We start from the raw sequence: 139,895 nt of genomic DNA, 5'->3' as shown, positions 1-139,895 counted from the left end.
CCAACACAACAAGACATGCTCAGCAGTTGTGGAGAAATCACGTAGAGCGAAACCCAACAGTGCTGATTCTTACGTAGAAAATTACGTGCAGTTCCTGCGTTATTTTCATATGTAATTACGTAGAGCGAAACCGCCCTATTGGAAATGGGACACGTCTACTCAAACGATGAAAAAGAGGGAAGACTTTTGGCCAATACGCACCATTTATGTTCTCGGATGAAGTGTCCCGTTGAAAAGATGGACAAAGAAAACAAAAACCCACTCACAGAAGGTAGCAAAGAGCCAATGGTCCTGTGACAATTGGTCAAGCTACCAGGCATATGCCCTGACTCGCCTTGAACAGTCATGGGACAGTCAAGTAAAGAACAAAGGAAAGAAAACAATCCAGCATCAGTCCTCAGCTTACCTCTCTAAGGCGAGCACCATGCTGATAAAGTGCACGGACGCGATTGACATTGTCTTCGGATGTTGCTTCCTCCTTCTCCTTTTCCTCTCCTTCTTCTTGTTCCTGGCCGTCTTCTTGTTCCTTCTGCTGATTTGCGGCCTCCTTGTTGAAATTCCATGAACGCACGGGAAGCGGTGTGAGCCAGGATAGTGTTTCGCGAGAGATTTGCTTCTTCAAGTCTAGGTTCTCCATCTTCACCGAAGACAGCGCCGACTTGAGTGACTCAACCTACACAGTGAAAGGCACACGCGCACACGTGTGCACATACAATGGCGGTCAGGTCACTTGAACTTCCGTACGGCAACAAGTGGAAGTAAGCTAGCATTAGTCTTAGTTTAGTCTACTTCAGTCTATACAGGACTATACTAGTATACCACTAACAAACTCTTAGGAGAGCACTGGTGAAACCGAGCAGAGCACTGGTGAAACCGAGCAGAGCACTGGTGAAACCGAGCAGAGTGAAAATAATGACACAATGCACAAGCAGAGCAGGCGTGTAGGTAATTGCCCAGGGTAGCTGGCAGAGACACAGAAGCAGACATATAACAGGGCACTTGCAGCACAGTGGTTGGGTGGTATAAGGGGTTGCTTGAGATTCATACGGTTGTGGGTTCGAATCCTGCTTGTTCTCTCCCTTTGCCTTCTTTCTTCAACACGCCATCATACAGACAGAGCACTTGCACGAGTTTTCAACAAACTCTGTGAAGCTCAAGCAAAGAAACACGGCCATGGCCACTCACCTGCGCCAACAGCAGCGGTGAATCCTGGGCAACCGCTGGCATCTCTCCGGCTGCGTCAGACGTGTCCATTGGACTGCTGGCTGCTGCGTCCTTGGCTGGGCCATGTGCTGGTGAAGCTAAGAACACAGCAGTGCAGTACCACAGGAGGAACACAGCAGGAACACAGCACACACGCAACTGAGTCAGACACGCGTGACCTGTGGATGTCAACGAGTAGGGCTCGCTAACAAATTCAAGTACAGACAACATCACAGAACTAAGACTCGAAGGAACCTCTTTCCTTACATTTGGTCTTGTCTCCGTTGCTCTTAGGAGGTTCAATCTGTTCTGTTTAGTCGCTTTTTCTGGGCTTCTTATCTCATAGCCTAAAGTTAAATAACTTTTACTTTCCTCCGAAATTGCTGAAAGGTGCATCAGTGCACGACTGCCGCAGCTTTGTGTTTCAGATTCCACAATCGTGTGTTACATAGACCACAGGTCACGCACAACTTCCAAACCCGGGGTCGATACATGCATCATTTCTGGGTACAGTCAACTTCGCTAATAGCGACTGCGGATATAACGACAATTCGCGAATAACGACAGAATTTCCATGCCCAGAGCAAAGTCCCATCCCAATGTAATACACATAATGAGACTTCGGGTATAACGACACTTCGCGAATAAGGACACCTTTTTGATGCCCCGCCGCCGAATGTCGTTATAAGCCAAGTTGACTGTACTATGGTGTTGTGTCATCTCCCTACACAAAGAGTAGTGTAGTAGGACTGCCTGCATACCCTATATACATGTAGTTAGTTGTCAATGTAGTGAGAGCATTGCTGGGAGTTTTAAAAGACTTTCCATTTTACTAGTACTGAGGGGATCAGTGCCAGGTAAGCCGCATAAAAAGAGTTTTGAGCGCATTCGCATTGCAATACTGTAGCGTTGCTGTTGTATGCGTTGAGACATTTAACTAGGGGAAAGGGATCTGCTTCTCCCAAAGACATTATTCCTGATGCCTGAAAGTACCGGACAAAACCGTGTGGAGACGCTACAGATCCAGTCGTGTACAAGCAATAAGGGCTGTAGTGCCCACTACGGCACAGTCATGGACAGGATGAGGCGAGCAGAGGCTGCTGAGAGGGCAGTGAGTAACTACTTACATGGTGTGGAGCCAGGCTGGTTGACCATGGCCATGAACGACTTCCTAAAGCCTCCTCCCAAGCCGGCCATCTCAGCCTTGGCAGACTTCCTCGTCGAGGCCTCCAGCCGACGGTGAAGCTCACGCTTCTCCTTCTCCAGCTGGTCAATGTCCATTTGCAGTGCATCCAGTGCCTCTTCAAACTCCCTGGGGTAAACCAATCAATAGCACACACATGCACATCATGAGCACACGTAGCTATGGGCAAAGAACCACAATAATACTGATGTTGGTCACACGCAGCGCAAACACATACTGAGGCCAACTTATTGAAAACAAAGAAGGATACCGGGAAACGCTCCAACCAATACATGTACAGCAAAAATGCGCACTTCCAAAGAAGAGCACACGGAACAACAGAACACCCACTTACTTCTCCTTCTCCTTCAGCAAGAGTTTTTCCTTGTTGACCTTCTCATGAGCAGCTTCCTCGCGTGCAGCAGCCTATACCACACACACCCACAGCGTCGGAAAACGTAACAGGTAAGTCTCACTTTTACGGTATTTTCAAAATGACTTCGCACCCCATGCTCCTAAAGATCTCAGTGACAATAACCACAGTTATGTGGAGTAGATAGCAGTACATCCGCACATGGCACATATCCTGTCAGCAGTACATCCGTACATGGCACATATCCTGTCACCAGTACATCCGCACATGGCACATATCCTGTCAGCAGTAATGTAGAGAAGTCTAAACAAGACAAAGCTTTGCCCGTGTGCTGAAAACAAGACACAGTAGCAACGCTAAGAACAGCAGGGACTACTGGTACAGTGTTCACGTACCTCTTTGCTAGCCGTCTCCGCTTTCTTATCCATCATCTCAATCTTCACCTTGTTCTCCGCAAGCTCTGCCATCTAATACACAAAAACCAAAACAGACACAAAAACCCAAGCAGACACAAAAAACCATGCAAGTATTAACTTGTTGGTGTGGCACACTGGTGACTCCATCACTCTTACCAAGGCTGCCAAAGCAGGGTAGTAAGCAAGTGCTCTATCAGCGCAGTTTTCAGCATTCACTACTATTTAAGTGTAGCAACGCCTTCTCTCTCTGTCTCCCGTGTGTGTGTGTGTGTGTGTGTGTGTGTGTGTGTGTGTGTGTGTGTGTGTGTGTGTGTGTGTGTGTGTGTGTGTGTGTGTGTGTGTGTGTGTGTGTGTGCGTGTCTGTCCGCGTCTCTCTCTCTCCCCCCCCCCCCCCCGCAAGAGTATGTGCTGAAAATATGTCGCTTTACGGAGCACAGTGCCACCATTACAAACATACATCAAAACAGAACAGCACAGAACAGCACAGTCTCATGCACAGAACAGCACAGTCTCATGCACAGAACAGCACAGTCTCATGCACAGAACAGCACAGAACAGCACAGAACAGCACGGAACATGCACGATACAACCAGGCTCACCTTGGCCTTGATGGTCTTCTTGAGCTCGGTGATGTCGGCATCCTTCTCGGTGATGCGATCTCCCATGCCCTCCATCTCATGCAGGTGTTGCTTCACGGACTTCGCACGCACAAGGTATGGAGCTTCAACCTGGAGCACACGCAGACACATCAGCAGCTCTGGGTAAACAGCAAGTGCCATCGGCAACCATGTCAACTGCGATGCCCCGCCCACACGCAAAGACACCATCAGCAGCCATGGCTTTGCCGGTGTAAATTCCCTCATCACAGAACGATCTGACGAGCATACCAACACTGGTTTAGCTGATGTCCTGTAAAACCAGGTGACCAACTATGAGTACGAGAGGATACATTTCAAGAACAATTCAACCAGTTGACAAGGACCAATGGGTAAGAAAAGAAACTAGGTGGTAGCACATATTCTAGAATGTTAGTGCCAGCATTCATACCAATAGTAGCAAGTCTAGTACTTGTAAGACAGTTACACCTCACGCCAGTTGTCGCTTGTTGACCGTGCCACTCCATACAACACGTTAGGTCCAGACAAGGGTCTACCCTATCACCAAGGTGAAACACAACCAGTCAAGGGTCTACCCTATCACCAAGGTGAAACACAACCAGTCAAGGGTCTACCCTATCACCAAGGTGAAACACAACCAGACAAGGGTCTACCCTATCACCAAGGTGAAACACAACCAGACAAGGGTCTACCCTATCACCAAGGTGAAACACAACCAGACAAGGGTCTACCCTATCACCAAGGTGAAACACAACCAGTCAAGTACATCATTATACCTTTTCTTGCTCGCTGGCTGAGTCATACTCGCCATCTTCAAGGCCAGTTGCAAGTTTACCCAGAGAGAAGGACAGAGTCGTCAGTCGTGATCTGCAAGCACAGAGCACATCACACGCAATGGCATTCATCCCCTGACCACCAGAACACTTTGTGCAAGACCATATCATAACCATGGTAACCCACGGTAGGTGCAGATAGCGAGTGTATGGAGCGGATGAAGCCATATTCCAGCTCATGGATCCTTGCCACGTGGGCTGAAGGAACAGCTATAGACTTTCGTGGGTGACCTGTCTGCCCAGATCGCAGCATGTCACGACTATCACCATGCTACACGTGCACATGCCATTCACGAAAGCCCACGAGGCAAGGCGGAGGACGCACTTTGAAGGATAGTACTCGTGACTACAACCATCTTACGGTTGGTAGGGTCCCGGTCTACATGACCATGTGAACCGGATGCGCTGTCCTTCAAAGTGTATCCTCCGCCTTGCCTCATAGCCTGTCGTGAATTCGACTACAAAATCCAAGCAAGGAATTGCTGATTAATACAACTTACTGCATGTATGCATTGAAGCTCTCCTTTGAGCCACTGAGCTCCTTGAGCGCTTGATAGGCAAACTGCTCCACACTGCCAGCTGGCAACGGTGACTGGTCTGTGGACAGGATAATCTGCTGCACGCCCAAGTTCTGAACACGCTGCAGGATGTCGAGCAAGTGCTGCTGCTCATTCATACAGTCCTGTAGCTTAGATACAACCTGAGAAGCGGACATACACATGCATACATACACACACACGCACGCACACACACACACACACACACGGACACAGACAGACGCAGACAGACACAGGCAGACATTGCTTTGTCAATTACATGCACAATTGAAAACAAAATAGCAGAGAAGCACAGAGCAGGACTGGCCGGAAGCAGTTTTCGATTCCGTCCGGTCATACCATCGCCTTCCATACTTGTGCATGGCAAGGCACATGACATCCTCCACAGTAAGTATGTGTTGGTAGCCAACAAGTAATAGTCGGTCCGGTGATGACCTGACCAACCAGACCGGTTCCGACAGGCCTGCAGATGATCAAGATGTTCAAGACATGAACACCTGACAAGCCACAAGTCTATGTACGTTGTAGGCACAGCACATCACTGGACACACTCACCTCACCGACGAGGCCAGACCCAAATCATTCAACGCAGTGCCGCAAACTATACAACCTACTGTGCCTCCATCTCAAAACAATGCACAGATCCAGAAAATTAACTGAGGATTAACATTGAACAGTAAAATTATTACTACGGGACGGGAGCAACTTATCTCACCTCATCGCCAAATACGACAGTCTGTCCTGGCTCTAGCTGACCAAGGTGACGCTTCATCTGCAGGAAATGCAGGCAGTCACAGAACATTACAGATCTCACATTGCCTATATTCTGCTGTGCACTTCAACAAAATAGACACGTGCAGTTATTCTGTAATGTTCGGCAAGGTCTTCAAACTCCTCTGCAAGTTAACATGTCCATGTTCTTGAAATCCACAGCAAGGCAAACACAAATTCACTGTGAAAGTGAACCTGGTGACAAAAAGTGAAAAAAGCTCAAACAGGATCAAGATCCAAATCCAAATCCAGATCCAGATCAGAATCAAGAGAGAGAGAGAGAGAGAGAGAGAGAGAGAGAGAGAGAGAGAGAGAGAGAGAGAGAGAGAGAGAGAGAGAGAGAGAGAGAGAGAGAGAGAGAGAGAGAGAGAGAGAGCAATGCAAACGCAACGGATAGCTCAAGGATACACGTGACAGGAGCATAACAGCTTACAGAAGACAAGTGTACTATCCGCATGGCCTACACGGCTACAGCAAATCAAATGTGACATGCCAAGCCCACATCTACACTGACCTTTTTCATTGCCTGCTTGACATCACCATTGTAAGATTGCAGCTCTTTCAGGAAGACACAGAATGGGGTACCATCCTTTGGAAGACAAGAAACACACCACAGAAGTGCATGGGAACATGAATACCCAGTAATCACACATACAACTAAGTTAGTGAACTAACCGTTGCAGCACAATGCTCAAAGCAAAAAAAAAAAGAAGCAGAATCAGCTACTATTGTGTGAATTACACCATTGCCCGAGTTCAAAAGAAAAGGCATCAGACCAGAGGTAAACATAAAACAATGGCCAATTATGGTCCCTTGTTGCTGGGTACACTAAGTTGCTGACCAACTGAACGGGATGCACCTCTACTTTTAATAACCTGCGTGATTAACCCTTTAGGGCCCACAATTATTTCAAGGAATGCACTGCATACGCGAGCCCAGGTACTTATCTGGTGGTTACTTTGGTGTCCTTTGGCCGATTTTGGTGATCTTGGCCAGAGGAACACAGCGATACCCAGAAATCCATAAAGGAATCCACAGAACCAGCGCCGCAGCGCGATTCAGCACTCCAAAGCCAGCATTGCGAGCGCCCAACTCAAATTCTCTGCCATTTCAACAAAATGTATCGCAGATCGCTCAAATTTGTTTTACATGAGAGCTGAGAAACATGCCTTTGCGATGACGTGAACTATCTGTGGCTGTGTGGGCCGCGAGTCAGGGAAACCCCCCCAAAAACGAGTTCAAAATGCACGCGCCCGAGGTGACTCTGCTGAGCGAATTTAGTTCGAGTCTCATAACTCCGCTCTCCGACCTCGGATCGCCTTCGGGTTTTTTCGAGCCGATAGCTGATACAATTCTAATGTCGATAGACCTTTCGGTGGTCCGATTTGGTCAAGGGACGGCCGAGTTCCACCAGGTTGCGCTTTGAAAAGTATTCACTGTACACTGGTACGGATATATCCGTACTATGGGCCTCAAAGGGTTAATGAATTTTTGATTCCCAAAAACACGCTGGTATATCGATGGCAATGGCATAGCCAGTGCTGGGTCAATGAAGGGCAATTGGTCATTGTGATCATCTTATTACAATGATCGACTCTACGCTTCATCCACAAACACGCCGGGATTAGCTTGATTAGCTATAATTTTCTTTAAGTAGCAACCTCAGCGATAATTTTATAAGGCAGTTGGCTGCTCCCTGCAGGGAGTGGTACTTTCTTGCAGGCTTGTCGAGTCGAAGGTTCGATGGACTTCTCGTGTGTTCTGGATGGTAGTCGCGAGACAGTCAAGTGTCAAGTCAGGTCAGCGGGATTAGCGCAAGCTCCAGCGTGGGAGCAGCCAACTTCCTTATAATGCAATACATGTAGACAATTACGGGTGGCTCGTAACGCAAACAAGAACGTGGTCAAATGAGTGACAAAGGGCAAGCGCCCCTGGCCAGGACATGTACGCTGATGCACATATAAGAAACAACAACCATGCACACACATACACACCTTTGTCAAGACACGGAGCTGGCGTAGTTGAATTGCCGTCGCGGTCACACCCGACGTAATGACCTTGAGGCGATCATTGAGCAAGTCCATGTGATGCAGTGGTCTGGAGGACAGCTGCAGTGTGTCATGCACATGCTGCACATTGCCAGAACCAGCAGAACACAGACAGAGATGAAGGAGAATGGCCATGGGCACTGAGCTTGGAGCACGGTGTATAAAAAACCCATGGGCCACACGTACCAAGCCTAAGATTATCAGGCCTGAATGCGAGAACAAACAGCTTCACCACCAAAAACATCATGAGAATACGCGTTGAAAAATGCACTGCGCCCGTTATTGCTTACCTTGAAGAAGTTCACTGTTTTCTTAAATGATGCCAACGAAACATTCTCGTCCAGCTGCAACGTAAAGAACACAGACAAAACATAGCAACTCAAAGCACAGCCATGACTCATCAGTTGTTGTACTTGATGTCCCAGTGATGTCACATCACAAGACAAGTGTAGTAATATAGAGGAGCAAGCAGGGCTACTGGTCACTTACCTGGTCCTTGCTGACAAGGTCTATCAGGTGATCAATGGCTCTCTCATGTGACTTCATATCTGAGCACATAGCACCGATCTCCAGGAAGAGCTCCACATCACCGCTTAGTACCACACTGTACACACCAGCAAACAAAAAAACAGACACATAGACATGCGTGCACACAGGAGCGCGTAAGCAAATGCACAGACAGACAGACAGACAGACAGACAGACAGACAGACAGACAGACAGACAGCCAGCCAGCCAGCCAGCCAGCCAGACAGACAGACAGACCATTACAGTACCATACATCAAAACACTACCCTACTGACTTGCCCCTGGGTAGACGCATGCACACAGATCCCTGCACTCGTCCTTTACACAAACAGCCCACTCAACTCACCGCTCAATGCGCCGCAGCAGACTCTCCAGAGCGGCGGAGCTGTGCGACAGGTTGGAAACGAACGTCAGCCGTTCACCATCCACAGCACTGGTAGTCTGCATCATATCAATGTTGTCATCGATGCGGAACTGCACAGAAGACATATATATGCACGTACAACATGTGTAGAATTATCATCTACATGACGTTCAAAGTATGATGATACAGGGGAAAGCAAAGTCCAGCTAGTGATGCGAAATTTTACTCTGCCTTCTCAATAGCGTGCCAGCTACTCAAAGCCTTTTAAGCGAACTACAGTACGCATGTGTACCAGTACAAACATGTTTTCAGGCACTGGAGTATTTCTGTACCATGGCACAACGCTGAACGGTCCATACCTGCTCGCGGATGGCGTTGTAGAGCAGTTCCGACTTGAACAGCAGCCGCGCCAGCAGCAATACCACAAGAACAGCATCGTGATCACCTGCATAGAGCACAAGCATGGTAGGTGTAGATGGCGCAAGAAAAAATGTCATGGTTCGCGTTACACTTAGTCAGACTGAGTTTTGCGCATCCGTAGGAACTCCACCACCCTCAAGGATCACAGGCGCAGATGCAACTCCACCACCCTCAAGGATCACAGGCGCAGATGCAACTCCAAAAGCAGTGAGAGGTGAGTAGATCAGACCCACCGCGGCAAGAAAGACACTTACAAATACGTGTCCAGTACAAAAGCACTCAAAGACATTTCTCTCACATCCAGTGCCTCACGTGAGCGATTCACCTTGACAACTTTCACATTCCGCTTGTTTTTTTTTATGCCAGTCTGAACGCGCCCTTAGTCTTCTGCAGGCATCAAAGGATACTCTACATTCTGTATACGTGGTTTTCAGAAGTCTGAGCTCAGGTTATCGGGATAGTTCCCCTGGCCTAGTACCAGTGCTCAGGTTATCGGGATAGTTCCCCTGGCCTAGTACCAGTGCTCAGGTTATCGGGATAGTTCCCCTGGCCTAGTACCAGTGCTCAGGTTATCGGGATAGTTCCCCTGGCCTAGTACCAGTGCTCAGGTTATCGGGATAGTTCCCCTGGCCTAGTACCAGTGCTCAGGTTATCGGGATAGTTCCCCTGGCCTAGTACCAGTGTGAACATGGCTCAATGTGTAGGACAGTACTCTGCCGAAATGTTTGCAAGAAAATGTTGTAAAAAGGATAACTATGGCCGCAGGGCATTCTTCACATGCATACACGACACAGGGTTCAGAACTATCTCCCTCAACATACAGGCACACCCCTACATGCACATCGCCTCTACAGCGAATCACCGGACTAGTGCGCTTACCGCCAGGAATGAAGAAAGACTCCGGGATGAACGCCATCAGCAGATCGACGTGTTTCGAAGCTTGCATCACATCCAACTTGCGCAGCTCAAGCTCAATAGTCTGGAGAATGCAAGAGCAGAGCCAACAGGCAACTTGCCATTAGCAATGCACTCTTCTTTTTAAAAGCATCAACAACAAACAAAAACTGGTCTTGACAAATTTCCAAAAGATACAGTCGGTACTGTTGCAAGATAGGAAACTGCAGAGAAAAATGCTGCTCAAGAGCAATTGAACTGATGGAGTTGCTGCTACACAGGGACAAGCACAGGATTTAGCATGCCGGAGGTGGGCGTGGGTATGCCCACGGAGCTATGGCACGTTTAGCTGCATGTGTGGATGGAGTCAACCTATGTCGAAAACATGTTCAGGGGAGTACCCCCCTTCCGGGGACCGGGTGTCTACCCCCCCCCCCCCCTTTTCCGGGACGTCACTGGAGTACTACTGGTAGCTAACAGCAATTGTGCACATGTCAAGATAAGATGATGGCAATGCTCCCTTACCTTGGCATGAGCCTTCATTGCAGTGGACTGCAGTTGCATGTTCAGTGCCAGCATAGCCTGCGACTGAGTGGACAGCTGCTGTTGCTGCTGCTGCTGTGCGTCAGAAGTCTCAGCAAGCTTCTCCACGGCTCCACTCTGTACACTGGCATCGCCACCCTGCTTCTGCTGCAGCTCTTGCTGCATAGCGACACAAACATACAAGCAAGAAAACAAGGCAGAGGATTACACATGCAGACTATACATTCTGCTGGAACACACACACACATGGTTGATAAGTATACCGTTATCACTATGTACTGTAGAGTACACCATAATGGTTTTTCAGAGTCAATAGCCATAACCTTCCACTGGAGGGAATACACCAAGTTCAACATCTATGGCATAAACGACATCGACAGCAGACACCAGGAAGCAGCTCTGAAGCGGACCTCACACCAACCTGGAGTTGGCGAACGAGCTCCCGGAACTTTCCAATTGTGTGCTGCAGATCCACGACATTCTCATTAGCAGCCTCCACACGCCGTTCAGCCTGTCACACAAACATACAAACACGTTTATAGTTCCACATACATGTAGATACAAACGTCTCTTATCCGGACGCCTCAGATACGGACACGTCTCTCTACCGGGCACCTTCAGCTTGAGTTCCTATGTTGGGAATTCCCTAGTAAAATAAGAATAAAAATAAAATAAATAAATGGCGAAAAAGCTTCGAATTTGGGGTTTTTTGAACTTTTTGTATGTACAAGTGCGTATTTGTCACTGCCAACCTGTGATTTTTATCAATGAATTCTTTTTGTATCCTGAACATGTGCAATATCTGTGCCAAATAAACTTCTTCAAAAATGATATGATACAGGGTAGATGAAATATCCTGAGATACGGGCGAATCTGAGATACGGGCAGTGCCCGGTCCCAAGGTGCCCGGATAAGAGAAGTCCAAATGTACAAACAAACATGTTAGTGTCACATGGGTGGATGGAGTTAAAACCACACTGAAACAGCGCCAGTATGTTAAACAGTATAGAGAGCCATGCCATGCCAGTAGGAGCAAAGCTAGCAGAGAGTTCTACAATCATAATGCAGCGAAACCTGTCTAAGACGACCGCTGAAAGGACCTTCAAAGTGTGGTCTCTGTAACCAGGTGGTCTCCTTATCCAGGGTCATTTGACTGGAAATAACATCCCTTGGTCCTGGCAGCAGTGGTCTTCTGGGACAGGTGGTCGCCTTATCCGAGTGGTCGCAGTGACAGGTGGTTTCCTGTACATCATAATTATATCAGAGGTCACTTCTCATCTCTTTTTTTACTTGACTTCTCTGCCTTCAATGACCCCGCATGCTCATAGCGCTATACGCATAACAACCAGACAACTGCACTGCAGGCATGATGACATCCTGACAGACGCGGTACTACTAACCTCGCGTAGCCGCGACTGTGCTAGGTCCACGTCCTCGCGCAAGTCCAGCTCGATCTGATCATGATGCTCGATCATCTCCTCCTGCATGTCGCGCACTTGCTCCTGTACCAGCCACGGTGTAATGATCAAACACACAGCACAAGCAGGAACGAGAAAGGCTTGAGAAAACACAGCAGTTGGCGTTAGTGACGGCAACATCCAAACGAGAACAACCTCCCGTCAAATCACCCCCCCCCCCCCCCCCCCCGATCAACACGCGGATTTCAAGATTCTAAAAATGCATTCCAGTCGCATTCTACTCACCAAGTCAGAACAGCTCTCTTGAACATCCTGCAGCTGCTCCTCAAGGTCGAGGTTCTTGTCGGTCAGCTGCTCCACCATTTGCTCAGCGCCCACTGCTATATCCACCTGTTCAATCATGGTCAACAATACCGACAAGCCGATGTTTAGCAATCGCGGCATTGTGCACAGACAATCAGCCTGTTCTACACAGGTCGGAATATTACGCTGAAGCATGCCACGATAGTCGGTCTCTAAAGGCAGGTGCTACTAGTCCCTTATTCCACTGGTTGCTGTATACAGGTTTTACTGTACAAGGAAAGGTCGTTCGCACAACGAATGGAATACTTAACCATCAGCAGTCAAGAGTACATGTACCGGTACTGGTAAACAGCCTGGTGATGTACTCTTGCGGCAAAGGATAGAGTGATGCTCATGTGTGACAAGAGCATAATAATGCATATTACAGTAAAAACATATTGCAACAGGTGTACACCCAGCTGTCGAATAGCACAACTGCAGCAAGAATGCCACGCCAGGCCTTGGAGTAGGCACACATCGATCGAGTCAACGGACATCTCATCGACACATATGAAGATGTTCACATCTAGGCTTACCTGTTCCTTGAGCTCATCAATGTTGGACTCGGCCTCCTGTTACGCACGGACGCACACATACACACACCAGAGCACAACACAAAAAAGTGATTTAGCCATAGAGGAAAGCATGCATGGCGACAACGACTCAGCCTTCTAGATATAATTTTCCTCTCCGAGCAACACCCACCCAGTATGCTAAGTCTTTGGCTCCCAGTTGTATGCAACACTCACTCCACCATCTCTTATTGGCCACGGGTGCGGGGTACCGTGAGAATAAGTAATTTAAATAACTGCAGCACCAACAATTACAACACTATCAGCCCAATCTTCCGGACAATGCTATTAAACTCAAATCCTGCAGAAGTCAGCAAAAAAATACGCACCGCCAAGTCCTTCGCAAGCTTCTCCTTTTGAGTACTCAGCGCCTTTAGCTGTGTCGACTGTTTCTCGTTGTCCTTCTGCAAGCCTTCCGATCGTTCCTTCTCCTGTGTGTAGACATCACGCAGCTTGACCAACGCATCCTTCAAGCGGCCCATCTGCTGCTCGAGCTGTTTGACCTGCGCGCTGTTGACAGTACCGTCACTGCTGGGAGTGTTCATTTCGTCCTTCATGATCTCCAAGTCCAGCTCTAGCTCTTCCACGCGTTCCTTGAGAGAGTCCACCTCTTGCTGCAGACCCTCCGCCTATACGAGAACAATAAACGTGACAATCAGATGACAACACTATGTCTGATGCGCGGAAAATACCACCAGCGGAGACTGATAGCCCACTGGTCACATACTATCATCCTGGTTAGCTTTTAAAGGCGGCAAAACAAACTACGTGGACTGGTACTCACTCGTTCCTCGGCCATCTCCTTGTCCAGGGTGGCCATCTCCATGCTCTCACGCAGGTCAGCAGTTTCTTCTTCTATTTGCTCACGGGCTTCAACTGCCTCCTTTGCCTCCTGCAGGACATTCATCATTCAGGAAGTCAGAATAGCAAGATCACCATCAGTTCACCAATCAAAATTAACTACAGTACCACGGTTAGCTTTACAAACCAGCACCAGACTCCCATACTCTATCCTACACATGCAGATATCATAAACTATCAACAGTCAGCCTATGATTAAAGTGGCTGCCGAGGAGTTTGCACATCCTTAAAACAATCAGCCTTACCTTTTTAGCTGCCTTCAGTTGCTGCTGTAGCTCAGACATAGACTCAGTCCAGCGCGCTTTATACTCTTGCATCTGCAAACGGAAATCAGAAAGCAACACACACGCACACAAACGGGTGATCAGTAGGTGGTAGGCCAGAGCAATAGCACAACAAAAGCAACAGAAAAAGATTCTTCTAGGCCGCACCGAATAAGTCTTTGGTTTCGGGTAACCCGACCCAACCGACCGATGTTTTGAGCGCCAACCAACTTTTGTTTGTATGCATTCAAGCATACACCCATGTACATGACTATGCAACGTACTACTTGGTCCGTTTCATCGCAAAACGGACCAAGATTTAACCATTGTAGACAACAACGGCAAGGCTGTCCTTGGGCCAGGAGAGCAAGCGGATAGAATAGCTGAGCATTACACTGGGAAATTCTCTCCTACTGCTGCAGAGCCAGCGGTTACGCCATTCACAGGAACACCGAAACCCCTCGATAAACCGATTTCCACAGCAGAGGTAGCGAGCGCAATGAGTCGTCTAAAGAACCAACGCTCCTGCGGGCCTGATGACATACCGGCCGAGCTGGTCAAATACGGAGGCCCTGCACTTGCAGAATGCCTGAGTAGCATTTTCAACGATGTATTCACTCAGCACAGCCAAGCGTCCCTTGGAGATGGTGTACTAATCGCTCTGCATAAGCCAGGTAAACCCAAAGGCCCCATGAACAATTTGCGTCCGATAACATTGCTGACTACTGCCAGAAAAATCTTGTCCCTCATCACACTTAGCCGGATCAGAGCTGACGTAGAGCGATATATATCTCCATCGCAAGCCGGGTTCCGTCAAAACAGATCAACCGCAGACATTGTGTTTTGCAAACGGATCCTGGCATCAATTGTTGAACGCTTCAACACTACCATCTACGTGCTAGGGCTGGACCTGAGCAAGGCTTTTGACACAATAAACCGCACAAAGCTGCTTGATGTCATGGAGCAAGAGAAAATTGGAGACGCGGACGGTTTACGACTGGTTAGGTACCTGCTATCTGGCACGGCGCTGACAGTTCGCGTGAACGAAGCACAGTCCGCACCTTTTGAGACAGCTCGGGGGGTCCCCCAGGGCGATGGTTTGTCACCGGTACTGTTCACGGTTTATTTGGAAGCAGCCCTACGAATGGTACGTGACCGACTGCCAGCCCGACCATCAGCAGACAACATTCTACCTGAAGAAACAGCTTACGCCGATGACGTAGACTTCATCTCCACATCAAAATCATTCCTTACCAGCGCCCTACCCGTCATCGCAGGCGTCTTCTCCGAATGGGGTCTTACCGTCAATACCAGTAAGACTGAGTGGATCCGTATTTACCTGGAACCCACTTTGGGAGATGCCACCTCTACAACATCTAGAAAGGTCGGCACAACTCGTGGTAAAGAAGCTTGGCGACAGGTGAAGACACTCGGCTCGCTATACGGCTCCGGGGAGGACGTAACGCGCCGTATTGGCTTGGCCGCAAGAGCATTTGGAGACACTCTGAAGTTATGGTTCAAACACAACCTGCTTTCTACACCCATCAAAATTCGTTTATACAACACTTTCGTTCTACCAATCTTGACCTACAACCTTGCTTGCCATGGCCTGTCCCGTGCACAAGAAAAGCGCCTAGATGTGTTTCATAGGAAACAGCTGCGGTGTACCCTTGGAATTACCTACCCAGATGTCATCTCGAATGCAGATTTATATGCTGTTACTGGCCAGTGCTCTGTATCTGAAATGGCCAAGCGGGACAGGTGGAAGCTATTAGGACATATATTACGCCAGCCAAGTGACATCCCTGCGAATGTTGCTCTCACTGCTTTCTGTACATATGCTACCAGTCAGCCCTTTCGAATAGGTGCACCCCGCTCTTGCCTCACCACAAGTCTCCAGCGAGACGTCCGCCTCACACCTATCTGCATTTTTAAGCCCAGCTGCCTTCGTGATCTCGGCACCTATGCCCGCGACAGAAAACAATGGAGTAACATCTGCTCAGCCATTTAGTCTAGTACTGCTCTTCCTAAATTTGACCTTATTACAAGACTTCTTTTCTTTTTCATTTCGTTCTCCCACTCTCACACACACATGCTCACGGTTAATTCTGCCGTCGTGAGTCCCATTCGGGACGGATACGAGAATAATAATAATAATAATAATAATAATCGCAATTGTCGCTTATCTATCGCAACTAAGAACAGGAGTTTTTTTACCGCTCTGTGAAATTTCCAATACGCATAGTGAAGAAGCATGATACAGGATTCCTGTCCGCCACAAGAAATAAATTCAGCGATGGAATCTGATGAAGCAAGTCGAAGAAAGGACGCAAGGTTACAAAAAATGTACAAAAGAAAACAGCGACGGAGCGCCTTCTTGCACTCAGGCTTTAGTTTATCTGACTCTGGCTCTGTATCACTCGAGCTGATGCCACTTGAGCTCACATTCACTGGTGTGTATAGCTGAGAGCGTAGAGTGCCGTGGCTGTCACTTTGGCACTTGGAGGAATGTGGGTGACCCGTCTGTCACTACAGTACTGTGTGTTCAACAATGTTTTTGAATCAGGCACACATCCCTCTCCAGACAGCTGTCATAGGCTCTGCTGGATACGTTGACCACGACTCTTGTACTGCCGCTGCCAGGTAGGACAATGTCTTCTTTGCCACCATCTCGCCATCAGTTTGCAGGCTTGCAAAGAATACCAGGTCATTGCAGTTCAAACATTGCAGTTCAAACAACTGAGCTGGCTAGCCTGGCCTTGACTGTCACGCTCTCCAGGTCAGGATGTCGATTTCCCCGGTCTTTGAGCTGGGTTTGGATTTTCGCTGCAGTGAATGTGTGCATTCACTGCAGTGCATTCACTGCAGCGAAAAGTTTCCCACTTTCCCATCAAAATTGTATGAATCGCGATGCCACTGGCGCTAGTCGTGATGGTTTTTTTCTTTCTGGTCTCCTCTGATCTTGCCATCACAACCTCCCAAACGAATGTGAGTTAGATATCGAGATCGGACTGGGTTTCACCTGTCAAAAGGTGCATGGGAGATAAGCCACAATTGCGATGAAAAGGACCAAGTACGTCTATCTATCATGCAGTGGTTTGGCCCATGGCCCACTGGCAGTGTGGGGTGAGTGCTACTGCACCCTTGCTGTGCACCAGGTGTTTCAGCTGTCAGATTGTGGTTTCCGCACCATTAATCCCTTGACAAGGCACTGCGCAGTCCATGTATGTATGTATGGCTGCTTTATCGACCAGACAGTTTGTTTTGTATGTGGGCTGTGTACTGTGCTAGCTGGACACATGTGCATACCGGTAATTAGATCTGGCATGCATAAAAAATATCAGCAAAACAAACCCGACCGACCGACCGACCGGTATTTTTCTGGTCATGTTACCTGAAACCAAAGACTTTTTCGGTGCTGCCCTAGCTGCATAAACACAACCATCATCAACATCACCATCATCACAATGTCGTGCACCTCACCTGGTGATACTGAAGGCGGATTTTCTCCAGCTCCTTCAGCCGTGTCTTGTCATCGTTCCTCTTGGCCAGCAGGAAGGCAACTTGTTCCTTCAAGTCGGTGATCTCTCCGCTGTCCGCAGTTTCAGTCTTGGATGCCGGGGCAGCTGTAGCACCACCAGCAGCGGCCGCGGGAGTTGGCGCTTGCGGTGCTGGAGCAGCAGCTGCTGAGCTGGGTGGTGGGTGATCGGAGGCGGCTTTGGGTGCTGCATGGCGCTGCACCGATGGAGACGATGGTATAGAGGAACCGGCACGAGCAGATTTTTGTGATGGGGTAGCAAGGCTTGACTAGAGGCAACAACGTACATTATGAGAGAGAGAGAGAGAGAGAGAGAGAGAGAGAGAGAGAGAGAGAGAGAGAGAGAGAGAAAGAGAGAGAGAGGGGGAGAGTGAGAGAGAGAGAGACTAGCCATCATGGCTTGAACCTGCCGCAAAAAACTCAATCTTATAAATGCTATGCCGAAGGCCAGAGAAAAAAAACTGGCCAAAGCGTACTATAATGCAAGGTCTGTAGAACACAGCCAGCATCTAAATAAAAAAAAAGTATGTTCCTGAGGTCAGAAAAAGGAAGGAGCTGTGCTAACAAATATTATTGCACACCCATCCTTGGATTCGGATGGCGAAACTATGTCAGAAGAAGAAAAGATGGTCGGCTAGTGAGCTATGTTAACCCTTTGCATGCTGGCCTGTTTTCCCCAATACTCTGGCACTCCAGCGCACGGACTCTCCTGGTGGAGTTCGGGCGCACTACTCCAAACGAAGTTTATTATCATTTCAGTTCACCTGGATGGAATTTCATCATCCTGGGCTTGTTGGAACGATCAGGACCAAACGTATCCATCCTGGAAGCTCTCAGCTCCATAGCCCCACCAGAGCGACATCCACGACCTCTCCAAAGTGGCCCCCAATGCCTCGGAACGAAAAAACACCTCAGTCACACATTCTTTTTCGGCTCCTTGCTCAAATTCAACCGATTTTCACGATTGAAACTGCTCTGCAAAGCTGAGATCCACACGCTTCATTTGATGTCCATAACGCATGTGCTGTGCAAAAAGGGAAATCCTCTGGCATGCTCGAAACAACTGCGAAGTCATGAACAAAAAAATGCGGGATCGCTCCAGGCCGTGATTTCCGTGTTTGTCGCCGCTCACTGAATCTTTATCCTGTCGCGAAGAACTTTATATCCCTGGAAAGCTGAGCTCAAGACCTTTCCAACGGTGTTTCGTTTGTGGAGATCGGATGCTCTTTCACAGAGTACGATAGCTTGTACACTGATCTATTCAACGTGATACACGATGCATACTAAAGTGTGTGCATACACATCATCAGAGAACCGGCATGGGGTTCAGGCGCGTGTATACACGTCATCTGCACGCAAAGGGTTAATGTGAATATTCTGAACAGTCTTAAGCACTGAAAATAACTAATCGCAGTGGAGTCTCCCTTATTATACTCAAGGAAGCTAGATAAGGTACAGTCGTCCCTCTCTAATCCAGCACTTTATAATCCAGCACCCTCGATAAACCAGCAGAATTTTCAGTAGCCAAAATGTCCTCTTCATGCACATTGCAGCAGTAAATCAGATTTGTTAATCCAGCACCCTCCCTAATCCAGCAGATTTTCGTGGCACAAATGGTGCCGGATTATAGAGGGACCACTGTACCATGCTGCACACATACAGGTACACACACATGCACACACGCACACACACAAACGTACACACACACACACACACACACAGGGGAGGGGGCACTCGCATGAACACACACCAGACACCACACACACACACAGACGCAGACACACACACGCACACACACACACACACACACACACACACACACACACACACACGTGCACACTCTCACACACACACATACACACACCTCAGACCTCAGACATGCCCATCGCGGAAGCGATGATAGCGAACAGCTATGTTAGACATAGCAACTTGTGCTGGGATTACACCATTCAACAGCTTGCAAGGCTGATGAACACACACACACACACACACACCCACACACACATACACACACACAGAGTGACAGAAGTGCAATCATGCTCATCCTGAAGTCTTACGTACTCCTGCACTTGATGGTCCACCAATTCTGCTTGGTGGCTGATGAAGCAAAGAGGGCTTAGAAGCAGGTGTACTGGGGACATCCACATCATCCACCACTGCTACTTGAGTTTGCCTCACGAATATTCCAAAATTCTCTTTGCAGGTAAAATATCTTTTGCCTTTGACAGTGCCATCATTCTTGCCTTTGGCTTCGTCCAATATCACTCCAATCCACTTTCCGTCAGCAAAGAAAGTTGAACCCACGTAGGCAACAGTGCCAGAAAGGCCCTTATCTTTCACTTCGACCCTACAACCCACTTTCAAAGGGCGTTGCTCTTTGGGCGATGACATGCTTGAAGTTGTTACATGTCACAGCTATACATTGCACAGCAATAGTTAACCAATACTGTATTTCGTTTGGGAGATACCTTTAGAGATAAGCTTATGAAAAGTCGGGGTGCTAGCCAAGCACAAAGTGAAAGTGCTCTTTCAAAAACTGATAGTGATACCCAGTATAGCTAGTAGTAGTAGAACAAAAATTCAAGCAATCAAACTCTTTTTTGGCATGTGAAAAACAAACACTGAAACAGTCGACTACAAAAAAATGAATATCAAGTATTACGTCATCGACAGTGAGATAATAATCATCGATGACGTAAACACCTGATGGTTTACATCATTGCATCACTATTTTCGTACCCTTTTTGTAGCGCGTGGCATCAAAGCGTGGGTACGCCGAAGAACGCACGACCGGTGCAGCTCAAAGAAGCTTTGCCGCCGCAGACTGCGCAGAAATAGCATTTTTTCGGTGAATGTGATCACATTGTGTTTTTGATGAGTGTTTCAAAATGCAGAAGCGTGCTTGCAAGCTTGATCAACCATCACCACGGGCACGCTTGTTTCCTGTGTGAGTGTGTCACTGATCTGCTGAGTAGGTCGGTGTGCTGAAAGTCAGGATTGTAATACTTCTTGCAACGACAGGTTCTCTGATCACTTCAAGGCTTTTGGCTTTGCGTCCACGACCCTATTGTCAGTACACGTTGCCCACAAGCCCCTTTTTGAGTGACTCTCACTCTCTGAAGTTACTTTCAACTGATGTATGTTGACTTTGTAGATTTGCTATCCCGAACATATGCGAACATCCTCCTAGTTTATTTTACGAGGAGCAGGAACTGGTCTGTGTCAAGAGCACATACTACCTGTGCTGTGGAGTAACTGAGAGGTTGTAAGCTTGCTCTTTGGTCGAAATGAGTTTCATCACTAATCTCTGGAAGCAGCCAAAAATTACTCGACCTGTTCGGAGTCTACGCCCGAAGAAGAACGCCATCACAGATGATTATGTGCTTTCGAAGACAGTGCTCGGCGTGGGAGTGAATGGCAAGGTGCTTGCTTGCACCTCTAAGAAGACTGGTGAAAAGCACGCATTGAAAGTGCTCCGTGATGTTCCAAAGGCCAGGCGTGAAGTGGACCTGCACTGGAGAGCCTGTGTTAGTGACTATATTGTGGATATTGTCGATGTGTATGAGAACTCCTTTGGTGGCCAGAAGTGCCTGCTTGTGGTGATGGAATGCATGGAGGGAGGTGAACTGTTTACCCGTATACAAGAGCACTCGGAGCATCCGTTCACGGAACGTGAAGCGGCCAGCGTAGCACGACAGATATGTGCAGCGCTGTCTCACTTGCACCATTTGAACCTTGCTCACCGGGACCTGAAACCGGAAAACCTACTGTACAAGAGCAAGGCACGCGACTCTGTTCTGAAGCTGACTGACTTTGGGTTCGCGAAGGAGGTGACTTCGAAGATGCAGACACCCTGCTATACGCCGTACTACGTAGCGCCAGAAGTACTAGGGCCGGAGAAGTACGACAAGTCATGTGACATGTGGTCGCTCGGAGTCATCCTGTATATCCTCCTTTGCGGCTACCCGCCGTTTTATTCCGCAAGCGGTGCAGCCATATCTCCAGGCATGAAGCGCCGCATTCGACTCGGCCAGTACACCTACCCGGATGCGGAGTGGAAGAGCGTTTCATCGGAGGTCAAGCAGATGATCAGTGGCCTGTTGCGCACAGACCCGGCCGAGCGCCTTTCTATGGAGCAAGTCTTGTGCCACGCGTGGATCACTGGACAGGGCGTCGTTCATCCACAGGAGCCACTCATGTCCGCCCGCGTTCTAGCCGAGGAGAGTCACATGTGGGAAGAGACTCAGGAGGAGATGGCACATGCGCTGGCCACCATGCGAGTGGACACTGACAAGGTCACTCGTGTCAAGGAGATGGACACCATCGCCAACCCCATGCTAGAAAGAAGGAGAAAGAAGCAGAATGTGGATGCGAAGACCCCTGCAGGTTCAGTAGGGTCTCCAGTGTAGGGGTCTGCAACTGAAATTGTTTCCTAATTACCTAGTAATTAGTTGTATATATGCACCTCGGTGCTTGTTCCCTCATGTCAAGATCTAAATAGTTACATGTAGGCACGAAATATTTTCTAAGGAATGACATACATGTGCTTCATTGATGCATGTGCAAAAATAGGTTCTGTACCACTCTAAGAAAGGTTGTTGTCGATCTTGTTGACTATTTTCGAGTTTACACTCTTTCTTTGTATTTTTATTTGTTATCGACTTTCTGACTTTTAAGTACTAGTAGTGGTTTGATTTTATTAACCCTTAAGGCCTTATCATAGAATCGCTCTTCCAAAGTACCCATTTCTGCCGCCTAGCAACCATAATAACACCATGAAATACATGTTATTTTTTAGTACTCTTTTTCTTCATATTTTGTTCATTGTATTATTTTTCGTATTGCTGCCTGCTGTGCTGGTACACATACTGTGTGACATAGTCATACGCGGAGTTTCAAAGGTTGTGTTTTGTGAACTAACTGCTTCAAATCAACAGTAAACAGATGACTCCTTTGTGACCTGCTGTGAACTGGGAGAGTTGAGAGCCGCTCTGATTCAGTCTATGCATGAAGCCATGTGCGATTATGGTGATTTGTACGCTGCACTGACAGTTCCTTTGGGGGGGGGTCCGCACAGGCCAGAGAGTTTGAAAATCTGGCAGAATCAGTCCTATTTACACAATTTTGTAAAAGTAATGTTTGCACGTCCATGTTACCACTGGCTTCTGCCGTGTCCTTCAAGGGGTGTGTTGTGCTATGTTCTACATGCTTATACAACTACAGGATTGGGTCTCACCGATTGGCAAATGTAGTACACAAAGGTTCTTCACAGTCATCATATCACTCTGTCTCATTACCCGGGATGCGTGATTAAAATTGTAACACGACGTTGAAGAGACCGTATTTGGAATGTTGGAGTGAGGTTTCATAATTTTTTTAATGTGTGCACTTATGCCTGTTCTGGTGTGACAGGCTGTGCAATGCACTTGACTTTGCACAAATTAGTCGCTGTAAGTGGCGATTGCCAAGTACCCAAACAAGAAAAAATCCATGTAGAAAACAAACTGGAACACACATGCAAGTTCACGCCAGTAATGGTAAAGATTTCCTCGGGGATTATGTTCTTTTTGCACAATGGGGTGAGTGTACACAAACTGAAGCTTTTTAAATGTGAAAAATGGGCTGTGTGTGCAATGACGAAAACGGGAAGTACATAATTGCAGGCTAGAGTGGATGTTCACATGGTCTTTCGATTGGAGCACCCATTTTGAAATGTGTTCAGATAATACTGCAGTGGTGTTGTGCCCGAGGCGAGGCCAATGCAGTGATCAGAGCCTGTTGGAAACACACATGCATGGGACAAGTCGTATCCACGGACCATATCATGACCGGGCTTGGCAAGCCAGGTTAAAAACAGGAATAAGTGGCACAACACCGTCATGGAGCACCAATGTCCAGGCAATGATAGGAACATAATCATTGGGCAATACACACATGGCTGGTGTGCGTCCACAGTGGTTTCCGCATGCTGCACGTGCCACCAATGCTTGTAGGAAGGCAGATCAGCTCCTCTTCCATCAAGACATGTGCAGAACGCCAGTAGGGCCACAGTAACACACAAAGAACACGTATCGGCAGTTCAAGGAAACGCAATGTTGTCGATAGTGCTCTAGGAAAAAATATGAGTCACTTCACAATCACGATGCACCATACCGAATTAAGGGGAAATAAGAAAGCTTGTCTCAGATTGACAAAAAAATATGGGTATACCAAGACCAGACGACCAAACCAACTAAAACGACACACCATAAAACGAGGATCTGATCACACAGAGCTAGGGCCAAGAACATGTTTAGGCAGCAAGCAAAATATGCAATCCTGTTGCTCAGTAACAACTTTTGAGAAAAAGTGGCAAACAGAAACCTAAGTGAATCTATTTTGGACACGCAGCAGCTTCAAAAGTTTAAGTGATGCAATTAATTAGAGAGTAAATTCACATGCATCTAGGATAAACAAGCATGCAGTGATTGGTGGAATCTGCAGGCATAAACTCTTCCCGATCAACGGGGCAGGACTTTTCAATTTTTGATTATAACGACATCACTGTTCATACTCATAGGGTGCTCCCGAGCAATTCTCACAGCAGGTCTTGTCATCTCTACGCACCTCCTGAGCGTCGTCTGGCGTAAGCACCAAGACATGCCAAGATCCCGAGGATGCCAATGATCAAGCCAAGGGCAAGAGCGATACCATCACCAGCATCAAACGCTGCAGCACCGGGCAAGAACAGGGAAATGACGCATAGAAGTGGCAGGATGCACGCGACTAAGTTCTCCATCGTTCCAGTAAACCAGAATTTCAGGCGGCGGGAAGAGAAGTGCGTGGAAAGCTAACTAGCTAGGTTTTCTCCAAAACAAGTATAAACAAAGAAGCTATCCCTTCGCTTTTCGTGTTCACAATGCCTTGACAAAAGGTTTGTTCAATCTCTCGTTCAAAGCCAACCAGCAACTACGAAAAGCGTGGATCATGGAAATGTCTATGGCAGTGCAGCGCCGCCAAGGAAAAGCGCCAAGCAAACATGGCGATATGGAAGACTGGCCTGCCAAGGCTGCCATGCCAGATCATGTGCCTTGTTACACTTCATCATATTCAGTCACGTGGCATTACACTAGATAAGCACTCGTACTGAGTCAATGCACGCTGCCACCGCGTACCGTGCCACACGGCCAAGCGCGCGCCACAGCCGCGCCGCGCGCGTGCACCGGTACGTGCGGTAGCATGCAGGCTACCTGCGCTGGCACGTCACACGAAATTTTGAAATAAAAATCACAGCTCGTAGAGTAGAGGGGACGGTTTCAAATAGGACACCGGTTGCAAACCGGAACGGACTCAATATTCACTTTCTCTCTTGGTATTTTGATTAGAAAACATATGTGCACAGTGAGACTACGATGAGTTATTCTCCGAGCCAAAATTTCATGGCTCTGCGATGACCAGAAGCGCCATATCAAGCAGGTGAGTTTTTGACGTGTTGCTTCGCACTGCGACTTGAGTTTTACGACTTTCGAAAAATCAACTTCTTGTCGCAGGTAAACAGCGGCTCGCCTCTCGCCAATAAAGCACCGCATACCAATCAAAACTAATGGAAGCACACACAAGGCTTATTGTTACTCTGTACTGGCCGTCGTGGAGCGATAGCAATTACCTAATTTCAGACCCAGAGTGAATTTGACGTGCACTCTAAAACGTGTCCGGTTTGGAGCCACCTCTGATTTGAACTTTTTTGAAGCGAAAAATTGGGCAACTTGGAGGCAATGGGTCAACACAAAGGAGTGGCTCAGTTCGATTGACTCTGGCCCCAGAGCAAACTTCAACATGCCAGTTTCCTTCCACAAACATATTTCGAGTGAAAAATCAACGCTGATGATCGGTTTGGGTCTATACAAATTTGGCTGTCAAAACGTCCCGGTATCGAGCCGTCCCCTCTACATGTGCACAGCTTAGCACATGCATGACCGGCTAGGCCAGGGCCTAGGGTCGTATGTACGATCGTGTGTTCATTAGTACATTACAAAACAAAGAAGATTGTTCTATTGCAAATAATTAATTCATGTCATTGTTGTAGATATTTTATGCTACTGAATGAGTGATGCTATGCTCATCTTCTCGACAAGGAGAGTCTTCTTCGTCTGCATACTATGGTGTGATTTTACACGCTATGCCTTGCCTTCACTCTCGGCAAATAATTTCCCAGCAATGCCCAGCATGCTAACTAAATCATCGTTCCATTGAATTGACACTCTGCTGTGGATGTCACAATGAGACGTCTGCTGGTGTTACTTGGTCTGTATGCCATTGTTTCAACTTGTCTCCTTCTATTTCTTCTCACCCCGGAGGAAGCTGTCAAATGGCAACCTCAGTCGACATCCCAGAAGTGTCGCTGTGAGAATAAGGTGCCTTCAACGATGCAGTCAACCCATCGCCTGGAGAAAGTGTTCACAGATGTCGTCAAAGCTCAGAAAAGCAACCACAAACTCGCTATAGTCGTGCCGTACCGGAATCGACTTGCTGAGTTGTTGGAGTTTGTTCCCCATATCCACACCTACCTCACAAAGAAGAAAATCAATTTCCAGATATTTATCATTGACCAATTTGATGTTTTCCGGTGAGTGTGACTGTGTGTACATGAACAGTCGGTGCCAAAAACATTCCGACAAATCACCGAGGTTGCGCGGCCACACCACACGGCCCGGCTTTTTTTTCTTCTTCCGTATTTCATATTGAATGCGGCTGCGCAAACTCTGAGTGATTTGTCGTGATTTTCCATACGTCCCTGCCGGTGTATATTTCTTGCGCCGACATCCAACAATGTATCATTCTATACAATATGGCGGTTATTGTCCGCCAGGGCAGGCAGGCGCATGTGCTTGCATTCCACAGTAAAGATGCTCTGTTTGACCTGACAGGAACATAGCACGAAGATCAGCTTACATGTACTTGCGGTCAGACTACATGTACATGTACATACTTGGTATTATGTAACCCAATACTAGTACAATACTGGTATTAGAGAAACTAACAACATGTACATACTTGTACTCAATCTACAGACATCCATGAACGCGACGAATGAGGGGGAGGGGGATCACAGATACCGGCGCATCGCACTGTTGGCCTTTGAGTTTGTGCACATTGGGAATTTATCATTGTTTGTGGGGGACGACAATAGAGGTTTTTCAAGGACGTGGCGCCGTGCCTGCCAGCGGCGCTCACCCAGAAATTGTGATGAACAGGTCGCATGAGAAAACATCGAAATGTATACGAAATGTAACAGGTTCATCTCCAACAGCGCTTGGAGTGATTCTGAAGCTCTTTCGTCCAGACCATCGAAGGGCTTCCTGGCAGCGGCTCTGACTCAACACGAGTGTCGGACGTCAAGCTGAGCGTCATCAAATTGCTTCCTTCACCTTCACGCGTCCATTTCCGTACAAACTGAACGTGAACTGGGCTTCGCCTGTTCACCAGCGATTCGAAATTTCTCGCGCGTGATCCCAAAAAGTGACCGTTGGTCTCACCTTGAAAGAGCTCTATTGTATTGGCTTAGCCATCTCCCCACGGCTGATGTCCACAGTTTCTTTTGGTGTATCCTCTTGCTTTATCATTGCAGGTTTAATCGCGGTGCGTTGATAGATGTGGGATTTGTAGTGGCCAGGGAGGCTGGCTGCGACTACATGGCCATGCACGATGTTGACCTATTGCCATTGAATCTAGAGCTGGACTACGGCTTTCCAGCAAAGGGTCCTTTCCATGTAGCTGCACCTCACCTCCATCCGAAGTACCACTATAAGACATTCATTGGTGGAATCGTCATCATGACCCAGGAGCAGTTTGAAAAGGTGAGTTGATTTCACATTGCTTCAGCTAGCCCAACGCCAAAGTTACGTCGGTCTACGACTCTACGGGCACCCACTGAATTTGTGTTTTTTTTGCGGATATATTAAATGTACATTGTACAGCACATTGTACAGTGAACCGTGTCTAAGCTGACCACTCACAGGGCGTCACAGATGTGGGCAATAATGCTTGTCTTACCCCATTAACATGTGTGAGATTCTGAGTTATGGGCCTCTCAAGCTTATATGCAATGCCTGGTTCTCCAACGCCCAGATAAACAAAGGTTGAGTACATGTGTGAGTCATAGCCAAGACTAGCCTGTTACTATTCTTCATGTGCGACAGTCTGCGTGCATTTGGGTCACCGCATAATATTATGTACCCATAACAAAGGTCCCATATGCTGTGCTTGGTGAAATCCTAGGCTGTCCGTTTGTCGACACCCAACATGAACTACATTGTATATAGGCTGATGGGTACTGTAGACCCGGAATCGTTTGCTCATGTTTTAGTTTGCGAATTGCGATGACAGACCATTTTGCGCCTGCAAACGTTTGCGATTGGAGTCAGTTTGATGATTGACTGTCACTCGAGTCTACAGTTTCGCGTTTTGCGCCCACTTTCTTTCGCGATTTCACACTCAATATCGCGAAAATCGCGAACATTTCAGAATCGCAAAGGTTTCTGGGCTTACCATGCTTATAGGTTTTACAGCACTTAGAAAACTGGCAAATTGGCAATCCATTCATTGTATTATACTCCAAATTTTGGCCTTGAGGCTCGTTTGATCAAGGAGTGAATAGCACAATATGCAGTATGTAAGACAGACTGGTTGTTGTTGTTGTTGTTGTTGTTGTTGTTGTTGTTGTTGTTGTTGTTGTTGTTGTTGTTGTTGTTGTTGTTGTTGTTGTTGTATTCCTTTATTTTAGTTCGTTTTAGGCACAGGCAACGCGTTTTGTTGGCAGTGTCATGAATTTTCATAACAATTTGGCAACAATGGGCGTCCACGTATTGATGAAATTACATGTATCTCAGGATGATTTAATGTACGCTTACGCTCTCTTTTGTGCTGTCTCATGTGCTAGGTCAATGGCCTCTCGACTCGATACTGGGGCTGGGGACGTGAAGATGATGAGTTCTACCGCAGACTGGGTGATGCTGGCTATAAGGTAGAGATGTTGAACCAGTGCATAGAACCTGCAGCGTATGATATCCCATGCCATATACAGGGTAGCATCCCGTAATTAATCTAGCGAGCCAGCGTGATGTACTGGTAACGGGTTGGTGTGGTCTCTGTTTATTTGTCCTTGCACACACTCATTGCATCAGAATACGTTCTGTATAATACCTGTACTGGATTGTCAGCGTTAAGCTAACTAGTTACGACCAGGATGTTTACCTGGAATGAGTACGAGAGGACAAATTTCACGGCTTGCATGCGAGTCTGATTTGAGGTACCATACTGTCTTGTATAAACGCCTGTCTCGTATAGAAGACTATTTTAAATGCAAGCCCGAGTTGTAAGATAGGCAATTGGCCTGTCAAACATAGAAATAGATACAAAATAGACATGTACTTGTTTTGAATACAAGCCTGATGTGAATGGAGCCCTAGCCATCACATCTGCTTATACAGGAATAGGCCCGGCTTTTATTGTTAGAAATAGAATGTAAAGGATTTTCATGCAATGGGTATGTACTTGGGCATGTACGGTGAAGCACCACCAGAGCACCACCTTGATTTACAGCCAGGAAAGGGTTGCTCACCTGTCTCTCACCTCTGAAACACAACTACACAGGAACCCAAGTGGTGGTGCACTCTCGTGACTTTGCCATACTCGTATATGTATGTGTGTGTGTGTGGGGGGGGGAGGGGGGAAGAAAGAAGGAATAGTTCAATACAGTCTGCATTGTTGGCCCCGTTGCCTTCTCTCTCAGTAGAGTCCATATTTTGAATGCCAGGAGTATCGGATTCTGCAGCCCTGCAGTTTGGCATGCACTCAGTCTCCAGACAGCTACAGTAGCTGGTTTCGACCTTGTTAGGCCTCAGCTTGGTACATGTTTGATGTACATACTTCAGTACTTCAGTACATGTGTATTTGAACTCATTGTTGTCTGGTCTCTTCTTTTTTTTTACTCAGGTGGTACGCCCTGGTAATCTTACAACCGGCCCATCAAACACCTTCCGCCACTTGCACAATGATAAGCTGAGAAAGCGTGACTACAAGCGTATTGGTGCTCAGCGACAGGTATGCAGTGCACCTACATCCATCCAATCATCTAGACTTTATTTGAAGGATTCTCCGAAAGTAAATGGATTCTTTTCAGGGGAGTTTCCTGGAAGGGCGGCTGGGATGAAAGGGAAGTGAAAATAGGTCCAGGGAAAAGACTTAGCAGAATCACTGCTCAAGAAAAACTACCGGTAAAACCCACCGGGGAGAAACAGAATACATGACAACAAGTAGGAGAACACTAGAGACGAAAATCAGGAATTCCAGCCGCGGAGTATTTACACTGTATGTAATGGGCTTTTAAGAGAATACGAAACTTAACAAAAGACTGCTCACCGCGTAGGCTCGCGGCCATCCTGACGGTACGTGGCACAGGTGTAGCTGGAGCTACCTCCTTCCCCTTCCGCACCATATCCGCTTTCAACCACAACATCTGAATAAGTTTGAACACTCTTTTCATCATCCTCATCCTCATCATCAACATGCACATCAAACTTATCTTGTTCATCGTGGCTGCTGTTGCTGCTGCATCGGGAATGACCTGGCAGGTGCTGGGCCTGGGGCAGGCTGCGTGCAGTCCCTCTGCACGTGCCCCTTCCCTCCGCACCGCCAACAGGCCAGCTCCTTGAACGGGGCGCCGAATCCGGGTGGCTTCGGTGCGGCCGGCATGGTCTGAGCTCGAGCAGCCGCTCCGAGCCCGACCCCGGCTGGGCGGCCTCCTGGAAAGGGCTTGCCACTGCTCCTCTTCCCCTCCTTGGCCTCCGCCCTGGCCCTCCTCATCCTCTGCTCATCGTCCGTATCGGACCCGCACTCCATTTTACCGTCATAAATGTTTGCGGCCGACCACCCTTCGGCGTCCGCAAACAGCAATAACTTGACGCGCCGCTGGAGGACGCTCTCACCTTCCTCGATGTTTCTGGCGATGTCCTTCTCGCCTCGACGCTCCGCCTTCTGCCTTGCCTTGGCTAGAGGCTCCAACGCCTTACTTATCACGCAGAACTGCTCCTCGTGAGCCTTGGCCTTCCAACTTCTCTTTCTTGCCGCCGCCATCCTCTCGTCCTGTCTCTCCCTCTTCACCTGCTTACTTTCCTTGCTCCTCTTGCTCTTCTTGCTGTTTCTCCTCTTGCTACTTCTACTCCTGCCACTTCTCCTGCTCCTGCTCCTCTCTGACTCACTCTCACTGTCACTCCTATCCTCTCTTTTCCTCTTACGACTAGACTTCTCCAACTTCCTCTCCAACGTCTCCAATCTCGCAGCCATCTCTCTCATCCTCCTACTCTCCTCAACATACCCTTCACTCTCACTACCACTACCACTTGGCGACACACTTCTTGACCTCGACATTCTTTTCACAAACCAAAACTTTCAAATTAAATAATTCACAAACTCTCACTCAACTCTCCGCACAAAGACAAGCTGGAGCAGCAGCAGCAGCAGTGAACACGCTCTTCCCATCCTGGAGCATGGCCTGCAATGCGAGGGTGATGAAGTCGGTGTGCTTCCTTGATGTCGTGGCAAACCTCTTGTGCAGCACAAATGCGTTGAGCAGGCACTCCTCCAGCAGATGGGCGGCAAGCTTCTTGTACCATTTCTGGCTTTTCCTGGCACAGGTGTAATAAGAAAACATCTCATCATTCCTATCGACGCCGCCCATGAACGAATTGTAATCATGTACCAGCGCCAGCTTGTGAACCGGGAGGCGGTGCAAATCGCGCTTCCCAGTGTCTACAACTTCAGCAGAGTGAAGGGTGGAGAGGAAGTGGACAACCTTTGTGTCCGAGAGCTTCACGAAGATGATACTGTTCCAGCTCCGGAACACAAACTCGCCTTTCTTCAGGCCCTTGTACGCAACTGTGCGCTTCGGCAATCCACGGCGGTTGGATCTGATGGTCCCGCACACCATTGCTCCCTTGGTAGCAAGATACCGTGCTAAGTCCACACTTGAGTACCAGGTATCAACATAGAGGTGGCATCCTTTGTTGACAAAAGGTTCCATCAGTCTTGCAACAACACCACCAGACTTTCCAAGGCTGTCGACAAGCTCAGGACTGAATGTAGCATCATCTCTGCCAACGTAGACGATGTAGCTTGACATGTAGCCGCTCGATTCACACAGTGCGAAAATCTTGACACCGAAGCGAGCTCTTTTTGACCGTATATACTGACGAAACTGGAGACGGCCTCTCCAGGCAACAAGCTCCTCATCAATCGAGATCTGCTTGGATGGTGTGTATACAGTCTTGAAGAGGCGTACGGTCAACGTGATCAGAGGACGGAGTTTAACAAGCTTGTCACCAGCGTCGGCTGTTTCGTCATCCGCAAAGTGGAAGAACGACAGAATAGCGCACCATCTGTCCCGAGCCATTGATGAACTGTAGACAGGAGTGTGGACCATTGGATTGGTGCTCCAATACATATCAATCTCCGGCTTTACGATGATGCCCATAAGCAGGTAGAGGGACATGAACATTTTCATTTTCGGCACGGTAACCGGTGGCCACTTCCTCAGACGACTGTGCCGGGGGAAGGTCTTTGACTGCACGTTGCCAGATACTGTGTAGCATACCTGTTTGTCTCCACCACAGGCAAGTCCCCGAGTTCCGGCGTGAAGAAGAGCTTGATGAAGTCGTACGGTGTGGCACTCTCAGGAACCTCGACATTCAATCCTGTTTCTGCCGTGAAGTCTGGTATGCTCAGCTCCCTGACGTTATGTGTGGCCTATGCAACTCGTGATCGCGGCTTTGGCCTGCTGATCACAAGAGAGACTCAGAGAGGCGATGGCATATGCGAATGTGTATAAACCGGCCCTGCCCCAGGGGCAACTGTGACAGGCAGCCCGGGCTAGTCGAAACCCACTTGATTTAGCGTTACAGCTACCCGTGCGATCTTCCTGTACGCCACAACTCCCTGGTGGTCACTTTAAAAATGCATGATACTTTTCTCCGCTCAAGTTAGACTGGTGTTACTAATACGGAGGATTAGCAAGACGAAATTCGCGTTCGCGTTCGCAAACATTTTCAGTTCGCGAACTGGATTGCGAACTTTCGCATTTTTCGTTCGGAAAAGTAGTCGGAACACGAATCGCGGATTCGTGTCAGGACAGTCATAAATTTACCACGCTGTACTGTCTGTACACAATGTACGTCGTGTCAACGTCATACATGTGCGAATTCTGTTTGCTAATCCTTCTCATAACGCGAATTCCGTCAATGAGTTCGACTTTCCTTGGAGAGCGAACGTTAATTTCGTCTTGCTAATCCTCCGTAATAATGAAGGGATTCTTCTAGATGGGGGGGGGGGGGGGGGGGGGGAGAGAGAAATTATCTTTATAAACATTATGAAAAGAGAAACTTCTTCCTGGTCACAGGTTGACAACTTTTTTAAACGTTCATGAAGCCAGCAAAAGCGATGGCCTCTTTTTATACCAAGCTATTTGTTTCATTGTTTTAGCCGGTAATCACCATCCGGGGTTGTATTTCCTTGGTCTTTTTTCCTTTCCTTTTTTGATGTTTGGAGCAGTTGTCTTGGACGCTTTTGGTTGGGCCGTGTACTCGTTCGTACACCTCTCAGCGTGCTTTGCACGCGCGGTCGATGGCTGATCAGCCTGCACTATGTGTGGCTCACGATCAACAGATTTCTGGTTCAATGTCGTTACCTTGCATGGATGTATGTCCAACAGCCAGCCCATCGTTGTGGCTGGTTGTTCCAAGCCTATCTCTCATAGTACTTTGAAGTAAAGTTATATGTGATTGTATGTGATAGAGCTGGTTGCTGCTGGAATGCAATCAGGTGCGTAGCTCGTGTGTAGTCAGCGTAGTCCAGTCACCATGCCAGCAAATGGCCGGCATAGGTACTTCATAGTCAAAATAGGCGAAATGGCACCTATGAGATTGCCAATGGTACATAATCACCACACCACAGATGTACAGTCTGATACATGGTCACCACACCGCAGATGTATAGTCTGATACATGGTCACCACACCGCAGATGCGCGAGCTACGCCCTTTGGCAACGGCCGCATCAGCAGCTTCATTGGTAGCAATGCAACTGTGCTCTTCTGATCCTATGCTGTACACGCGCAGGTGCAATGGCAGCGCGACCGCAAGACCGGCCTGTCCACCATCGCCAGAGAGCACCGGGTCGTCAACACGCACGAGTTGAGTGCCGGTGGCCACGATTTCCAGATGGTCACAGTCGAGCTGCACTGCGATGTCAAGCAAACACCTTGGTGCGAAGATAAATGATCACCTGCTGTTTGTTGTTGTATCAGCGTTGGAAAGTGTCCGCGGAAGAACACGAATAATGCATGCCTTCTTGAACCCTATCTAACTGTTGACAAAGAACTAAACCAAAAATTCAACGAAACCTGTTTTATACTCCAGCCCCAATGGCTCATACCACGTAATTATCACCTTTCATTCTTCTTACACTGTAGTACCATCAGCTCTTTGATATCTTTAGCATAATGCTCTCGTGCAGGCGCGATAGTCTTTTCTTCATCTGCAGGTACCATGTACTAGGTGTCTGCAGCTAAATTTTGTCTTTCTAGTTCTTTTTTCTTTTAACTTGTTCTTTGTCTAGGTGCTTGGATACTAGGTTCCAATCTGTCAGGATAATAATATATTTTTGAATTCTGTATTCATGTGCCGTGGTTCTAGCACCCGATGGTACACCCTGCCTACTACACGTACTTGAGAAGGTGACACCTTGTTGTATGTTGCCAAGTGTATGGCCTGTGAGACGCAGTACGGAATGGGTTGTGTGTGTGTGTGTGTGTGTGTGTGTGCGTGTGCGTGTGTGCATGTGTGTGCGTGTGTGCACGAGCTCCAATATAACTAACTTGGTTGGTGTGTGCGTGGGGGGGGGGGGGGGGGGGTGAGCGGGTTTTGGAGAGATTGTAGACTGGAGTGCAATGGTGACTATAGAGTGTCGGCACCTACTCTATCCACGTACATTGTGGACATCTAAGTTACATCTACATGCGACGTCGTTAGCAAGTAGATCTCAGGGCTACCCGGACCAGTGCGGTATTTGGCCGCACCAATAATTTAATCTTGTGCCCCTACTACCAATAAAGATGCTAGTAGGGGCTATTATTTTTTTCCCCCGGGGAGGACCCCGACCCCTCCCCTCTTCATGGTGGCATTGGCCGCACCGATGTGGAATACCTTCCGATGCCCCTGGCCCTGGATTGTACAATGACTGCCGGCATGTACGCCATTGATTTGATAGAATGATGTTGTCCATGGGCATGGCTGTCTGGCTACATACAGTTAGGCCTTTCCCAAATCGGCCGGCCGAAAAATTCGCCGAAAGTAGCCTTTTCAGAAAATCGCCGATCTTTTGGCCGAATTCTGAGATTTTACCAAGAAATTGCTGAATATGCATGTTTTGCAGGGTCGTGGGTAACTGGGCATGACCGCTCGTGCGCGCCTGCGTCACGGCCCGTGGGCATTTCCCAAATCGGCCGGCCGAAACATTGGCCGAAAATAGTGGTTTTGAAGAAATCACCGATCTTTGAGCCGAATACGCAATTTTCGCACTGAATTCGCCGAAATTGATGTTTTAGTGCCTCAATAGCATGCAAATACAATTTCTGTAGCCATTATCTGCGAAAGGTGGCTGTGACTTTAGAGCCGAATTTCCACCTTTTACAGAAATTTTCAGCCGATTCTGGCGATTTTTCAGCTATATGGCCGATTTGGGAAAGGCCTACATACAGTATACTTGTTCAAGTTGTTGCTATGCTATGCAACTACTTTTATTTTACACCATGTTACCATGGTTACACTACGCCACATGAACATGCAGTGACCATGGTGACTGACTGTCGACACACAGACGTCAACCTTCGCCTTCGGAGCTTCGGCTTCGGTCACTGAGCATTTTTCGAGTTTCGCAGGCTAGCTGTGCATCGACCTGCCAGCGCCACTGTCACTGACGACATGACCATGAAGGCATGATGACTGCTGAGTGCTGTTGTTCAAACTCAACGACCTACAAAATGTTACAGTTACTACCACAATGTATGTCCCGCATGATTGGTGTGCTAGATCGTATGCTCTGAACTGCGCATTTGCTGTAACACTGAACCTGTACTAGAAATAATACTCATAGTCATACTCATACTAGTCATGGCGGACGGGAACACGGGTAGAGGAAGAGAGGAGGATCGTCCTGCTCAGGCAGTGCCGCCGGCATCATCGTCCAGTCTCGAGCCACAAAGCCAGGGAAGAAGCAAATCGGCTGCTGCCAGGAGGAAAGTGGCGGTCAATCAGATGCAAGATCTTCTTCACGAAGCGCTTATCGACACGGGCCATGTGCAGAGATGTGCGCTGGTAATGCTGAAGGACGGCAGCGTGCGCGCTACCAGCTTGGGCTATCAGGTAACTCAAATACGTCAGTATGCAGGAGTTGTATTAAAGTCTGCTAATGACGACCAAATTATTATTTTGGTGATCATTAGCAGACTTATCTGCATTGGATGTTGTCAGGTACATGTACATGTACACCAAGAGTACATAACCCCCCAGAGTGTGCAACTCCCACATACCCTGTTGTCCCGACAGAATTTCAAGTTGACGTCATTATTTATGACGCAATGCTCCTTGCAGCAGTGATTTACAACATGTGTACGGGTGTCAACGCATCACACGTTTTTCTTTCAATAATTTGTACAGGATCGATCGGCTTCGGTCAACCACAGGCAGGTTCCGGATTCGTCTGATAATCCGTGTACAGTGCGCATTGCATCATCAAAATGACGTCAACTTGAAATTCTGTCGGGACAGCACCCATAGTGGAGTTGCACACTCTGGGGGGTTATGTACTCTTGACAGCACCCATAGTGGAGTTGCACACTCTGGGGGGTTATGTACTCTTGATGTACACATATAGTGGCACGATGATGAGCAGCAGACGTGTCCGCTGAGCAGTCTTCCACAGCCACACCCACCGCACCCAAGTACATACACAATACGCCAATGCTATCCCGTATCACTTGTTCTGAATTGCTTTTGATCGAAAACACAGTCAATGGCACACATTTTAAAAAATATACTTCAGAAAAAAAGAAGTGCTGTCACGGGATTAGATTTTCCCCTTGCTACTCCAAATTCATGCGGAACCGGGCACTTATCTACAGACTTGGAATTAACTTTCAGGCAGCTCTTTTGTGGACGGAATGATGGTGATTAATTAACAGCTGTTGGCGGCTTCCAACCAGATATGCGCCAGTTCATCCTCTAATGCATACGTCATCACTAGCTTTGTGTTGTGTACAATGTCATGTTACTGTTGCATACATGAACCACAGACATTCCTTATTGTTTCACCCTTATTCCATAATGCTTAGTGTTGCATCATGACTGGAAGCGGCTTTTTCTTTTGTTCTTCATGCACGATTTCTCTTCCGGCACAGCCCTGCAAGAAGAGCATCGCCAGCATCATCAGAAACTTCAAGCAGCCGCCTATCCGTCGGCTAAGGGAGATCGGCTTTGAGGGCAGACTGCACACGTGCATGCGCAATGACTCCGTGTCACTGTATGCACGAGATGTAAGACACATGAACATAGTAGTAGACTGAGAGTGTAAATCACATACCGCCGGTGTAGTCTGGTGACAGTCCCCCCCCCCCCCCCCAGTCCTCGTGCACAGGTGACCCCCTTTTTTGGGTCCTTAGTAAGAGGCAAGGCCGTGTGACTAGACAGGAGAGTGCACCCTGTGTTCCCAATGTCTAGTCTTCTGGGGCAGGGGGTTACCTTGCCAGACATCACTCTACAGTCGCACTGCCAGTAGCACTTATAGGTGCAGCTGCAGCACGTACGTGATGGGAGAGCCATGTACACATGCAGACTGTTGCGTGCTGTGTGCTTAGGTTTGTCGTGTACATTGTACATCCCGTGACCACACACAGGCAGCACTCTTCTGTATAGAATCCACAAATGACCTTTGGAATAACTTGAGTTATCCCATGGTACGGTAGGAAACCATGGTTCCAGCCGATATCAGTATCCGATCTGAGCGGGAAATATAGAGAGCGATATACATGTACTCCGCCGGGGTCAAAAATAGGGCTGGGTCGGGTAGCATTTTCTTCGGGTATCGGGTCCGGGTAGTTTTCCACGGGTAACACGGGTACCCGATCGGGTAATGTTTCCATGGTAAGACCACAATGCACACCGGCCCCTTCCCTTGCGCATTGGGTAGACATGCGTGAATTATTTGTACACGTGCACTGGACATGTCATCTGCGACCTCGGGTTTTCGGGTACTATTCGGTACCCGACTACCCGAGGTCCTCACGGGTAGCACGGGTACCCGACTACCCGTGCACACCACCAGTCAAAAATATACCCCGCTTGGTTCACTCGGTTTAAACATACGCCCCGCTCGGTTCCTACAGGTCACGCCAAGAGCAAACAAGGGAGCTTTTTAGTGTTGGTCACGCTCTACATGTACTTGTAAGTGTTTGAGACAGTGCCATGGGATACATGGATTACACCCCTCCTACTCTGTGTATATCGTGTCCCTTATATTTTCCCTCGTGAAAATATTCAGCTGTACACCCCTCGTACTCATGGTATAATCCATACTTCTTTCGAAATCATGCAGCCCCCAAGCACGACTGGAAAAAAGGATTCTAATCTCCAGCTGCTGCCGCTGCACCTCTGGTGCTCTTTCTCTTTCCGTGTTCATCTTTTACATCTACCTGTAGACAGACACCGGTAGAAGTGGGTTTGTTGCGACCATGACGTCAACGTTCATCATCTATGCTACGTACACATCTGGCATGTATGCTAGCGTATGTGTGGAAGCTGTCGAGAAGCTAGGTAAGCGGCCAATCGATTATGTGTGGAAGCTGTCGAGAAGCTAGGTAAGCGGCCAATCGATTATGTGTGGAAGCTGTCGAGAAGCTAGGTAAGCGGCCAATCGATTATGTGTGGAAGCTGTCGAGAAGCTAGGTAAGCGGCCAATCGATTACAAGTACATGTACGGTCATCATGAACCAGCCTCCAAGGGTTGTGTGGTGGTGTCATTGCCAAATAAGGATAATCATCAGATATTTCGGTTCCTGGATTTTGTGTTTCTATTACTGCACGATAGGTGACTACATCCGTGAGAAAGGGAAATAGCAAGTTAATGATGTTGAGAATGGAGAACTTATGATCGCCACATGTTCGATGTGATGCATCCGAGTATACCGGCCACCGTAGCAGGCATTAGCTAGCCTCAAGCAGGTCTGTGACATTGCGCAAACAAGGTAGCAATTGCGAAGGTGTGCCGAGAGCTAGTGCTGATGATATCTGCAAGTACATGCTACTCCCATGCCATCACCAGCCAAGGTCTATTGTGACTATTGTCACTGACAGCGATTACTCTAGAGCGAAGTAAGGACCAGTCAAGCCACGCCTTTGATCGAGGAGATCTCATCAGAAGACTTTTTGAGCTGGAACTGCACGCACAGAACATGGCCGCTATCTGGCACAGGGCCCGTTGCTATGAATAACCTTTCCGGAAGTCCAATCAGGCTCCTATCAGTCAGTGCAGGTCTGCATGAATTGATATGCCCGGCCTGAACGTCGCACAGTGAAGGGAATGGCTTCTCTCTGTATCTCAGTATCACTAACATGTCAATCTCCTCAACGGATCACATCTGCCCTTTCACAGCATTCTACAGGACTACAGTAATCAAGGTGAGCAGACTGAATATTAGCACTGGCTTGTTACGGGTGCAGAATTTCAGAGCTGCAGAATCTTCGGACAGCGTCTGAATGTCCGATCACATGACTGGCCTCTAGCATGCAGTTCTCAACGTACAGTTTGAATCAGGGAATCCAAACTGGCTACAATCATCATTGTACATTGTACATTGTACATTGTACATTGTGCTGCACACTGACGCACAGTGATGATTTCTGTGCATGTGCATGTACATGACTGTACGTCTGGTGTATACTGCCCTGCACCTGCTGTGCTCTGGCCAACTGCATGCCGCAGCACGCTGCCATGCTATTCCTGTTGTCACTGCATGTGTATACGTGTATAACTCAGCAGCCTCGGTAATACTATACAATGTATTGTAGAAAGCCATTCAGCCTGAGGAACGTGATGGACTCATACGCATTTTGAGATTCCCTACCACGTGCCTTGTGCACATGTCTGTCGAAAATCCACAACTGTTGACGTGCATGCTACGGCTTCACCTGTACATGTATCGGTATTACCAATTTACTATACTCTGCATAATAATTATGTCTTCGGTGTGGCCTTAGTGGCCTAGCCGACAAAACACCGGTAATAGCTACATTCTCTAGGTACTACTCTGACTAGTCTCATATTTATTTTAGGGCCGTTCCACTGAAGAATATTTCACTGCATCACACGCACACTTCTCATGTGTCTATTTCCGTGCCGCTTTCTATCGGAGTGGATCGTCACGCGCTAGTCTCATACAATGCATTTAAAGGTCTTGGTTTTTGACAATGTGCGGACTGTTGATACGTACTCTCTTACACTACATATTCTACATAGCAACGTGATTCACGGTTGACTAGCGCACGCTGTATCCCATAGTAGACACATGTGTATTGCACAGATATGGGTGCCAGATAAACAAGCTCGATGTACAATGTACATATTTTTCACCAGTGCTGTGGATTGCAAGTGCATTAGTGCACTTAAAGGGGAAGTTAAGGCAAAAATTAAAATTTCACCAGTTGTAATCTTCGGGGTGCTGAGTCGAATGGTCTTGGTCCGAGAAAGCTGAGACGCTCCCTTCCTACTTGAATCCCAATCGAACTCGCGCACTTCCACCGAAACTGGGTGACTGCGCCCTACTAGATGGGGATTTGTATGCAAAGTGTCACTAAAAGCGCCATTTCGTTCTTATAACAGCACGGATGACCGCGATTGGCCCATATGTTGTAGTCTTTTGGACGCTGGGTCGACTGGTTTTGGTCCGAAAAGGCTGCGATGCAGCGTTCCTCCTTTATTCCCAATCGAACATGGTTGAACAAGCGGTCACGTGCTCCTGCGTACGCCAGTCACCTGGTCACCGTGCCTGCAGGGTACAACTTACTAGCCTGTTTGACCTTTTTTGGGTGCAGTCCTGTCACTCGAGTTGAACCTTGGTGTGAAAGTTGTCGCCTGCTGGCGTGGTGACCAGGTGATTTGGCCCATTTTGGGCACCCAGGAGCACGTGACCACTTGCTCAACCATGTTCGATTGGGAATAAAGGAGGAACGCTGCATCGCAGCCTTTTCGGACCAAAACCAGTCGATTTAGCGTCCAAAAGACTACAACATATGGGCCAATCGCGGTCATCCGTGCTTTTATAAGAACGAAATGGCGCTTTTAGTGACATTTTGCATACAAATCCCCATCTAGTAGGGCGCAGTCACCCAGTTTCGGTGGAAGTGCGCGAGTTCGATTGGGATTCAAGTAGGAAGGGAGCGTCTCAGCTTTCTCGGACCAAGACCATTCGACTCAGCACCCCGAAGACTACAACTGGTGAAATTTTATTTTTTGCCTTAACTTCCCCTTTAAGTAGCAGAACTTACACATGATAATTACTGACAACAATCCGTTTCTTGAGAAACCCTTCTGGAAGTCGAGGTTGCAACGTACCGGATGTCTAAAAAAATTGTCACAAGTTAAAAAAACGGATACCGGAATGAGGTCTGATTGTTCTCACAAAGTCCGGGAATAATGGATAATGCCAAACGCATACGATCATGCAAGACGCACGTTTCGGCATTTATTCCCTGCCCTGTTCTTGGCACAGGGAATCTCCATCGTGACTTTGACCATAACCAGATTAGTATGTATTTCATCTTGCTACCGTCAGATATGTCTCTCATTGCAGAATCTGTAAATGTCTGCATTGTATAATGTAATAATTGTGACAATGTCATGAAGATGGTGCTGGTGCATTGTGCCATGCAAAGCACATTTTTTCTGATCACTTCTGAACAGCACCGCATACAATGTGCACACGGGTTGAGATACATGATTAGATGTGCACGTGGTATGTGCGTATGTAGGACTATGTACACTCGCGTGCCATGTCCTTGTGGCTTCACTGACACATGTGCAGGGGCCATGTGGCAGGTGCGCGCACGCACACACACACACACACACACACACACACACTAACACGCACGCACGCACGCACCCCCCCCCCCCCACACACACACACCTGTCCTGTCCTGTTGAGCCACTGCCATGAAGGTTACGTGGGCCCCGGAGGGGCAGCTGAGAGAGAGGAGGAGCACACAGCCCTGTGACGATCCAGGTGATGCGGTAAGCGAAATCGGCGGGAGCAGGCGCAAACACACGTGAAACCCTGACGGTCCTGAACGGTCGGACGACTACAAGTCCGCGAGCAGCGATGACGGGCGCGGCCACGTGTAGACGCAAAGCAGCGGTCACAAGCCTGGCAGTGAGCGACGCAGCACAGCGGAGAAGCAGGCAGCGGCAGGGGCGCACCGACTGCTGACTGGGGGTAAGTACACTTGTGCCTTGCCAGACCTCCACGGGACTTCAGCCAACGGCCACACTCTCCACACTGGCATGCACCTTTCTGCTCCGCAACCGGCTTCGCACGCTCAGCGATCACTGGGGCGTGTAAACTGTCGGTCGCAGGTGTAGCAGGTGACGGGAGGGGTATGCTGGGCATCTACCGGTGCTGAGTACGCCGAGCGCCAGGTGGAACGCGACTCGCATTCAGCTCGCCATTCCCCCTCGAGGCCGCGAGAACGAAGGTCAGACATGATACAATCCTTCCAGCGCCGACGAGGGCCGTGAGCTGGGCGACGCGACGGAAGCGTGCCAAAGAGAACTTGCTTCGGCAGCCGGTGGTCCTCCATCCGAGCAACATGCCCGAGCCATTCAAGGCGGCGGTGCTCCACCTTCGTGCGGATGGTGTCGGGATCACCCCACCTCACACGTAGTTGGTGATTGGTGATGTGGTCATCCCAGCATTCTTGGCGAGACACTCCCATGATTGAGCGGATGCATCGGTGGTGGAAGACAGAGAGCCGCTGCAAATCCCGTTGAAGAGGCATCCAACACTCCGAACCGTACAGCAAGAGCGACAAGACACAGGCGTTGAACACACACCTCTTGATGTGGAGGTCCAGGTGCTTGTTGCCAAAGATGGACTTTTGCAAAGCGCCACACGCTCGGGAGGCATTCGCAATGCGGGAGTCAACATCGCAGGATGAACGGCCGTCGCTGTGAATTACCGAACCCAGATACTTAAATTCGGTGACACAGGCAATGTCGACACCATCTAGACTGAGGGGTACGCGGTCAGCAGCAGACATATCAGCACCAGCAACCAAAAACTTGGTCTTTGTGGCACTAACCGCGAGGCCAAATTCGGACACCGTGTTGTCAAAGGTTGTCAATGCGACCTCGGCACCAGCTCTTGATGTAGCGAACAATGCCGAGTCATCAGCGAACTGAGCCTCCGTAGCGGTAGTGACAGGGTCGGTGCGGTGAGACTTCCTGTAGAGGTTACCAGGGTCAGAATTGTGCAAGAAACTGAAACCAATACCAGGTACACCACTAACGCGCTGCTGCCATCTGCTTACCACGGCCCACATGAAAATGTTAAACAGCACGGGCGCCATTGAGCAACCCTGGCGTATGCCATTATGAACGCTAAAGGGATCTACAGTTGTACCACTCATGCGTAATACAGCAGCCATTGAGGTGTGAAACGACTTGATCACCGCCAGCATGGGTGAAGGGACGCCAGCTCTAGCCAATGCCTGCCAGAGACACTCACGAGGAACCGAGTCGTAAGCTTTGCGCAAATCGATGAAGACAAAGAAACCCTTGGTTTGATGTTCTACTGTCTTCTCCAAGAGTTGGCGGATGGTAAATATCATGTCGGAGCATGATCTGCCACGGCGGAAGACACACTGCGATTCCGGGAGGAATTCTTTGGCCAGAGACTGGAGGCGTAGCTGAATGACTCCTGCTAGTGCCTTGCCTACGACATCCAGCAAAGATATCCCCCGCCAGTTATCGCACCTGGAGAGGTCACCTTTTTTGGGTATTGGCACCAGCATGGCATCTACCCACTCCTGGGGGACACGACCCTCACGCCACACATCGCCAAACAGCCCTAGCGGCTACACACACACACACACACACACACACACACACACACACACACACACACACACACCCACCCACCCACCCACCCACCCACCCACCCACCCACCCACCCACCCACCCACCCACCCACCCACCCACCCACCCACCCACCCACCCACGCACGCACGCACGCACGCACGCACGCACGCACGCACGCACGCACGCACGCACGCACGCACGCACACACACACACACACACACACACACACACACATCATGCATACCATGTATAACATAGTATGCACCCGTCGCAAGAGAAACACACAAAACTGAAAAATGCAATGGATGTGTACCCACAGATTTCCTCTTATAGCAACGATAGCGGACACGATCTGAATGAACCAGATCAAGGCTACAATAGGGCTTGAAAGTGCTACGTCACTCCATAGCAATGGCATAGCAACAATTTGAAAAATTCGAAAACTGGATCCACCTGGATCCAGTTTTTGTATGGATCCAAGCACATTTCAAGCGGTCTCACTCACAGCAAGGTGATGTTGCCAGTGAAACTGACTGATTTGGCTAGTGGGGGCGGGGTGACAACTGGTGGCGAAGTAAAAGTTGCACCTGCATACAACATGAGTGGGTTGCTATGCACCCACATACTGAGGCAATAGCAAAGTCACACCTTAGTGGATCCAAAATAGAAATCTGATGTCAATTTACTACTCCCAGGCCGTTTTTGACGTCATCACTTTCAAGCCCTATTATAGCGCCAGGCAAATGCCTAATCCACACAACTGGCGAAGCCTTGTGAATCGACCCCCAATTCACACCTGGTCTACACCACATGGAGCACATCGGACCCACACACACATACACACACCTGGTCCTGGTAAACACTGCCATTGCGGTCACGTGTCCCCTTGCGGAGCCGACAACATGGAACGACGAGCGACGGCCGAAAGTCGGCAGTCTGCCGAGAGATCAGGGACCATGTTCAATTGGCACGACGAGAGAGCCACCTTTGGCAGCTATGGATTTGGAAGCCATGAGTAGAGTGGCAGCACCGACCACAGCTCACCCCCCCCCCCCACACACGCGTGCGCATGCACATGCTTGCACATAAGCATCTGGCAGTCCATTCCGGCAGTGACACGCGAATGCCGAGAAAGAATTCAGATTTCAAAGGCAGAAAGATAATTATATCAGTACTCACAGATCAGGGTGCTCAAGCCAGTGCAAGCCAGTACAATTACAATAAAGCCGGCTACCAAGGAAAGGGACTACCAGCAGTAGCATACTTGGGATAATAATGATGACATCATCGCAGAAATTTGTGAAGCAATACACGATGGAACACACATACTTCGAAAGTTCGAAGCTTACGTACCGGTGCAGAAATCCGAGCCTTCCCAAAATTCAGCTTAACGGAAAGACACATCCTGGGGTAAAGGTGCATAGGAAAACTCTTGTGGTTGGTTGGAAAGAGCAAGTATAAAATCACTTGAAGCACACCAGCGATTTCAGTAGAACGAGTTATACGCCGGTGAACACGCGAACTTAAAGTTAGAGGTGGTGGAAGCAAAGCATTGCCCTCAGTCATGAAGTCATCCTATAGTAGCAACACTGTGTGCGGTGGGAACATTACCGAAACATGCGTAGAACAATGTGCTTAGTAAATTCACTAGCAGACCTCAACGTTAGAGCATACACTGTGCTTGTAGTTACACACACAGTTGCTAGATACACTGGGCTCGGTCAAAACAGTAATAATTATAGGAACACGCACACACACACACATCTAGATACTCACAGTCTGATGTACAGCAATCAGTTTATAACTATTGGGAAGCGGGCACTGTGACCGGTGTGCGCGTTGACAGCGTTCCGAGCTGTTCGTGCCAGAATACAGAAGGAGCACTCACCATCCGTGGACACGGTTTCAGCAATGCTAACACCGTCGCTGTCAGAGAAATCAAACATGTCCACGTCCCGTAAATCCTTTGCACCCAGAAAGCACTTCTCCTGATGGAGATGTTGCGAACACTTGTCGTAAGCATGATTTGTTGTGCAGCCATGACCCGGGTCAGCATGCCGAGAAGGCACGCCGTTCAATGATGTTTCGTCGCATCCACTATCCCTGAAGTGAGATGCGGATATGGTGCTGGCAGCCGAGGCAGTGGTCCTTGGCGAACTTGGCGAGCTAGGCAGAGACACAGAGCATGGAGAGCTAGGTGAATAGGGCTTGCCATCATCAGCGTCAACGTCAGGGTCAGAGGCCAGATCGCCCCACAGGTCGTGCGACAGCGAGAATACGCTGACGGGATTATACTCGCATGCATCAAACCAGGGCGCAGAGTCAGGGTGATCCTGAGAGACAGCTGCCGCAGCACAACCTCCAGGACGATGGTTTGATAGCTCTGAGTCAGCTGTTCGCAACCTGGTGGGACTAGAACAACTGTTAGAATCACTGTTTGCCGTATCGGTGACAATCTCCAGCGGATGATGCTCCAGAGATGCTGCTCTTGGCTGATCTCCATCTGAATTGTCGGTATCAAGCGAAACCATTGAAGTGAATGAAAATGGACTAGACATTGGTGACGGTGAGCTGTCCTGTTGATGACGCAAACACCACTCACCACCATCATCATCACCATCATCCTCAGCAGCAGCGGCGGCAGCAGCAGCAGCAGCAGCGGCGGCGGCAGCAGCAGCGGCGGCGGCGGCAGCAGCAGCAGCAGCACCAGCGTCGCCATCATCCGACTGCAAATCTATAGACACAACGCTGAGCTCTTCAAAGTTGCTCGGATCAACGTGATTGCCAAGTCGGTGGCTTACACCGTCGAGTTGATCCAGAGGGCTCTCTGGACAGCACGGCTGCCCTGACACGCAGTTATGCTGAACAAGTAGCCCATTGGGCTGCGGATGGCTGCCGGATTGGAAGACGTCAGATGAGTAACGGACTGGCGAAGACAGAGGAGACGGGGAGGGAGCGTCCCATGTGCCATCTTCAATCCGCTCTCTAAACTCGGCGTATATCGAATCCACCTCTGGTGAATGCAGCAGGTTGGGCCGGTGAGATGCGGGAACATACGGCGAAGAAAAGTCGCATGGGCTATATGCACGCTGGACATGCACGCAAGCATCATCACGGCTAATCTCACGGCTATTCTCACATGCGTCATCACGGCTATTCTCACATGCGTCATCACGGCTATTCTCACATGGACTGGAACAGTCGGCAGCGCCACTGTCTGTAGATCCTGTCACTTGTGCTACCGCCGTATCCACACGACCGTGCAATGGAACGATGTCCTTGCTCTTATCTACGACAACCGCAGCGTTATCCTTACAGGTATCGGCCACGGCAGCAGCATCATCATCACGGTCGGTATGTTGCCCGGGTCCGCAATGGTTTAATGTGACGGCCTGGAGTTCACGAATCACTTGAATCTGATGAGGAACAACATGCCCGGTGGTGCCACTGGATAGAAGTGTAGGCTCGTCGGCGGTACTAGATAGCCGAACGCGCTTGGCTGAACGATTTGGTGATGGTAAGTCAGCCCCAGTTGGACAACGCGACCGTTTTCTGGACAGCCTGAAAGGCGTGAACGCGACTGGTGCTCTGCCGTGCGGAGTGGGCTGACATGATCGCTGTCCAGAGGAATGGTCTGATGTTGGAGAGTTGGCAGAGCTCATCACTTCATTCGACGCCACGGGACGCCAGCGGCTGCCCGCCAACGTCAATGGCTGAAAAGGTGACATCTGATAGAAGGCGCTTGTTGACTCCAGCAGTTTACAGCTGCCATAGGTCGTGTGCGTTAGTGACGCCTGCACCGGTCCGGGTAGGCAAGTGGGAAACGCGGCGTTCATAGCAGCAAGCGGAGACCGTGCAGCAGCAGCAGCAGCACTGACCGTTGGGGCTCGGACACATTTAGAGCGCTGTGATACATATACTGGCCGCGGTGTTAACACTGCATGTGCGCTGCTAGCCAGGATCGGCATGCTGCTGCTGCTGGGCTGAGCGGCTGAGTGCTGCTGGGTCACGTCGTCTCGACAAGACGCAGCGCAGGCTCGATCCCATGCCAGTTTAATGATACCGCTTGCAGTTGCTTTCAGGTTGTCACCATTGCGTGTATCCAGCATGCCGGCAGCCGCCTCGTCTGCATCTGCTTCAGGAAGCACACAATCACCGTCCTTAAAACCATCACTACGTGTAGAGTGGACTGAGTCATTCTCGTTGTCGTCATCGTCGTCGTCTTCAGCAGCAGGATTGCCAGGGCTCGCTGCAGTGCAGCGACGAAGTACGCCGTCAGATTCAAGGTCACGGCCGCGTGAGTCAGGTGACCGTGATCTCACTTCCTCTTCAGCCGTGTCATGAGTGGTATCGGCCGGGTGCACTGGCGGTGACAAGGATGACGGCGGCGGCGAAGATACCGACGATACCACCGGCAGCGGGATGGATGTTGTGCTGCTGCTGCTAACTTTGTTGACGGCGTTTGGCTGATGAGCTACGTGGGAGACGTCTGCAGGAGAACAAACCTCAACGACAAGTTGGACATCGGTTTGATCAACTACAGGTGATGAGCTGTGCAGAGTGTGGAGTGAGGAACACTGACCAGCAGCGCCGAGCGAGGAATGCCGTCCAGCAGTGTCGGTACTGAGGTCCTCTTTTACTGCCAATAGCAGCTGCAAGCCACTGGCGTAGCTGAAGACCTTGGGAATAATAAATACTTTGACCTTGGACGAGGTTGACGGAGATGACCGGGCTGGACGTAGGTTGCACACTGCAGCAAACTTGACAGAAGCTAAATGTTGGTGAGTGGCCGCCAGACGACCCGGCTCAGCTTCTTCAGAAACTTTAGCTGTCAGCCAGTGGAAAGTCCAGGATTGGCGAGTCAGACTAGAATTGGGTTTGGCATTCCACACATCTACCGGCAAGCGCTGCTGAAGCTTGTCAAGGCGAAATCCCTTCGTCATATGCAGCTGGTCACCAAGCAGAGGTGGAACTCTTGAGCTGAACTGAGGGGACTCGGAAGTACTAGTAGCACTCAGCTCCACTTCCAGCTTGCAAATTCGCTTGGAACCGCTCGAAACAAGATCGCCGCACCACAGATTTGTTTGAGCTCTAGGAGGTTGCTGCACGCTAATGCCACTTTCATCTCTCAAACCGGTTATACAATATGCTTGGCATCCCGTGCGTTCTTGCTGCACTAGACATGGCCCGGTTGATGCAGCGCTACCTGCAATGATAGGCCCTTCACTTGTAGCATCGGCCGGGGGCTGTGCAGTACTGGATCCAGGGGCAATCTGAGCCAGTGTGCGCTGAGATGGAGATGGCACCGGTGGTTGCGGTGGTGGTGGCGGTGGCGGCGGTGGCGACGGCGGTGACGACAGCGGGGGCTGCGGTGGTGGGCATGTCTGCGATTGCCGGCAGCCCATCCGCGTCGGGTCAGCTAGCAGTGACTGCTGTGCGTACCGGCCTAGAACGTGCAGAGCGTGCATGATGGCTGATGATGGTGTTGACTTGTGTAGCTGGCCAGTCCCGCCGGGCATTTCTAACCCTACAGATGTTCGAGGAGGCGAGGATGGTGTAGGTTGCCATGAGCGCTGTGCGGCCGGCTGCTGCTGGTCCACGACAGCAGACAGTTCCTGCTGCACTGCCGCTTGTAGCTGCAGTGGTGAGGCTTGCCACAGCGTGACTTGCTGTGTACTGCTGCCGGTGATTGCTGGTGTCATTGGCGTTGGTAGCCAGGTAGCCAGGCTGGACTTCTGTGAGTGTGCTGTCGTGCCTGAGGATGACAGGACCGTTGATGTGATTGCAGTGGATGGGCCGGTATTTGTAGACTGATCCGCCATGCTTGCTGCCCAAACAAGGGCGCTCGGGCGAGGGTATGTCTGCTGTTGCACTAGGTGCCCCTGCTCTGGTTCCTGACACTGCTGCTGCTGCTGCTGCTGTCGCCGTTGCTGCTTTCGTTTCTGCCACTGCTGCTGCTGCTGCTGCTGCTGCGGGGGCTTCTCACGTGATTGTGGTCGAGGATCCTGTTGCCTATGTTGCTGCATCTGATATAGCTGCTGCTGCTGCTGCTGCAGTGGCTGCTTCAGCAGCTGTGGTTGATGCTGCTGCGGCTGCTGCTCCCTCTGTTGTTGCTCCTGTTGCTGCTGCTGCTGCTGCCATTGCATCCGCTGCTGCTTACGCCTTTGCAGTTGCTGCTCTTCATCCATTTCCTGCTGGTCCTGCTTCTGCTGTAGCTGTTGTTCGTTCAGGGCACGGGCTCTTTGCTTTCCAACACGACATTTCAGCGAATGGTAGTACTTGTTAGACATACCCAGGGAAAGGGTCAGAATGGCCACAGGCCAACAGTGACGCGGCTGAGGGCGGGTGCGGCATTCCTCATCATCAAAGTCAAACACATACTGCATGCGAAACGGCAGCATATCACTCGGTAGATCATCGGGCGGCTGAAAGTTGCCGATGTGCGAATCAAAATTAGGTGTTGGCGTGCAGCCATACTCCTTCGTGTCCTTGCATTTGCCGTGCAGGCAGCTGAACACAACAAGGGAGACCGTTTGGCATTCGCCTGCTGTTGAAGCCATCATGTTATGCAGTGCAGCGGCCTCCCAAGCACTGTCGGCATGTCGGAACAGGTTTGCGCCGCAGCTCGGATCACCAAACTGATAGGCATGCTGATTCCACTCCAGCTCTGCGTTCATACCGCTGTAGGCAAGCTGATGTGCCTGTTGCCAATCAACAACCAGAAACAGATCGACAATAACCAGCTCATCAAGTCTGTAGCCCAGCTTGCGCTTCTCTCTGCGCCAATCTTCCAATGCACTCTGAGCAGCTGGCGTGTTGGGGATACTTTCTACTCCATGCGGATCCGAGAACAGTCCTAAATAGTCCTTGTTCCTCACGGAGCGTAGGACAGTCGTCAGCACATTGCTCCAGTCTCTACTATTCTTCTGGACTTGCACGCGGCGGGCGCTGGACGTAGCCACTGCCTTCCTTTTAGGAATAACGAAGTTCAAACAGGCCATCGTAGCAGCTAGCTGCTGGATGGCGAGGCCCCCTTCCGTCACGCGTCCAGCATGAACTCGATCCGGAACGAGGCAGTTTGCAAGTATTTGGCATGCAGGTCAGGAGTTTCTTCCAGCCACAAAGCTTTACTAGTCGATCACGTTCACTATTGAGTATTGTTGTCAAAGCCGCAGCCTAGAGCTAGACACGCAGCGTTCCAACACAGACAATTCTTATCCTGCCGGTGGTACTCCGTTGTTTACGGCAAGCCGCCGCAAAAAACATGCAAATCTCGAGCCGAGGTCACGGAAGGGAAAACGGAACACTGCGTCTGGTCCACATGACAAACAAACAGTCACCGCGATACGGTGCCCACTGCACTGAGTCTGTCACTACTAGTACTATTCCGGGCACTGCTTGCCACACTCACGTGCATGCACCTAAGTCCTTACCTCTAAGTAGGGATATCAGTCACGTGACAAAAGCGGCCGTTTCGACCTGGATGGTGACGCGTTCAAAAAGGATCTACATGTACGTCATGGCACAGTGAAGTGCACGGACTTCTTTCTTGCTTTTGTTTGAATTTCTACATTTTCAGCGAGGAAGAAGACTTTTATCTGTCAGCTGAGGTTTCGAGCTTTCGTTTGGTGTGTCTCACGATGTAGTGCGTAGGATTTTCAGTTGTTTGTCGTCGTCGTGAAATATTCAGGTGCTGTTTTCCGCCGTTTCTGGTAAGTCCTCGCTCTAGCAGCATCGAAAATCGTAATCTACGACCTCGATTTTACAAAGAATGACTGTTCCTGTACCTCTGCAGGACGGCGGTTCTTAGCGGAATTTATTTTCGTGGTACTGACCAGTGTAGTCATGGAAGAATTTGTTGGCCCCCACTGCAAGGAGCTTGGAATCAACCGAAAAGCGCTGGATGATGCCCTTGCTGACAATCGTAATCTCTCAGCTCTCTGTCGACGTGATAAATTGTCAAATGGCATCGTGTTTGAGCTCATGGACTACAAGCGAAGTCAGAATCTAAGCTTGGATTCCATCATTCAGCTAGTGGCTGCAGTGGATGGTGTGGAGCAGGAGACTGTGAATGTGAAGGGTGCTGGTGCGAAGATCGTCCGCATAAAGTCACAGAGGAGCAAGCTACAGAAAGATAAGTGCAACCAGCAGCAGGTTCAGGAATTTCTTGTTCAGCATTTTGACATTCCTTTGTGCAAAGAGGTTGGTCTTGCAGTAGGTAATACTGAACATGCAAGTGTAGGGCACACAGACCAAAGCACCTTTGAAGACAATGTGGAAAAGGTTTTAGCCAAGGAGGCATGTGATTTAGAACACGAATTGAAGACAGTGCAAGAGAGTAATGCACAATTGCAGGAATCAGTGCAGTCGTTGTACAGTCGTCTTCGGAATTTGCGGAAAGTTGTCGGTAGGCGTGGAAAAAAAATTGATGAAATGGAAGAGCACGAGGCAACACTGCAGAAAACAATTGAACACCTTGATTTGGAAATGGAGAGCATGGTTTCGGAACTAGAAAAAAATCAGTGAAAGCCGAAGAAACTCAGCGAAAATTGAAGAACGAATATGAGCGAACGTATTATCATAGGAAAGAGAGGTTGTCGTCTGATGAAATGCTAAAAAGTTATGCAAGTACAGCAACTGAGAGCGCTTCCGCAGTGAAGTATTGTGAAGCACGGATTGCTGAACTAGAAGCTTGTCTTCACGATGCTCTTTGTCAGCTGGAAGGTAAAGCACGGCTGCAGACAAAACATGACGGTGTTTTTATAGATAGTGTTCGGATGTGTTGCCTCAAGCTGCTCTCACAGAATGTAGGAATCCTGAATGTCCGTCCCGTTATCGAAACAGTATTGGAGATGGTGGGAATGCATGCTGAGCAGTTACCAAGTACAGGAACGCTTTCAAACATGTTGATAGAATTGAAACGGATTAGCTCCATGCATGCAGCCTCAGAGCTTCTTGCGTCAGACAATCTCACATTATACAGTGATGGCACATCCAAGTTTGGCGACAAATACGGCACATACCTGCTTGCGAATGAGTGTAAAACATTCAGCATGGGTCTTGTTGACATGAAATGCGGTACGGCAGCTCACACCCTGGAGAAATTGCAGGAAGTGCTATGCGATGTAACAGATGTGTGTGAAGCACTAGGTGAAAGCAAAGCTGGTGACAGGATTTTGTCGAAATTGAAAAATACAATGAGCGACAGATGTGCTGTGCAGAAGTCATTCAATGACCTATTGCAAGATTATCGTGCTGACATTCTGCCAGGGATTACAGAAGGATGGAATGACATGAGTGAGAGTGCAAAAGACAACATGGCGAAAGTGAATCGCTTTTTTTGCGGCATGCATTTCATTGTAGGCCTAGCCACACAAGCTGTGAAGACACTGTCAGAATGGGAGAACTTGCATTTCGGGGAACAGAAAGTTGGTGCCAACACTGTCCCAGGTGTATATGACAAAAAGGAATGTTTTGTGCAACGGCTCATCCGGACAGCAACTAGTGCCTTTCATAAACATGGAAATGAGCAAGCTGGAGTAGTAGCAGAGTTTCGTGCTTTTCTAGACAAGTCAGATTTACACTTGGATTTTCATGATCTAAGAGGAAACCGCGAGTATGTGCTGTTCTACAACGGTGCTGGTCTGTATGCCCTACATGAATGCATGCTTGATTTTCTCAAAGATGTGCATGGTGAGACCAACCTTTTGCTCAAAGCTGTCTCTGCTGATCTAGGTGTTCCGGAATTAGTTGCTGGTGCAAGGGCGCTTGGACTGATTTGCAAATTGGTCATTGCTCCTCTGTGGCGAGTGCTGGAAGATCGACGCATCAGTATTCTGGATATGTCATCAGTCTACTCTGCGATGCACCAGAAACTGACGGAGTGGGCAACTGATGGATCATCACTGCTTGATGGGTCTGCACGACCTTTCCCTACAGCTCAAGTTTCCGTCCTTGATCCAGTGTTTAGTTGCCTCATCCAGCCTGCATCAAGTGATGCCGTAACTCTGGAGATTTTGCAGGTTCTGTGCTCAACCTTCTCGCAGTATATGGGTCAGCTTCTTATCGACCACCTACCAGGAGGCATATTCCACCAGTCGACTGTTGATTTGGCTAAGGAGACAGCATCAGTCAGCAACACCAATGCAATCGCTGAGAGGGATTTCGCCCAGTTGGATAGGTTTGTCCGGGAGAAGCCAAATGCCTCTACAATTGCAATGGATGGAATGATTGCCTTCGCCAACAACAAGACTGGAGCATGGTTAGGCGCACAGACACCAGCTCAGCGTGCGAAGGTTCTAGCGATTGGCCGCAAGACAGCTCCCCTTCTTCGTGACCTGTACAAGGACCGGCAGGCGGAGATCAGGGACCACCGCATCAAGCAAGTGGAAGAGAAAGAGAAGGACATCAAAAAGAAGCGACAGAAAGTGTTGCAGAAGAAGGAGGCTTTGACGCAAGAGATATCGAAGTGCGGTGGTCTGTGGCAAACTATTGACCAGTCCAAGGTGGAGCTTGCCAAATTGTCGTCAGTAAGCTCACAACGTGCGGCACTGAGATCACAGCTTTTCTTCCGCAAATTTGTCCTGGAGCAGGAAGCGCCGTCAGATGTATATGCACTGTCGAAAGCTGGCAAGGTACACTCCATCGAGTGCTTGGTCTCAAACCTTGCAACACTGCTTCGCTCTGAATCGGATGACACCACAGCGAGTGATGATAATGCAGCTTCAGACATCAGTGCTGCTGCTGAACCCCTGGCAAAGCGGCCGCTACATTCTAGCAGCGACACCTGACCAAGCGTAGCGTGCTAGCTAATTGATCTTGGGCGGGTCCGTTAAATAATGTTCTTGTTTCTATTCATGTCTATTGTGCTTCTTTCCTTTCTTTTATTACCTCTTCACAGTTTGTACATAAAAGAAGCTCTATTGTTCATTATGTTGTTGGTTATTTGGGCTGATTTTGCACTGATAAGCACCGTTGCTATGGCGGTTGCCATGGACGCCATGTTTGTTATTTTTGGCGGGAAATTTGAAATCTGCAACGGAAATTACATTTTTGGAATCAGTGGCCTCTAAGCTCTCTTCCCACCAAGTTTGGTGTTGATTGGCTGTGTTTAGCCGTTGCTAGGGTGTTGCTATGGACTTCTGGATTTCCGGATTGTGCCATTGCCCATGTATGGTCTGTACACAACTATTGTACAGGTTGGTCGCGGGTATTCCTTGACCTATATCTTCAGTTTTACTGCTCCGAATTGCTTCAAATTTTCTGTATAGCTTCCTCTGACCCTGGTCTTTCACATTGCACAACAAAATTCTGTGAAAACCGAAGTTGTAAAAATCACCTGAAATCCCTACTCTAAGGCTCTAGCCTCTACTCCTCTTACTACATGTTGTAAGTCTTAGCTTATCTCTCTGTACAATCACATCATGTACATGTACAAGTACTGAGTAGATCTACAAGTATGAAACATAAAGTTCAGCTCATATGATCATGGAGTCACATGCTCACAGACAGTCGACAGACTCAGTCGACTAGCGGCGGACTACTACTAGTACCAAGAGTCCATAACCCAAGAGTATGCAACTGTGATTATGGGTGCATGCGTGGCGCGCTGCCTTCATTACGTAACTTGCCTTCATCACGCTCTGAAAGCATGCATTCAAACTCTCAATTTCTCGCACGAGCCCATCCGTTTTTGCTCGATTCGTTCCAGTACCTACACAACTATCTGAATTCTGGCGCGTGAACTCCAGTTCCGTACGAAAGTTCATTTCAAACTAGAGGGAAAGTGCGGTGTTTGATTTTCCGCAGTGCGCGGACTGCAGCTGAATGATGTAATGAAGGCAGCGCGCCGCGCGGTTGGCCCATAGAAAAGAGATCACAGTTGCATACTCTTGAGCTTGGGTTATGGACTCTTGCTAGTAGTACTACTAGTAGTAGTAGTAGTAGTACAGAGTAGTCGTGGAGTGACCTATTTTTGTAACTAATACTTTTATCGTACTCACACTCTAGTCAGGTAATCTGCGGACTGTCGATGTCGGTCATGTAGGATTAGGTAGATGTAGATCTACCTGTCCTTGTACCACTACCATGATGACTACCAGTCAGTAGTGGCAGTACGTAGACCCCGCGCGGGTACCGTGTCCATGGCATGGGTAGATCTACGCCGACAAGTTAGTCTACGGTCTACCATGCATGGTCTACGCGGTGTCGCGCATGTCGGCAGTCTGACCCACACATATGCGCACCCATGTACTCACCGGGCTCGAGTCAGATCAGATTCTGACCGGTAGGCGGTAGACTCAGCGGCTGTAGCCTTTGTACATGTATAGGCATGGCATGGTGCAGGTGAACCACATAATGCACATAAGTCATTGCGGTTCTTGCCACCACCACACGTAGATCTACACACTGCCCCTTGCCAGTCAGTGCAGTGCAGAGTGAGTTCAGACTCATTCATGAATCATGACTTTGTCTCGTAGATGTAGGCTAGCGAATAGAGTGGAGTGATCCGGCTGTAGACTACATAATTAATAAGTACATTTTGTATAAATTTTACTGTTTACGGTGTGTTCCATGGATGTCGTGCACTGCGTGCGGCAGGTGTTGAGAAACTAGCGCTAGCACGTCGCGACGTCGGCTTGGAGCCAACCAGCACCACAACACTGATCAGTCAACACTTCGAAGCTCCTCCCCCCCCCCCCTCCTCCTCCTGCACGGCACTACAGTAGTGTGATTAGCAGTAGCCACTTCCCCAACTGGCCCAAGTACAAGTAGTTCCCGACTTGACACGATATCTTTATTCAAGCTCAACAAAATGTGAGAACAGGAAGAAAACAGATGAACGCAACACATTCAAATGGAGAAAAAAGTCAAATAGTCCCGTGCATACAATTACAAGTAAGTAAAGTATTATTAGTTGATACAACTCAGGATCATGGTGACCTGGGCCGAGTGGCCCGCAATGACGACGTCGGTACGACGACCTAGTACCTGCTTCCGCGCATACACGTAACTGGTAACCGTCGGTATACCCCAACGACGCAGGTAGAATGCAACTTCCTGACTCGGACAAAGTACCTCAGACGACTGCAGTAGTAGTACTGGCCTAAATAATTATTGTTACAAGGCGGAGGGCGCACAGTACAGCAGTACTCAGTAACTAACATGCTGTCAACCAAACAACGACGAACGAGTTACGTGTTTTCAGCCAAACACTGAAGCAGCTGGGCTTATCTGCTCCTGGCCAATACTCAATAGCCATAACATTACCTATTAAAACGTAACGTCGTTAGTGTACCATGGTGTACGACCGACCGTCTTTCCAGTGGCAGGCTTGCGGTTTTATAGTTCAAAACAAGACACAGTTCTTACTTTGTTGGCAAGCATGTTAAGCACTAGATAGTAGATATTCTGATTACCACGATGTACTGTGTAGATCACCCAGGCTTGACTCTAGAAAGTATTTAAAATATTAAATTTTGTCCTGCTGGCCCCAAATCGTCCATCTACTGCACCGCAACAACATGACGATTGTACTGTGTCTGTCATGTACCGGTACAATGTACAGTCATGTATTGTGCAATGTCCATTTTGTCATAATCATTGTATGCAAGTACAACGAGCGAAAGGCTGTGTAAGTTTCACGCATTTTATCTACATGATTGTACTGAAGTATAACTGCGGCTGGTCCGGCCGCTCTATTGGTGGAATCACTGTATGACTGTATGACTGTGCATTATGTACATGACTGATGATTGACATTGTACATGCAGGAGTCGATAGCCAGTGTTTCATGTTTGACGGATGCGGTGATCGGTCTTCTCTGAACGGGTCAAGGGGGCCAGAGGGTGCATTTACATAGCCGACACTATCACAGGATACTGAGTCAGTCAATCGCCTGTTGTTATGCGAACGTGAACTTGCCTCAACAGCAGCAGCAGCAGCAGCAGCAGCAGCAGCAGCAGCAGCAGCAGCAGCAGCAGCAGCAGCAACAACAACAACAACAACAACAACAACAACAATTACAACAACAACAACCACAGTAGCAGCAACTGTGGCCCTATGATACTGGTAGTGAATTTTTGAGTTTTTGGACATTGTATTGCATTGCTGCTCCATCTTATTATTATTATTATTATACGCATTTCCGCGGCAGCGTCAATCAAGCAGTTATGCTTGATCCACACGTTTGCTTATGCTGGACATTGAAACAGAGCAGATGTAGATAATATCTCCTAGAGAATGGGGCTCTACAAACCAATGACCAAAGTTAGTACTTCAGTAACATAGAGTAACATGGAGCGTCATAAAATTGGTGTCATTGGGGAAAACGTCATCATTATTAAAGGGAAACTGAACGCCAAAAATAAGTATGGCTTATCCGAAGGAGAATTGGGCACTGATTCCGATGAGCTATGTCTCGAGCCGATCAGAGAAGAGGAACCGTGTCAAATTTCATAAATAACACCTTCCATATTTGGAAATTGGGCTTGATGACGTGCGTACTGCTTAGCTGTCACCATGCTGTGCATGCTCAGCAGTGTAATTGAATGGAAGAAAACAATTACTTTGGTGTTTTGCAGCTCTATTTCGTTCCCTGGCGGTACCCAAATCTAGATGTAGGAGTCTGTTGAGCAGGAGAGTGACACATGTCTTCCCGAAGGCTGTCCAGCCTGCAGTGGTGATGAAGAAGACACGAATATCACCCCAAGATCGATTGTAGCGAATTGGAAAACTCATGGTGAATTTGCTTCCACTCCAAGGCAATGTCGAGGTATGAAGGGTGCTTGTACTGCCTTCCAAAGTGCAGCGGAGATGAACATGGCTTTGCATAGCTGTTGCTCTACGCCAACTTACCTACTCTTGCTGGTTCCGTAGTGGTATATTGCAAATTTCGTGGACGAACAATTCGAGTCACTAGTGGCTAGTGAGCACCACTAACAGGTGAGATTTTTCAATTTGATAAAAATTGTTTTTGTTTGAGAACTGACGGTGGCAATCATTTGACTCAGTAGGTGTCTCTGCTGCTTCTTTCCCTTCATTGGTAGGGTTGTGCTTGATAGTACAAGTGCTTGAAGTAAAATAAAATAAATAGAACATGTGGAACATAAATCTAATCAAGCATCAGTACATGTATTGCGAATTTCAACTTCAAAGCACATAAAATTACAATGATCACAAAGTTTATGGAATCAGGAGGACTCCCTGTGTTCAACGAACACAATACACACATTCTATATTGCGCGCACACATGTACACATGTGCGTGCACCCCCACCCCATCCCACAGACACACGCATGCAACGCGCACATCCATACACATGTGTGTGAACCCCCCCCCCCCCACACACACTCCTACCCATACACATATGCGTCTACCCCCAGCTCCCCCCCCCCCACACACACACACGTGTGCACAGACGGATACACAAACACACACACACACACACACACACACACACACACAAGTTACTTGTAAGTGTACATGGTCTTCCTGGTGCAGATGCTGGGCCAGCACAATGGAAAATACCTCCATCAAGATGCTTGATCAAGTGTTGTGATAATGGCACTGTTTGTTTGTTTTTACAAAGATGTGTGGGAAGGATTACAATGCGTTATAATTCATAATATTATTGTTCTTTGCCTTGTACTGTGCAGACCAGAATGCTTCGCCATCAACTCCTGGCTTTCCATCGGCATGGTGTTCAGCTGCAGCGGCATCTGGTCCGGGGAGTACGTTGCTGCACGTTTATGTAATTTATATTGTCGCTCGTCCAGCAACGTCAAGGCTCTGCATGTAAACACAGGAGAACACCATAATAATTATACTACTCAGGGGATAATAATTATAATTTTGGATTATCAATTTCTTGACATTTATGAGTTCCTGTCTAAACCATGTCGTGATATTGATTGCTATCTGCTCACAAAGTACCTCGTATTGTAACAATACTCTGCTTAATCACTACCCTCTGCCAATTATTAGATTCGCACAATATTCACAACATATGCAACACAATGCTGTCTATTGACACTACTTCGAACTGAAATGCTTACTACTCGTCTCCCGTTTTCAACTCCCTCTACCTTATGAATACTCTACTTTACTGGTTTCGTTTCTACCCTTTCCATTGCTGCCAGCCCCCAGTCTTTTTCAGTGGACAGCACCATATTGAAATTTTTGTGATTTGATGTACACATACAGTGCGTATCGGTTATAGTGTGGTCGTATACAAGAATATACTGCTTACAAGAATGAACGCTCATTTTTTCATAATCATAACACATATTTTATGTGTATATTTATTCTTACAAGCAGTATTATCGCATAGTAGAATATATCGGCACTAAGAATGGATTTTGTGTAGCAAAATATGCCAGATTAGTGCAAAGCGTATCGCCTGTAGTAATAACATCTGTGCTCTGTGCATACTCAATACAATAATATTCAACACAAAAAGAGAGTTATGTCCAAGGGAGCATTGGAGAATCACTTTTTCTGTCCAGTCGGACTCTTTCTTCCGACTTCTCTCGTATCCGCTGCTCCGCAGTCGCCTAGCACGACCGCGAGTCTGATTGATCCGTGTGTATCATGTGAACGTGTCCACATGCCAAATGTGCGCGCATATGATATGTCACACGTGATTTATCGTGTGTAAGAAATATCGGTAATAAGAATCAAATGTCGTTTTTCAAACACCCACGCTATAACCGATACCTACTGTACTTTGAAATTGAAATTCGAATTACATGATCAGATTTTTGTTCCACATGTTCTATTTATTTCGACTTCAAGCACAACCCTATCGATGAAGGGAAAGAAGCCGCAGAGAGACACCTACTGAGTCTAATGACTGCCACCGTCTGTTCTCAAACAAGAACAATTTTTGTCAAATTCAAAAATCTCACCTGTTAGTGTTGCTCACTAGCCACTAGTGACTCAAATTGTTCGTCCACGAAATTTGCAATATACCACTACGGTACCAGCAAGAGTAGGTAAGTAAGTTGGCGTAGAACAACAGCTATGCCAAGCCATGTTCATCTCCGCTTCACTTTGGAAGGCAGTACAAGCACCCTTCATACCTCGACATTGCCTTGGAGTGGAAGCAAATTCACCATGAGTTTTTCAATTCGCTACAATCGATCTTGGGGTGTTATTCGTGTCTTCTTCATCACCACTGCAGGCTGGACAGCCTTCGGGAAGACATGTGTCACTCTCCTGCTCAACAGATTCCTACATCTAGATTTGGGTACCGTCAGGGAACGAAATAGAGCTGCAAAACACCAAAGTAATTGTTTTCTTCCATTCAATTACACTGCTGAGCATGCACAGCATGGTGACAGCTAAGCAGTACACACGTCATCAAGCCCATTTTCCAAATATGGAAGGTGTTATTTATGAAATTTGACACGGTTCCTCTTCTCTGATCGGCTCGAGACATAGCTCATCGGAATCAGTGCCCAATTCTCCTTCGGATAAGCCATACTTATTTTTGGCGTTCAGTTTCCCTTTAATAATAATAATAATAATACAGCACGCATATAGCTCATATGAAAAATCAAATGAGGGTCATGCATCTGTCGACAACGTCGAGCCAGTGCGTTCTGTCTGAGGCAAGTTGCTCCGCTTCCAAAAGAGACATATTGAGAAGTAAAAGGTCATTCCTAATGTTGTCTACCCATCTGGTCACTGGGCGACCTCTGGGCTTCTTTATATCTGTTATATTCATTGCCATGTGAAGGGCTTTGTAGGACACAGCGTCCTTCCCTTCACGAATGACATGTCCAAACCATAATAAGCGCCGGCGTCTACAGACTGCACTTATTGGGCATTGAGCAGTTTTAGCATAAAGAGCATTATTCGAAATTTTATTGGGAAAGATGATTCCAAGTATGTATCTGAGTTTACGGCGGTGCCATACATCAATTTTGCTTTCTAAGGCTTTTGTTAGAGTCCATAGCGCGCAGTTATATAGGAGAACTGGCAAAATGAGACAGTTGAACATGCTTAAGCGGGACTGCTGGGTATGGCGTTTCCATGATACACTGGAAAATGCCCGGTTCGCTGCTATGATACGTGCATCAATGTCCTCCGCTGACCCCAGACGAGAACCCAACAGTTTGACCGACCTCCAGGAGGCATCTGACTTTGTAGCTGTTACAAATTGTGTTTTGCTGATGTTTAGTTTTAAGTTGTCTTCTGCGAAGATGGGTTCGCATTTCTCTACGGTTGCTTCAACTGCTGTCCGGCTGTGGTCATGCACTGTTGTATCATCTGCATACAGGGTGAACTTAGTAGGTAGATTGACTTGTTCTGGGCAGGCTTCTCTGATCCTCTGCATTGCACCTTCTGCGTAGACAATATACATAAGGGGTGACAGGGGGTCCCCCTGCACCACTCCAACATTAGTTGGAAATGACTGACTGAGCTGCTTTCCCAGCTTCACGCAAGCAGAGGTTTCGGAGACTAGTTGCTGAATAGTGCATCATTATTGTCTCTTCATAATTAAAGCATTCCTGCTCCATCTACATGGGTGTATTTGTGTTTCACATCTCCATTTCAAGTTTCCTAATAGTAATAAAGATTGTGTCAAGCAACTGTGGCCTGAGGGCATGACAATAGTAAACTGTTGTACTTTTTCTGTCTCTTTCAGTCTTTGTCCCGGGGGTGGTATTTCTTGTTGTTTGTTGTAGTGTCAGCAATGGCAAACAGTGCAGCTTCACGATCAAGTACTGTAGTACATGTAGTGTACCTGTGCATGGCTCGTCATCCTCGAACCCTGGGACGACCACGACTGGACACCCACTGCATCTTCGCTCGGGGGCAGCGGTTGCTTTCAACTTGCCAAGCTCAGGTCCAACAAAGTAAAGCCGAGGATAAATTATCGATTTGGCCATGGACCTTATCCTTCTTCGCCGACTGCGGCCCGGGAGAACCCATTTTATACGTGGTTCTCCTGGCTATGAGGGTTCTGCGGTAAGAGAAAGAAGTGCGTCCTTTCCTCTGGCTCCACCGTCAACACCATGAGAATAACATTATTACTTATTATCACTCCCTTAGTATTGACTCACATAGATTTTTGCCATACCTAAGCAGTCAAATATTCCTGCATATTTCACTCCTTAGCCTAGGGCTATATTGACTGCTTATATTTGACTGCTTAGGGGTTGCGCAGTTGAACGGTGCCTAGTGCAGCATTGTCACTGCGCGTCACTGCATGAGTAGGTGGTGGTGCAACGGTTGTGCAATCATAAAACCGGGATTCATGAGGTTGTCGTTCTGGAATTTGAAATACGGACTGTTTGTCGTGATAAATAGATACGTATTACCAAGAGTCCAAAACCCATGGGTTATGGACTCTTGGTATTACGTTAGCATAAAATATTTTTTGAATTTCTTTCTGGCAGCGCTAGCGAGCAAAAGCCACGAAACCAGGATCTGCAAAAGGTAGCTAGCACTCGGAACTCGGCCTAACGTCGAGTAACGAAATTCGGCCTGCAAAAGGTCTCTATTCTACTAATTTCTAGGGCAGCGGTTCACATAGTTCAGCCCACAGCATGCAGAACTAAACCATGTAAACCATGGTAAACAGGGCATCACCTGCAAGGCTGCATGCTATTCATGACTCATTATCATGATTATGACTCCGATATTTGACATAACCGTGGCGTGAGTCTGTCACCATGGTCACGGCGGCGCATGCACGTGACGGTCAGTTTAGTTTCAGCTTTCCTCAGCTCAGTTTCCTGAAACTACAACAACGATTGCAGTGAGCCTGGTGAATATCCACAAATGAAAGAAACTTTCACAATGGGAGTTATGTCGGTGGTCCAGGGCAGTGCCCGCTTGAAGTTTACCGTCTGGAGTTACCGGTGTCGGCCGTGGTCTTCACATGTGGGAATAATTTTAAATATTTGCCGTCGCGTCCACCATGGAGGTCGACGAAGGCCTTCAGAGTCGTCAATTGGCTGTGTACGGACGCGAGTCTATGCGACAGCTGCGCACTGCGAAGGTTTTGGTCATCGGTAGCGATGGCCTGGCAGCGGAAATCTGCAAAAACGTTATCTTGGCAAATGTGGGAGCACTGACTATTTGTGACCTTGGCAGGAAAGTGGTACCCTCTCACCTTTCGTCTCATTTCTTTGTGGCTGAAGCCGATGTTGGCCAGTCGGTGGCCGGCGTATCTCTACCTCGTTTTCAGGAGCTGAATGATGCAGTTACAGTGTCCGCTGTGCAGCAACTGCCGGAGTCGTTGGATGGCTACACCACGGTGGTGTGCGTCGGAGTAGACTTTGCGGAGTCATGTCGGATCAACGAACTGTGCCGAGGAAGCACCAAGCAGCTGTCATTCATCCGATGCGGAGCGCATGGGCTCTACGGTGAGTGGGATGTGAATGATCGCGGGTGATGACTGTTTGTTTTCACTGTTTAAAATGCCCCAACATAACATGATTGCAATACTGAAACTTGAGAGGGCACACCAATGAAGAGGGAGGAAAGAAAAGAAGAGGGAATAAATGGATTATAATTGTGGTGAATGGAAGCAGCTAGAGCAGCTAGACGTGTCGGACTTTACAACCTGTACCAGCGCACCACACCACGAAGCAGAAAACCTGGCCGGCTGTATAGCAATATGAACTATAACATTCCTCTCCGTCCACTTCACCACCACCACCGTTGCGCTCTGCGTTACTTTCTTGTTATATAACATTCCTGGCTGCCAATAGTCACCACAAAGCGATGTCGTGGAACGTTGTCATCATTCCTGGCCTTGAGACACTTTTGTTTTGATGGAGATCGGATGGGGGGGGGGGGGGGGGGGGGCACGTATCACGTACTTGAAGTATCAGTATGTGATACAGCTAACGCTACTTGCATCCTCCGCAAAGGTCCAAGTGAACGAGCCACTGGAGCCAAGAGCTATAATCGGGAGCTTTAATTAGGGCAGATACAATTGGGTGAACTCACCCATTCCACAATACTCTGCAAATTTCTGAACCATTCCATTATATACAACGTTTCGGCCAATGGCCTTCTTCAGGTAGTCAATGATGTCCCTAAGGCTGCAAATGGGCGGTTTAAATATGTGCCTGTTCCGCCCGAAGCGCGCGATCTATTCTGCTATCGGAGAGGCGGGAAGCCCCCCCCCCCCCCCAAAAAAAAGCCTGGTGTAAAGCTGGCCTGCATTGATGATGTTGCGTTGGACAGTAGCACAGTATGAGTCAAGCGCAAGGCAGGGAAGCGGGATAATACAGATCAGGCGCTAGGCGTAAATTTGCCACCTGCACCGATGGCAGGGCGCTGGGCAGTAGCAAGCTATGACTGTGAGTATGAGTCAGGTCACGGTGAAGCAGGGAGACAGGGTGATAGGAAACAGGTGTGAAGCAGGGAGACAGGGTGATATAGGAAACTGGTGTAGAGTGACGACTGGCCCCGATGGCGGGGCACCGAGTTGCAGAAAAGTCAAAGTATGTCAAGTGTGATGAAGCAGTGTGTCAAAAGTCAGCAAGGGGCAAGTTGTGAAATTACACCACAGCAGGTAGGCATTTGTTGCTAGGTAATGCGCGTGCAGATGGTAGCCCAGGTAATGAAAGTAGTATACTAGTAGGGCTCAAACGGTTAGTCCGATTAACCGGTTGCAGACCGGTTACGAAGAATTAACGGTTAACCGATAAAGATAACGGTTACGCAGTAACTTTTCAGTCAATTTTTCGTATCAGGTCGTTGCAAAGTGTGCACTTTCGTGGGCTGTCGCACGCGTACGCAATTTCTGGGCTGTCAACTCGGTAGTAGTAGTAGTAGTAGTAGTAGAATTTATTATTTCGATAGGGAAGGCCCTACAGACGTTGCCGGTCATGTGTGGTCTCTTGGTGTGAGAGTATGTATGAATGAGCATGCAAGAGAATGTACATGTGTGCGTTGTACTGAATAGGGTACATTTTTTGAATGAGTATAGTCAAATATACGGTTAAAAAAGAGTCCGCAGGATTGCCGTGGCTTATAGGTTATAACCGGTTAACCGACCGTTAGCTTAGCAGTTAACCGTCAGGGGTAAAACCGTGACCGTTTGAGCCCTATATACTAGTACATGTATATGTGCAGTATGGTGTAATATCATGCAATATGCATCAATAGAAGGTCCCAGCCGGTGCTTGTGTTAACTGGTGGCTTAGTGTCACGTATTTCAATGGCCTCACGAAGGTTGCGACGAGCTCTGTCAGGCTGTCTGGCGATGACGGAGACTTCCGAGAATGTACTTCCTCCGCAAGCCAAAGTGCAGTCGGGTGCTTGGTTCTGTAATGGTCCCCCCAGGGCTTGTCTACTGTCCTCCTTCGTGCGTCTCCAGTATGCTCCTCCAGCCGGGTCTCAAGGAATCGCTCCGTCTCGCCAACATATTGCTGTATACATTTCTTGCATTTTGTTTCGTATACCATATTTTTCTGCATGCATGCATCCCGGGCCCCTGTCTGGAATGTCAGACACGGTCCCTTGGGCCGACCTCTCGTTCTCCGCTGTGTTGGGTTTTTGGCTTTACGGCATAATGGACGTACTAGGGCAGACTGGCACAATGTACCCTTCAGGCTTTCAGCATTCTCGTACACGACTCTGACGGGTATTTTATATTTTCGCATGGCTTTGTTTACAGCATAATCCACTTGGTCAGATTTTTATGGTAATTTTAAGAAGGCACTGGATGGGTTTGTCCAACGCCGACGCTTTGGCTTGCTAGCTCGTGTGCGCGCCTCGTTGATGACAATGTCCGGATAGTGATTCAGTTGCTTGGTTATCGTCAATTCACTTTCACTGCGCATCTGGGGACCTGATGATAGGCGCTGGGCCCTCAGAAATTGCGAGGAGGCAACGGCCAACTTCATATGTTGGGGAGTAGCCGACGCATAATCCATCAGTAGCCCACTGCTGCATGGTCTCTGGAAAAGCTTGTATGCCAACTCTCCCGACTCTTTGATCGCAATGGTTAAATCCATGTAATTCACTGAGCCACTCACCTCGCTCAACTCGTATGTGAACTTGATCCTTGGGTGGTAGGAGTTGAAGAGCTATACGAACTGTAGAAGCCGCTCTCTGCCATAGGTCCTGAGGATTAGGATGTCGTCAATGTAGCGCTTGTACACTAGCGGCTTGATCTCTGCGGTCTGTAGAAGTCTGGTCTCGATTGTATGCATAAAGATAATGGCGAAGGGGGGGGGGGGGGGGCAGGTTGTTGCCCATGGCAACCCCGTCGATCTGATGATAAATCTGATGTCCAAACTTGAAATAATTGTGGCTCAGCACAAATTGCAGCAGGTTTTGTACCTCGTTCAGGCTGAGGCCAAACGTGTCGATCTGCTCTAAGTGGTTCTCTAACTCCTCCATCACAGCATCGACCCCTTCATGGATTGGGATGCTGGGTTATAAGCCGAATACGTCCATAGTGACGACGATTGTACCTTCAGGTGCTTTTAGACCAGGACATAGGTCCTTGATGCAGTCGTTAGCCTCTGTCGTATTAGCCTGGTGTGCCGGTACAGATCCGACGAGTTGTAAGATACGTTCTAGTATAACAGAGATTCCAGTGGTAGGTCCATCACAAGTGGCCACAACAGGCCGCATTGGCAGATTCTGTTTGTGGTCTTTCGGGAGGCCGTACCATTCCGGAAATCTTGTACATCTTGGTTGGATGTCATCCAATAGCTTCTTGTCCATGCCGCTACACTCTGTTGCAAGTATGTCTTTTACTTTCTTTTCAAATGCCTCGATCGTCAAGTCCACCTTCTCGCACATCGCTGCGTCTGATAGTAGCGTCTCCGCCTTTTGCAAGTAGAGCTCCTGCTTCATTGCTACCAGTTTTTTTTCTTTTATCAAATGGCTTAATGATGATGTCTGGTGCTTTCCTCAGACGGGTCAGTTCCTGTCGATCTTCTTTCGATATATTGGGCCTTGATGGTCTGTACTTGTCATACGCGGCCAGTACGCGAAAGTTGGTGATGTTTCGCTCCTCCCGGTCACTCATCCGTGGTGGCTGAGTGAATCCGCGGCGTGTCACCTTGTAGATCTTCTTGTCCTGCCTCACATTGGGTGTCGGTGGACGCTGTGATAGTTCCACACCTGCAGGGCTGGCTTGCTGCCACCTAAGGGTAAAGGCCGTCCTCTCCACTGCAGTTTCTACGTTCGTGCGTTCCTTTGGAGTGACCTTTCCCGTCGATGGAACAAACCCCGGACCGAGCTCCAGAATACGTCTGGAGTGTTCTGATGCACATTCGTCCATCACCAATGCGTGCGTACCCTCAGGCTCCGGTTCCTCACCGCCCACATGAACACCAATGCGTGCGTACCCTCAGGCTCCGGTTCCTCACCGCCCACATGAACACCAATGCGTGCGTATCCTCAGGCTCCGGTTCCTCACCGCCCACCTGAACACCAATGCGTGCGTACCCTCAGGCTCCGGTTCCTCACCGCCCACATGAACACCAATGCGCGCGTACCCTCAGGCTCCGGTTCCTCACCGCCCACATGAACACCAATGCGCGCGTACCCTCAGGCTCCGGTTCCTCACCGCCCACATGAACACCAATGCGCGCGTACCCTCAGGCTCCGGTTCCTCACCGCCCACATGAACACCAATGCGCGCGTACCCTCGGGCTCCGGTTCCTCACCGCCCACATGAACACCAATGCGCGCGTACCCTCAGGCTCCGGTTCCTCATCGCCCACATGAACACCAATGCACGCGTACCCTCAGGCTCCGGTTCCTCACCGCCCACATGAACACCAATGCGCGCGTACCCTCAGGCTCCGGTTCCTCACCGCCCACATGAACCTCGGACCTCTCAAAACCATCCTGTGGTCCATCAGCAAGGCGGCTCCCAATCGTAATGACTTCCTTGTCATAGCGAATTGAATGCCGAAGCCTCTTGAGCTTTGCCGTCAGCCTCGTGTTGCATACTATGCGCTCCTCGGTTATCACCGCCCGATAGAGGGACCTGATAAGCAGGTAGTCGTCCTGCGAGAATGTCCATATCTCTTGCCGATGTTGTTTGCAATTCCGCCAACGGTACTCTTTTTCGGCATACTTGTCTTCTATCGCGTTATTTATATGGCGTGACAGTAATTATGTGCAAGGGCAGTCCATACTGTTAGTAGATTACAGGGGCCAGTCCACCTCCGGCTAGCACGCCTGCATATGGAATCTCATGCATGTCTTTACGTGCTGAAAGGGGCGGCAGATTATCACGCTGGCCCTGAGAAGCCACTGGTGACTCAGCAAGGCTTGGCGAGATCACACACTGCATGATTTGATCATGAAATTCTACAAGTACATGTACATTGCGGGTGTTGGGTGGACGTTTTGGCACTGGCAATATCGGACTTATCGCTGGAAACAGGCATGCACATTGAACCGAGGAAAGAAAATGTTGAAAAATGGCCTCATATACTAGTACATACATATACTGCCCGATGTACAGGGAGTCCCTGTCTCGTACAGTCTGACTCTGAACCGAAACTTTAGTGTGACTGGCAATGAAAACATGCACTACTCACCTCCTGTTAGAAGTGAGTGAGAGTCGGCCGGATAGCACAATCATGCGCTGGCTGGATTTTGTTTGCTTTTGCCGTTTTGGGGCTGCAGAAGACTTGGGCAAACAGCATGCACGTACACTGCCAGTGGTTGCAGAGGTCTGTGTATGTACTTCTGAAGTACGTGGATATGCGTGTTCTGCGCATGCAGGATTGAGAATGCATATACGGGACTGAATCATGCACTGTGCTGTACATGTCGGTATCAGATACATGTACAGTGAAACCTGTAACTAACGACCACCCCTTGGTGCCCGGAAAAGTGGTCGTTAGTGGCAGGTGGTCTTTAGTTAGAGGTTTGCACCGCGCGACCATATATGGATCCCATTATATGATATGTATGTCAAAATGCAGATAATACAATCCCCCACCACTTGCGCACTGACATTCTTCTTTCAGATCATACAACACTTGGAGAGAGACAAAATCAAGTTTTTTATACACCGAAAGCGATACGACCTTTTGACACTTTCTTCGACTCACTGGTGACTGGGTTTCCAGAGCAGCGCTAGCCTGGCCAGGCAGTGCACTAGTCACTATCGACTCCATCCTCATCTGTGTGCGACTACACTGGCAACTGGTATCAGTGTGTTGATCTGCAGTGGAAACTCAGTCGCTCCGACTTGGATGTAGTGTAGCGTAAACTGTACTAGTGAGTAGTGTGCACCAGTACGTGATGCGGCGATGTTGCGAGTTTTCGCACCTTTCACTGTAGACTATTATCCGCCATCGTATCCTGGCCTGTGTTCCGTACAGCTGAGTACATAATACCGTAGCATGCTAGCTAGCCAGCACAGACTGTCAGTGTGACCTGGTGTAGTGGTGAGTCTGGTGACTGAGCTGTGTGATTGCACTTCGACAGAGAGCCGCTTAGTCTTAGTTTCTCTTTCGAGTAGTAACATCGATCAAAGAGCGCTTTGGATGCGCTCTCCAAGACGTTTCCTATCTTGTTTGTTCTTGACAGCACTTGAAATTATGACAGGTGTAGTGCAATCCACACTGATTCCACAGTAAAAATGAGACTGCGCTCATTTGTCCAGCTGTAGTATCGAAACGACCATGGAAAATCATCAAAATTTCGAGAAGGAGCTTCAAGCAATGTTTGATTTGCTACATCGCGGTCGCTAGTTACGGGTCAAAATTCGACATTGGGACAAGAAAAGGCGGTCGCTGGTCGCGTTCAGCAGGTAGTCGCTAGTCACAGTGCATTTTGAATGTGAGACCGTCCGTGCCTGACAAAGTGGTCGGTAGTACCAGGCCGGTCGCTAGTCACGGTGGTCGTTAGTTACAGGTTTTACTGTATGTGCGTAGTCTTGGAGCCCATTCTCGGTCAGCCCTGTTGAGAACATATCATGATCTGAATTATGCTCTAAAAAAGATGTTCTTTTCTCACATGCTGACTATCTGCCGTGCAGGAAATGTGTTCTGCGACTTCGGGGACGCGTTTTGCGTCAACGATTGGAATGGAGAGACTCCTGCAGTGGTCGTTGTCAGCGGCATTGCAGACCGAGGTGGCAGTGTGCTTGAAGTGCACTGCTACATGGAGGGAAACAAGTCTGTGCCCTTCTGCAGTGGCGATGTCGTCAGATTCACGGAGGTGAGCGCGCGAACACTGGTCATTATCTGTGTGTACTCAGTCTGGGTGTATCGGGGCCCCGGGGATTCGCCCAGTCATGTGCTTCAAGTGCGTGCATGAGATATCCACTACAACCTGCAATTAACATTATTGATACATACACATAGTGGTTCGAGACAGGGGAAATAGGTTATTGCAATTCTATGCTGTGTTTTTGCTGCAGCCGGCCTTCTTACATTTGGGGTCTGCTCCAACTACAGTGAGACCAACCAATTTTCTTTTCGTATCAATTTGACAATTTATGTATGTGCAAATTTGATGTGGCTTGTCTGCATCCAATTTATGTTTTCTGTAGGTACAAGGAATGGCAGAATTGAATGGCCTTGAATTCGAGGTGCTGAGTGCCACTAGGTGGAGTTTTGAGATCCGCAAGCCAGCAAATATGTCATCAGAGTATATTACAGGCGGTATAGCCACCGAGGTGAGTGAGATATTCGGCTTTTTGGTGTGCAGCCTGGCGCCGAGTACTGAGTACACTGTAGTTTGACTGGTGAAATCTAAGAGAAGGGCAGGTTATTCTGAGGTTATTCTGAGGTTATTCTGAGGTTATTCTGAGGTTATTCTGAGGTTATTCTGAGGTTATTCTGAGGTTATTCTGAGGTTATTCTGAGGTTATTCTGAGGTTATTCTGAGGTTATTCTGAGGTTATTCTGAGGTTATTCTGAGGTTATTCTGAGGTTATTCTGAGGTTATTCTGAGGTTATTCTGAGGTTATTCTGAGGTTATTCTGAGGTTATTCGGTATGCCCTGTGACCCTGCATGGGCTAGCTCCTGCCCGTATGATGGTGGAGGTGCAGGTGGAGGTGATGGCGGAGGTGGTGGTGGATGTGGTGGTGGAGGTGGTGGTGGAGGTGGTGGTGGTGGAGGTGGTGGAGGTGGTGGATGTGGTGGAGGTGGTGGTGGAGGTGGTGGTGGTGGAGGTGGTGGTGGGGGGGGGGGGGGGGCTATTCATGGCTACATGGTGTGTGCATGATTAGGTATAGTGCCTGGTGCCTATGGTAGAATAGCATGGTGGTAGAGAGTCTAGAGACACACCTGGCCAAATGGCGGTAAATGCAGGTGCGGTGGAGTGACGAGTCTTCTAATTCATTTCGCCTGTTGCTTACCCTGGAAGTCTGCCCTCTTTCCATCACTTCAGGCTTTACTGGCCAGGATATTATAGCTATGCATACAACTGTATATCCCGCAAGCATCCTCTGAAAGGAGAGCATCAATCCACCACCAGTGATGAAAATCATCTGGACTATTTGCACAGAAACGTCACAGTCTCTCCAGAACTGATCAGTGAGACATGGCGTAACTCACTTGGTGCATTCTCTGATAAGACGTGGCCTCGCTCAGTGCGGACGTTGTCCAGGGCATGGGCCCGTATTGAACCATGTTATTTTAGTGTATATTTGGATAAGAATTACCCTTTTAATGTGTGACATTTAAAGTTCGCTGGTGCATTACACATGGTCAAGTTTCAAGATAGTTCCTCAATTGGAGATCAATTTCGAAGTGTTTGGTGCTCTCCATTCTCAGATCAAGCAGCCAGTTGTGCACAAGTTCCAAAGCTTGAAGGAATCTCTCACTGGACCTGGAGCTGTAAGTGTTGCATGGGTTTGGACAGTATCGGTTCTGCACTCGTAAGCATTCATATTTGATAACCAGTGATGAGGAAGGGGCAACAAGCCTAAACCGGTAACTGGGGTGATACCTGGCATGATTACGGAAGTGCTGCGGCAGGAGAGCGAGATGAATGTTGTGGCCTGTTTGTATGAAAGTGTACGGTTGACAGTTGGTGGGTGGACCAGCACCCCAGACTCACTGAGACGAAGTGAAATGCACTACTTTCAATGTGTGCGTGTAACATAGCCAAAGTTAAACCGCATGATCTGCTTGTGTTTCATCCCCGATACACAGTTTGTCCAATGCGGGTATCACGAGCCCGGACACTCAGCAATGCTACACGTGTACGCGCAGGCCCTGGACAAGTTTCTTGCCCGGCACTCCACTTTGCCGCAACCCGGAGCAAAGGAACATGTGGATGAAGTTGTTGAACTGGTCACAGAAGTGGCTTCTGATCTGAAGGTAAGAGGGGGGGGGGGGGGGGTGGGGGGGGGGGGTATACTTTAAATAAGACTTTGGTAGGTGATCAATAAAACAAAATGTACACTTCAGTTTTTACATTATCAGAGACTGGAAAGAGTTTCGTATGCAGATTTTCTTGACCGGATTTCGATATCTGTTTGCTATCAATATGAAGGTTGGGTTTGATCTCTTTGTCAAACGTCCTTGTTTCTCACTGTGCTACATGTATTGTTGGGCTTTCTGCTTACGATTGTATTCATGTACTTTGTATCATATTATTTTCATGATGACCCGCTTTTGTGGTTTTCCAGAGTCTTGGGCTGAGGAGTGATACGATTGATTATGCTCTGGTGAGACGGATGGCAGCCACTTCGTCCTCTGTCATCAGCCCCATGGCGGCCATCATGGGAGGAATCGTAGGACAGGAGGTAGGGGATTACCCAGCAAATAGGATTTCTGCATGCACGGCGTTTTATTGATGATCACCAGTGAGTATAATATGCCACATTGGAGGAGAGAATCGTCGCGGTTACCAGATACTTACAGTATTTTCCGTCCACTGTCTACATGTACACGTTGGGTCAGCCGGTGGGCTGTGGGAGAGCAGGGGTTTGCTGCGGACCCTTGCCTGCAGACCGCAGGCTACTGTGTTCAAGAACGAGTTTCTTCAATTGCGTCAGTCGACTTGAAGATTCAGAGCCAGACATCATTTTTAGATTTTTAATACAGTCATGTATTTGCATGTGGACTAACAGAGAAATCAGAGTGGTCAGTTGCAACTCTGAGTTTCACGCTTTGCGATCATCATGCACTGACTTTGTGCATTTATGTGGACTATGGAGATTTGTTTGGCTGTAGTTCAGTGACGTGCTCACAGCCTGTGCATTGTTCTCTGGTTATGGTTTCTACACAGGTGGTGAAGGCATCCACGGGGAAGTTCTCTCCGTTGCGCCAGTGGTGCCACATGGAGTTCTATGAGTGCCTTGCTGGGTGAGCCATACACTAGGCTACTCACAAAGTCATGACTGCGGTTTTGTTCTGTTAACAGCTGCAGACTGTGTCTCGTATACTTGAGAATATATCAGGACTCTTTTCGCCAAGTAAACATTACAATCATGTATTTTGATATCGATCCTAACAACTTCACATTTATGGTTGCCACAGGAAACTTGCTTTGTACTTCGAAGTAGTAAGAACGCGAACTACTGAATTGTCCTTCTAACTTCTACCATTGCCAGGAAGGTACTGGTCTCAATGCACCTGCTCCTCTGTACATTTTTACATGCAGCCAAGAACTTAGCTATGAAGAGGTTCAGCCCACCGGGAGCAGATACGATGACATGGTGGCAGTCTTCGGCAAAACGTTCCAGGAAGAATTGGCACAGCTTAAGGTATGGCCACTGGTCGTAGGTGTGTTACCAGTCGTATTGACTAGGCAGTCGCTATGTTGGATGATATGTCCCTTTTTGTGGGTGTACAATTGTGGAAAGTAAAAGCAGCTCTGGTGTATAGTTGCAGTGTTGAAGGCTATTCAGACCCTACGCCACATGGCTGGTCGTATTCTTTCTCTATAGAAAATGTGCATGAGGTCATCTACATCGTTTCGTTGCTCTGATACGATGCATGCACGGGTCCCGATTTCACTTGACACCCCTCTGCACACAATGAGCGCATGTCTGTAGTCTACCATGGGCGCTAAGGGAGTCGTTCTGCATTGCACTGCTCTGTATGGGCTGAGGCATTTGTAGTGGTTCCCACAATGATGGTACACCTACAGTTAAGCTGAATTGGAGTATTCTCCCACAGATGATAGTTGGTGACTGATCTGTATCGTGATGGTAACTGAGCGGAATCATCATAGCCATGCCATTCTGCCTCTCTCGTTCTTCTTCTCCATCTCTTCGCCTGTTCCCAGTATTTCATGGTAGGCTGCGGCGCGCTGGGCTGTGAGTTCCTGAAGAACTTTGCAATGATGGGAGTTGCATGCGGACTGGACGGATCCATCACTGTGACAGATGATGACATCATAGAGCGGTCAAACTTGACCAGACAATTCCTGTTCCGGTAAGTAGGGATAGCGTTTGTAGGACAGGCATCGGTGCCCTGTTCGATGTACAATATCTGGACCATCAACAGTCTGTGACTATTGTGTTCTTGCTCTTTTTATTTTATTTTACATTTGCCGACGACCAGGAATCGTGATGTAGGCCGGTCCAAGTCAGCAGTTGCAGCTAGAGCTGTGAAGGCCATGAACCCGGACATCAGCCTAGCTGTTCATCAGGTACGCACATCTCCTTTCCTGAGCAACATTGTAGGCTCTACGCATGCGGGACATGACACACATCCCGAAGGCGTTTTCCCTTTGCTCACGCCATTGGCCACAACATTAGACAGTCCTAAGTGATAAGTCAGCGAATGACGGTGCAGAACACGATCGGATGGTATTTGCCTAGCTGGTCTGTGTGATAGTTGAGTGATCTTTCCTCTTTGGTTTTCTCTTGTGGAATACTGCTGGCATTGCCTCGTCCGCGTTTCAGGATCGGTTGTGTGCTGACACGGAGGCTGAAGCTGTGTTCAACTGTGGTGAGTGTGTTGTTAATACTTGTACACAAGGTGCAGGTTGGTTTATGTTGTATGAGCCTGCATCACAGAACTGTTGGGATGGGCTTACTAGCCTTACAGGGGGATCATGTGACTTCTCTCCAGTACCAGCACCACTCCCAATACTTGGTGTTGTAATGACTCTGGGCACTGCATTCCTGAATGTGAGCTGATCGGAAAACTGCACAGTGAACATTAAATAATGTGCCATGGTTGTCTTCGGGTCAGTTTTCCATATGTGTCAGAGGCCAGCTCTAGTGGTTATCATTGACTTCCAACTTTTGCTCTTTTTTACTGTAAATGTTCTGCTGCTCTTAATGCTTGTCCTTTGTTGCTTCTGTACGTTGTGGCCGTGGTGCGCTGTACAGATTTCTGGAAGTCCCTTGACGGTGTGTGCAACGCGCTGGACAATGCGAAGGCAAGAATGTATGTCGATGGAAAGTGTGTCCAGTATGGACTGGTAAGGAAGACGTTTCAGTATCAGATAGTAATTCCCTAAGCCCGGCCATACATCTCATGTTTGTGTCTTTTTCTTTACATAGTGATTTGCTGTTCGTATCAATTTTGTTGTTTCATCCGTGCATGTGCCGATGATGTGTAATTTTGGCGAACGTAAATCAAAGTGTGGCACATGCAGTTCCGCACCTTTCAGGCCACCCGACTAAGAGTGTGACTGGCTGAGCTCACCGAAAAACGAAACCATGTAACTGTTAAAAGCTAAGTCTGATTTTGTCACTGAGCAATTCTATTTAGCGGTAGCAGAAAGCTTTGTAATTCTGGCAAAAAAGGTTTGCAAATTTTGAAAGAATGGAGTTGGATAGAAAACGTTTGACTCCCACATGAAGAAAGCTCAGTGTGGCTAATGGCTATGTGTCGTTGCCTCTCGTCTTGCACTCCATTCTTGATATGCATGTTCACCTGCAGAGCCTTTTGGAGTCCGGTACTCTCGGCACACAGGGTAATGTTCAGGTCATTCTGCCCCACAAGACTGTGAACTATGGACAGCATAGTGACAAAAAAGCAGGACAAGTTCCCGTTTGCGTACTCCACAACTTCCCGGTAAGGCTTGGCAGTAGATGCATGCATAGTACACGTGTGCGTGTGTGCATGTGCATGTGTGTGCGCGTGTGTGTGTGTGTGTGCCTATGCGTGTGCATGTGCATGTGTGTGACTGTGTGCTATTGTACACATAATTGTGTGTTGTGTTGTATGTGCATGTAACGTTACAGTGTTACTTGGCAAACCACGGTACAGCATAGCAGGACGAAAGTATTAGCCCCCCCCCCCCCCCACACTCCCCTTTTATTTCTGCAGGTGGGCCACAATTCTGGGTGCACAATCTACAGCATTTTTTCTGCATAGCTCATATCTACTAAACCACAACATACTCCTACACGATGGTGAAGGTCCAGTGGTGACGGGGCTCTGCAGCACTTTAGTAGCTCGATGCATTTCTTTTGTACCGTTGTATCCATACCTGCCAAGTACTGAGAGTGTTTTTTCTGGATCGCCAGGGCAAAATCCCGGGATTTGCCTTGGTTTTTCGGGATATGTCATATTTTTACCAAAAAAATCCTTTTTCAACTTTTGATGGCACCAACATTTCGATAATACTTTTAATAGATGATTGATGGTGATCATCGGATCACACTTACACATGTTCAAGACTCAAAAACGGAGGTTTTCCAGAGACTGCTCATGGAAGGAGCACTAGTAGATCCACTGGTACTGCAGGCTATGGCGGTATGGGATCAATAAGGACAATTACTGGCCTCTGACAAGTCATTTGAAGTGCTCCAAGTACAATATCAAGCTTATTTCTTTTACAGTGAATTTCGGGATAATCAACAGGAATTTCGGGATCGCGGGAGTTCATCCAAAATTGCGGGACAATCCCGAAAAAATCTGGATACTTGGCAGGTATGTGTATCGGGTATGTGCGGAATGTTTGCGTGTGCTATCCAGCATACCATGGAGCACTGCTTGCCTTTGGGCAGATCGGAGTTTGCTGGCCTGTTTGAAGTCAACCCTGAAGAGGTCAACAAGTATGTCAGCTCAGCAAGGTATTTTCATTATACATTGCACACCAGCACCATGTACATCTCACGTATTCACATTGTTTGTAATTTCTGCTATTGGACAACAGATAAAGAACTCGTAGGCATGGACAAGTGAATCACGGCTTCCGGCCGCTTTGACAGTGGTACTCATTCACTAAACTCGAGCTCAAGACTTTTCTGCCACAATAACGTACCAATCTCTGCTGAAATTGCCGCGTGACTTAGTTACTGTCCTTAGGCTTACAGCAAACACCCATCTCTCATGAAATAGGCGTGTCAAAGAGATTCCGCTAGTTGAGCTTTTCTCTTGTGCATTGTCTGGCTGTGATTGCCGGTACCAGAAAATGCTACAATACTCAGTTGCTGTTAAGATATCTGCCATGAACCTTTCTTATTGTCATAAGTAAACCGCCGTGGACCCAGGCTAGCACCTGACACTACTAACGTGGCGCCTTTTACATAGCTTTGGGAATTAAAGCCTTCATCTTTGCCATTGCACTTCCTGCGTTTTATGGTGCCCAGCGGACACGACTATGTGCAGTGTTTGAAGGACGCAGGATCAAAGGCCAGTGATATCCTGGACAAGCTACGCGGGCACAAGATCTGGGGCGGTGGCATGGTGGACTGGATTGGGCATAACCGGTAAAGTTGAGCACATCTACCTCAGTGCAGCATGTCAGTGTATTGACGTTCAGCATTTTTCCGCTCCGTGGATGCAGGGTCTATGCTTCTGATCCCTGAGATGTAGGTAGAAACATATTTTTGTAACATTAGTTTGAGAGGCGTTTCCGCCTAACACTCTACAACTCCACTGCAGCGTTTTCTTTCCACATTTGAACACCTCCATCCCCGAACAGGCTCTCAGCTGCACAAAAAGAGTAAAGTACCTGGCCACTATTTCGTCCATTGGGCATCATGCTTGCCTCCTCTTCCTTATCATTTCCCTGATGATGTCCAGTTGGCGAAATATTGGCAATACTGAATTCTTTTCGTGAAGCTGAGAGCCTGTTCGGGGATCGAGGTGTTTATAAATTAGTTTGAGATCCTCACTGTACATTCTCATTTTTTTCTCTTTGTGTATTTATCTCTGCAGGAGGCCAAAGGTGTTTGAAGATTGCGTGACCTGGGCCCGGCGCAAGTATGAGAACTACTTTGTCAATACCATCATCCAGCTGACGGCCATTTTTCCAGAGAGCCACAGAACATCTTCCGGTGCTGCGTTTTGGACGCCACCGAAGCGCTTCCCTCGCCCAGTGGCATTCGATTCCAACGATGCGATGTGCTTACAGTTTGTCATTTCTGCCAGCAATCTGTGTGCAAAGGTGAATGCAACACTGACTTTGCCAGAACATTTGTTGTTTATTGTGAAGAAGACCATGTTGTTGCTTTCACTCCATGCAGCTAGGTGACACTTGGGAAAGGCGTATCATTGGTTGTCACCTAGTGTGCGTCCGGTTCTTTAAGCCAAAAAGTGCAACTAGTTACTTTACATGTATCTTGTCCTCTACCTATTCAATGCTCAAGGTATTTGGTATCAAAGTCCCGGCATCAAACCGTGATGAGGCCTACTTTAAGCCACTCTTGGAGAAGGTATGATACTTGCCTGTGTTTGATTGTGAAATGCGGAAGCTGTTACTGTTTCGAGGACTTTTGATCATCTATTTTTTTCCGTTTGCAACGAAAAACTCGCCGAAAAGGGCGAGCTAGGGACAGATAAAGGACAGCTGAGCGCACCTGGGGAAGAGTGAGGGACATATGCAGAGGTGTGAATCCAGAATTGGTTAATTAATCAACAAGGTAATAGGGCTACTCTCGGTGTTTGGCATAACACTTTAAAGCGCTGTGTGATTTGGTTGATTGTGTAGGATCTCTAACTTCATTTCTGGGAAACGTGATGAATAGAATACATGGCACAATCTCGCTTCGGTTGTGCAATCCCTCGCTTTGGTTGTGCAATCCCTCGCTTATCCAGAATAGGGAGATTAAGGTGCACGTTATTTCCGACGTGACGTGCAATTTCACGTCAAATTTGGCGTGAAACTCCACATTTTGACGTGAGCTGCAGGTCACTCGCTTTGCTTTTTCGACGCACGAGCCAAATAACGCGAGCTGAACTTTCGCGTCACGTCAGAAATAGCGTGCATCTTAACCTCTCTAATGAGCTAGGATAACTCCGTAATGTACTTATCTGCTACATGGAAAGCATGTGTGTATGAGGTGGTTCAATCTTGCAATGTGATTGTGAGGTAGTTCAATCTTGCAATCTGATTGTGAGGTGGTTCAATCTTGCAATGTGAGTGTGATATGAGGTCTAGATGTGTACCATTAGCCACCATAAGATATTTTACAGATGTGCTCATATTTAGATCACTCTGATCTTGATGTTGTTCGCTGGACTTTATCACATTCGGTTCAGTCAGTCAGTCTGAGCCATGCTGCAGAGCCCTAACAAGGATGGAACAGCTAGCTGTCGGCAGATTTACAGACGTTATAATTATGATGTTGGTAGCTGGGCATATCGGGTATGCGAACACTCTCGGCCAGACCTCTGGCCGAAGGGATCAGATTAACAAAAGGCAGCACCGCAGTACCTTCTACATAATTGTATTGTATTGAGCTGTCAAAAGACATCTTTCTCCAATGGTACCGAGGCATTGAATTGGCGTATTTGAACATCAGCTTTTACATGTATATCAATGTAACAGTACCTACTCCAAATGAGGTATCGCCTTTTCAAAATCCTAAGTATCTCCTACCATGGCATCTTGATGTATTGAGTTGTCGTGGCAATTCCTAATCCAGGCATTAATCTGATGGAATTCATCTGGCATTTTAAATTAGAAGATGTTGTTGTTGATCGGCCACTGCCAAGTCAGTGGTGTTGTTGATCGGCCACTGCCAAGTCAGTGGTGTTGTTAATCGGCCACTGCCAAGTCAGTGGTGAATTGCCAAGTCAGTGGTGAATTGCCAAGTCAGTGGTGAATTGCCAAGTCAGTGGTGAATTGCCAAGTCAGTGGTGAATTGCCAAGTCAGTGGTGAATTGCCAAGTCAGTGGTGAATTGCCAAGTCAGTGGTGAATTGCCAAGTCAGTGGTGAATTGCCAAGTCAGTGGTGAATTGCCAAGTCAGTGGTGAATTGCCAAGTCAGTGGTGAATTGCCAAGTCAGTGGTGAATTGTCGAGATAGAACCGTTTTAAAATGCAAACTCGGATGTTGAGCCAATACTAGTAATAACTGTAGAATGGAGAGGGACATATGGATACGAGTTATAAGTAAACTGTCCACCACTGTAACTAGATGCTAAGATAGGTTTGTGTTGAATTTGGCCAGGTTTCCATACCAGAGTTTACTCCTAGCAAAAACGTTGTCTACGAGACGGAAGACGACAACGTCTCTCCACACCAGCCTGATGATGGTGGTAAGGGCACGTTATGCATCTTTGGGGGAACCATGCCTTGACATTTGCTGTAGGTTGTTGTGGGTTTTGTTGATGAACGATCTCTTCATTGAAGCTTAGAAATTAGTCATGTGTTCCGGCAGTCCAAGTGATTTTCTGTGCAGTGTTACTCTCTGCGTGGTTTCTGTGGAAGTGTTTTAGGGATCGAAAGTCAAAACAAACTCTTCTTCATGACTTGAATGCTTGTTTTGCTGTGGCTGAGTTACCTACGCATTTCACTATGTAACTGTGTTAACATGTAGAGGTGGATGACAGTGAGACCGTCAGATCCCTTCTGGAGATGCTGCCAGCGCCTGGCGAGCTGAAGGAAGACTCATTCTGCATGCACGCTGAAGAGTTTGAGAAGGTCGGTGATGTTAATTCAGCTTCGTTGTATGAAGTCTGGGTATAATTTCAACAGCCCTTCAAAGATGCCTGCTCAAAGTAGAATTTTGATTCGGAGACTTCACCATGCTTCTTTTCGCACATTGCTCCTATTTGCAATTGTCCTTTGCTAACATGAAAAGAGATTCATCGAAATCCTTAGGAGTGAATTTTACTCACCACACTACCTTTTTACTCTGTGCCTACTTCTTCAAGGATGAGGACACAAACTTTCACATGGATTTTGTTGGTGCTCTGGGGAACCTGCGCGCACGCAATTACTCTATACAAGAAGTTGACAAACTCGAGGTACTGTTTCCATCACTGCACAGCATCATTTAGAATTACTTTTTAATTGTATCTGGTTCATCATTCTTTGGTATAGCTCTGGCAACTACCAGCACCAGCACCACCAGCACTAACAACAGCAGCAGCAGCAGCAGTACCAGCACTAGCAGGATATGCTAGCATTCATTGGAGTGGACTTCCTTTCCATTCAACGTACAGCATGACCGAATGCCTCATCATGTGCCATTTGTATCAGTTTCAAGTTATTAGCGTCACCCATCATGCCTGTCATAAACCTCTTTGACGTGTTCCTATGCGCTATGCGTATTTCTTGAACACTGCTGCCGTTCTAGTTGCTTCTTGCTTGACAGCCCCCAGTGATTTGTATATTCTTTGTGCATGAAGGTGTAGAGAGTTTAAAGTGAATGCCTGGATGGTCTGTGTCTAGCCCTAAGGATTTGAGTGATGTGTGCAGCCAATGTGGAAGTATTTCCTTCGCTGTTATGCCGTAACCTACAGGCGAAGCTGAAAGCTGGCAATATCATCCCGGCCATTGCCACCACCACAGCTATGGTGACAGGATTTGTGTGCTTGGAGCTGTGCAAGGTATGACTGTGCTGCATGCCGGTGTTGCGTGCACCATTCACTGATCAAAGCACATGTTATGTATGTTCTACATGAATGTAGCCTTAAATCCCAAGCATACACATGAAGAAGTGAGTGGATCATTTCAAGCACAATCCAGCAGGTGTAGATTTTCCTTGGTTAAAGCAGGTGATAGCGAAGGAATCAATGTGTTAGTCAACCCTCTGTCACTACCGCCGAAGTTAAATTCCGTGCCAAATTCATCGAATGTTTCTCATTCCTTTTGTGTGTGTTTCTGTGTGTCTGCCTGTCTGTCTGTCTACGTGTCTGTCTGTCTACCTGCCTGCCTGCCTGCCTGTCTTTCTGTCTGTCTGTCTGTCTGTCTGTCTGCCTGTCTGTCTGTCTGTCTGTCTGTCTGTCTGTCTGTCTGTCTGCCTGTCTGTGCATGTGTCCGTGCTATAGATTGTCAACAATGTACCAGTCACAAGCCACAGGTAGTTATTACAGGTTTACAATGTGTAAAATCGAGTTAGCAGTTTGCTAGTAAGTTGCTACCCAACTATCCAATGTCCCGGCACTAGGCAATTGCATATCTCGATAACATTACATCTGCCCTTCTTAAATTGCTTTGCAGCTGCTCCTCAAAGTCCCACTTATCCATTCAGAGCGGTGTTGTTTTAAAAGGAAAGCGACCACTAGCCGTCTAACAGTTACTCAGGGATTTTGTGTTGTTTATCGCTGGCAGAATACTGTAAAATATGTAATTTTAGGTAAATATGTAATTTTAGGTGCATTAACATTTCGGTGCCAGGGACCTGCCAGGTTTCAGGTGTAATGTAGAATTAGATGACCAGCTTTCCCTTCACATACAGTGAATACGCTAGTGAGTTTTAGGTGCAATTTAAATTTAGGTGCCTGTTTTCTCTACCGGTACCCACATCACCGAAATTAAGTCACGCCGAAAATAACATGTTTTACAATATACAGTAGAATGTTGATTCTCTATACGATCACTTATCCCCAAAAAGCGCCTCGTTGAGGGATCTTATAAGTAAGTTGTTAGGGCTTCAACTTATTACTGCCGTTTCCCCCCGAAAAGGATCATTTGGAAACACGGGGAATGCGAATGGGAACTGGCCGGGTAGAGGGAGTATGCTTGGACAAGCCCTGGGAGCGGGCAAACACCTGTCTTCATTCGCATTCCCCCATGTCCGACAGTTTCAAAATAGGCACTGCTGTAGTTTCTTCCATAGTGGCCACGGTGTACTTTTTGGTTTCGATATTTTTGGTCTGCACAGGAACTTGTTTGCCAATCTGGCTATTCCGTTTTTCACCATGTCTGAGCCGGAAGAAGCACCGCAGATCAGATCACGGGTGGAGATGGACCGCCCGGACAATGCCGTGCTGCACCATGAATGTGTGGTTAGTGGGGCTGAAACGATCACCTGAAGTTTGTTGTTGACGACGTGTTTGTTGGAGATCGAGTTATCAGCAATAGTGTATACATTATTTGAAGGTAGGCATGCTACTTTTCCTCTTCCGTGGGGAAATTTCCGAACACCATTTAGTCATGATCAGATTACAAGTGCTGGATCACTTGAAATTGCAGTGTTTCATTATTGATGTCATAAGTGGTCAGGAAGACGTATCCCACTTGAAATCCCAACATTTTAACAACCGGCAATGCCGTATGTTCTTCGATCAGCACCTTATGGCGCTGGTAATGAGTTTCAAGCACATCAGTACGCGGGGAAGTGACAAATAATCGGCATGATTGCATCGCTACCAGTAGTGAGTAAGGAGTAACGGAGTCCTGCTTGCACCACCCCATATAAGTCTTCATCTGAAATATCCCGTGCTCAAAGGGCTAGGTGTGGCTGCCAAACTCTGGTGTGGTAGGCCTAGCAATATTCTAAATTCAGACGAAGTCGGATTTGGTAGGCCTGGACATTTTCTAAATTCAGTCGTAGTCTTGTTTGATAGGCCTGGCAATCTTGTAAATTCAGTTAGTCTCCTTTGCATGTGTGCTGCATATGTGATGTTTTCTTACACAGCAGGAAACACAAGTCATTGCCTATCCAGAAGGCCACACCTTGTGGGACCATCTCTGTGTGAACAATGACCATGACTTCACCCTTCAGGAATTCATTGACCACTTTCACAGGTACGAGTGTGCTGTGCACTGTGTCATAAGCCGCTTCCCATGCACATCAGAGGTGTGTGCTGAGGCATCAGCAGTCGGAGCAATGTACCACGCTGTGGCTCTGCATCAGAGCTGGACCATGTACATGCATGCCGAATAAGACAAAGTATGTGTATGTAGCCTCATTGAATTTTTAAGAACATTTTAAAAATAGATCAAAAGGCTTACTTTGTAGTCCGTCAAATACAGTAAGTGAACTCCATGGATTTGACGTAGGTATTTGAATGCTGAGAGTAAAGTACACTCAGAGTGTAGTGAGGCACAATTTAAAATACTGGAATCCCTCAGGACAATCAGCAGAACTGGAGATAGGATTCCAGGACACTCAGGAATGCTTGACGGAGCTTTGTCCGGTTGATGTTCCTCTGGCTCTTACAATGTGTTCACAGCAAGGATGGCCTGACCGTCACTTTCGTGACCGTACTGTCCACGCACGTCATACTGTTCAGCACCATGCACCCGCACATGCAACAGCGGAGACAGGAACATATGACGCCGCTCATATCAACTGTTGGAAAGGTGCGTGTATCTATTATTGATTTTTTTTTGTTGTGGGGGGGGGGGGAGGGGGATGAGAGCGCTGGGAAAAGTTAGATTTGAATTCATATAGCAAGATTGTATGCTGTATGGAAGTGTAACTTGTACTGCAATACGGATTTCACTGTCAAGATTTTCAGTTAGTCAACTTTACTCCTCAGTCTTGCATTACACCCTGCTAAACTGAGCGATAATGGAGATTATACAATGTGAAAGAGTCAAGGTCAAAGCTAGATTCTAGAGATGTAACAGTGGTATTCCGCAACATTCATGCATACATTCATGCATACGTTCATTTTGATTTGTTCGAACATGGGAGTTGTTCTGTTTTCAATACGGGTCTGCAGCTGGATATCACCAACAGGAAAGAAGCTCTTCTAGCGGTAGCCTTCACACGTGGCGAGTCGAAGGCAATAGTCGATGAAAACCCACCAGTCAAGTACAATCTTTTTACTTGAGTTCTCTTATGCACATCAACAGCTCTTGGTGTATCCTCTTTCTCTGTGTGTCACGGTCTGTGTCTCTCGGTCCCCCATTTTTTAACTTTCCAAATCTAATCGCTGTAAAAAGTGTGTGACTCAGTTTGCATGGTGCAGTTACACTGCTCTACTCTGTGTAGATTTCACTGCAGTGTGTGTCATGTGACCCTGACCTGCCTTCATGCTGGTCGTCCTGGGGTTTGGGCATGGGTACAGACAGCTGGCTTTGTCATAAATAATAAATTATATTCTTGCAACCATGGACAATGGGCAGATTACACCTTTAACATAACTGATCCAACCACTTACACAGGTGCCGCTCTATTTTTCACAAGTATTAGTGGCATCACTGCCAGGACCATTATTTCCTTCCTGGCTTTTGCGGCCTTTGTGTGTTCCTTATGCACGTGATTTTTAATTGAAAACTGAATCTCCGTAGATATGATAATATAATTATTATAATAACTATGATAATTATTATCCACTGGTTTGACGGAAAGATGCGAACTTATTTCATAATTGGTAAAGAAAAGTGCTTCAAAGGTATACCTTTCTTATACACAATATTCGAACAGTAAGCTGTTTCGACCTTATTTGGTCTTGTCAGCGGAGCTCAGAGTCACTGGTTGAAACCGATGGCAACCAATGCCGCTAATGAACAAACAAAGCATTTTCAAAGTCAGAGTGCTAATCCGCAAGGAATTCTGACGGCCGGAGAGTCTTAGATGTGCTACCTCAGTGACTGTAGATGTGCTGCCTCAGTGACTGTAGATACTTGACAATGTGAAAAAACAGATCACTGCTATAACTTGTGCAGCTGATTGCTATCTGTTGGTTAATGTATACATGTATAAAAGGAAGGTCTGGACAGGATTCCGGGTCCAGTGAATCATCGGTAAGATAACAAAATATATTTTAAAAGCCGTAAGTTGAGATGGTGTAAAGTACCGCACGTATTACTGTAAAATGAACTGTTGTAAACCTGGACTTGGTGTGATGGTTAGTTTGTAGTGTTGCCGCTAACAGTAACTGTGTGATGGGTAGTTTGTAGTGTTGCCGCTAACAGCAACTGTTAGACAGAACTGTGCATAGCAGTGCTTGTGCTGTATGTGGCTGGATGCGATTGGCTCATCGTCTCTAAGCCGTAGATAGGCGCCGTCTTGAAATGCATGGCCACCGCCTGGAACACCGCCAAGCCAACGGCTAGGATACCACCAAGAACAATGAAGTAGAGGTGCACTTCACCTTGAGCATCGTCTAAGTATGTCAGGGATTCAAAGCGCTGCTGCATTATCCACAGAAGTACGACGCTACCGGCCGCCGATAAGCCCAGGAATGCGTAGCCAAAGCCTATGGATATTCCCTTCATGCCGGTTGGAGAGCGAGAATACGCGAACTCCATACCTGCCAACAAGACAAACGTGTAGCAGTACAGGCATGTACATGTACATACAATTTCACGGCTTGCACATGAGTTAATTGGATTGCCCCCCCCCCCCCACACACACACCCTGCAAGGATTAAAGTGCAGATGCAGCTCCTAAAGCATGGGGCGGCAGTGAGGTGATCAGACAAGTAAAGTGGCCATTGTCTGAAAATCCCATCGACTGCATTCGTGCTAGCCTCATGCCAGGTCACGACCTTTAAGTACCTACTTGCGGCATGGGAGAAAAATTCACGCATTCCGAACGGGACTTGAACTCGGTAGGTAGGCTTCTGAGTGGCTCATGGCCATAGACCATAACCCAATTCAATGCACGATGTCATGTACTTGTTGAACATGAAGCCTTCATTAAAATGCTAGCCGACTGGCTAGTACCGCTCAACACTTTATAAGTAGACTGACTGAACTGCTTGTAATGTGTAGTTTCCTACAGCACAACTATCCAATACATAAGCACTTCTAAGTGCGATACCCTCTGTATAACATTAAGCCCATATTATCACCTATGCAATTGCCAAGGGTAAAGCCGAGCAACAAAATAACGCTGTGAAGTAGCTATGGCACTATTACTTCATTACAACCTATCAGGCTTGAAACCTTACAAACCGCTAACTACGCACTACGCACTACGCAGAGATCGAGTGGCTGACTATCGTTCCTCTAATAATGAATGCTGTACCTGAAAGGAGGACGAACACTTCTGACAGTCCACAGAGTGTGTATTGTGGTATCTGCCAGAAGATGGAGACGCTGGAGATGGTGAGTGTCCGGTTGGGATTGTCAGGGTCTTCGATGACCGTAGAGTTCCACCTGCCCTCTTTTCTTCTCTCCACTTCCAGTATTGTAGCTGCTACAGTACCCAGCATTGCAATGAGTATGCCCACTGTGATGCGCTGCAGGTGACTCGGCGGCGTGCCACCGGAAAAGGAGCGCCAACATGGGTAGATGACATAGGTCACAAGGGGAATTCCCAGAAGAACGCCCAGGGTATCAAAGAGAGCAACAGCTGAAGCTGGCACGTAGAGAGATGCGCTCATCCGTGGCACGGTCATACGATTACCTTGTGAAATGAAAACAGCCAAATTCTGAACAAAAATAGCACACCAAACAAAGAGATAGAGCAGAAGGATGTCAACATCTCCATGACATGAGCAATATACTATGCGTGCATTCTAAATCAAGAACAAGCGCATACATTGTGTAGCGCCCTGCACCTGTACGTAGCCCAGTGCTTGCTGCAGGTCTGGGTTTGCAAAGCACCCGAACTGCTAGCTGATTCCCTACACTCAGATTCCACTGTGGAGTGTAGGTACCGACTGATTCCCCAATCTTGCTGCCCCTCCCTCTCTGTCACACACACACGCACACCTCACCTCACTTCAGACCTGCCCATCGCGGAAGCGATGATAACGAACAGCTATGTTAGACATAGCAACTTGTGCTGGGATTACACCATTCAACAGCTTGCAAGGCTGAAGAATTGACCGTCACTATTCAGCCTGGTCTACACCATACAGCTATTCGAAGTGACTTTTTCTGGCCAGTGAATCCCTATTTTTGGTCTTTTCACACGCACACACACACACAGAAGCAAGAAGTTGAAAGGCCCCGACAACACGCATGCAGATTTGAGAAGACTGGGGCATGACAGTGTTATAAAGCACTGTGCCAGTATCATTGTTCATAATGGATGGCTGAATCATGCATACCGCTTAGCCCCCTACCTGGTTGATGGTGACACCGACAATCACCATTGCAGCGAGCACAGCAACAGCGGAGAGAAAGTTGTGCACCCTTGCGACTGTGTTGTACTGAATACTTCCCCCATGGCTCTCCTCTGCATAGCGCACCCAATCGGCGAGGGATCCCTTTGAGTTCTTCCAGTACACTCTGCCCGTATATGGAGCCACGCTGCTACTTGCCGCCATTGATCTCCTGCCACCTCCGCCGCGACTAGCTGGCCTCCTCCAGATGACCTTCATCGCCTCTTTTGCAACACGCCACACGTCAGAGAGCGGATGAGCTCTGGAAGGTTTTTCCGTGCGCACGCCTCTACTCAAAGCTAGAACTAGGAAGCTGAAGAAGTAGAAGACGCTTGGCAGTACATGGCCGTATATTTGGTACGCAGCGCCTTGAGCCGTCACTATGCCAATGCCTGCACCGATGACCACACCAGCGCCTATCAGAAAGTAGTAGCGCGGAAAGAACGCCTTGGCCTTCTGTTCAGCCTCGCCAAGGAGGCTGTGCTGACTCACACCAAGAGGAACCTCCGTGCCACCTGCTCCAGCCACGCCGAGGCCAAACAACACCAGTCCAGGTGTTACTAGACGATCGAATAGAGAGTCTTGCACCACATTTACCTCTTCTCTCGCGCTCTGCATCGTGTTGTGGATTATTGCAGCCAATACTAGCAGCGACCCTGCAAACTGCATCAGTATGGAGATGAGCAACACTCGGTAGTGCCCTAACACCGTATCCGCCAATAGTCCAGAAAATACCGCGCCGACATACGACACCTTGGTACAGAGCAGCAGAAGGACTTTAGATGTTGTGGGGTTGCCTCCGGCGATGAATTCATGATACTCGGTGAACACAGCAAGGAGACTCACAAAGGCCACTCTCTCTAGGAACGTCGCAGCCAGCACTGTGTAGGACGGATGCCAGTTCAAACAACGTTGGCTACTCCTCTTCTTGGCGCTACTTGTTTGGTTTTCGCCGGCGGTCAGCGGTAACCTTTCGCTTTCACGAACACCACAACTCATTCTCTCTTGGATAGCGGCGCGAAGGAAATGAATGGATAGCCGCTTTTTCAAACTGGTACTTTTGCACTAAACTCTGAAGGCGAAGATACTTTCTCAGAGCGAGCTTCAACTGCTTGTTTCATGAACGTTTCATCCAGGACCATTAATTTTAGAACCCGATACTGAGATAGTGATGATAATCCAACCATGATGACAAGAATAGAGAATGGAATGTTGGAGCGCGATTTTGAGGTAAACAACACGTGCACACGACAATCCAGCCAACAGCTGGACAGGTACTTTTCAGTTATTTTCCCCAACCCTGTCATCAATCATGCCATTCATGGTCACCTAGCTATTTTTATTGTTTTCGAGCCAATGCAGTCCTTATTAGTCTTTGCACTCGACCATGATGACAGAACACAGCACGTCAGCTGACACAGAAAGTAACTATGGCTACTAGCACTCGTCAGTACAGTTGAGTCTTGCCTTGTTTTACACTAACATTTGCCACAACTGGCACAAGACTAGTAATAATAATAGTTAGCGTTGCAGAAAGGAAAGGAACATTATGGATACGAGTTTAGAGTACCGTACTCGCGCGATTAGTGCCCCTGGGGCATTATTTTTTCAATGTCCATTACAGATGGGGCACTATTCAAGAGAGGGCACTATTTTTTCATTGCTGGTGCATTTGCGTCATCCAGCCTAAAACAAAGAAAAACAGAGCCAAACGCTCACGACTCCACAGAAACGGGAACAAGAACTGCGATTTTGTTCCTGTAAACACCAGTGCAAAGCAACGACCAAGAACATTAGCAAAAGAGCACCAAACTTGCACATGGGCTTGGTTACAAGACCGGGGGGGGGGGGGGGGCACTATTCAAGAGAGGGCCGTTTTTTGTTTTTGTTTTTTTAAATTCTTCACTGGCTCTTGGAGACTAGGGCACTATTCGAGATAGGGCACTACTCAAGAGAGGGCTCTAATCGCGCGAGTACGGTAACTGTGCAACACTGTAACCACTATACAGCCAGAAAGTGCAACAACTGGGCACAAAACTGACAGAGTACTAGTAATGAGGCATTCGACACCTAGCTCCAACACACCTCTGTAGCGTAACGGCGAACTTCTTCAAATTGTAGTTAGACTGCTTTAAGAGTATTCATGTAGTGCATTCAAAGCAGAGTGACGCTATGTATAATTGTATAGGGCAGAAAAAGAAGCAGAATAATATCGAAGAAAAAAATGGGAAGAATTACTTGTGATATTTGATTGCTTGGCATAAACTTTGCAGTCACTCCGCTACCTCACAGCGATGCTTCTCAACCTTATTTTTACATTCAAGGAAATCACAATGTACTGTAGTAGAATAATTACTGTTACATAGTAAAATATTATTTTACTAACTACTTCGAAGTAGGCGAGTATTGAGTTTGAAAATATTGTTGGCCGAATGGATTCAGTGATGCGCAGTGTTCTAAAGCAGTGTTATGCATTACTGTAAAAGCCATATACATGTATATACATATTTATATATATATAACAAAGTGCTAACTCTAACGAGTTAACGAAGAGAAATCTGTCGTTAAAATAGAAATCGTTATACAGAAATCGATACATATACTGTCCCATTGAGCGTTCAGAATGAGTGACAATCGTTACCTTTGGTACACGTTAACTAGTCAATTTTGGGAAATCGTTATGTATGCGCCTCGTTAGAAGAATGGCTTTTACAGTACTCCCATTAGTAAGTATGTCATGCCAGGGAGTCGTATAATACCGGTATTTTACGACTATTTTTTGTTATGCTGCAAAACTCCGCACCGCCGCACTATACGTTGCATTGTAGGACTTTTTTTCGGTGGAAGTTGAAGCATAGATGGGTGCTGTCTTGAAGCGGCTGGCGGCCACTTGGAAGATTGCCAAACCGACCACCATAATACAGCCGAGGGCAATGAAATAGAAATGTACCTTTCCTTGGGTGCCATTCACGTAGAACAATGTTTTATCGTGCGCCTGAATCAGCTGCAGCACGCCGACATTGACAATGGATGTCAGGCCTGCCAAGCCATACACGAGACCAACCGATATCCCCTTCATACCAGTCGGTGACCGCGAATACGCAAACTCCAGAGCTGTCACAAACACATGAGAAACAACAGGCACCCATTTTGGCGGATAACCTCATTGGTCAGCTGCTGCACGGCGTGAAGTGCCATTAGTGATACAGTACTTGCATGTGGATTGCCGTGGTGGCCATGGAGCTTCACGGACTTTGAACTGCATAGCCAGTCCATCACATTTAACACAGCCCAACCATGTCTGCCGAGCAGACAAATTCCTTTCCAGCCGCCTGCTACATTAAAAAAGCGTCCGGCCTCAGGCGGTCCGATGAACTTGAGACTGACAGTGCTAGACTTTCCCCAGTCCAGCTCATTGATCTACTGAAGTATGTGTGTATATGCCTTCACAGACCACACAGTTAGGTTGATGGGGTTTTCTAATTTTTTTTAAAGATTTGAATTTGCATCATGTGTGGATGCTAGCTGTCCAAGGTACATGGCTCTATCTGCTGATTGGCACGAAACTGAAGTGTGGCCAGGCATCTGTCGCCAACTTTCCTATGTACCTGAAGTAACTAGTTATAGGACGTTATTTGCCAAACCTTATAATGCATTACTGCAAGGAGTATTTTTGGCGCACACAGTGAGCATGAAAGAAATTACCTTGCTCGCGTATTTCCCCGATTATAAGTCGCAGTCAATTATAAGTTGCACCCCCATTTTTCAGGTTTCAGCAATATTGTTTCGATATGATCACTTCAGTAGTAAGTCATGCTCGATTGTAAGTCGCACCCCCTTTCTCACCCTTGAATTTTTGTATAAAAAGGTGCGACTTATATTAGGGGAAATATGGTAGTCAATTGAGCGTATAACGTTGCTTGCTTAGCCTATGCGCTTTGCATCCCCACTAGTGTGTTCACCTCTCTGACCAATTCTTTCTTTCTGTAACATGCACAAGCAGTAACGCCTCAGATTCTCTATCATCATTATTCCTATCATGGCTGGTTCTAACTGGAACAGTATTTCTATGCTATGAGATAAAGTCATATGAAAACATAGGACGTACACACGCCTACCTGAGATAATAATGAAGACTTCGGAGATTCCCGACAAGGTGTACTGCGGTATCTGGTAGGATATGGAGACACTGGACACAGTCAAGATGGTACTGGGGTTGCCGGGATTGTCATGGTCTACCACTACTGTAGAGTTCCACCTGCCCTCGCTTCTCCTCTCCACTTCGAGAACAGCAGCGGCCGCAATTGCCAGAATGGCGATCACCATGCCCACCGTGATGCGCTTCAGGTGACTCGGTGGGGTGCCACCGGAGAAGCGCTGCCAGCACGGGTAGACGATGAAGACGACGAGGGGAATTCCCAGGAGGACTCCCACGTTGTTGAAGCTGGCGAAGAACGAAGCAGGGATGTAGAAGGAGCTGCGGCTTTCAGAGTCCCTTGGAATGGGCAGGGACATAACGTTTCCTTGGGAGACAAAGGATGTGTAGGTCTGAACAGCATTCAGTAAAAAGAAGACAAATAGACAAGCACAAACTGGATATCTTGACCAAAATTCTTCGCATGCAAAGACGCAAGTCCACACAATCAAGAAAAAAATGAAAACGAAAGAAAAAGTTTGATAGGTGAAAGAAAATGTCTTCTCGATTGTGTGAACTGGCGTATTTGCATGCGAAGTCACTGAATAGATTACAAAATTGAACATGTCAGTGCTTGCTTTGGTATGCTGCTGCTTCACAGTAAAGTGCAGTGTACTGTAGTTTGGCACCAAAGACCCCCCCCCCCCCCAACAAGTAGACAACAGCATAGGGATGGCCCAGTGAATTGCACTGCTAAAATAACAAGCGTGTTCTCAAGTATTAGATGTCGCGACGCAGAGTACTCCCCCCCCCCCCACACACACACACCTCCTGCCTCTCTATGCTAGGTGGATCAGACTTCTTTAGCCCTGACTATAGTAGTTTACATCAAGTGATGCATGGAATAGAAAGGCACTGATGACGTAACACTGAGCTGCTTCATCAACTGTTAAGGCCTTATCACTTTGAGAAGAGCAGATGGTATTGAAAGCGCCACTGTACAATGCATGGTTCCACTTATTAACACGCGCGCGCTTGTTTTCCCAATGCATATAGCCCTTCGTAGGCACTGCTGTGTACTAGACAACTGTGCACTGCTGGTTTCCTTGCTACTGTACTTGTCTCACGACTCACCTGTGCTATAGTTACTTCACAAAACACCATAGCTGCCAGGATGGCAATAACAGAGAGAAAGTTGTGCACTCTGGCGACCGTGTTGTACAGAATGCACCCGCCATGGCTCTCCTCGGCGTAGCGTACCCAGTTGGCAAGTGATCCCTTTGTGTTCTTCCAGTACTGCCGGTTGGCGGCGTGAGCAACGCTGCCTAGTGTCACTCTTCCTCTCCGGCGCCATCGGACTCGAACAGCTTCCTTCATTGTTCGCCACGTGTCGGTGAATGGATGAGCACGGGAAGGTGTCTCCGTCAGTATGCCTCGATTGAGCACGAGGAAAGTCACAATGCTGAGAAAGAAGAACACTGGCGGTAGCACATACCCGTATACGTGTAGGTTGTGCTTGGCCTGCACTTGGACGGTTCCAATGACGGACACGCCCAGCACTGCGCCAACGTTCTGGAACCAGTAGTAGCGCGGGAAGAACGACTTTGCCTTCTGCTCGGTCTCGCCTCGCAGGGCGTGCTGGCTGACGCCTAGCGGAATCTCGGTGCCACTACACCCCGCTACACCGAGCCCGAACAGGACTAATCCAGATGTCACCAGGCCTTCAAAAGACCCTTGGTGCACGTCATCGCGCTGCGATTCAAACTCCTCCACAGTGGCCGCCAGCAGAAGCAGCGAACCGACAAACTGCAGTACCAGCGAGGCCAGTAGCACACGGTAGTGTCCAAACAGTGTGTCCGCCAGTAAGCCCGAGAAAACAGCTCCCATGAATGACAGCTTGGTGCACAGTAGTGCTGCAATGGTGGTGTCCGCGGTGCTCCATTCAAGAAAGCTATGGTATTCCAGGTACTGGACGAGATTGATAATTATGCCAGCTCTGCCGATTCGCTCCAGCAGGGCAACGGCCAAGATCGTGTAAGATGGGTGCCACGCTCCGCCACGACTACGATTGCTGGTCCCCTCTTCGTTCGTAGATCTACTCGTTATCGCTGTGAATCGGCCGGCTCGACCCGTCAAGGGCTGTGTCTCACGGATCTCGACACTCATCGTTACAGGACGATGGAGAGCCTAATGTCTCGGTTGAATGCCGACTTCTGACTCCGACTAACGCGTGACTTCGAATTTCTCCAAATACTACACACAGTACACTAAAGTCAACTCCCAACTTCCTTTTATTCCTGCGCGTCGACTCGTGTCTCTGCGGGTTTCTGTCCGCTCTTGTCTAAACCACTGATCAACAAACAGACAAAGCCGAGACGTGTAGTTCGTTTGGACACGTCCGATGAACGAAGATCGCTGATGGAGCCTGACGAAATGATGGAATGCTTCAAAGTTCTTTCATAGTGCTGGTTGCTAGGAGCGTAGACCTACCTTGTACTGTCGAGTCACGGGGTAGCACGTAACGTTGTTGCCTGAAGACGGCACACAATACAGTATCACAGGGCCACAGGTTCTTTGGTGGAAATCACTGCCGAACCGCGCTGAGTTCGTCATTCATCCGCCCGAATCTCTCAAGGGGGTTCGTACCAGTTTGGAACCGTAGGACTATTTCCACACTCCGTAAAGCCAATGGAATTATTTCTCGCTTCAGCACAGCACCCCTGGACGTTCTACCTTTCTACTCCGGTAAATCAACATGCTCGGGAAAGTCTTACAGTGCCCTGTAGCAAAGTTAGTGCCGAGGGCAGGCAACAAAATGTTTCAGCAGCAAACATCCATTCATTCGCGGTCCCACCCTGAAGTCTGAAGGCAGGACTGCCGGAGCATCTTGATCTACTACTACACTGTACTACTACTACGGTACTCTGCGGCTGTGTGAGGGAAGCGGTTTTCGTTGATCACCCGCATGCTGGCCACTGGCATGTTGTAACCAGGGAGTCATGAAAAGCCTGCAGCTAGCCTGGGCTCTCACGAGTCACGACTCTCTGGTTACATGATGTAGCACCTTGGACTCGTGACCATGGTGACTGCCTACATCAGCACAAGTAACAGTTAGTTAGTTATAGGGTAGCGGGGAAATATCCAGTCCCCCTTTCGTACCGAGGGTAGCCTACAATACTAGTCCGTACGTATTATGTGCATCCACAGTCAATACTATGTTCGGTCCGTGCGGCAAATAAACCCAACCAACCTACTGAGTCAGTCAGTCAGTCAGTGGGCGGGATTAGATAGACGATTGTAACCAGGACAAGCTGCAAAGTGCAAGCCATACACGTCATTGTTACAGGATCCGAACAACCATGATGAACGGGAGGCTCGAAATGGAGAAAAACCCCAGCTCTCATCATTTCTAATCTAGGTTTTAGTGCACATTGTGCTGGGTTCAATGTTACAGCTACGGTGAGCAAGTAACTGCCTTTTTCCAAGCAAGTTCTAAGCTTCGATGCATTAATACTTCAAGTATCAACTGTTCTGCTTTCCCACAGTTGCCAACTAATACTTGTAACTGTTTTAAAAGGCAGGATCAGGATCATGAAGAGTTCCGAGGGAAGAAATACAGTACCAACAAAATCACTTGGCGAAGCATGTTTGGATCGGCACCTGCATATCCATGGTTGAGTGATGGTTATCCAGGGTTGGGTGATGGTTATCCAGGGTTGGGTGATGGTTATCCAGGGTTGGGTGATGGTTATCCATGGTTGAGTGATGGTTATCCAGGGTGGCAGGGCTGAAATGAACCTCAAGCACATGTACTGCCAATTGTGTACAGGAGACAGTTGGTTGTAATTTCAATGAAAATCCAATATGAATTGTATTTTAAATAACAGAATGATGTTGAATGGCAGAAGAAGAGTCGTTGCTATAAATTCTGGCATGCTGTACCTGGTATGCTGTACCTGGTATGCTGTACCTGGCATGCTGTTACCCTGTCATGAGTACATGTTGTATGTGTTGAAGAGTAGAATTGTAAAGCACTGCATTGTATTGTAGCAACAGGAATAGGATCATTGCTACTAATTGCGTGTAAGAATGCTGAGTCTGCCGCTTTACGACAGAAATTGTTCGGGCAAGAGAAGAGAGAAGCAATCTTTAGGAGTAGTCAATGAACCTAGAAATAAGTACTTCAAGTAAATAAACAATTAGCACAATTCTTCACTGATTTGAGGGAAAGACACAATTCTATTATTCCATATGGATTTCAAACTGGCTGCTCGAGCAGAGCTGCTGTGCACCTTTCTCAAGTACCTGCATTTGCGTAGCAGGTGGACATGGCATGTAGACAGTGAGCCCAACATAGCTAACACCAGGTGAATCCTTGAAGCAGGGGATTAATTCGAGTAGGAACCAGAATGCCCACCAGCCACATGAGGTGACATGATCGATTTGCAACACCTAGCTCCTTATAAGCTACTATATAACTTACTGTTGTACTCTGCATCGAATAGAGTACGTCCCAGTTGTTTGAAGGTGACAATATAATTATCACAAATAAATCACACTGAAGCTACGAGAATAGAAGCACATGGCAAATACTTGAAGATACGTAAATCGGTCCAATGCATACTTCTCTGTAGCATGCCTGAGATTGCTATGCTGAATAACTGTTTATTGCGCTGCCATACGAAGTTTGATGCCGGGCACTGCTTTCAAAAGGCTCGGAGAAGATGGGCACTGGCTTGACATGTCTGCCAATAATGTGAAACATGACCAGGCCAAGTACCATGATGCAGGCAAGCGTTAGGAAGAAGTAGTGCACCTCCCCTTGTTGATTGCTCCTGTAGAAGATGGTATCATCGAATTTTTGAATCAGCAACAAAGTACCTACACTCACAACGGATGAGAGTCCAGTAGATGCGTACACTAGTCCCACGGCGATGCCCTTCATTCGTGTAGGTGCACGCGAGTAGGCAAATTCCAAAGCTGGGGACAATGCAGGCAAAAGAACAAAACAGGACATTACAAATGAAGACCTGACATACAAGTTACTTGGAAATATTGAAAACGGTGGAGCACAAATTATGCGTTAGAGTCCACCAACTAAACCAGATTTTGAACAGTCAGACGTGCGCAAGGTGGCACCAGACTGACAAGGAGTGCTGAGACATTCCACAGCAAGGAAGTAAGCTTGAGCACTGCTCGATTGCGCTAACCAGCAGCATTCCGAAAAGGAAGGATCTTGGGTACTGTATTAGTGATAATTCTGAAGAGGGGAAGATAAGCGCCATCAAGCCAAACTCAAGCTACGTTCCCAGACACAATGGAATGCTGGCTTGGTACGATAACGGGACGGTAAGATCATCGGACAACACGGTCTAGCCACAATTCGACAACGCAAGGCAACAACCACCCAACTTGAGAGGCTCAATTTTATCGTACCAAGCCAACATTCCAGTGTGCCTGGGAATGTAGCTTGTGTTTGGCTTGATGGCGCTTACCTTCCCCTCTTTGGAATTATCACTAATATCCATGACCCTTCCAAGTTGGAAGGCCGTTGGCTAGCGCTATCGAGCAGTGCTCAAGTTCACTTCCTTGCCGTGGAATGTCTCAGTACTCCTTGTCAGTCTGGTGCCACCTTGTGCACGTCTGACTGTTCAAAATCTGGTTTAGGTGGTGGACTCTAACCCATAACTTGTGCCCCACCGTTTTCAATGTTTTCAATTTATTTTCCCTGGCTCACCATACGAGTACCTACTTAAATGTAATTATAAAACCCGATAAACGCCAAATTTGAGAAAATCCGATTTCAGCTCGGTGTTATCAAAAGGTCAAGGGCACCAGCAGGCAATTTTTCACATTCTAAATCTGATTACAGCCATTTCAAAACTGGAACCCAAATATGGATTTAGATACAAACTGCATCTAAAATGAATCCTTTTTCTGGCCATTTAATATTCGAAAAAGTGATGAAATGGGTTTAGCGGGTTTCGCATTCCAGCTCTTCAAATGCACTAGAGGACAGTCCTTCTCGCCTATTTCCTTGCCTGCTGCTAAAACTAGATATGGCATGTTCTCTGTTTCTTTCCTTGGCGCTGATCGGTGGAATTTTCTGCCTATGTTGTGTCGCCAAGCTGATCAACCATCCGCTTTCATTTCGCTCTGCAAAGAGCACTTAGGGTTCCCTGTAAAAAGACGGCAACGTCTGTAGGGATTTCCCTAACAAAATAAATACTACTACTACTACTACTACTACAAATGGGGTTTTCTCCCGGTGACTCCTCGGCTTATTGAAGTGTTCCCAGTAGAAGTCATGGCAGGAGCATTCATTTGTCGAAATGTTCAATTTTTGAGCACATTTTTCTCTTCTAGTAAGAGGATCTGGCAGATGTCACCGACTTCTTTCCAGGAACTCTCAGTACTCCATGCAGAGTAAAATTAATACTTTGATAGTTTGGACTCGGATGGAGAGGCAAGGATAAATTTAATTTATAGTAAAGAAAAAGGACCAAGAAACTACACGTTACGCTATACTGTTCACTAACACCACCAGTTACTAAACAATCAGCTCATGCGATAACATTGCACGACACTGACCGACGGTACTGCCGTTCTACAACTAACTGGCTAACAGCTCTAGCACATCTTGGATGCGCACTCCAACAGCCTTCCAACTTGGAAGGTTCTAAGTTATAGAAATAACATGAGGAGGGGAAGGTGAGCATGAGCATGAGCTGATTGTTCAGTAACTGGTGGTGTTAGTGGACATTATAGCGTAACTTGTAGTTTCTTGGTCCTTTTTCTTTACTTTGATAGTTTGAAAATATTTTTGCTTCACGGCAGGCAGGAACAATTAACCATGTTGTAATGTCATCGATTGATCCACTGATTCAGGAATGGTCAAGCATGCATTGCTGGGAAAGTACGTTAAAAATATGCAATGCATTGAAGGACAGCAGCAGAACAAATCACCATCAATAACATCAAACTGTGATTTGTTACACTGCACAGAGCCAAGCTGTTGACCTTTGAGATCTTTTTACAGCTATAAATGCACCAAAAACTGACTGCCCTTCACTGATCATGCATCATTGCAAGAAATAGTAAATGTACTAACACATTGATTGCAATAATACTAAGGAGAAAAACACACTTCAGGCTCTTTGTCAACATTTTAAGAGTTTTCACGAGTATACTTTCATAATTGCATTCTTGTCTCTGAGCAAACATTGATTACTAAGGCATTTTACATTTTTGAAAGGCAACCTTCGCTGCAAAGTAACTAGTGTACTTCGGTCTTGGTTTGCATGGCTATCTCAGGGGCATAGGAGAGGTTTTGGCAGTGGTACGACCAAAGGTCGGCGCGACCGAAGGCCGTGGTGGAGGGGGTCCGGGGAATATCCCCCGGGAAAAATTTGTAAAAAAGACACAAAATCCTGCGTTCTGGGAACTTCTGGCACACTTCTGGCTCAGTGTGCAGTCGAGTCGAGTACAGTACTCAGTACGACTGCAGATGCATGGCAGATCTACGAGTACGAGTCTAGAAAAAGGTCAAAGTCTGATGCGCATATACGCATCGATGGATCCTGATTTTTTTATTACGGTTTTGCACGTTTCGGACGGACCACACTTTTCGAAAAGTGGTACGGCTATGGTCGTACCAGTCGTAGCGGGTGCTACGTCCCGACATCTATACGTAGTTATAAAACAGTAGTAATGCTACTACATGCACATGTAGTAGTCTACTAGCACCTTTCCGGAGCGGACAGGACTCGGCATACAGGAGCAATTCAAGCAAGATATTCCTGAACTTACCAGATACGATGATAAAGACCTCGGAAATTCCTGACAACGAGTACTGCGGGATCTGGTAGAAAATGGAGAGGCTGGAAACAGTCAGGGTGATGCTGGGATCCGTGTGGTCTGCCACCGTCACAGAGTTCCACCTTCCATTTTGTCGCCTCATAACTTCCAGTACCGTGGCGGCTACAATAGCCAGAATGGCGATCACCATCCCGGCAGTGATGCGTTTCAGATGACTTGGTGGAGCACCCTGGGAAAACGACTGCCAGCGTGGGTAGATGACGTAGATCACAAGGGGAATACCCAACAGGATGCCGATGTTATTGAAGACGTTGAAGAATGAAGCTGGGATGTAGAAGGAAGTGCGGTTCATCGACACCCTTGGAATTGGCAATGTCATGAGATTGCCCTGGGACACGAATGATGTTAATGTCTGCACCAGAAGCAACACAGTCATGAACAAATACATGTACATGTACATGTACACAATAAAAACCAGTGCTATCAGCTCAATACGAATACACACCAGTTTATCTGAGAAATCAGGGTTATCTCAGAGAGAAGTGGTGAGCACTGTCACACATGCTCTTTCCCTGGACACTGTAAAAGTCACAACTCATTTCACATAATCATTTTTTTTCTCGATATTTCGGCAAATTGCCATCATTAGGTTACAATATGAAGTGGAAGTATGCAAAGGAGCAGTTATATACAACACAATAATTTGGTGCTATTTTAGTGAGGTGTTGCTAATATTTCCACGACTACATAATTATGTTACCTCTGTGCTAGGAATATGCCTATCAGGGTTATATCATTTTACCTCTAAATAATTTAATGAAGAGCCTGTCCACATGGCTAGACAAGGGGGACAGTCTGTCTCTTGCAAAGTAAAATCGGATCAAACAAACAGCAGCCCTTCATTTCGCATTATGGCATGCAGAAGGATCAATGGTGACAACCCTCAAATGTGGAAGCAAGTTGATTGGTCTGATCTGGAAGATGACCAATCAGGTCAGAATTCTGGTGATTGATTGGTCTGATGTGGAACAGGATTGGTCAAGAATACAGGTATTTGATTGGTCTGCATTAGGTCTTTGAACATTCTGAGCCCGTAGCTGGTGCAGCCGGAGCAAGTGTCAAAATCACTGAAAACCACAGCGAAGTGATCATTGTCCTATTTCTAGCATTGTTCTGTTTCATCGGGAACCGGAACTGCAGTTCTGTTCCAGTGAATCTGATCCAGAATCCCGATTGACAAATAAAACATCCTCTGAGACTGATGCCAGTACAGGGGCTAAAGCCGACAATACTGCATGCAGTGAAGACGGCTTAAAAATCACATTCAGGGTGTTTCATGATACCGCTGTATAGTCTTATTATTTTCATACATGTATGAGTAATTTAGCAAACTTCACTTTATCAACTCCAAAAACGGTCTCTTCACTGCGATTAAAATTAAAATTAAGATTAAAATTACACCAAATTTTCGGGCCTGGCCCGTCATCAGAGTAATGAAAGTGGAGTTTGCTTAATGTGTAGTGGCTGCGTTGGAGTTTGCGGACAATTAGAAAAATGTATGAGTTACCTGAGTCAAGGTGATCTGACAGAAGACCATGATGGATAGTACAGCTACTACCGAGAGGAAGTTGTGTGCCTTGGCCACCGTGTTGTACTTCATGCCGCCACCGCACGTCTCTTCAGCATGTCTCACCCAGTTGGCAAGGGACCCGCCAGAGTCCTTCCAATACTTTCTGTTTGGCTTCTGATTCTCCCGGATCAGCTTGGCTGTCTCGACCTTGTCCTGGATCCACCGTACTCGGATAGCTTCCTTAGCGACACTCCATATGTCCGAAAAAGGGTTTGCCCGTGACGGCTTCTCTGTAAGTATCGCTTTGTTCATGGCTAGCAGAACTGCAATACTAAGAAGGTAGAACACTGGAGGTAGAATGTAGCCATACAGATGGTATCGTACCTGCACTTGTAGAACTCCACACAATGTGCCGAAGAACGAACCGACGTTGATGCACCAGTAGTAGCGCGGAAAGAAAACCTTGGCCTTCTGTTCGCCTTCTTTTTTGAGATCGTGCTGGCTGACGCCCAGAGGGATCTCGGTTCCCGCCGATCCTGCAAGACCTAGACCAAACATGACAAGACCGGACGTTACCAAACCCTGGAAGAGCTCACGGTGTTCATCGTCACTTTTCACTTCAAATTCATCAAGTGTGGCTGTCAATAGCAGCAGTGAACCAGCAAACTGTAGCAGGAGTGATGCCAACAACACTCTAAAATGCCCAAAAAGCGTATCAGCCAAAAGTCCTGTAATAACGGCACCCAGCATGGTAAACTTCGTGCAGAGCAAGGCGGCAATTGTGGCACTGGCGGAGCTCCATCCCAAGAAGCCGTGAAATTTCAGATACTGCACCAAATTCACCGCAAGTCCGACCTTGCCGACTCTTTCCAACAAAGATACCAGCAAAATAATGTAGGACGAGTGCCATTTAGAGCACAGTCGGGCACTCCCCGTTGTTGATGTTCTTTGGCTTTGCCTTGCACTTGCAGTTGCAGCAACAAAGATCAGCGACTGCCTCTCATCACCTTCGTTATTCATTGCTGCATGCACTGAGAAGCGACTCCCTGGCCGCGCGTAGATTCTGCGCCCTGCGACTTCGAGCAGCTAGCGGAGACGAGAATTTCCGACCCACGTTACCCGCTGTTCTCCGGTGAAAACGCTGGCGACATAGTTCACATTACAACGCTGAGTTAGATCTGCTGCATTACCATGATTACATTACAATGTACTTCTAATGAACCTACACCATAATTCTAAGAAAATGTTGCAGTAGGCTACTGCCTACTGGCAGTACTGGCAGTCTGCACTCATCATGATCATGAACATGAAGCTCAACCGTCATAACCAAAATTTCAGACGCAACAGAAAATGTTACCCCTGAGGCCAGGGAGCTTGTTGTGATCATGAGGCAGCGACGCTCCAATATTTCATAGACAACGACTACGTACGTGGGGTCATCATCATGATCTTGGTCATGCCTCATTCATTGTCTTGGCGCAGGCTGGGACATGAGTCATGAAGTCCTGGAAATCGTCCAGCACCGCTTGGGTAGACCAGGTAGACCTACAAGTACAAGTACAACCCAAGACTTGGTCTCTTGAGTCTTGTCTCGCGTACTTTGAACTGCAGTGCTGTTGGTATGTCATGTTGTTATGTCAAAAGAGTTGATGTAGACATGATGTAGATCTACTACAATGTTGTTATGACATTGCATATTGACATTAGTCAGTCATGAATGCAGCGACAGAAACGGATTCTACTAGAGCTCCATGTATGCTAGATTTGGCGGGTTATGGGGGCTTCCCCGCTTCAAATACCTGTATGCATAATGTTTCTACAATCATGCACAATCATGTAGATCTACATAGCGCCGCGTTTCCCAAAACTGATCCGAGACCGAGGGCCGCAAGGGCAGCATGAGCCTTGGCGCTGCTTTCCGCACATGGGTTGAGTTATTTCTTTGGCCACAACTGCACAACGGCAACGAGAGATCCGAAGATCACTGCATGACTGTACTGAACATCTACATTGGAGCAGTAGTTTCGGCAGGCTTCTCCTGTGCGAAGTTTCTTTGGTATCGAAAATAATGAAAATGAATGATTCCGGACATGTACCGTGCACTGAGCTGCATGAGTGACTTCCACTAACTTCAAGGTCGGCAGTGAATGGGCAGTGAAGTAACGTTAGTTGCTCGGTCTCCTTCGGAACACTTCTAATTCCAGTCTTCGCTACCTTGTAGTCCGCAAGTTCTTTCGGTCTGAGCCACATTTTAAATTATTATTAGTTCACTTCTTCCCAGTACGAGTACAAAGTGGAACATTTCTCTTGTACATATGGCCGACAAGCGGTAGCAATCACATTTCACAAGAGAATGCGATCAGTTCAATGTTGTCTATTCTGAGTATTATAAAGGCTCCATTCAACGATGTATGACGACGAGAGACAACCATTGACGGGTCGGAGTGCGAGAAGGACCGCAGCTGGAAGAGGTCGCCTGTGGCATCCCTCATACGTGATGCTGTTTGTGACGCTGCTGGAGAGAGCCGGAAACGTTGGACTGGCCGTAAATTTAGTGCAGTATCTGGAGTTTCATGGCTTCTTGGGATGGAGCTCTACGAGTGCCACAATTGCTGCACTGGCTTGCACGCGACTTACCATGCTGGGTGCGGTATTTTCAGGATTACTGGCTGATACATTGTTTGGTCACTTTAGAGTGCTATTGGTATCGCTTCTACTGCAATTTACTGCTTCCTTACTGCTACTTGCAGCCATGGTGGAGGAGTTTGAGGTTCCGCGCGATGATGTACACCGTGACCTGTTCCAGGGCCTGGTGACGACTGGCTTGATTTTGTTCGGTCTTGGGGTGGCTGGAACTGCCGGAACTCAGATCCCTCTCGGCGTTAGTCAGCATTCCCTGAGGAAAGAAAGTGAACAAAAAGCCAAGGTCTATTTTCCCCGCTGTTACTGGTGCATCAACTTGGGTTCGACGCTCGGAGTGTTTTGCGGAATGCTACAGGTGCAGGTGAAATACCATGTGTACGGCTACATTCTTCCACCTGTGCTCATCTTCCTAAGCATCCTAGTCCTGCTGCTGCTCAACAAGAAAATTCTTGCCGAGGAGCCATCGCGAGCTAATCCGTTTGCCGACATATGGCAAGTGACGAAGGAAGCAGTAAGAAGTCGATGGAGACACCGGAAAACGGGTATGGTCATTATCAGCCTGGAGACTGATCCAAACAGTAAGAAGTATTGGAAGGACACCGATGGATCTCTGGCACATTGGGTGAGACATGCCGAGGAGACCAGAGGAGGGTCTATGGCCTACAATACAGTGGCCAAGGCACACAACTTTCTCTCCGTGCTGGCCGTGTTGTCTGTGCTGATGTTTAGCCAGATCACAGTTTCACAGGTATGTCACGTTGCCTGTGGTTCCCAGTATTTATTTCCGGGGTTGTCCAGTGGCCAATGATATGCAAAGCAGGGCAATGCACCAAACATAGTGTCAGATTCGCCACCTCTGACCGGGCCGACATAACCCATATGTAATTGGAAGTCTGCAGCTAGCCGAGTCAAGCATTGCGCAGCCCATTATTTTTAAATAACTTTCTCAAACCCAAGCTGTGTATCATACTCCAAAATATGCCATAAATGGCCAGATATCGGTAAAAACTAAAAAAAAGGCGTTTCTTGTACTCTATCAAATATGGTTTGCTAACTACGGTACTGTCGGGCGCTGAAGAACGGCCAGGCTAGAAACTTACCAAGCACGGCCTACCAGAGTATACACCAGGGAGTAGTAAAATACAGGGAGGTGACACGCCACTAATCGTGATTTTTGATGGGTGCCTCGCGCTTGTTTTTTTTCTTTCGCAAAAAAGATGATCTGCTGAATCAATCTCGAGTATTTGTCGAAGAACTAATTCCGTGAAAAGGTCTATCCATCTCATGGAACAGCATTTGTTTTGCTCTTGTGATACATCTGTGTCATCGTCATATGGAAAGGTACCACCCTTCCGAAATTTGTCCCGATCGACGGCATGGAGCAATAGAACGAAGGTGATTTCCTTGAGAACAATACGTGTACGATTGGAGATGAAAACGAGTGCACCGATTTCGAAGTCGAAAAAATCTCTAGGACACCACACGATCGGCACTAATTTCTCCTCAGTTGTGATCAACCAGTACTTCTCTACCTTCTTTGTGATGATGAGCATTTCATATTATGGTATGCTAGAGATTCGGGAGTTCACTTTTCGGAATGAAATGTTCCTAAGTTTGTCAAGGATTGAAATGCGGGCTACGTCGTCGTAAACAGCTTGTATCGACACAGGAAAAATCTACGGCACGCAGGGATATCTCCCAAAGTGATACCACTCTTGCTGGACTTCTATCCTGACATAGTGGTAGTTTGGTCGACTACCAAACTTTGTGAAGGCAGACAATTGTGGGAAATTCTCAGCGCTGAGTTTCTACGGGCTGCAGTAGGAGTCTCTTTGGCGGTAGGTATTTTACTACTCCCTGATCAAGAGAATCCTGATCCGCGCGCGTGTCTACACACTTCGGTACCCATAGTACCCCAATCTCACCCGCCGGGTGAAAACGGTGCTGAGGCAATCGTCAAACCGGCCGTACATGCTCGTGTCACCTCCCTGTATTTTACTACTCCCTGGTATACACAGTGACTGAACTGCGAGTAGACTGTAATACATGAAAGTAAGAACGGTCTAGGCTAGGAGGCTGACACCCCCCCCCCTCCCCCCGTTCTTCGGCGACTGACAGTACTGTACACCATGAGGAGTCAATATTAAAGTACAAACTGGCCACAAGAATCCGTAGAAACTGGCCACAAGAATCCGTAGAAACTGGCCACAAGAATCCATGAACAAAATCCAAGGTTAGAACTCTCTTGTTCCAACCAATGAAATAGCGTTTCCCCTTCCGAAGTGTTGCTAGAAGGTACTTGAACTATGTGGGCAAATAAGTATGTGCTGTGTTTCCTGTGTGCTCAGACCATGACATCCTTTGTATCTCAGGGAAATCTCATGACCCTACCGATACCGAGAGCAACTGCAAATCACAGCTCCTTCTACATTCCGGCTTCTTTCTTTACGGTCTTCAATGGCCTCGGTGTCCTCTTCGGCATTCCACTGGCTAGCTATGTTGTCTACCCTCGCTGGCAATCGTACTGCAGGGGCACGCCCCCGAGTCACTTCCAACGCATCACGGTCGGCATGGTGATTGCAGTCCTGGCAATTGCAGCAGCCACTGTTCTCGAGGCGGAGAGAAGGCAGGATGGCAGGTGGAACTCGGCGGTGGTGTCCGACCACGACAATCCCAATATCACCCTGACTGTTTCAAGTCTCAAAATATTCTACCAGATCCCGCAGTACGCGTTGTCGGGAATCTCTGAGGCATTCATCACAGTGTCAGGTGAGCTTTTCCTTTTTGTGTGTCATTGCTTAAAAAATATCTCGCCAATGGCTCAAAATGATGCGTCAGGTGCTGTCAAGTTGTAGTAAAATAGACTATGATAACTATATTTATACAAAAGAGAAAGACCGAGGAACTACAAGTTACGCTATACCTATTTCCCCATGGTCTTTCTCTTTTGTATAAATTAAACCTTGGCTCTCCATCTGAGTCCATAAATATATTTCACAAGTCTAAGGGACTGAAAAAGGAGAAAAATATGTTATGGTATAGAAGAAAAACACATGGGAATGAGATATGAAGCAATTATCCACGACTGTAACAAGATAATAAGCAGTCAGAAAATGTGCGGATTTTACACGAAATGTTATTAATGGCTCAGTATCCGAGTTTAATTAAGATAATAATAATTATAACTGGGCCATGATCCACTTTCTGCTGTTTCTCATGTGATTGTGTTGCTCCACGTCGTGAGTAAATTATGCACATTCGGAAAGGCAATCTGCCAACACATCATTCTCAGCAGATGTTACCCGGGTGCACTTTCATTTTGTTTGTACACTCGATCTTGCGGTGTGGTTGATGTTCAGCTTTGGAGTTTGCATACTCTCGGTCGCCTACCAGAATGAAAGGCATTGCCGTGGGTCTGGTCTATGCATCTATCGGCCTGTCATCCTGCGTCAGTGTTGGAATTTTGTGGCTAATTCAAAAATTCCAGTGGAGCATTTTCTACATGAGCAACCAGCAAGGAGAAGTGCACTATTTCTTCTTGACACTCGGCTGTGTCATGCTGGTCGGCTTGGCAATATTTCAAATCATCTCCAGACGTATCAAACGAGCCCCCATCTATTCAGAGAACCTGGCAACGTCTCAGTCTGTGACTCCCCAGACAACGTTTAGCACTGTTGTAAATTCGAACAGCAGCTTTTCAGCATAGTCCCCGAGAACACACTACATACTACACACCCCATAATATGACGTGTAACGGTTTTGCCATTTTTATTCTTGCTTTGGGTAGGCCCGTCGATGATATCTAGGCAGATTTCCGTGCAAAAACAATGGAGAGAATGCGTATTTTTCGTTTACATTCTCATTTACCGACAGATGTGTTAGCCTCATCGGTGATCTCACTCATGGGGTGTTTCTATTGCTAGTATCATTGGTTCTAGTAGATCCACCTTCCATCATGCACTTGATTGCTTGCAACTGGTTGCATGATGGTAAACGGCCTTGAATGGTATTTATGTGCATGTATCTGCTCATGCATTTCTCCTATTGCTGAGTCGAATGGTCGTGGTCCGAGGAAGCTGAGACGCTCCCTTCCTACTTGAATCCCAATCGAACTTGCGCACTTCCACCGAAACTGGGTGACTGCGCCCTACTAGATGGGGATTTGTATGCAAAATGTCACTAAAAGCGCCATTTCGTTCTTATAAAAGCACGGATGACCGCGATTGGCCCATATGTTGTAGTCTTTTGGACGCTGAGTCGACTGGTTTTGGTCCGAAAAGGCTGCGATGCAGCGCTCCTCCTTTATTCCCAATCGAACATGGTTGAACAAGAGGTCACGTGCTCCTGCGTACACCAGTCACCTGGTCACCGTGCCTGCAGGGTACAACTTACTAGCCTGTTTGACCTTTTTTGGGTGCACTCCTGTCACTCGAGTTGAACTCGAGTTGAACCTTGGTGTGAAAGTTGTCGCCTGCTGGCGTGGTGACCAGGTGATTTGGGCACCCAGGAGCACGTGACCGCTTGTTCAACCATGTTCGATTGGGAATAAAGGAGGAACGCTACATCGCAGCCTTTTCGGACCAAAACCAATCGACTCAGCGTCCAAAAGACTACAACATATGGGCCAATCGCGGTCATCCGTGCTTTTATAAGAGCGAAATGGCGCTTTTAGTGACATTTTGCATACAAATCCCCATCTAGTAGGGCGCAGTCACCCAGTTTCGGTGGAAGTGCGCGAGTTTGATTGGGATTCAAGTAGGAAGGGAGCGTCTCAGCTTTCTCGGACCAAGACCATTCGACTCAGCACCCCGAAGACTACAACTGGTGAAATTTTGATTTTTGCCTTAACTTCCCCTTTAAAATAAACATCTTTCAAAATGTGACATCATGTCATGTATATGCCAAAAGTATTACCTATAACATTGCAAACTTTTGAAAGTGGACTTAAACTGCATGAAGTACCCATTTCCGAAACATATTGAATTATTGATACCATCGGCACACTTTCGTAAATGGTAATTTTTCGGCATGTCTAGCATTGGAGTTCACCCCGGAATAACTGATATTGGCCAACAGCATCTATTGCTGGGCGCGTTGGGGTGCAGAATCAGATGTGATATGAGTGTCCGCAGCAACAACGCCGCCGCCATCGCCACCAACAAGAACAAGAGTAAAAGTGACAATCATAACAAGAGAAGAGGCAGCAGTAGCATTGAGAATTGGTATGCCTGGTTGTCAAAAACCAAATTGCAACAGTAACCAAAGTATCCTCCATTTATCCTGCATCTCTGCAACGAAATCATTAGACAATGACTTGAATACTGACGTCATGACATATGAATACTGACGTCATGACATATGAAACAATACTGTTACTTAGTGTTAGTATTCGGCCATCACACGGACTGTGAAATAGTCACGTGACTTGCCGTCATACTGGTAGTACTGATAGCCCGATAGTCATTGACCCCACCACTGGCACCAGCTGACGAATAGATTGGGACGCGTTTGAAACGCTTGGAAACAATTAGGAACAGGACCAAGCCAACGAGCATGATCCCAGCAAGAGCGATATAGTAGTAGTAGACCTGTCCTTGCTGATCAGACACGTAGAACATGCTTGGGTGGAGCGCGTGAATCAGCAGCAGAGCGCCAACACTGACAATGGACGACAGCCCAATGGACGCATACACCAAGCCAACGGCTATTCCCTTCATTCGTGGTGGTGAGCAAGAATATGCGAATTCAAGAGCTGCACACACAGTACACATGGATTCGTTTCGTAAGCAAAGGTAGTACATATATTGAGTAAAAATAAAGCACTCTAGTTATCATCGCTTGGAATCATGGCTGCCTGGACAGAGCTGAACCATAATGACATTTGGTTGCTTTACTCAACATATGACAACGAATAGAAATAATGGGTTTCGATAAACGGTGTACTAGTAATAGAAGAAAGAGAACGAACTGAGAATGGAAATGTGAAAGAAGGATCCGAACAAGTTTTCGTGCAGCACTCATCAGAAATCATCATTGCACTGAAGAAATGGCAACTATCAATCCAGCTCGTCCTCTTCATCGAGGTTTTTAATCTTAGATTGTTGTCTATCCGCCGGTTATGAAACTTCGTATTCTTTAAACAACAATAGTGAAATCTCTAATTCAAACTGATACAGTTGACTGAATTGGAGATCGAACCAGGGTAGGCCTTGCTTGACGGATTATGCTAGCATAATTTTTCGCATAATTCCTACCGAAATCGATAATCGCATAATTCGAGGCAAATTGCATACGAATCGCATAAATAATGGAATAATCCGCGTGTTCGCATCAAATTCCATTGAGTTGTACATGTTCTACAAGTGCAAGTAGATGAACCAGGAAGTCGTAGGTTTACGACTCCCTTGATAAGATGTCCAGTCCACTACATTCAGTGACGGTCGTAGCTACAATTGTATGTCGGACGGTGCGTTGACCCCGTTGAACTTTTGCTACTACAGTACAACGCCCTATACAAAAAAATCCCCTGTTATTTTGCACAGAACCATCATATACATTAGCAGCATATGTGAGCCTAATGCGGCATAATATGATAACTTTTAGCATAAAAATAGCATAATTCTGCAATTTTTTCTGCAATGCGAAAAACATAATTTCACGAAAATATTAGCACAATCCGTCAAGGCCTAAACCAGGGCCTCATTACTGGTTTCTATCACTAATGCAACTGCCCACTGAGCTTTCTAAGAATAGGGCTACACGCAGGAATATCAGTACATGTATGCCTGAAACATGCTGTGTCCCTGGACTTGGATCTTACCAGACACTGTGATGAAAACTTCAGAAAGGCCAGACAGAGTGTACTGCGGTACTTGGTAGTAGATAGGAAGGCTGGAGACTTTCAGGATCTTGCTGTGTGGATTGGCGCTGTGGTCCGCGGTGGTGAGCGCGTCCCACCTGCCCGCCTTCCTACGTTCCACCTCCAGAGCAGCCGCCGCCATGAGCACGACTATTGCCAGCATCATGCCAAAAGTGATGCGTTTCAAGTGGCTGGGAGGAGTGCCTTTGGACCAGGCCTGCCATCCGGGATAAATGACGCAGATCACAATTGGGGTACCGAGCAGAACACCAATGCTGTTGAAGGCAGTGAAGGACGAGGCCGGAATGTGGAAGGAGCCGTTGTTTGCTGGTGCTCTCTGGATGGGTAGGCGCATTAGATTCCCTTGCGATACGAATGATGTCAACGTCTGCGCACAAAACGATAGAATTGGAATCAAGATACCATTTGCAAGCGCTCAGTGAAGTTGCCCCACAAACGCTTTAGGGATCTGCATGGCAACATGCTTCAAAATATTATTTTTGTGGTAATTGTACCCGCACACACATACACATATACTACTTGAAGTAGTTGATACAGTCATGTTGATCGGTTGACAGCATGTTACACGGCGGAGGACGCGCTGTGTTGAAAACAGTGCTCCTGGCTACAACCATCATCGGTTGGCAGAGCCCCGGTTTATCAAACAAGGCTTAGCTATAGTAACACATCTACTATCACAAGTCTTAAAACGTTTAAACGTGGGAACGTTGGCGGGAAAATTGCTGAAAGGTCAGTGTCACGCAGTGTCTGCGTGTGCGTGGTTGCGTGCGCATGTGTATGTGTGCGTGTGTGCAATCTACCATATTAGTACCTGTGCCAGAGTGATTTGACAAAACATCATGGCGGAGAGAACTGCCAGAACGGAGAGGAAGTTGTGCACCTTGGCGACACGGTTGTAATCGAAGCTGCCTCCATACGTCTTCTCGGCGTACCTCACCCAGTTCGCAAGAGACCCAGCAGAATCTTTCCAGTACAGCCGGTTGGCGCCTTGCCTCTCCTGGGTGAAAACCATGGGGCTTCTCTTGTTTTTCCTCCATCGAACTCGAATGGCTTCCTTGGCAACGGTCCAAGTGTCGGAGATGGGATTTGCGCGCGACGGCATCTCTCCAAGAATGGTTCTCAGGGCCTGCTCTAGACATTCAACGCAGCCCGGTCAAAGTGTACCTGGCGCATGCAGGCCAGCCGGGTCAAGCCGGGTCAGATCATCCGGCAGAAAAACAACCAAAAAAGCCTGCTCAAAACGCAGGAAAACAGAAAGGCGAATTTATTACCAGAAATCGGAAATTTTAGAGAACAAGGCGAACTATCAAAGTCCGCAATTCAAGCAAACGTAGAACCCCCCGGCGCTCACAGGACACCCCGCTCCTGATCAGACCACCCGCACTCTCCTCGCTCTGCCTTGTCGCCTAGGGGGCATGGGTCTAATCAACACGTGCGATCTCGCCAGCCAGTTGGATGACTCCAGGACCATCACGCAGCCATTGGTGGAGCGGATCATTGTGCAAAACACGGAACTAGGTGATGTTCACCACACCATGAAGGCAGAGAAGGCGAAGGTGCGCAGGATCCACTCCGTAAGGGAGAAGGAGACCCTAGTCGCTGTGGAAGAGAGCATCGCTTCGGACTTAAAGCGGTCCAGGGAGCTGGCGGCGGAGAAGGGTGCCTCGTCGTGGCTGACATGCAAACCACTGAAGATGTTTGGCTTCACGCTATCGAAGGGCGCATTTCACGATGCGGTTTCATTGCGATATGGCTGGCCTCTGAAGCGTTTGCCCTCTGCTTGCAGCTGTGGTAAATCATTCACCGTGGCCCATGCTCTCTCCTGCTCAACCGGCGGCTACCCTAGCCTCCGCCACAACGAGGTACGCGACCTCACAGCATCCATCATGAAGGAAGTTGCGCACCAAGTTGTGGTGGAACCGCTGCTAGAGCCGCTGACAGGTGAGAGGATGACGCTACGGTCAGCTTCAACTGAAGACAACGCCCGCCTAGACATCGGTGCCAGTGGAGTCTGGGGAGGTCGGTACGAGCGTTCGTACTTTGATGTCCGGGTTTTCAACCCCCACGCCCCCACCAACGCCAAGTTTGCCTTGCCCGCTGTGTACAAGCGACATGAGCAGGAGAAGCGTCGCCGCTACGAGGAACGGATCACCAACGTCGAGCACGCCTCCTTCTCACCAGTTGTCTTGTCCTGCACTGGAGGGTATGGCAAAGCTGCGACAGCACTCTATGCTCGGCTGGCATCGATGCTCGCCGACAAGAAGCAGGAGCCGTACGCTGCCACAATCTCCTACGTCCGATGTAAGCTCAGCTTTGCCCTCATCCGTGCGGCTGTTGCCAGTCTGCGAGGCCATCGGCACCGCGTGCCCTCAGATGCAAATGACTCGGCCCGATTTGCGGTTGCCATGAGCAGCATCGGTTAAAGCTCCCTCCCGAGGCTCCGTACTAGACTGTTTTCACAGCCATTTTTGCTCTCAGCCTTTTTTTGCTCTCTCGACTGTTTTCACAGCCATTAATTTGTTGCTCTCTCGAAGCAAACGTAGAAGGTAAACGACAAAGCGTGAGTTCTTTTTCTCTTCGCGCCGCTTTTGACTGCCTGCCCCCATCGACTTTGAATGTCCTGACTTCCTGCTCGCCGCTGGCGAGATCGCACTCGAACCAGTTGACCCCAGTTGACCCTAGCCGAGTTTCTGTCGCTTGTGGACGTGGACTGACTACGATTGCGCTAGATTTGCAACAGATGGGGTCCGCGAGTCGTAAAATACCGGTATTTTAGGAATCCATTGTCAGTTTGAGACATTTTTCAGCCAGGTCAGACTGGACCCGGTGTTATCTGTTCAGCCAGGTCGTGCAGTTCCCCAGCCGGGCGCGTGACCCGGCTGACCCGGCCCTCCAGCAGGCCCTGGGTTCTATTTAGTAGGAGAAGCGCAATGACACTGAGGAAATAGAAGACGGGTGGAAGTATGTAGCCGTAAACATGGTAAGATTCCTGAACCTGTATAACTCCAGACAACAAGCCAAGCATGGAGCCTACATTAATGCACCAGTAGTAGCGGGGAAAGAACACCTTGGCCTGTTGTCCACTTTCTCCCCTCAGAGCATGCTGACTGACTCCGAGCGGGATCTCGGTTCCTGTTGATCCTGCGAGACCGAGGCCGAACAGGACTAGCCCAGAGATCACCAAGCCTTCAAGTGAGCTATGATGCTTCTCATCGTGTGCAACATTCGACTCCGCAACGACCGCTGCCAGCAAAAGCAACGAGCCGGCCAACTGCAGCAGCAGTGACACTAGTAACACTCTGTAATGGCCAAACAGAGTGTCCGCTAGTAAGCCAGACAGTATTGCGCCCAACATGGACAACTTCGTGCAGAGCAAAGTGGCAATCGTAGCACTGTTTGAGCTCCAGCCCAAGAAACTGTGGAATTCCAAGTATTGCACAAGATTCACGACAAGTCCACCCTTACCCACTCTTTCAAGAAGCGATACTAGCAGAACCGTGTATGATGAGTGCCATTCAGGCCAACTTCGTCGCCTAATACCTATCCTCGGGGAGCCAGTATCGGCAAAAGGTTGCCTTTCGCTGGTGTCACTGTCCATCCTTGGCTTGGGTCACTGAGAACCACGATAGCCACTGGATAAGCTGATGAAAATCAATTTGAAGTCTAACCAAACCGCCCAGAAGTATTGTTTTCATCACAACACAGTCTCATTCTTCTCTTTCGAATAGTCTTCCGCCAGAATCTCTTCTCTTGTCCTCTCCATACCACATTGAACAGCAGCGTCACTGAAGACAACCGATCGTAATCACAAGACATTTCGGTGTGAAGGTACGAACCATTTCCCCAGGAGATAAAGAGTACTTTGGACCTTAGAGACCTGTATTATACCATCAGTAATCAACGGTCCATCCTTCACGATACCAGTGCATCGGAAATCCACGTGCTCTGTCTCATCCTGTCATACTACTGAGTAACTCAACACTCGACAGTGCCGCCAGACATGATGGGATGCGACAGGTTGACTTGTCCTGGCCTGTCATAATAATTATTAGTGCACTAGTGGGATGAGCTCAGCTGTCGGACGGACGGTCACAGGAGCTAAGTTCGCATGCGGCATGGTTCACTGTGACTCCCGGGTACGGACATGAAAATGTCAATGATGGCACTGCCATGCATGTCCGCAGTACTTTGGACATACACATGTACTAGCACTCGTACTGAAGGAAAGTATACTTCTTTGTAAAGTAAAGCTAGGTAGCTGAAGACAGTATAGTACGAGCCTAATGATACATTGAAAACATAGGAAACAGTGGAGCACAAGGAAGTTTTGAGTTAGAGTCCACCAACCAGACCAGAATTTGAGCAGTCAGATGTGTAGAATTTAGACAAGGACTAGTCGACTGCAGAGACATTTCGTTTATCATTACTTCAAAGTAAAATTATTATTATCTTTGATAAAAATTGAGCCTCCCAAGTTGGGTGGTTGTTGTTTTGCGTTGTCGAACTGTGGTTAGACCATATTGTCCAATCTCTAACCATCCCGTTATCGTACCAAGCCAACATTCCATGGAGCCTTGGAATGCAGCTTGTGTTTGGCTCGATGGCGCCTACCTTCCTCTTTTTTGAATTATCACTAATATCCATGAACCTTCCAAGTTGGAAGGCCGTTGGGTGGCGCCATCTTACCGCTCAAGCTCCCTTTTATGCCTTGGAATGTCTCAGTACTCCTTGTCAGTTTGGTACTAAAATTAATTGTGCACGTACATGTATGACTGTCCTGAAAATGATCTGTTACTAGTAGTAGACTTATTATAACCCAATACTAGTTCAGAACTAGTATTAGATAAACCAGTTGTTATAGTTCACGCATATTGTTAGTATGAGGGTCAGAACCGGGTTCAACACCCATATGGTTCAAATGGTCGGCAGGGACCGGGGCTCTGCCAACCGCCGAAGGTTGTAGTAAGGTCATGTTTCCGAACACAGTGTCCTCCACCTTGTTTCATGCTGTCAATCAAACAATAGTAGTAGACTTGTGTCCCACTACATCATACTAGTACATGTGCTCCCCGCTATTCCTGGTTTTAACACAAACTGGGGCTATGCCCCATACGGTTGAGATGCCCCCAGGAGCGTGACTCTGCCAACTCGTTGTACTGTAGTCTAGTCGGGAGCACTGTTTTCGTGCGTCCTCCGCTTTGTAACACACTGACTGTCAATCTCCCAACATGTGAACCTGTCAATCAATAGTATTGTACACTATTGGGATCGTCGTGCTGATTATGACCCCATGCGTAGCGTCTGATTACTAGTAGTCGACGTAGAACAATGTTGCGCATTGTATAGAAATAATTTCATTAACTTTAACAATACAGCAATGCTATGCATGCAGCTGACAATCTGTCTATACAGGTACATGTACATGTACCTGGTCGACAACAGTTACTACAACTAATAATAATTATTACTGTTAGGCCAAACTAAAGAAGGTGTGTGGTTCGACTCACCCGACCGACCGTACAATTTCAGCCCGACCGTAACTTTTTTTCGGCGGGCTGTCGTGTGACTGACGTACGTGGACTGAACACGTCCACGTCTACGTGCTGTGCGGCGTGAGTCTGCGGACGCAGGCGGCTCCTTTTGCAAGTTTTGGACTTGACTTGTAGTTGTACTGCAGTGCAGTGCAGTGAGTGGTACGACTGCTGCCTTGTGCTGGTAGTAGAGTCTACTCGATACGCGTATACAGTGTATTTACATGTACTAAAAAATATATTAAAAAAAAAAAATCCGCCCGCCCGCCCGTAAAAAAAATGTCCATGTTAGTCGAACCACACACCTTCTTTAGTTTGGCCTTACTAGTACTTGCAAGTAGTCCTCGGTGTTGTCACGAGTCAAGTCGCCAGACTACTGCTGCATACCTGTGTGTACATGTACCGACTCCGTGACTCGCTACGTCACACTCACACTGTGTAGCTACTGAAGTACTTAGTTGCATGATGGGCATTGATGGCTGAAGCCAGTGACTCTGAGGACTCTGCGGTTGAGCTCCAAGAGGATCACTGTATGCGTGGGTATTGTGCTACATAATTGCACAGACTAGACGTCCCCGCACCCAAGACCCCAAGTCCGTCGAGTGACCTAGTACACTGTAGCTGCACTCACTTTTACTTAGTTTTAGACCAGTCAGGCAGTTACCTCCTCGTTCACAATGATCAGGTGATGACACTGACTCAGGGATTCCTGGGAAGCCTCCGCGGCGTCCGCACCTAGCATTCACCAGTAGATCTACTAATCCGAGCAGTACACTGTACATGTACTACTACTACTAGTAGTTATCACTGCACTCACTGTCAGAATCACCTCACTGCACTATCTCTTGCCAATGACATAATAATCGTAAGTTTGTAACAGTTACTGTTCTGTGCAGTTGACGATGTACGTATATGTGTGTCTGTGTGGTTACCGACGCTGACAGACTCCGTCTGCACACTTCTTCCTTCCGCTGTTTCAGGTTTTTGCAGTCGAGTCCCTCGACCTCAGCTGCTTTATTTCTTGATGACGCCATGATGGCGTTGTCCGTGATCCAAAGCCAAAAAAAACATACCGTCGACACCACTTATAACGAACTCACATAATTATAACGAATTTCGTGATACATGTAAAAAATAATGAACCGTTCCATGCTAGCTCATGTCAATGTTTGAACCCATACAACCATTGTAGCGAACCATTTCGTTTCTAACGAACCTTATCTTGAAGGGACGCATATGCAGACCACGTTCACTCATACTGCCGCATGCCATGGGCCACATGCCAGTATAACGGACTTCGGCTATAAAGAACTAATTCTCCTTCACAATGGTGTTCGATACATGTATCAGGAGTCGAGTGAGTCCATAATAATTATTATGTAAGCTGTACAGTAGTAGATCTACTTGCCTCAGTTCAACTGTAGATCTACTCTGTAGTGACAGAGGACGATTTTCTTGTTACTCCTCAGTCTCCAATGCAGTCTCCTACAGAATCAGCACATGTGCAGTCGCTAGTCGGTCCTGTAGATCTACTCACTGAGTAGATCTGCTGTGGTAAAGTAACGTTAGTTTTGAAGGAACGATACTGAGTCCCAGGCCATGGGCCGATGCAGGGGGCGATTACTTGGTGACACGGCTAGGCTGATGTGAAGCTAGAAGTCAGCCAAGACTGAAGTTCAGATCTACGAGTAGATTCGACACTGGAGCCGCCGAGGTTCACTGGAAACGTACCATCATTGAACGGTCCAACCGTTCCACTGTGAATGCGACTTGGAACAATTTTTTTTGTGGTGAAGGCTTGCTGGATCTTGTCATCGATACGTAGCAGTTGGGACTGGAGATCGAGAATAGGATGGCTGGCCATGTTCGTCGCAGTATTCCCACGATGGTTCTTCTGGGAGTAGCGCTGGTGGTAGTGGTACTCTGCCCTGCGGTGGTGGTGCTGGCTGTTTCCGCAGCTACTGTGCCGCCGGCAGTGTACGCTGACCTTCCGGCTTGTCGCGCGGAACACGATCACGACGTAGGTCAAGCCGTGTCGCAAACTGGACTAAACATCAGCGTGCAGTTTAGCAGTCATGCGGGCAGTGGTCAGATACTCGGCGTGAACAATCCTTCTGGTCCACGCTTTACCCTGTTCGTTGACGATTACAGCTTGGCGTTCGCCCTGTACGAGAGTGGAAGCGTGGTTTTGTACACGCTCCGACCACCTCGTGCAACATTCAACGGGCGAGTTCACGCATTGCTGATGACCCTTGTCAGGAAAGAGGATGGTCGTCCGGAAATGCAATCTCTGCTGCTGGATAACACAACCTATGAGTGGAGGGAGGTTGCTAAGAACAATGCCAGCAGTGCATCAAGTGCAGCGGCTCCAGTGCCTTCGCCAAACGCCTTCAGTAGCTGGGACGCGTGTATCTATGGTATGGCGGTGAATGGCAAGATTTCTGATCCGACGCGCACAACCAAGATGCGATTGTTTGCCGATGGAGCGTGGTGCTGCGACAAGCATGCGGCTGGCAATCAGTTCATAGGATCGCCATCGACTGGTTTGGAGAACAGTTGTGGCTGTGGACGCAAGACAATGTCATGCATGCAAGGTAAATGGGATGTACTATTGTACACACTTCCCCAACACATAGTGGCAAATGCTGAACCAATCTGTTCGAACTGTTCAGCATTTTCCGTGGGCATGCAGTCAAGCGTGAGCTGCAGAAGAAGATTAAAAATGAGGAACGAGTGTGCGTGTGCACATGCGATTGTGTGCATCTGCGTGTGTGTGTGTGTGTGTGTGTGGGATTCACTGGCCAGAAAAAGTCACTTCAAATAGCTGTATGGTGTAGACCAGGCTGAATAGTGATGGTCAATTCTTCAGCCTTGCAAGCTGTTGAATGGTGCAATCCCAGCACAAGTTGCTATGGCTTCTGCCGTAGCATTGCTATCATCGCCTCCGGCGATGGGCGTCAAAGGTCAAAGGTGTGTGTGTGTGTGTGTGTGTGTGTGTGTGTGTGTGTGAGAGAGAGAGAGAGAGAGAGAGAGAGAGAGAGAGAGAGAGAGAGAGAGAGCTGCTTCAATCAGCCATGTGGTGTAGACCAGGCTAAAATTAGTGGCGGTCAATTCATCAGCCTTGCAAGCTGTTGAATGGTGTAATCCCAGCACAAGTTGCTATGTCTAACAAAGCTGTTCGCTATCATGGCTACCACGGTGGGCAGGTCTGAGGTCTGATATATGAGGTGAGAGAGAGAGAGAGAGGGAGAGAGAGAGAGAGGGAGTGAGTGAGTGAATGAGTGAGTAAGTGAGAAAAAGTGGGAGAGGGGGGGGGGGGTAGTGCCATTGGTTGCAGGTCACAGAAAATACTCTAACTGTGAGTTGCTGAGTGCACATGCATAGAGCAGCACAATGGGTCGGTTTCATAGAGCAGTACAATGGGTCGGTTTCATAGAGTAGCACAATGAGCCGGTTGCATAGAGCAGTACAATGGACCGATTGCATAGCATAGAGCGGGCTGATTGACTAATTGCACACACTGTAGACCTGCACAACGGCACAATGGCATAGAGCAGCCTGATGGCCTGATTGCATAGCGGTGTTGCGGTGTTGCATAGCGGTGTTGCATAGCGGTGTTGCATAGCGGTGTTGGATTGCACCTGATTGGCCTTTAAACAGGCAGTAACATGTCGGCGATGTGTTTTTCTTGACCATTTGTGCTTTATGCATGTGTGCAGACAGCCTAATTGCATCCTTCCCTGGAGATGCTAACATCTACTTGCCTGCATTGCCCGTTGATGTACGCTGTGATACCAAAGAGCACCCGCTCACCGTTTTGCAAATTGAGTTTCAGCTCTCGTCTCAAACCAACAGTGCTCTGCTGCTGAAGCTGCAGTCGCAACGTGACGTGTTCGTTCAGGTCATGCAGTTTGGGAATAAAGTGTTAGCTGCCCTCTTGCAGAAAAGCAAGTCAACAGTGATCATGTCCAACGCACTGCCACTGAGCGACTCCTGGGTGCGCGTTGCTGTGTACATTCGACGGACAGCCATTCACCTGCTCGTCAACGCCGAAGCCTACACGGCCGTGTATCAGCCCATGCTGCTGCGCGACGAGTGGCGATCACTGCGCTGGTCTGTTCTGGTGGGTGGCGGCGGCAATACAATTGGATTATCTCCCGGTGGTGACAATTATTATGGCTGCATGAGACGTGTGTATGTGGATGGAAACCATGTTCTGAAACTAGCAAGCATTGGAGCAGGAGAAACTCAATCCCAAACAATCCGCCAGGGACAAGTAACATTTGGCAGTCGCTGTGAGCCTAAACTATACCGCTGTAATAACGAGGCCCTGCTGCTCCTGTCCAAGAAGTCATCCTTGCTGATTTCCGATACTAGGCTGAAACAGCTGGAAAGCATAGCGTTTAGCTTCAGGACTGCCCAGCACAACAGCACAGTGCTAGGCTTCCTCGATGCGCAGAGCACAGATCCTCCTGCCGGGGGTGTTTTCATCAGCAACAGCCTGCTGTGTGTGCATATCGGAGCACAGAGCAGGTGTTCGCAGAAGAGCTATAGCGACAAGCAAGTACATGCAGTGAAAATCTGGCAAACTCGCACGCAGCTGGTCATGCAAGTAGATGAGAAAGAGCAAGTCGAACTGGAAGCACCCTCACTGCCATCAAGTCCAAAGCTAATAGGTGGCTTGAACGCCTCACAGGTACTTGTTGGCGGGCCTGAAAGCAGATGTGTCAACACTGCAGTCGGCACAGGACACTTTCCAGCATTGGGTCATTTCGTGGGGTGCATTGGACAGCTGCGCATCAATGGGCTTTGCTTTTCAGCCGAAGCTGACTTCCCCTGCTCGTCACAGCGCTACCTGGCCGCAAATGCTACTAATTCCTCGTGGCCTGTCACTGATGGCAGCATCAGCAGCTGTGATCATGATTTCTGTGCTGGACAGGAATACTGCCGGAACTCTGGCGCATGCCAGTCGTCGTGGACTGGCCCAACATGCAACTGCCAGCAGACAGGGTATTACGGACCAATGTGCCAGCATGGTACGTATTTGATACTAATGAAATACATTGCATTAGTATTGGTTACGTTAACTAGGGTTGCCAATAGGCCCTATGGCAAAGGGTCGAATGGCCACAGGAGTTTTTAGAGTAGTTGTGTGTTCGTGGCGAAGTGCTTGGGGAACGCATGAGAACTGCCCACCATTTGAAGGTGTTCTTAGGCATCCATTGGAAGGCATTTGAAGCTTGCTATCATCCTGTGAATCACTGCCAATAATTTGGGATGGGGAAAAAACTGTGTGCAGCATCACTTTTGCTGTTTTCTCCCCCAATTTCCATGGCTCACTGCCGCTTGGCTGTAGTTCAGAAGTGTGTGCATCACAACCCTCCAGGGTACTTCCCACGCAAACAGGTGGGGACTAGAGCTCAATTCACACATATTCTCCCATCTAATCCGTGACCTACCTCCAGAATAGGGGCTATGCAAAAGACATCATGGCGTGCAGGTACTACACTATTTGAAATACACCAGAAATGCCTTCTTGTTTGTTTTTCACATTGATCTCTTCTTTCGATTTGTGCTTAGAATCGACAATGGTGACTTTACGCTGTGATCATTTCCTACACTTGGACACGAGTCGGTTGAACACAACTGCAGGACTTTCGGTCATGTTCAGGTTTGACAATACCGATCCAGACACTGCAGTTGCTCTGTTGGCTGCATATGACCCTGCCGGTCGGCCAATCCTAGTCATTGAGAAATCAGCAGGGGGATTTTTCATGGCTATTCCTCAACGGCAAACCTACTCATGGGCAAGCAGTCGCAACACTTTCCTGCCGGCAAGTCGCAGTCGGGGTTTTGTGCACCTGATGGTATCCAGTGACAGTGTCACGCTGGACGTGCAGGGAAAGCAGGCACAGATTCTGCTCTTCCTGCCCCTGGAAATCACGGCGGTGGTGATCGGTAAATATCGGCCGATCGAGGAACTGACTCTGGTGACCGGCCGAATCCCCAAGCCCCTGTGCGGGTATATCAATGAGGTTCTCGTCAACGGTGACCATGTCCTGGACGGCTACCCCACACCCACGAATGACATTGTGCGAGGCACGGCTCTCCTGGGATTGCACTCAATGGTGACTCACCCAGTGTTTCTGCAGAACAGTCACGTCCGCTCAACCATCAGCCCTCCCACGACCCAGGTTGCTGTCTCGGTGGAGTTTCGCATTACAAAAAGCACCGACTTGCATATAGTGCGCATGCAAGATTCACAGAAGAATATCGTGTTCATCACCCTTACCGAAAGCAACATGTTGACGTTAGACAATCGGCAAACGGGAACTAGCCAGCCATTTGCAATGTCTTGGAGTACGATACCGGACTTTCACGATGGACAGTTACACGTACTTCTTGTGTACTTGATGAATGGCTATATGAAGGTCGTACTGGACGGTTTCAAGTCTAGTCCTCTCAATGTGACCGGCTCTGGTTCCATAACGGATGTACGCTTCGGTGCACGGAATTTTGTTGGGTGTTTGAGCAGTGCGGTCGTGAACGGAATGGAAGTTGACCTGCGGAACCAGGGCAATGCGTCTGTGAAGCACCTGAACTACTGTCCAAGTTGTGTACCGGAAAGATCATGTAACCTGGGCTATTGCATAAATGTCGCAAGCAGCAACAGTTTTGAGTGCAGATGTGCAAGCAATGGAGATACGGACAGATATTGCCGATCCTCCGAGCCGTCAACACTTCCGAAAAGCCCAACGCTGCAGAGCGGAACACTGAACGGAATTGAACTGGCTCAGTCTGGTTCTGGATCGACCGGTTTCTCGTTGCTCTTTCTGATTATCCTGGTAGTCTTCGCCGCGCTCATTATCATTGCTCTTGTCGTCTACTTTCAGCGGAGGTATGTCCATCGCCATAATGGTCACTACTACCCGCAGCAAACACCGATAGACAGCGCAGATGGCAGAGCAAACCAATTCGAAGAGTGTCTGTAGAACTGAGCCTGTGCAAATCAGCAAGGCACACATCAGCCAGACAGCATGGATTCCATTAGATAGCTTACGTTCACTTGGTAGCCTTCAGCAGCAAACAATCACGGCGTATTAAACAGGCAATGTTCTGTGTTGAATGCGAGCTCTTTGGCACCGATCCACTCGATAAAATTAATAGGTGACTTGCGTTAGTCTACGGTCGGCTATAAGTATCAGTACTACTTCTGAAGTATGTTTCTGAATACAAGGCGCACTGCACACATTTTCTCATTGAAGCCGTTTCGTATCTTTTCTGCAAGATGCTGTAACTGTTACTGAGTCAAAGTGCTGTGAACTGAATCAGGTCAAACTGTGCTGACAGCTGCAATCATAAGCACCAGTAGGTGCTCCATCGCAGTCATAAGCACCAGTAGGTGCTCCATCGCAGTCATAATGCGTGTCGCTGGTGCTTGGGTAGCCATTGCTGTGGTGCCCATGCCTAACTTAGATACTTCTCTCATTGCCAATAACACGTACACCAATCAATCACCTTGTTAACCTCCATCGGCTAATATTACTGTACAAGGCTGTGTACCCTGTACACTGTACACTGCACATGATGCTAGGTAGAGTTTGTTTCTTGTATGCAGTATCATCCAGTGTACTTTTAAAATAAGGTTTATGTACTCTTGCCGTCTTGGTATTATACTAATTATAGGTATAAACCACACGGGTTACTGTCGGGTTACTGTCGGGTTACTGTCGGGTTACTGTCGGTGTGATCGTGAAGAGGTAACAGTGTATGTGGACAAGGTAATCGCAAATTACCGGAATTTTTATGCGTTGTAAGGTCCGATCCATGTGTGTGTGTGTATGGGGGAGGGGGGGGGGGGCAGTTGTGTATTTAGCGGCAAGCAGTGCAAGCTTGCAGTGAGATTTGAATGGCAAAGTTCGTTGAATGGCATGCCGGCAAGCGTCACTGCCCCCCCCCCCCCCCCCCCCCCCTCATAGCTTGCAACCCTGCACACCCACATCTATGTGGCTTTTGCATTCCCATTCGGCGAATACCCACACCAACCATGCATGCATGGCCAATTCACCAATTCTATGTGTCAGCAGATGTCTTCAATAAGTGAAGTCATACAAACACCAGGACACAGTTGGCACTATCGCAGTATCGGTTATCAGGTAATCGGGACCGCCATCCGCATAGCCGCATGCTTGTCCCTAGCGCCGGCGCCTACACGTATACAACAGACTCAGTACAACACGTAAAGTGGGGCCGGTGAGTGAAGTGCCAAAACTGTGAGTGCCTACTTCGTGTGGCGCGTGGCGTTCTGACTCATGAGCTGGGGAGCTTGGGGTCTTTGCGCTTTGATCTGGCGTCTTTGCGCCTTCAGGCTTCAGCAATTATTTGTAAACTTTGTAGGCTAAAGTTGCAGTATGACTCTGTAATGTTGTTTCATTTTTGACTTGAGTGCTCATGTCTTCTTTGATCCACACATAAATGCAAGTGGTGGTTTAGCGTGTCCCCGTGGTCATGCCTGATGCAGTGATGGCACGTCTGCAGCCCTACACTACAGTCATGTAATTGTGGTCATCATGGCCATTGCCGGCCGTGTGCATTGTACTAGTCTAGAATAGTAACACACTTTCCATTCATACTGCCGGTCAGGCCAGGGAGAACAGACAATGTCGCTATCAGAGAGTACTCCCCTTCTAAACTCAGCGAGATCTACGGTACATAATTTCACCAGTCAAGATGAAGGCGAGCAGCATGCTGCTGGAAGTGGAAAAACGACAAAGTCGTTCCTGCACCGGTGGAACTGGCATCCGTCTAATTGGGTGATTCTGATTTCTGCGCTGTCAATATCTGAGGGCTTGCTGACGAATCTAGGGTTTTTTCTGGAGTATCATGGCCTATTGGAGTGGTCTCCTGCGCAGATCAACATGGCTGAATTATTCGTCGCAAATATTCCACAGGTCCTGTCAGTTGTGACTGGTGCGCTAACGGACACCAAGTGCAGTCGGTACGCTATGCTACACATGGGCCTGGCCCTGCAGCTGCTGGGTGCTGCGTCAATGCTGTGTTCGGCCGGTGTGACCTACTTCCAGGAGAGCGGCAGCACCATCGCTAGCCAAACTGGCATGCCGAACGCGAAGAGGAGAACCATGCTGCAAGTACTGGTGCTGCTCGGTTTGGTACTCGTCGGCCTGGGAATGGCTGCCATACGTGGATCTATTGTTGTACTCGGCATGGATCAGTTTTGGCGGCGTGGTGAAACTGTGCAGAAAGCTAAAGAGTTCTTCCCATTGTACTACTGGTGGATAAACATGTCGGCGTTGATCAATATGAGCTTAGTGTCCTTCTTTCAGGTCAACTGTGGATTCTTCGTTGGATTCATGCCAGTGTTTGTGTCGTATGGACTATCCATTGTTCTGCTACACTGCTGCAAGCGTACTCTCTTTTCTACGCAGCATCTGACAGATGAGGGTGGCATTGTGCAGGTGTTCAGTGTTTATCTCGATGCCTTTCGGGTGTGGCGGAAGCAGCGGCGACGGCTGCATCCCGAGCCCAGAGCGAGGCGCATGAGCACTACGGAAGAAACACTGGCCAAGTGCAAGAAGTGGACTGGTTTTCTCTCATATGCTGATACTGAGCACGGAGGTACGCACTCCAGCAATGATGTGGTGGATGCGCGCAACTTCTACAATTTGCTGCTGGTACTGATTCCCATGCTCTTCTACAGTGTGATTATGTCACAGGTACAATGCACTGCATGCACCGTGCATGGGACTACTCATACTATCATGTCACAGGTACAGTTCACTGCATGCGCCGTGCATGGGACTACTTACACTATCATGTCACAGGTACAATGCACTGCATGCGCCGTGCATGGAACTACTTACACTATCATGTCACAGGTACAATGCACTGCATGCGCCGTGCATGGGACTACTTATACAATCATGTGCGCATTTCCCTTTGTCACCCCTGCCAACGATCACAGATTATACCAGTACATGCGTGCATGTGACTTACGCAAGAGGTACACAAAAGGAAGTATATAGGGCTGTTTTTTGTTGTAACTCAGAGTTTCATGGCAAAAACCAATCATCAGACAACATAAGCATGTGACTTATGTACATGTATGTGCTAATCTCCATCAGTCACTCTCGCCAGTGAGCATGGCAATGACAAAACTAAGGCGTCAAGGGCTAAAGCAGTGTCAAGGACGTTCACAATGAAAGTGGCCTCGGTTTGCCCCGTCCACTTTGGATAGAGCACAGACGATTGATATATAACTTTAAAAATAATTTTTAACTGTTACTAGAGTTACCATAGTTACTTTGATCAACTCAGCCGGCAGTGTGATACCGCGTGAGAGTGTTCTGATTTGAGGACTAAAAGAATTGGATACCGGACATGATCACTTACACTCGGCACTTTTAATTTATATGAGCACATGCCGTGTTATTTTAGTTTTTAAAATCTGCCTGTATCGTTATGCTATTGCTTGTTGATGACACGTGCAGACGATCACTACTTTCACTGCCCAGGGAACTCTGATGAAGCCAGTGATACCAAGAGATGAAGACACCCCGCTGGGCCCGTCACTGCAGAAGCCGTTCGTTCCGTCCGGTACAATAGCCGCCGTCAGCTGCCTGTCCATTGTGGTGTGCATACCGGTGTTTCACGGCGTGGTGTACCCGCGTCTGGAGCGCTTAGCACGCTGGCGCATTACCCTCTTCAGGCGGATGGGAATCGGCATGATCGTGGCGGCGCTCAGCGTGCTGTGCGCTGCCGTTGTCGAAATGCAGCGTCGCAAGCCTGACCGCTGGAACCAAACGACAATTATCGACCCGGTGCTTTTCAACCACAACCATACTGCTTCCAACTTGCCTATCTTCTGGCAGCTACCCCAGTATATCTTATCAGGGGTTGCAGAGACACTTGTCTACATATCCGGTGAGTGGGAATGCTGTTCTATCTTGACTCATGAGTCAGTAGTCAGTAGTCAGTATCTGTTGCCATCCGTGTGTTGTATTACTTGTGACTTTAAAAGCGTTTGCTCAGGCAGGACACGTACAGTATACTCCCCACCACAAGAAGAGAAACCCTGCACGTAATTATACGGGTCTCTGTTATCTCTGCTGTTGCAGAAGCCCCACAGAACACCCATGCAGACGTGCACATTCTTGGGGTGGGGTGTGTGTGGGGGGGGGGAGGGGGGGGGGGTATAGCATGATGATTATTGCCTCCCCCCCCCACACACAAATAGTACATCAGAGGTTGCAGCTTTTGCGAATTTCAAAGTTCTCACAATAGGTCATTCGAAACTGGAAATCTGTTGAAGGGCGACGTGGTAGAACGTAATTTAAAAGACGTTTACTATGTCCATTCTGGAAAAAGCGGATAATTGTTGTGCTCTTCTGTGCAATTTTGAGACTTGATGCACCAAGTCAGCAAATGCAGTCAAAGGGGAAAGTTCTCCTCAGATGAACGGGCATGGAGTAGATCATAAAGTATTGAAGAGACGTGTGAACGTCAGAGAGATGGGATTTATAAAGAAAACCTCATATTTCTACAAAAACCTGGCTGAAAGCACTGCTAATATTACCACATTTGGGCTGTTTTGCCCGTGATGTTGGCATTGTAAACATCGTGTGCGTTAATGTCTGATCAACTGGGTAGAGTGATGGTCTTTCTGGGGCATGTGTTTGACACCATTGTTCTTTCTGTGTGTGCATGTGGTCTTTGCACACACACTTACACACTTCTTCGTGTCCAGCCCTGGAATTCGCTTATGCCAAGTCGCCGAAGACAATGAAAGGCCTGTGCATCGCCCTGGTGTACACAATGTCTGGCATCTCCGGTTTGCTGAGCGCCGGCCTGATGGCTCTGCTAGTGTCCTACTCGGCGTCGACATTCTACCATGACTCAGGACCCGGCGGCGTCCACTACTTCTTCTTCTCGCTGGTTGGTGTTATTCTCCTTGGCAAAGGACTGTTTACACTGACCACATGGCGCTACAAATTCCGATTGAGAACCAGCCCCGGAGTTTGATTTCGACATTCTCTCGATATTCTTCTCTATTTCTGGAGCAATTTTTTAAACCTTGATTTAGCTGCTAGCTGTCCGGAGATTGAGTAAAGCTTGAGCTATGTATAAAATCACACTCTATGCATGTTGGGCCATTGCCTGTTGTTCTCAATGGCCATGCGTTTGAATCTTTAAAAAAAAATACCGTTAAGTACCGCGAGAGCGCCCTGTCTCACGGAAGCACACCATGCCACCTTGTTTTTTCAGCCAAGAGAAGGGAAATCGTGTGGCAGAGCACTACAAATTTGTTTAGTATGAGAACTTCAGTGTACAAGGTAACACTTCGCATGTTTTGTGTGGAGCCCACACCCGCTCGAAGGAAATTGAGTATGGATTGACTGCATAACGTGCAACGTGTGTACTAGGTACATGTAAGCGTCGTATCACCTACGGACAGGGCGCCACCTCCACAACACGACCACGAAAGGACGCGATGGTGGGGCGCTCTCGCGGTACTTTACGGTGATAATCATCCGGGAGGCTTGGTTCCAAAGTTTGCGAAAGGCATTGTATACCCTTGAGAACATTTCCATGCGAGAAATGTCCATCGAAAACTCTAACTCTAGCGGCAGATATAGTATTTCAAGAGAAGCTTCCAACCATATCCGACTTAAAACTTTATCGTAATCGACTGTTTTCTTTCTGTGGACCAGAGCACTCGATACAGTTTTTTTTGTATTTTTGTATTGATTTTTTTGAATTCGGTATCTCAACAGTACAATGTACAACTTGGGAAGATCCGAACAGTTTCACTCATCTGCTATTTTTTGTTGACAATTGTTACCCAGATGACGCCAGTTATTTCAGAATTTTTCATAGCTTCTATAGCTCAGGCTATCCGGCTGGCCGACACAAACCAAGCGAATCCTCACGATGTTTCCAATCCTCTTAGAAACCATGAGTTCCCTTTTAATCACGGCTCTTCATTCTACAGTTGTGTCAATTTACAATTCAGAGAAAATCATACGAATATTTGCAATGCCACGAAATGGCACTCAGCTTGCCATGACTGCATGAGGTAGTCGACATTGGCTCTTAATCCCCCCCCCCCCCCCCCCCCCACCGCAAGTGTACATCAGTCCAGATTTCACTGCTGTGGCTGTTGCACTGCCATGCCATGTGCTACCAGCTGAAGTGCGGGTGTGTTTTTAGCGGTGTATGTCTTCATCATGGACCGCACCATTACATTGTAGGCATTGAGAGGGGGGGGGGGGGGGGGGGGGAGAGAGAAAAGCCTGAACTGCAGATCATGATGTATGGCGTACTACAGTACTACACGACTTTCCGTAACCATGGTAACAGCAAGAGTACATAAACCACGTTTTTGTAATTAAACCATGTTTATGTTATGTATGTAGGCAGGCATAGTGGGATGGTCTAAGACCATGATTGAGAAACAGAGGGTAGATCTACCAGGTTCAAGTCCTGCTTGGAAGCGGAAGGATTTTTTCCAGCCGTGCTGCGACCCACGCTACAGTGTGTAGACTCTACTGTTTCTCTGAGTCTGAAATGAATCTGAAACTGCAGTGAGAGCACGCGAGAAACGTGCGTGTATGCATTTGTCCGACATATCGACATGTAGTCTTTGACTTGACCTTCTGACCCATGCCATGGGGCCAAGGTTGCGGAAAGGTTGAGAGGTAGTTCGCGAAAATGAAGAAAGTTGCGAAGGTTGCGATTTTTTCCAAACCAACGGCAACGAAAAGTTGCGAAAGAAGTGGCGAGCATCTTTGGGAAAGGGCTATCAAACACCTTTTGTGGATCTCTATTTAATTCCATAAACGTGGTTTATGTACTCTTGCTGTTACGGAAAGTCGTGTAGTACTGTTGAGTGTTGTACGCCATACATCATGATCTGCAGTTCTTTTCTACAAGACATTCAAGCAGTCCAAGCCAGCCTACCCACGTTGCTGTAATACCTTCAGTGGTAGTATGTTGTGCTCTCGTCATCATCATCACGATCCTCACCTTGGCTTTTGTGGGTCGGCGACGAAAGAAAAGGTGAGAATAGAACCGTAGCACGGGGATTCCAGGTGGTCTGCTCAAATTGGATACTTGACCAGAGGTGAACATTATTGACGTAATCCGTATTGCAAGAATAGACCCTTTGCACAATAAGCGAGAGGGGTCGAGACGGGGCATGCTGTGCACGCGCTGCACACTTGGCATGCAACCAGCATGCGTGGTTTGCTGCAGGACGTGATCAAGTTTCCTGTGACAGGCTGTGTTTTCACGGTCCCGACGCGATGTTCATGTATGTACTCCGCAGCCTTTTTTATTTGAAGTTTTTTTAGTTCTGAAGGAAGAAGTTCCGAAACGCTTTCCAAGGACCACTGTTGGGTTCTTGTTTGCAGCAACCGTCATCCCTAACGTTAGTCTAAGGAACCCACTTGTTTTTCCATGCGTTCCCTGGTGATGCTGGCATTCCACACTCTGGAATCCTGGCTATCTGGCGAGAAGAGGGCCGCAGTGCTGCGATATCGTTCCCAGTGTTGTGCTCGGAACACTTTATCCATGACGACTTTCATCCGACCTTGCTTTTGCGAAGATATGGAACGCCCTGCCAAGAGACTCTGGAGCTTGAGAAAAAGGCATGACCCATCCCTGTCTTCGCTATTGGAAGATCGACTGCTTGCTGGCGCTGCTCGAGCTGTTGATGTTGAAGTGGAGAGAGACGCAGCCTCATCGTTCAGGTGTGCGGAGAAAGTCATCTGAGTGCGAGCTGTGGCTGTGTGCACGATATGACAGACTTTCACATTATGCACATAGCCACCAAAGTAAAACTCATGGACACTATCCACGGGCCTGTTCACTTGTACTACTCCATCAGCTCCCTCTTCACTGTCGTCGGCGACTTGCCCCTGCGTTGGAGACAAGCAAGCATGCTGTGGCACTCACTCTGGGAAACAGAGGTTCATCACTCATCCACTGGGACGCATGAAATGTTGGGCATGATGAAGGTACACTCGAGGAAGTGGTGCCCTTCTTAGTTCTAGGAGCATCAGGCTTCTGCATAGAGAAGTGTTCTCTACATCGACAGGGGAGAGAAGGTAGAGAAAATAAAAATAAATTTCAATCTACAGTAATCCGAAATATCCACTGAATGCGGAAAACTTACCTCTCCAACAACTCCTTCTTTTTCCAGACAGATACGCACCCTCATTCAGCAGAAAACTGTTCAGTTCCTTCACAGACCATTCTTCATTTGACAGTTCGTCCACGAGTTTCACAGCCATCGACGGCAAACCACTCGACACTCTCTCCTCCATCTCCAAAATGGAAACTGAAATACAGTGTTCCACCATGCTCAACAACTGATACTCTGCACAAAAATCGAAGAGGATGCCCCGTCTCGGATCACGTGACCGTTATTGTGCAAAGGGTCGATTGGACGGGTCAACCTTTTTCGCAATAAGGTCCGGCCATGCGCGAACCGGCCAGGCCGGGTGCTACAGCCCTGTGTTAAAGCCCTGGAATATGAGATACTCATTAACTGGACGTGCTCCAAACCATCTGCAAGTTGAAGGTTTATAATTATGGCTGTGCTTCGTTTTCACTGAGCCCCACAACCAGTTTCAGTTCTTCAATGAATCTGTGATCGCAGTAACTTCACTGTATACCGTCGCTGTATAGTATTCCGAATTCATACATGATTGTATCGATGCATCTTGGCTTGATGTGACTGTAAAAGTGTGATTGGTTTCCAGCTATCAGCTACTATTATCCCTAGTGTGCCCTCCTTGAATTCTTCATGGTGCTATGTTAACATACATACTAACATGGTGCTAATGTCATTATTGTCGTTCACATATCTAGAATGGCTGTAACCATCACCGACGATGCTCCGTCAAGTACACCGCAACAATGTCAAAGCCAGTGCAAAAATGCAGGTACATGTATGCCCGGTCTCTCAACACTGCTAAAGTGCTAATGTATACGTACTTGTACAGTCTTCAACAAGACTTAGTAGCAGTGCCACAGTTGCAAAAGAAAAGAAGAATTGTTTCAAAACACCGTTTTGCCAGCTTCAAAAAAAATTCACGGTTCGCAGTTTTCCGCTTCCGCAGGAACGCCACCACCCTCTTGGATCAAGGTGCAGATGCAGTTTCCAAGCTGTGGGAGGTGAGTAGATCAGACCCACCACAAAGTGGTCAAAGACCGAAAATTCCATTCACGGCATCCATGTTTCCCTCGTGCCAGGCCACGCGTTCCCAATTAACTGTGGGTCGCAGCACGCCTGAAAAAATCCAGCATCAAAACAACAGGAAACTCGTGATCACTTTCTGCATAAATTTTCCGAAATTGGGAGTTTCTTATCCAATTGCTAGCAATCTACATAAGAAAAATTGGGGTAACCGCCTGACCAGACCATGGCCGCTGATGAGCGTCACGAGAAAACGTTTTGGTTACTCCAAAAATGACCTGCCTTGATATTATGTGTGTGTGTGTTTTAAAAGTGAGTTTAATCCTAAATTCTGCCACCATCTGGTTTTCATTTCCTGTATTCTATCCGAATGGGCAATTTACTTACTGTGTACGTATTTTATTCTTTCTCACTGCTGCCTAACCACCTTGAAGCCCTTGGCTGTCTACCAAGTCTGGATGTACATGTACCCATGGACCCAATGACAGGGAATACTTATACAACCTCTCTGACGGAGAGTTCCGCCCTACCAATTGCTGGGAATACGGGATTGGATCAACATTTTACAGCAGAGGCAGCAACCACAACAACGCTAGGCTGGGTGGACACCACTGGGCACAGGAAATCAGGCAATGATGGAGGAAATCTGCTTCCACAGGATGTGCCAGCAGCGTGTGGTAGGACAGGCACGGCTCAAATTGATGTTTCTACCATGATCACCAGCAAGTGTGCAGAGCAAGAAGACAATCAACATACCTATAATCACAATGATTTATTGTACAATTAAGGGCGGTGATACCCTAGGAGCACCTAGTGACGACACCGAAGTCTACTATTGTGCAACGGATGAGTTCACAGATGGTGAAGAAGCTTTCGCTGGGGAGTACATCAACACTGCGTCAATTCTCACCAATGACTGTCCTCCCCGTACGAAACGCCTGGTACCCACTACAGCTGTCTATGTCAACAGCAATACCTGTAATGAAAAACGGTTTAAACCAGCCAATCCGGACAATGGACATCTTGACGATGTGTCCCTAGCTCTCCTTCCAGCGCCACCAGAAGATGATCTTTACCAAGACTTGCAGCCTTCCAACAACGACGAAGTGTACATCAATCCATACCTCCCAGTAAAAGGGCCATGATTAATGCCATGATTAATGCCTTGCAGCTCATAGCCGCATCCATCAAATGCAGCCATGTACGAAAACAGAAAGCCAATAGATGCCACATCTGACCTCGCGTTCTAATTATGTTCACATGGCACCCGGAGTGCTTTTTAAAGCATTGTTCGTCAGCCTTTCTATTTTCATTTTTTTCATTTGAGTTTCCTTGGTGTTCTTTCTCATAGCCAACATGTTGTTTTGGATTTTTCCTTGGGTTCACCGACACCAATTGCTTGGATTTTTTATTTGGTTAGCATTGATACACCCTATAAGTGCATGACTGTATATAGCATTTCCTGAATTCTCTACTTCCTTGCATTTTTTAAAGAGATTTTCCGGAGAGCCCTGCCAGGAAGAGGTTTGAGCAGCACTGCAGAAGCGAAAGTTCAAGCACCAGCCACCCCATGGGGAGACCACTATGCAAAATATCACCAATAGCAATAGCAAAAGCAATAGCAAGCTATAACCTCTACACACATCTCAGGAGCATCAAATCTAATCACACAGTTGCCCGTCGTAAATTATCGCATTATCGTATGCGTGAAGCAATGGTCATCGGTGCACTGCTGGACACAGTGCGGTGCATTTTGGTGTAGTGATGGACTGTGATGTTGCATACAATGGCACATTAATGTTTGGTGTATGTGTGTGCTATCTCAGTCATTGTACCGTATACTCTGCCGCAAACAGTTGTCTACATCTTTCACCCAACACCTACAAGTACGATTCCAGCTACAATAATTATTCATTCTGATTCTATGTTGCACTAACATTCTGATTCTATGTTGCACTAACACGTTCACACACAGACAAGGCATTCTACATCTCTCCCACCTTTTCTCCCAACACCTTTCACCGGTGCTGCTATACACTCCACAAAATACACACACACACGCACGCACACGCACACACACACACACACACACACACACACACACACACACACACACACACACACACACACACACACACACACAACACACACACACACAACACACACACATCTATTATATCTGGCCCTTTTGTTTTCTTCACCTGCATTCTTCTCATCACTTTCTTACAGCGCCCCACTGCATACTAATACCTTGTCAATTCCTTGGTACTGTGCATTTTTGTTTCACTGTTTCAACTATTCCTTAACGATGGGCCACACCCCAGAAATTTGATGAATATGAAGTAACATTTATCTATTATTTATTTATTTCTGCACCTCGTGGCATGTCAAGACAGCCAATTGAATTGAGGAGAGGGTGAGACCAACCACGGAAGAAGAGAAAAAAAGAAAATGAAGAGCACGTACACAAAGTGGGAAGGGATTAGCAACTTACAAAGCAATGGGATGCTCAGCGAGCTTTGCAGCGGAAGTGGGGGCTGTGACTTTGTTTACTGGGAGATACTGAAGTGCTGTCTGACGAGGGTACGGAATTTGGGCATATCTGGAGCTTGTCTAACACTGGGAGGCAGTTGGAGCCACGTGGAGTAGGAGGAAAAGAATGGGGAATTTACGAATAGGGTAGACCTAGCTAGGGGAGACGAACGCAGCTTCGGGTGGTGCCACCTGAGTTGAACCAATTAAGGGACTGTAAATGAGCAGGGTGCTGGTCAAGAAAAATTGAATGTGCCAGGGTGCACTTCAAGTGGAAGCATCAAGGTAATGTTGCAGAGTGGTAGTGGATGCAGCAGCATACAAGTCTAGATTTGAGATATAACGATCAGTACGAAATATGATGCGCAGTATACGGCGATGGAGAACTTCTAATTTACCTATGTGGGTTTTGTTAATGGTGGACCAGGCAGGGAAGCCGTACGTGAAGAGGGGAAGAATGTATGATTTATAAAAATTAATCCGGCAATTTTGGGGCAAATGGGACAAGTGACTTGACATTACGCCGACAGATCGGCATACTTTGGACGACACATGATCAGCATGGTGAGACCAGGAGAGGGAGGAATCTATGACAATGCCAAGGTGTTTATGGTGGGGCGCTACAGAGATAGGGTGACCGGGATCATCGGGAAAGTGGAAGATGGGCACTGGATCTGTGGGAGGGGGAAAAAGGAGGAGCTCGGTTTTGGTCACATTTGGCTTAAGGTACCAAGTGCTCATCCAGTGAACAATGTCGTTGATACAGGTCTGAACTTTGGGGTACAGGGTGGCGTGAGATGGGGAGGAAGCAAGGACAGTGGTATCATCTGCAAACAAAGAAAGATTGGGAACTGAATAGGGGAGGTCATTAACGTATGTTAGGAAGAGCAGGGGACCTAAAATGGAGCCCTGGGGCACTCCGGATGTCACAGACTCGGGGTCAGATAAGGTTCCATTTACTGTGACGCACTGATTTCGGTCCAAGAGGTAGCTAGTTATCCAGGCGAGTAGGGAGCCGAAGACACCATGGGCACGAAGTTTGGCGATCAGGCCCTTGTGCCACACGGTGTCGAAGGCCTTGGAGAGGTCGAAGAAACAGATGCAGGAGACCTGCCGCTGCCTGGTCTTTTAGGGAGCAGAGGTCTTGGATTATGCGGGACAATTGCAGGGATGTGTTGTCCTTACGACGGAAGCCAGATTGTGCGGGGTGAAGAAGAGGGGAGATATGGTCGTACAAGCGGTCGTACACTATTCTCTCTAGCAGTTTGGAGACGCAGGACAGGAGGGAGATTGGTCGGTAATTAGACGGGTGGTTCTTGTCGCCTTTATTTTTGTACACTGGAATGACAGTGGCTGACTTCCATCGTGACGGGAATGTGCCGGAGGAGAGGGAAAGGTTAAAAAGAATGGAGAGTGGGCGGGCAATTGAGTAGCTCAGTTTCCTGAGGATCTCATTGGTGATCCTATCAGCTCCGGGGGATTTGTTCAGAGGCAGTCTTGCAATATACTTGTGAACAGTCGATGAGGTGATGATCAGGGAGTGCAATGTAGTTGCTGGTGGAGGTAGGGAGGAAATAGTGGGAATAGGAGCATCGGGGTCAACCTGCAAGCCAGCACTGACGAAGTGGCGGTTCAATAAGTTACCAATGGATGCCGGAGAGGTGCTTGTTCGACCACTGGGGCCCACCATCTTCGAAGGTATGACCCGGGCACTGGTAGGATTTCGCAGTTGACGAATGAGCACAGGGAGGGATGGGAGGTGAGGGTTTGTGGGAGATATCGTGGCACGGAGGTTGCGGATGTAGCAGCGATGGCAGGATCTGGAAAGGCATTTTACATAGTTACGTTGGTGTTTGTACACATGTGCAGCAGAAAGACCGCGCATGAGTGTTTGGATCGTGAAAGATTGTTTTAATTATAGGGCTGAAATGATTATATTGATTATCCGTCTAATCGATCATTACAACGAAACGATTTCGATTACGCTGTCTGTTTCGATTACGCGATTCTAAAAAAAGTCGGCAAGAATCAAAAGAATGTCATGTTCGGCACTACTAGATACTGTACTTTGTTCTTTTCCTCGTTTCTTTTGTTATCCATATGTTTTCCAGTAGGGCTGTGAAAACAAATAAATAAATAAATGACTGTCTGCACCCGCATATGTGATGTGCCACTGCACTGTGTAAGAGTACGCGGTTTATCTGCATATGCGTGTGTATATTGTACATGTGTATGTGTCAACACGGCATACTTTGTTCTGGTCTGGCGCGACGATTTCTAGGATGCAGTAATCGATATCATAATCGATATCATACTCGATAATCGAATCGGTACAAGGGTAGGTTAACCGATAGTTGAAAAGTGTAATCATGTCACCCCTAGTTTTAAAGGTGTAAAATAAACGGCTGCAATGGAGTTTGCGAATTCTCAGAACATTACAAATTATAAAGCTGGTACAAAGCGAAGAATTCATTGTGTTCACACATAATAATATCATAGGGTCCAGTGGAAATCCCAGTCAGTCTCTACTCAGAGTTTATTGCTACGACGCAATCACTGGGAGATTATCCTTAGTAACTTATCCAGACTCTGCATTGTACAGTGGACTGGACAGTGGACTAACCACCCAACACTGTACAGACTGGCATGACAGTGGACTATATTCATAAAAAAATAATAATTGTATTCTTATCAACCACCACACCACACCGCTGCGCTCTTCGGCCGACTTCAACACGTTGCCACTGCACACCATCAGCAAAACGACACTTCAGTTGGTACTCTGCTCCTTCAGACAGCAGCTGTTTCGATCATCAGGATCTCGCCAGTGAAGGTTGATAATGTAGAATGGCTAGCAGATAGTGAACTTCACCCTGTTGTAGCAAAAAAAGGGGGGAAACATAATGGCGCATCTTCCAAAAAGTATAATTATTATATAATTATAGCAAGTCAGGTGGCACCTACAAGTCGTAAAATAGTGCATGAACGCTCAGCGCAATGTTGTTTGCTGGAAGGCACATACCGGTACATGTACATGTTACAGATAGGTGTGATGGCTGGTCACGGGCAGGATGCCAGGTGTAGTGCTGAGCCTGCACTGCTGCTCTGCTCTGCACATGCCCCATCCTCTTTCTTCACTGACCATATATGTAGTATTATCATTAAGACATTATTTCTTCACTGACCTATGTAGTATTATCATTAAGACATTATTTCTTCACTGACCTATGTAGTATTATCATTAAGACATTATTTCTTCACTGACCTATGTAGTATTATCATTAAGACATTATTTCTTCACTGACCTATGTAGTATTATCATTAAGACATTATGCTAGAAGAAGAGTGAGAGTACATAACCACAGGAGTATGCAACTCTGCATACGGGGTCTGGCGCGGGGCTTTGCCTGCATTACGTAGCCACGGAATGTGTGCCATTGCGTCATTATTGATCTGCTACAGTTTCCAGCTTCGAAATCCGCTTTCCTTGGAGACTTTGGACGATGCTGTTGCTTTTGTGTGTGGTGATCCGTCACGCATAGGCGCTG

General features: G+C 47.7%; 14 protein-coding genes across 20 annotated transcripts in view; 8 read left to right on the top strand and 6 right to left on the bottom strand.

Annotated features, from left to right (window-relative positions):
- LOC135830898 (dynactin subunit 1-like) overlaps positions 1–20,310 on the bottom strand; it is a 23,618-nt gene extending 3,308 nt beyond the window's left edge. The window contains exons 1-26 of the mRNA XM_065343115.1: positions 19,805–20,310; positions 17,689–18,012; positions 14,188–14,259; positions 13,866–13,973; positions 13,411–13,710; positions 13,046–13,081; positions 12,453–12,557; positions 12,150–12,251; positions 11,171–11,260; positions 10,732–10,908; positions 10,192–10,291; positions 9,252–9,337; positions 8,875–9,002; positions 8,491–8,605; positions 8,292–8,345; positions 7,948–8,082; positions 6,468–6,542; positions 5,898–5,954; positions 5,126–5,325; positions 4,569–4,659; positions 3,775–3,903; positions 3,155–3,226; positions 2,742–2,812; positions 2,331–2,515; positions 1,186–1,301; positions 407–673 (exon numbers count right to left, since the gene is read on the bottom strand). Of these exons, the coding sequence (XP_065199187.1) occupies positions 407–673; positions 1,186–1,301; positions 2,331–2,515; positions 2,742–2,812; positions 3,155–3,226; positions 3,775–3,903; positions 4,569–4,659; positions 5,126–5,325; positions 5,898–5,954; positions 6,468–6,542; positions 7,948–8,082; positions 8,292–8,345; positions 8,491–8,605; positions 8,875–9,002; positions 9,252–9,337; positions 10,192–10,291; positions 10,732–10,908; positions 11,171–11,260; positions 12,150–12,251; positions 12,453–12,557; positions 13,046–13,081; positions 13,411–13,710; positions 13,866–13,973; positions 14,188–14,259; positions 17,689–18,012; positions 19,805–20,134 (3,525 nt within the window). The 5' untranslated portion in view covers positions 20,135–20,310. The remainder of the gene's footprint in view (positions 1–406; positions 674–1,185; positions 1,302–2,330; positions 2,516–2,741; positions 2,813–3,154; positions 3,227–3,774; positions 3,904–4,568; positions 4,660–5,125; positions 5,326–5,897; positions 5,955–6,467; positions 6,543–7,947; positions 8,083–8,291; positions 8,346–8,490; positions 8,606–8,874; positions 9,003–9,251; positions 9,338–10,191; positions 10,292–10,731; positions 10,909–11,170; positions 11,261–12,149; positions 12,252–12,452; positions 12,558–13,045; positions 13,082–13,410; positions 13,711–13,865; positions 13,974–14,187; positions 14,260–17,688; positions 18,013–19,804) is intronic.
- A 335-nt stretch (positions 20,311–20,645) lies between these two features.
- LOC135830897 (MAP kinase-activated protein kinase 2-like) lies at positions 20,646–22,684 on the top strand. The gene has a single exon (XM_065343114.1). It carries the CDS (start codon positions 21,031–21,033, stop codon positions 22,150–22,152), a length of 1,122 nt encoding a protein of 373 aa, XP_065199186.1. The 5' UTR covers positions 20,646–21,030; the 3' UTR covers positions 22,153–22,684.
- A 3,074-nt stretch (positions 22,685–25,758) lies between these two features.
- On the top strand, positions 25,759–34,523 carry LOC135830896 (beta-1,4-galactosyltransferase 7-like). The gene is made up of 5 exons (XM_065343113.1): positions 25,759–26,348; positions 27,351–27,579; positions 28,662–28,745; positions 29,717–29,824; positions 33,891–34,523. Exons 1-5 carry the CDS (start codon positions 26,002–26,004, stop codon positions 34,050–34,052), a joined length of 930 nt encoding a protein of 309 aa, XP_065199185.1. The 5' UTR covers positions 25,759–26,001; the 3' UTR covers positions 34,053–34,523.
- A 1,245-nt stretch (positions 34,524–35,768) lies between these two features.
- Positions 35,769–40,375, top strand: LOC135830894 (profilin-4-like). Its single transcript, XM_065343112.1, has 4 exons — positions 35,769–36,194; positions 37,229–37,363; positions 38,525–38,639; positions 38,914–40,375. Exons 1-4 carry the CDS (start codon positions 35,943–35,945, stop codon positions 38,940–38,942), a joined length of 531 nt encoding a protein of 176 aa, XP_065199184.1. The 5' UTR covers positions 35,769–35,942; the 3' UTR covers positions 38,943–40,375.
- Positions 40,376–51,554: 11,179 nt separating this feature from the next.
- On the top strand, positions 51,555–55,325 carry LOC135830893 (uncharacterized). The gene is made up of 2 exons (XM_065343111.1): positions 51,555–51,669; positions 51,753–55,325. The coding sequence occupies exon 2, from the start codon at positions 52,567–52,569 to the stop codon at positions 54,745–54,747; it is 2,181 nt and encodes a 726-aa protein (XP_065199183.1). The 5' UTR covers positions 51,555–51,669; positions 51,753–52,566; the 3' UTR covers positions 54,748–55,325.
- Positions 55,326–63,524: 8,199 nt separating this feature from the next.
- Positions 63,525–86,280, top strand: LOC135830891 (uncharacterized). 3 transcript variants are annotated; one of them, XM_065343108.1, is made up of 26 exons: positions 63,532–64,335; positions 70,947–71,128; positions 71,463–71,588; positions 72,692–72,754; positions 73,073–73,240; positions 73,552–73,668; positions 74,154–74,230; positions 74,529–74,631; positions 75,156–75,304; positions 75,434–75,521; positions 75,778–75,823; positions 76,210–76,301; positions 76,766–76,900; positions 77,807–77,904; positions 78,424–78,543; positions 78,995–79,223; positions 79,426–79,491; positions 81,231–81,318; positions 81,600–81,703; positions 81,937–82,029; positions 82,528–82,614; positions 83,056–83,087; positions 83,892–84,015; positions 84,651–84,757; positions 85,186–85,315; positions 85,681–86,280. In XM_065343108.1, the coding sequence occupies exons 1-26, from the start codon at positions 63,888–63,890 to the stop codon at positions 85,789–85,791; spliced, it is 3,183 nt and encodes a 1,060-aa protein (XP_065199180.1). In that variant the 5' UTR covers positions 63,532–63,887; the 3' UTR covers positions 85,792–86,280. The 3 variants fall into 3 exon arrangements, with proteins under 3 accessions (XP_065199181.1, XP_065199180.1, XP_065199179.1); XM_065343107.1 differs by having other exon boundaries at positions 63,537–64,335; positions 84,648–84,757; XM_065343109.1 differs by lacking the exons at positions 84,651–84,757; positions 85,186–85,315; positions 85,681–86,280 and having other exon boundaries at positions 63,525–64,335; positions 83,056–83,136.
- A 26-nt stretch (positions 86,281–86,306) lies between these two features.
- LOC135830892 (solute carrier family 15 member 4-like) lies at positions 86,307–90,510 on the bottom strand. The gene is made up of 3 exons (XM_065343110.1): positions 88,981–90,510; positions 87,936–88,341; positions 86,307–87,216 (listed from the first exon to the last, which is right to left on the bottom strand). The coding sequence occupies exons 1-3, from the start codon at positions 90,016–90,018 to the stop codon at positions 86,885–86,887; spliced, it is 1,776 nt and encodes a 591-aa protein (XP_065199182.1). The 5' UTR covers positions 90,019–90,510; the 3' UTR covers positions 86,307–86,884.
- Positions 90,511–91,107: 597 nt separating this feature from the next.
- Positions 91,108–96,050, bottom strand: LOC135830890 (solute carrier family 15 member 4-like). The gene is made up of 3 exons (XM_065343106.1): positions 94,289–96,050; positions 93,138–93,567; positions 91,108–92,133 (listed from the first exon to the last, which is right to left on the bottom strand). Exons 1-3 carry the CDS (start codon positions 95,318–95,320, stop codon positions 91,802–91,804), a joined length of 1,794 nt encoding a protein of 597 aa, XP_065199178.1. The 5' UTR covers positions 95,321–96,050; the 3' UTR covers positions 91,108–91,801.
- A 545-nt stretch (positions 96,051–96,595) lies between these two features.
- On the bottom strand, positions 96,596–103,939 carry LOC135830889 (solute carrier family 15 member 4-like). Its single transcript, XM_065343104.1, has 3 exons — positions 102,540–103,939; positions 100,964–101,384; positions 96,596–98,134 (listed from the first exon to the last, which is right to left on the bottom strand). The coding sequence occupies exons 1-3, from the start codon at positions 103,560–103,562 to the stop codon at positions 97,803–97,805; spliced, it is 1,776 nt and encodes a 591-aa protein (XP_065199176.1). The 5' UTR covers positions 103,563–103,939; the 3' UTR covers positions 96,596–97,802.
- A 537-nt stretch (positions 103,940–104,476) lies between these two features.
- Positions 104,477–109,229, top strand: LOC135830888 (solute carrier family 15 member 4-like). The gene is made up of 3 exons (XM_065343103.1): positions 104,477–105,933; positions 107,534–107,954; positions 108,545–109,229. Exons 1-3 carry the CDS (start codon positions 104,950–104,952, stop codon positions 108,889–108,891), a joined length of 1,752 nt encoding a protein of 583 aa, XP_065199175.1. The 5' UTR covers positions 104,477–104,949; the 3' UTR covers positions 108,892–109,229.
- A 1,127-nt stretch (positions 109,230–110,356) lies between these two features.
- LOC135830887 (solute carrier family 15 member 4-like) lies at positions 110,357–115,889 on the bottom strand. The gene is made up of 4 exons (XM_065343102.1): positions 114,977–115,889; positions 112,877–113,185; positions 112,006–112,432; positions 110,357–110,937 (listed from the first exon to the last, which is right to left on the bottom strand). Exons 1-4 carry the CDS (start codon positions 115,661–115,663, stop codon positions 110,582–110,584), a joined length of 1,779 nt encoding a protein of 592 aa, XP_065199174.1. The 5' UTR covers positions 115,664–115,889; the 3' UTR covers positions 110,357–110,581.
- A 3,076-nt stretch (positions 115,890–118,965) lies between these two features.
- Positions 118,966–125,257, top strand: LOC135830885 (neurexin-1b-like). 2 transcript variants are annotated; one of them, XR_010556125.1, is made up of 4 exons: positions 118,966–120,190; positions 121,316–122,632; positions 123,177–124,968; positions 124,999–125,257. XR_010556125.1 is itself a non-coding variant. In XM_065343101.1 (3 exons), exons 1-3 carry the CDS (start codon positions 119,449–119,451, stop codon positions 124,586–124,588), a joined length of 3,471 nt encoding a protein of 1,156 aa, XP_065199173.1. In that variant the 5' UTR covers positions 118,966–119,448; the 3' UTR covers positions 124,589–125,257. The 2 variants fall into 2 exon arrangements, 1 of the variants encoding a protein (XP_065199173.1); XM_065343101.1 differs by having other exon boundaries at positions 123,177–125,257.
- Positions 125,258–125,934: 677 nt separating this feature from the next.
- Positions 125,935–130,660, top strand: LOC135830884 (solute carrier family 15 member 4-like). Of its 3 annotated transcripts, none has more exons than XM_065343098.1 (3): positions 125,935–127,384; positions 128,105–128,537; positions 129,361–130,660. In XM_065343098.1, the coding sequence occupies exons 1-3, from the start codon at positions 126,257–126,259 to the stop codon at positions 129,633–129,635; spliced, it is 1,836 nt and encodes a 611-aa protein (XP_065199170.1). In that variant the 5' UTR covers positions 125,935–126,256; the 3' UTR covers positions 129,636–130,660. The 3 variants fall into 3 exon arrangements, with proteins under 3 accessions (XP_065199170.1, XP_065199172.1, XP_065199171.1); XM_065343100.1 differs by having other exon boundaries at positions 125,936–127,288; XM_065343099.1 differs by having other exon boundaries at positions 125,936–127,330.
- Positions 130,661–139,790: 9,130 nt separating this feature from the next.
- LOC135830882 (mucin-5AC-like) overlaps positions 139,791–139,895 on the bottom strand; it is a 124,468-nt gene continuing 124,363 nt past the window's right edge. For both annotated transcript variants that reach the window (XM_065343097.1, XM_065343096.1), the window contains exon 4: positions 139,791–139,895. This exon is cut by the window's right edge and continues 1,433 nt beyond it. The gene's annotated coding sequence lies outside the window, so the exon portion shown is untranslated.

Source organism: Sycon ciliatum, chromosome 1 (assembly GCF_964019385.1).
Source record: "Sycon ciliatum chromosome 1, ocSycCili1.1, whole genome shotgun sequence".
Taxonomy (NCBI): Eukaryota; Metazoa; Porifera; class Calcarea; order Leucosolenida; family Sycettidae; genus Sycon; species Sycon ciliatum.
This window is presented reverse-complemented; position numbering and strand designations above follow the sequence as displayed.

Bases quoted from the DNA above. Each gene is read 5' to 3' on its own strand.
- LOC135830885 (XM_065343101.1), top strand. From the start codon at position 119,449: ATGGCTGGCCATGTTCGTCGCAGTATTCCCACGATGGTTCTTCTGGGA. The intron at 120,191-121,315 runs GTAAATGGGATG...GCATGTGTGCAG, and splicing joins GACAATGTCATGCATGCAAG to ACAGCCTAATTGCATCCTTC. The intron at 122,633-123,176 runs GTACGTATTTGA...ATTTGTGCTTAG, and splicing joins CGGACCAATGTGCCAGCATG to AATCGACAATGGTGACTTTA.
- LOC135830894 (XM_065343112.1), top strand. From the start codon at position 35,943: ATGGCGGACGGGAACACGGGTAGAGGAAGAGAGGAGGATCGTCCTGCT. The intron at 36,195-37,228 runs GTAACTCAAATA...CTTCCGGCACAG, and splicing joins CTACCAGCTTGGGCTATCAG to CCCTGCAAGAAGAGCATCGC. The intron at 37,364-38,524 runs GTAAGACACATG...ATCTACCTGTAG, and splicing joins TGTCACTGTATGCACGAGAT to ACAGACACCGGTAGAAGTGG.
- LOC135830888 (XM_065343103.1), top strand. From the start codon at position 104,950: ATGTATGACGACGAGAGACAACCATTGACGGGTCGGAGTGCGAGAAGG. The intron at 105,934-107,533 runs GTATGTCACGTT...CTGTGTGCTCAG, and splicing joins GCCAGATCACAGTTTCACAG to ACCATGACATCCTTTGTATC. The intron at 107,955-108,544 runs GTGAGCTTTTCC...GTTGATGTTCAG, and splicing joins GGCATTCATCACAGTGTCAG to CTTTGGAGTTTGCATACTCT.
- LOC135830887 (XM_065343102.1), bottom strand. From the start codon at position 115,663: ATGGACAGTGACACCAGCGAAAGGCAACCTTTTGCCGATACTGGCTCC. The intron at 113,186-114,976 runs AGAACCCAGGGC...GAGCAGGCCCTG, and splicing joins TTGCGCTTCTCCTACTAAAT to AGAACCATTCTTGGAGAGAT. The intron at 112,433-112,876 runs GTACTAATATGG...TTTTGTGCGCAG, and splicing joins GTCAAATCACTCTGGCACAG to ACGTTGACATCATTCGTATC.
- LOC135830890 (XM_065343106.1), bottom strand. From the start codon at position 95,320: ATGAGTGTCGAGATCCGTGAGACACAGCCCTTGACGGGTCGAGCCGGC. The intron at 93,568-94,288 runs GTGAGTCGTGAG...AATGCTGTTCAG, and splicing joins GTGAAGTAACTATAGCACAG to ACCTACACATCCTTTGTCTC. The intron at 92,134-93,137 runs GTAGGCGTGTGT...TGTTTGTGACAG, and splicing joins AGTCTTCATTATTATCTCAG to CTCTGGAGTTTGCGTATTCG.
- LOC135830893 (XM_065343111.1), top strand. From the start codon at position 52,567: ATGCTAAAAAGTTATGCAAGTACAGCAACTGAGAGCGCTTCCGCAGTG.
- LOC135830897 (XM_065343114.1), top strand. From the start codon at position 21,031: ATGAGTTTCATCACTAATCTCTGGAAGCAGCCAAAAATTACTCGACCT.
- LOC135830896 (XM_065343113.1), top strand. From the start codon at position 26,002: ATGAGACGTCTGCTGGTGTTACTTGGTCTGTATGCCATTGTTTCAACT. The intron at 26,349-27,350 runs GTGAGTGTGACT...TTATCATTGCAG, and splicing joins GACCAATTTGATGTTTTCCG to GTTTAATCGCGGTGCGTTGA. The intron at 29,825-33,890 runs GTATGCAGTGCA...GTACACGCGCAG, and splicing joins GTATTGGTGCTCAGCGACAG to GTGCAATGGCAGCGCGACCG.
- LOC135830891 (XM_065343107.1), top strand. From the start codon at position 63,888: ATGGAGGTCGACGAAGGCCTTCAGAGTCGTCAATTGGCTGTGTACGGA. The intron at 71,129-71,462 runs GTGAGCGCGCGA...TGTTTTCTGTAG, and splicing joins ATGTCGTCAGATTCACGGAG to GTACAAGGAATGGCAGAATT. The intron at 75,522-75,777 runs GTACGCACATCT...TCCGCGTTTCAG, and splicing joins TCAGCCTAGCTGTTCATCAG to GATCGGTTGTGTGCTGACAC.
- LOC135830884 (XM_065343098.1), top strand. From the start codon at position 126,257: ATGTCGCTATCAGAGAGTACTCCCCTTCTAAACTCAGCGAGATCTACG. The intron at 127,385-128,104 runs GTACAGTTCACT...TGACACGTGCAG, and splicing joins CTCATACTATCATGTCACAG to ACGATCACTACTTTCACTGC. The intron at 128,538-129,360 runs GTGAGTGGGAAT...CTTCGTGTCCAG, and splicing joins GACACTTGTCTACATATCCG to CCCTGGAATTCGCTTATGCC.
- LOC135830892 (XM_065343110.1), bottom strand. From the start codon at position 90,018: ATGAGTTGTGGTGTTCGTGAAAGCGAAAGGTTACCGCTGACCGCCGGC. The intron at 88,342-88,980 runs GTAGGGGGCTAA...ATTTTTGTTCAG, and splicing joins TCGGTGTCACCATCAACCAG to AATTTGGCTGTTTTCATTTC. The intron at 87,217-87,935 runs GTACAGCATTCA...TCTTGTTGGCAG, and splicing joins AGTGTTCGTCCTCCTTTCAG to GTATGGAGTTCGCGTATTCT.
- LOC135830889 (XM_065343104.1), bottom strand. From the start codon at position 103,562: ATGAATAACGAAGGTGATGAGAGGCAGTCGCTGATCTTTGTTGCTGCA. The intron at 101,385-102,539 runs GTAACTCATACA...CTTCTGGTGCAG, and splicing joins GTCAGATCACCTTGACTCAG to ACATTAACATCATTCGTGTC. The intron at 98,135-100,963 runs GTAAGTTCAGGA...CATTGTCCCCAG, and splicing joins GGTCTTTATCATCGTATCTG to CTTTGGAATTTGCCTACTCG.